Source organism: Myotis yumanensis, unplaced genomic scaffold, assembly GCF_028538775.1.
Source record: "Myotis yumanensis isolate MYYU_CA2020_CCGP unplaced genomic scaffold, mMyoYum1.0.hap1 SCAF_10, whole genome shotgun sequence".
Taxonomy (NCBI): domain Eukaryota; kingdom Metazoa; phylum Chordata; class Mammalia; order Chiroptera; family Vespertilionidae; genus Myotis; species Myotis yumanensis.
This window is the reverse complement of record NW_027223761.1, coordinates 7,003,163-7,125,058: the sequence shown is the minus strand read 5'-3', so window position 1 is coordinate 7,125,058 and position 121,896 is coordinate 7,003,163. Positions and strand designations below refer to the sequence as shown.

The window sequence follows — 121,896 nt, the reverse complement described above, 5'->3', positions numbered from 1 at the left end:
GTCTCTCTCACATCGAAGTTTCTGTCTCTCCCTTCTCCCTCCCACTCTCTCTAAAAATCAATGGAAAAAATATCCTGGAGTGAGGATCAAAATAAATAATAAAATGAAAAAAATATATTTCTTTTTAAAAAGGAATGATTGGACAAATTATTGATCAAGCCTTGGTTTCCTTAACTACCAATTGAGGATACCATCTGCCTAGCAGGTCTATTGTGAAGTTTAAATGAAAAAAGCTGGGTTAATTTCATCCTCTCATTTAAGACACAGCTGAAACATCACCTCCTCCAGGGAGCCTTCCCATCTGAATGTGATACCCTCTCTGGGCCCCAGATACCCCCATGGCTTTGGAAACTGCCTGCCTCTATCACTGGATTCAGAGCACCTTCAAGGGAGGACATCCGACTAATGTCTGGGTCCCCCAGCACGTGACTTTAGTGTAGGGCCCTGCACACAGTGGGTGCTTACTGAAGGCCGACAGACTTACTTGGCACATGGAAGACCAGAGCAGGTTGTCCTCCACTCCCTCTAGCTGACCACACGGCAGGAAAGCATCCAGGGGAGTGGCCTCTGGCCACCAGATGGCACCCCTAGCCATGCAATGGCTCCATCGGTGCTGGGTTGGGTGCTAGGGGAGTGAGGGGGAGGGCTGCAATGGGTGACTCTCCCTACCCCCCCACCCCCAGCCCACACAGGCCACCAGAGGTCAGCAGCCCAGGCCACTCCTTCCCTTCCCCTTGCCTGATCCCTGGCAGACCCTAGCAGACTGAATGTCTGGCTGGATAGAACGGAGCAGGTGTGCTCCAGGGGACCCCCAATGCATGAGTGAAGGGTAAGAAAGTGAAGGGAGGGTCTCCTAGGGGATCCCCACATGCAGCCACTGCTTCTGAGTCAGCGAAAGTGACCTCCACTTCCTGCTTGGTTGCCCAGGTTGAGATTGGTGCTTTAATTAGCACCTCAGGGTGTGTGCTCCAACCTGGAAGAACAGGAACCCTGGGTGCTTGGCAGCTCTGTGGGGCAGAGAACCCCACCTTGGGCTGAGACCCTGGGTGCACCATCTAGCTCTGCCGGTCCTTAGCGGTGTCACCTTGAGCAGGTGTGTCACCTCTGAGCTTTAACGTGCCCCAGCGCCCATTCACCAAGGACCTGCTGCTTCAGCCGGGCAGAATGGGCGAGGCGTCTTCATAGGCATTTATCTCTTGGAAGCCTTCCAGCCGTCCAAGGGGTGGTGACGGCACCTTTCTTAACAGATGGGGCCAGCTGGCCTTCCCAGATGCAGGTCTGACCCCTCCTGCTTGCAAAGGGCCTGAGCACAGGTCCCGCCAGGTGGCCCCGGCAGCTCTGGGTTGGGGCTCAGCACTGGCTTCTGGTGCTCACTGTTACTTTGTACTGTCCCCGGCATCTGCCCTCCGTCAGTGGCAGGGGCATCCACAGTCAGGGGCCAGGGGAGGTGATTCCTGAAGGTCCACCCTTGAGGTCCCCAGCTCTGTCCCCTGGCCAAGCAGTCTTGGAGTGCTAAGGGCCTCTGCCTTCCCACCGCCTCAGCGCCAGAGCTACAGGATCCAGTGCATTCTGGGGCCCCCCTTGTGGGAGGTCGTCTGGCAGCTGATCCATTCACCTCGCTCAGCTGTCACCTCTGTATCCAGGCCCTGGAGGGGGGACGGCTCAGGGTCCTATTGGGAGGCCCTCCTTCCAGATCTCTGCTTTGACTCCAATGGAGACTGCTCCCAGCTCTATGCGTGGGGAGTCTTCCATGACCCACCTTAGACATTCCAATTAGGGTCAGGCCCTTCCCGGCTTCCCCTGGCCCCGGGAGAACAGCCCAGCTTCGCTACGACACACCGTTGCTTGCTGACTTCTCTGTCTCCTTCCACAGATGGGGGCCCCAGGGGCAGGAACCAGGCCTCATCTAGTAGTCTCCTCCCATACCACCCAGACGGGCACATCGCAAACCTCGGACGGACAGCGTTCACCGACTGACTGTGTGAGGGCCGGGAAGGAGGGGCCAGGGCAGGCCGGGGGCTTCCTTCCCTGGGGAGAGTGTGGCCTGGCAGCCCCATCCACTGTGCCCACAGGATGGCAGGACCAGGAGGCGCCCCTCGTCTCCAGCACTGTCTTGATGGGCACAGCAGCCTGGGTTGGCATACACAGGTCAGGAACAGCCCAAAGCCCAGCTATTTAATCTGCAAAACTTAGAGCAAATTTAAAACACAGGGCCTCTTTCTCAAAAACTATTTATAATTTTAGGATGGCAACAGCTGAGACAAAATCAAGCCCGAGGCCCTTCACGACTGCAGCCATGACGCTGGCCCTGCCCGCTGGCCTTTGCCCTCCCATGCGGGAGCCTGATGAAGCGAGACGCCTGCGCCCAGGAGGACAAAGGCTGTCCAGGGGAGGGCCAGAGGTCGGAGTTCGCTCTGTGGGGACACTCCCCTCCAACGCACACATGGCACAGAAGAATGGCAGTGATGTTAAAAAAAAAAAAAAGGTTTATAAATATTTTCTCCACTGTACAAAGTTCCCCCAGCCCTGCCCACCCATCACTGTTCACATTTCTCATGTTTTTAAAAATCCCAACTATATTTATTTTTTAAATCATAAAATATATTTTTTCTTTGTTCATATTTAAAACTATTTACAGGGGCGCAGAGAGGCCAGGGTGGCCCGGCCGAGGTCAGGACGAGTCCGTGCAGGGGGACGGCGGGGGCGGGAAGAGGTGGAAATAGCTCCTCTCCGTGGCGGGCGAAGGGGGGCAGCTGTCCTCCGCCGACAGGTACTGGCTGTGGGGTGTGGGCGGGGGCGGGTAGGGGTCTGAGTCTGAGTTCAAATCCAGGTAGTACTTGCTGGCCTTCCAGCGGCTGGCGCTGTAGTCGCTGTCACACACGTCAGTGCTGCAAGGCGTTGTCGGGGGCGCTATGCCACGGATGATGTAGGGCCTGCACGGACAAAGAAAGGGGGGTGGGGCCTGATTTGAGGACCGGATGGGCACAGGGGTCCCCCAGTCACGTGGCCTCTGCACCTCCATATCCCCACCTCTAAGTAGAGGTGCCTCCACCGCCCCGGCAGGGCTCCCAAGCCCAGGCCCTGGCGAGCATGGCAGCCCCAGGCCAAAGTCACCTTTATGGAGAACAAGGCCTGCAGAGCCTACCAGGATGACCCTGGGCAGAGTACTTAACCCCTCTTCGCTTCAGCTTCTTACTGATGAAATGGGGAGAATGGAGCAGCACCCATTTCAAAAGGGACTTGTGAGGGTTAAATGAGATTCTGCATAGAAAATGCTCAAAACTCCCTGATAGGAGAAAAGTGCTCGACGACGATTCCCCCTTATATACTGTCCCTCTGTCTGGGAAGGGTCCCATCTTGGGTTCAAGAAACCTGACCCCAGAGGTACCACCCAGCTGTCCTCCATGAGGGCATCGCTGCCCAGACACCTCCTGCGCGCTGAACCCTGTGTCGGGCTGCCAGGCGGCCTGCGTGTGGGGCCAGGATCCCGGTGTGTTTATGAGCCCCAGCTCCAGGCCACAGGGGGCTCACAGGGGGCTCACAGGGGGCAGGAAGGAGGAGCCAGCGAGGGGTGCCTGGTGCTGAGGAAAGTGTGTAGGGGGAGGATTCCCCTCACAGGACCCCAAGAGCAGAAAGGGACCCCGACAGGCAGTGGGAAGGGAATAGGTATCAGAGGTGACACCCAAATCAGGGCAGAACAAGGCATGGGGTATTCCAGAGACTGAGCGGCCTGGCCTGGCTGGTGTGGGTGTGACAGCCCTGGGGCAGTGGCCTACGAGACTGCTGGGGACAGACCCGGCCTGAGGCACTGGGGAGCCACTGCAGGTCCTTGAACAAGGCAGTGACCAGCAAAGAGGTATGTCTCTCCAGAGACTGCGTATCTCCCCTGCTCGGCCCGGAGTTCCCGAAACGGCCACTAGATGGCAGGTGACGCCTCGCTCAGTCTCCACCACGCCAGGTGACTCAGTAGAGAGAGGGGCCTCGGACACTCCAGAGCAGGGGTCCTCAAACTACCGCCCGCGGGCCACATGCAAATACAAATATTGTATTTGTTCCCGTTTTGTTTTTTTACTTCAAAATAAGATATGTGCAGTGTGCATAGGAATTTGTTCATAGTTTTTTTTAAAACTATAGTCCGGCCCTCCAACGGTCTGAGGGACAGTGAACTGGCCCCGTTTAAAAAGTTTGAGGACCCCTGCTCCAGAGCTTCTGCCTGCACCTCGGCGGCCTGGGCATGTGCCAGAGCCCACCCCCACCCACCCCATCAGGTAGTTCACTTGGGGTGAGGGGCCCAGTGCACCTGGAGCCCAGCTGGCTGAGACCGCCAGGTTGAAGTCAGGAGGGTCACCCCCCACCCCACCGCAGGCCGTGACTGGCCCCTGGACACAGACCAGCACACCGGATCCCACTTCTTCTTAACCTGCTCAAGTGCCCCCTTCCCGCCAGGGGAGGTGGGATCTGTGACCCCAATGTAGACCACGTGGAGGATGATAGCGGGGGGCAAGGCAGAGCCACCCCAGCACTCATGTGGATTAGATGTGATCCCGGCGTCCCTGCCAGGGTCCCACAGCCATGCAAGATCGGAATGAGTGGGAGCATTCTTCCAGGCCCCATCTGCCTGTCCCGGCTTCAGAGCCACTCAGATTTGGGATCCGGTGGGCTTCTGGCCTCAACACACAGACCCGGTCCTCTGGTGTGGGGGGCAGCCTGGTGAGGAGGAGAAGAGCCAGGGGAGGCAGGACTAGGGTGCATCATGTGCTCATAACCACCCTGAACCTCTCCCAGGTTCCTCCTCCTAGGAAACGTGGACCGCACCCTCCCGGCCACAGGCTCCTCTGGAGGCCCGGCCAGCCACTCCCACCAGGGCGGTGCAGGGACTGCGTACCTGTAGGGCCTGGCGGGGGCGGGAATGTTTGAAGAGTAGAATACGTCCACGTTGTACAAGGAGGGGTCCGTGGCAGGGGACGGCGGTGGGTTCAGGATCTGCGGAGAGCCAAGCGGGTGGGGGGGGGGGGTGTCACAGAGGCCCAATGCAGCTGTGTGGTCCTGCCACCCGCCGCCAGGTGTCCCCCCAGAGCAGGAGGTGAGGGCCCACACTGGACCGACCGGCTCAGCAGGCCCACACCTCCCAGGGCCCCTTGTCTGGTGAGGAACTTCACCTGTTTGGGCCATGGTTTCCTCATCTCTAAAATGGGGCTGAGAAGACCTGCTTCCCCAGTCAGGGTCTGTCCTGACACTTGGTGAGTCACCACAAGAAGTCCCCTTCCCCTGCCCTCAAAATAACAAGCCTGGCTGGTGGCTCAGTGGTTGTGCGTTGACCCAGGAAGCAAGAGGTTGCCAGTTCAATTCCGGGTCAGGGCATGGGCTTGATCCCCTTTAGGGGGCATGCAGGAGACAGCTGATCAACAACGTTTCTCTCTCATTGATGTGTCTATTTCTCTGTCCCTCTCTCTCTAAAAATCAATACAAACCTTTTTTTGAAAGGTAAAAAAAATTACTCTCTTTTTTTGGAAAATAAAGTCCATACTCTTGTATACTTGCTGATGTAACATTACTCAGGAAGAACACACAAGAATCTTGCCATGGAATGTTGCTCTAAGGGGGTCCCTGCTCGTGTTGGGAGGGGCCCTCTTCCCTGCGCCTTTTGAATTCTGTGCCATGAACATGCGTTACTGATGCAAAATCGTGTCGTTAATTTAAAAATAGCTGGCTCCATGTGGTTTCTTTTTGGGGTGATGAAAATGTTCTAAAATTAACCATGGTGATGGTTGCACATATCTATGAATATACTAAAAACCACTGAATTGTACAGTTTAAGTGGATGAATTGTATGGTATGTGAGTTATATAAAAAACAACAACGGTTGGGCCCTGGCCAATATGTGTCAGTGGTTAGAGTGTTGGCCCATGCACCAAAGGGTCACGGGTTCGACTGTCCATCAAGGGAACGTACCTGGGTTGCGGGTTCCCTCCCCACCCGATTGGGGCGTGTGTGAGAGGCAACTGGTCATCTCTCCCACATTGATGTTTCTTCCTCTCCCCCCACCCCTCGCTCCCTCCCTTCCATTCTCTGAAAGTGAGGACTAACAGCAAGAACAAAAAAACCCAGCTGGCTGTTCATGTCACCTCTTGCTGCCTAATAAGATCCCCAGCTCCCAGCAGAGCCTGGGACAGAAAAGGCAGTCTCCTGAGCCTCCGGTGTCTGCACGGGAGGCCAAGGGGCTGCTTCCTGGGGCAAGCTCGGCCTTACAGGGGTTCCCAGTGCATCTGGCTGGTTCCGTGGGGCATGTGAGAGTCCGCAGGGAGGATGAGAGGAGTGGAGGTTGGTATTTTAAACTCCAGGCTTCTGGGTCCTACCTGCCTCTGCCCCAAAATGCAGTCGGGTCCCGGAGCCTCCAGGAGACTCAGTTCCCGTCCTGCGAACCCGAGATAACAGCTTCTGCTGCCCCCTCCTCCCCTTCCAGGCCTGCCAAGCTCAGGGCCGATAAGGAGGAGGCAACACCCTGGACGTGCGGGACACCCAGAGGGGCAGGAAGGCCTGGCCCTGGCAGGTGGGCTTGCTGGAGACCCCAGAGAAAGCTCCAGGGGCTGCCCTCACCGTAGAACATCCAGTCACAGGAAGTCAGATTTCAAAGGATTGAAAAACAGAACCTTCAGACTCCGATGTTTATATACACACAGGCTCACCTGCGTGCCTCAAGCTCGCCAGGCACCCTGGAGCTGTGCTCTTGGGAAAGAGGGTACCCCAGCCAACCTCAGGGAGAGGGTTCCCACAAGGGACCCCCCAGCGGGGCTCGGACACTGTACGGTTGTTCTGCTACCAGGTGTGGCTTGGTGAGAGCCAGCGCCTCCCCACACTGGGGCTGCCCGCAGCTCCAAGGAGCATTTCAGCCACAAAAGTCACCCCATGAGAGCCTGCCCTTTAGAAAACAACCCAGCTCTTTCCTGGGAACCAGCAAGAACTTGGTTGGAAAAGAGAGTCTTCCTGGTGGGGATGCTGAGGGGGGGCTTGCACAGGGACCCCTGAACACCCCATGTAGACAGAGTGCAGAACAGAGACTGCGCTCGGACAGTGAAATGCTTGCTAGCAACCGAGGAGGTGGGATGATGGGTGGAACTTCCGTTCTAGGTTTTTGTGTGGTTCCCAGATTATCCCCGATGAACAAGGCATGCCCTTTTCTCAACTGAAAGCAGTGTCTCTAGAGAGGAAAATGGCAGGCTTATAGGGGAGGAAGGGGAATTCTCTGGAGGAACAGCGAATTAGTCTAGGAATCCTGAGGTCCCAGAGGCGTCTCCCGGCCAGCCAGGCCTCCCGCCCCCACTCACCGGCGGGTACAGCGTGGCCTTGGTGCTGGAGGAGCTGCTGGACGAGGCCCCGGTGACGTGGTTCCGGTCGTAGAGGGGCACCCCGCCCCGGCCCCCCATCAGGCTCACGGAGCTCATCATGGACTTGCCGCATGAGATGCCTGCGGGGGACGGGGACAGGGCAGGTCGGGCTGGGGTACCCCACAGACACAGTGGGCCCTCCACAGCTCCTGCCGCCCACAAGACCCAGGTCCAGGTGAGTAAGGCCCTCTGCACACCACCCGTGTGAGCCTCATCTGTAAAATGCGTAGACCCACAGACCTCCCCCGGGGCCACTGTGGGCCTGCGGGAGTGAACTCAGAGGGTCTCAGCTCAGGGTCGCCTGGCACAGAGAGGGCCCCGTTCTCTGGGGACTGCTGCACCGGTGACCGAGCCGCTCCCTCGGGCCTCCTGGAGCTCTGGAGAAACCCCTGACCACCCCCACATCCAAGCAGAATCAGGCCTCATCTGCACACAGACGTCAGAGTCCCAGCAAGGCCGGCTCTGGGCAGGGGAACAGGACAGGAGAGAGGGACCCAGGGCTGGGCAGGCACCGAGGAATCCCCAAGGTGGCCCTGAGATGACCTCAGTGACCCTCTCGGGGCTGAGCACTGACTGACCCCACCTCCGTGGCCACACCGTGACGTGAACCGTGGGCTCAGCCTGGCAGTGCCACCTTGGAACCCACACCTGTGGCCTCTCAGGTCCCTGCTCCTGGTGGACTACACCTCACCGTGGTTTTAACTGTGCAGCCGCAGTCCTAACTGCGCTCAGGACAAAACTGCTTGTTATATACCCAGTGACTCCTTTGATTCTAGAGCGAAGCGAAGTACCTGTCCCCCTCCTTCACCCCGAATACTCAAGACATGCTCCACAAGAACGCCAAACGCCCTGGCTGGGTATCTCAGTGGTCAGAGCGTTGTCCTGATACGCCCAGATTGCCAGTTCAATCCCAGGTCAGGGCACATGTAAGAATCAACCAATGGATGCATACACAAGTGGAACAACAAACTGATGTTTCTCTCCCCCTTCCTCTCAAAAATGAAAAAAGATCAGTAAAAATTATTTTAAAAAAAAAAGGAATATTGAAGGTTAAATCCAAAGAGCTTGCCCACGCCTCCAAGGCGAAAGGACGGGCCGTAGCTGTGCAGCCTCTGCCCTGAGGACTCTGATGCCAAGCAGAAGCTCAGGAGAGCCCGCGTGCTGTGACCGACTAGTGATGTCTGCCACACGCATGATACAGGCATGGCAGCAGCATCCCTGACCCACTCACCCATGTCCTGCCCAGACTGCTCTCCCCACCTCCGCCCAGGGCCCTGCACGTCGCAGCTCCTTACCTGTGAAGGGACCGTGTTGTGAGGCACCCGGTGCTATGAAATTGAGGGGCACGTGAGGGGTCCCACTGACGTACTCATGCGGGAAGGGCCCGTTGGCCCCTGTGTAGCGCTGACACACCACACGCTGGCAAACAAAGTAGACCCCGCCCATGACGAAGAGCGAGAGGATGATGCCGATGACGGGCCCGATGGCACTGCTGTGGGCCGGGCCTTCGTCCAAGGGCGGCTTGGTGATTTCTGCCAGAGGACAGACAGGAAGAGGGGGTCGAGGTTAACTGCACAGGAACAGGCTCCCCTGTGGGGCGATCCCCTGTGGGGAGATCCCCTGTGGGGTACCGTGGGCCCTGGAGGAACTGGTTCTGCCTGGGGCCAGCACTCACTGACAGGGGGCCGGAAGGAGGGGATGCTGGGGTGCTGGGCTGGGGACCCATGCTAACCTCAGTACCACCCACCCGCTGCCCCCTTGGCCTGCCTGGAGCACCCTCCTCCCCCCTCCTCCCTCTACTCTCCTCCCCCTCCTCCTCCATTTGGCTAAGCTCTATGTATATCCCAAGGGGCCCTTAACAGTGACTCCCCCACAGCAGCCTCATGTTCATCCCCCTTTGCCCAGCATTCTCTGTAGCGGCTGGAAGTACACAGTTGCTCCCATGAGTCATGAGCTGGGCCAGGAGGCCCTCGGGGCTGGTTCCAGGACTGACCACCAGGCAGTGGGCATGGGGCAGGCAGAAGGAGCCCAGTGTCTCCTAGCCCAGTGGTCGGCAAACTGCGGCTCGCGAGCCACATGCGGCTCTTTGGCCCCTAGAGTGTGGCTCTTCCACAAAATACCGACTTCTGCGCATGGGCCACGAAGTTTCAATCGCACTGTACGTGCGCGCCCGCACGTGGTGTTTTGTGGAAGAGCCACACTCAAGGGGCCAAAGAGCCGCATGTGGCTCGAGAGCCGCAGTTTGCCGGCCACGGTCCTAGCCCATCTAGCAGTGGACTTCACCTGTGCAGAGGGGCTGGGCTAACAAGTGTGCCAGGGGCCCAGGGCCTTCACTAGCAGGGCTCACTGAGCCCCGCAGAAATCCTGTCACAGGGCCTGGCTGAGGGGGCTCAGCCCAACCCGCAATGCCAGGAGCTGGCCCAGGGCTGCAAAGGTGCATGCCGGGGTCCTCTGGGCGTCCTGGGCTGGGGAGGTGCTCCTTGGGCTCTGAGCCCCGGGGCCTGGGAACGCTGTCTTTCATTCAGACAGAACAGGAGCTGGAGTCTGGGCTCTAGACTCAACATGGGCACAGCTCTGGCGAGGGTAAGCCTGCCGCCTGACCGATGCCACTGGCTGAGGTGCCTGGGCAGGAGCAGGACAGTTTACACTCAGGCCAAACCTGGCACCTGTGCATGCCTTCTCCCAAGGGGGCCTGCCGTGCCTCTCTCCCAGCTGGAACACCCCGAGCTCACGGTCTCCCTCTCCCCTCAGCTCAGCTGCTCTGCCTCCTCCACTCGGGGAAAGCTTCCCTGCCTGCTAGCAAGGCCAAGGACTCCCGACCTCCTAGCCTCTGTGAACCCTGCCCCAGTCCGCTTCTCCCTCCTGGACCCCAACTCTGAGGCAGAACCTCAGCACCGGGGGGACCCCGCCCTCCCTGGGAAGCCGGCTCACCACACATGAGCTCGTCGGAGCCGTCGATGCAGTCGGGGAAGGAGTCACACTGCTGCTTAATGAGGATGCACTGGCCACTGGCACAGCGGAACTGGTTGGGCAGGCAGAGGGCTGCGAGGAGGGAAGCTGGCACTCAGAGGCGTCAGAGGGCGCGGTGTGGCTCCCTGCCCCGCCACCCAGGACCCAAGGAAGATCTGGGTTCCAGATGTAGAGGGACACACGGACCCTTTCTAGGCCTGGGCAGGGAGATGGCAAATCCAGCCTCCACCCTCCCCTCGATGGCCCTTGTCCCAAAGCTGCTGCAATGCTGGGGTCAGGGCCGGCAGGGGAGAGACGGTACTGATCAGGCTCCTTCCTTGGCACGAACAGCGCAGGGACTCACCCAGCCCCTGCCCAAGGCTCTCCCAGGTACAGGAGGTGAGCCAACTAGAGGATCGCCCACGAGAAGCCTTGGCTCCCTAGAGCGGGGGGTTGGGGGGGGGGCAGGACACAGGTGATGTCTCAGCAGAGCTCAACTGTGAAGGCAAAGGCATCCACACAAGTGACCAACGCAGCTCGCAGCCTTTCTGGCGGCGGGAGGAAGAGAGAGGCTGGGTACTGATTACTGCTGCCGCCTCCCTTCCTGCGCCCGCATGCTGTCGGGGAAGGAGCTGGAGCCCCACCAGGAAGGCAGCTGCCCAGGGGCTCAGCCACCGGGCATACTTGCCATCTGAACTCCTCCCTGCCCTGCCCAGATGCCCCAGAACCACTTGGGAGGCTTCGGAAACAGAGGGTGGCGCCCAGAGCTTGCACTGGGGCTGGTTGTGAGTGCAGCATGTGCACCGGAAGCAGCATTTACAACGGGAAGGGGAGGGGACAGTTCCTGATGGGGCTCCTGCCCTCCTCATGATCGAGGCCAAACACAGTGCCGGGCATGAGGGTACAGCTGGGCTCAGTAAGTATTTAGTCACCAAGGGCCATTGGTCTCTATTGCAACTGCTCGATTTCGCTGTCCCAGCACAAGACAGAAACCAATGCGCCTGCTGTGTCCCAATCAAAGTTTATTGACCAAAACAGGTGTGGTCTGGATTTAGCCCTCAGGCCAGTGTGCCAGTCCAAATTCCCAAAGGGTCTCTTAGCTGGAAAGACTTCACAACGGTGACTTTACAGACACATCTAGGGAAATGACGCTAATCGTGAACAGGGGCGGCAGGCCGTGACCAGACAGCACCCGAGTTATCTAGACAGGACCCTCGGCTACGAGGGGAGGCAGGAAGAGCGACCCATTAAGAGCTCAGTGGCCGTCCTGGGCCGTGGTGTTAACATGTGACAGGAACCTCCAAGCAGGTCACTTATAAAAGGAAAATTCACAGGGGAAACAGAGAGATGTTTCCCTGCCAAGGTCTAAAGCAGTGGTTCTCAACCTGTGGGCCGCGACCCCTTTGGGGGTCGAACGACCCTTTCACAGGGGTCATCACCTAAGACCATCGGAAAACACATATATAATTACATATTGTTTTTGTGATTTATCACTATGCTTTAATTATGTTCAATTTGTAACAATGAAAATACATCCTGCATATCAGATACTTACATGACGATTCATAACAGTAGCAAAATCACAGTGATGAAGTAGCAACGAAAATAATTTTATGGTTGGGGGTCACCACAACATGAGGAACTGTATTAAAGGGTCGGAGCATTAGGAAGGTTGAGAACCACTGGTCTAAAGGAAGATCCTGCTGGTCACAGTGGACCTGGGATGACAAAGCCCATCTCTTTGTAACTCCTGGTTCCATGAGTGGCTAGAACCTACTCAGGGTAAGTGTTACCCCACACACAGGTCACAGGAGGCCAGCCTGCCTTATGGGGTGGGATTTACCCAGGTGCAAACCATGAACATCCAGCTACTGGACCTGTCTTGGTTTCTGTAAAACTGTGGACTGAATGAAGGAAGGTAGGACTGACTCTTACACTCCGCCTTCAAGTTAAATTGCTTGGCAGGGCAGGATGGGAGCAAATGGCAAGGTTTTCCACATTTGGCCTAAAAAGTAACTTATTTCCCTCCCAAGCTGAGGAGGACCTGGCGATTTCTCTCCTGGCAAAGGTTTTACAGAGATACTACCCTTGTGGCCAGTAAGAGACCTAGGAGGGTAGAACAAGTGGCTTCAGGGGAATTGCACGGCTCCAGAAAGGATATGTACAGGGCAGAGTCTGGGTAGGGCCAAACCGGGGAGAGGCGAGATTGGGGGGCGGGGCGGCAGGGTAGGAGCAGGGCCTTGGTGGATGGGGATTGGGTAGGGCTGGACGGGGGTGGGGCCTCACCATCACAGTCTGCCTCATCTGAGCGGTCCTGACAGTCAGCCTCACCGTCACAGCGCAGTCTCAGGTCCACGCACTGGCCCCGCGCGCAGGGAAACTGGGCATCAGAGCACACCGGGCAGCCCTCCTCATCGCTCTGGTCGTCACACTCCGGGAAGCCGTCGCAGCGCCAGGCCGCGGGGATGCAGTCGATGTCCCCCGTTGCACAGGTGAACTGGTCCGGGGAGCACGTGGGAGGCTCTGGGGGTGGGGTGGGGGGGGGACAGAAGCACCGTCACAGGCAGCCCCACCCAGTGCAGCTGGTCTCCACTGTGGGTGTGTCCTGTGCGCTGCCCCAGCCCCAGTGTAGAAGACGGGGTAATGCATGTGAGCTAAAAGACATGAATTCTCTTTGTGTGTGTTTTTTCATTGTGGAGGGAAAGAGGGCTGGGATGCAGACAGGCAGAGATGAGGGGGCACCAGCAGAGAGAAGGGAGAGCTGCCACTCAGCCTAGGGCTGCCCCATTTTCCAGGGATCCCATCACATCCCTCCTCTCCTTTGTGTGGAAAATCACAGAAAACCAACTTAGGCCAGAAAATGGGCCAGAATTTCATTTTAATGTTTTTTGTTTGTTTAATTTTTTAAAATATATTTTATTGATTTTTTACAGAGAGGAAGGGAGAGGGATAGAGAGCCAGAAACATCAATGAGAGAGAAACTTCGATCAGCTGCCTCCTGCACATCCCCAGTAGGGGATGTGCCCACCACCAAGGTACATACTCTTGCCTGGAATCGAACCTGGGACCCTTCAGTCCACAGGCCAACGCTCTACCCACTGAGCCAAACTGGTTAGGGCTCATTTTAATGTTTAACAACTGTCCTCAATGCCCTTGAAACCTAAGGAAAAAACTATTCATTTCATCCTGAAACAATGCATGTAAGCCTTTCATCGTTTGGTACCTGTGTGCCTCCTGCATAACTGCCAGGTTCTCACCAAGCTGAGCAGGGCGTGAGGCAGTGGAGGGGGCGTGAGCAAACTCACAAAGAAGCCTGGCTGTCCCCACTGGGCCCACCCACAAAGAACATGCTGGGGCAGCAGGAGCCAGTGGGTGCAAATGGCGTCTGAAAGGAGCCAGTGGTGGATGTCTGCAGGCTGAGCCACCAACAAAGACTGTGCACAGGAGGTGGGATACACGGGACCCGACAACAGCAGATGACACATTCTTCTCAAGCTCACGTGAAACATTTGCCAAGACAGACACATGCGGAACCAGGAAACACATCTGAACAAAACTAAAAGGATAGAAATCATACGTCTGCTCTCAGACCGCAGTGGGATTAAACTAGAAATCAGTAGCGGAAAGATACCTGGAAAATCCCCAATTATTAGGAGACCAGAGGCCGGTGCACAAAATCGTGCACGGGAGGGGGGGTCCCCTCAGTCCAGCCTGTACCCTCTCCAATCCGGGACCCCTCAGGGGATGTCTGACCCCTGAGGATCGGGCTAAACTGGCAGTCGGACATCCCTCTCACAATCCAGGACCACTGGCTCCTAACTGCTCACCTGCCTGCCTGCCTGCCTGGTCGCCCCCAACTGCCCCCCTCTGCCAGCCTGGTTGCCCCTAACTGGCCCCCTGCTGGCCTGGTCGCTCCCAACTGCCCCCCCGTGCTGGCCTGGTCGCCCCACGCAGCCTGCTGTTTGGTTGTTATTGTTACTGTGACGGTGTCCCAGACAATTTGCATATCCCTCTATTATTAGTACAGATTACACACACTTCTAAATAACATATGGATCAGAGAAGAAGCCATATGAGAAATTTAAAAATATTTGAACTAACTGAAAATGAAAATGCAAATTATGAAAATTTGTGGCTGCAGCCAAAGCCAGGCTTAGAGGGAAATGCATTGCCCTGAATGCCTATGTTAGAAAAGAGAGGATGAGAAAGAGCCAGTCTGCTTTGGAGACTGAATGCAACAGGGACTATAACTTTAATAAAAGAATGCAGGGCAGCAACCAGTGGGCAGAGAATTAGGTCCCAACAGAAAGTACTGAGGTCATATCTACCACCACAGGTCAGCAGGTTCTGCAGGAGCACGAGGTGGACTGGGCATGAGCACCGTGGTGTCCCGTCACCCTTGGCAATGCAGATGTGGGAGCAGCCGCCGTTGTCCCGGGCACATGGGTGGGCCGCTGCAGAGACAAAAAGGGAGGGGGTCAAGCCCTGCCTCCCACCTCAGGACCGCAGTCCAGAGGGTGGAGGGGATGAGGGCCAGGTGAGAACTCACAAGAGCCGGCACTCGCGTTGGCCAGGCTCCTACAGATCCTCCCACTTAATTCCCAGGGCAACCTCCGGAGTCTGTGTCTAGTGACATTGCATTTTGCAGATGAGGAAACGCAGGCCAAAAGCAGTTACCAAACTTACCCAACGTCACAGCCCAGTGCATCTTCCCCAGCTCTCACTGTGCCTACACCTGTCACTCTACTCTGCCCACCTGTCTGCCTCTCATGGTGTAGAGAGCTGAGTGGTGGCCCCCAAAAAAGGTATGTCCACATCCAAATACCCAGAACCTGTGAATAGGACCTTATCTGGAAAAACGATCTTTGCAAATACAATCAAGTTAAGAATCTGGAGTTGAGGTTATTCTGAACTATCTGGGTATAAGAGACGACAGGGGAATGAAGGGACAGACACCGGGGAGAAGGCCGTGTGATGGCAGAAGCAGGGACTGGAGCGATGTGGCCACAAGGAACGCCTGTAGCCGCCAGAAACTAGAAGGGGCAGAGAACCGTCCCAGGGCCTGGAGAGGGAGCTGACCCCACAGACACCATGATCCCAAACTTCTGGCCTCCATAACTACGGGAGGCCACCTTTCTGATGCATTTAGTCACCCAGTTTGTGGTGATTTATTACAGGGACTGCAGGATACAAATAAGCAGGGGAGCTCAAGCAGCAGGTGCTGACTCTATGGGGAGTGCGCATACTTCAGTTCCACTAACAATGCATCCACACCTGACCCAGAGGAAGGAGCCTGGGGAGGGGGGTGTGGCTGACCTCCCCGAGGTGAGAAGAAATGGCAGAAAGCACTGGCTCCGCCCCTAGCAATCAACATACAAGTGACAGATTCACTGTGTCAGAGGTCACACCCAAGACCTCACTCAGACCCAGGCTTTGTACTTCACAGGTAACTCTAATGAACGTGGTAGCCAACTTGGAGGTAAGCAACAGACAAGCCCAGGAGCTAAATCATGAGCTCTGGCCTCAAATCCAAGCCCCATCGTGTTCATTGGCCAATTGACAAGGGGAAGCTAACACCCTCTCTGAGACCTGCTTTCCTTAGATGCAAAGTAGCACAACTGTGAAATACAGGTAAGGTAATGACACAGTGAGCACAGGGCCTGGGAGGCAGGACAGTCACCACGTGGCAGGGAGGGGGGTCCAAGGGTAGAAGCTCATCCACAAGAGAGGGACACCTGAGCTGAGTGAGTGAAGAATTAGTAGGAGTTATTCAGACGGAGAAGGAAAGGTGACCAGACAGAGGGACTCTGGGGAGCAGGCACTTGGCCTGTGGGAGGATGAGGGCCTGGGGTAAGGCTGGTGAGCCGGGCATCCCCCAGGGCCTTGAAGGCGAGCACCTTGAACTTGGCTAGACCCTGGGCATCACAGGACAGAGAAAGCAATAGCCCTGCTTAGCCTGCTGTCAGCCCAGGTGTATTGATTGAATGAAGAGTGAGAAGACAGACTCAGGTAGACACCTACACACACGCACCCTACATGGTCATATATGGAGGGGATAGAGGAACAAGTGGTCCTGGCTTAGACAGCAGGCTGTGGCAGGCAGAATCCTCAATGCTCCCCAATTTCCCACCCAAACCCCCAACACAGGGGATGCGATGAGCTAGGGCGCCCATGGGTTTGCAGATGTAACTAAGGCTACTAGTCAGCTGACTTGAGTTAATTGCAAGGGAGACTTAAATCTGGGCCAAATCGAACCATCTAACCACGGGCCCTTGAAAAGCAGAGCGGGCTCTCCCGCTGGAGGAAGTAGGAGATTCGGATCTGTTGCTGGGAGGCAGGGAGCGGGCCTGAGGGCGGCCTCCAGGAGCCCAGCGCGAGAACAGGGCCTCAGCACCGCCCCTCCGCACAGTGGCCCGACCTCCTCTCTCCCCAAGGAGGCCAGTTTGGGGTCACTGTGCTGTGAGCCCAGGCCCACCCTTCCCTGGGTACCCCCCACACCGCTGCCCACCCCCCACATACAGAACTCCTCCAGGCTGATGTCCTCCACGGCGTGGATGCCGGTCAGGTGAGCGACACGGCCCTGGACTCGTGTCCTCTTGTCGCCAGTGGTCTTCTCCACGCGCTCGATCATCTGCTGCTGGCGGTCAATCCAGTAGAGATGCCTGCCCAGCACGGTCAGGCCCACGGGCTGCACGATGTTGGCATCCTCCAGGGTCAGGCGGTTGGCCCCTGCAGATGGGACAAGTGCCCCTGAGCGGCAGCCGACCGCGACAGCATGACCCACACCTGGCTCGGGAGGATGAGGGGGGGCTGGCAGGGAGCCTGCAGGACTCCACGCTGGGGCTGGAGCTGGGGCAGATCTGAGACCAGCCCCGGACTCCCCCTGCTCCCACCCACGACAGCCTTGGGATCAGGGACACAGGACCCCTCCCTCCACCCCACCCCATCTTATGGAAGAAAAGGCCCTCAACGCACCCACTCCCACTCCTCTCCAGCCACAGGCCTCCTGGTCGAAGGCGGCCCACCTGGGACTTGGGCACTGGAGGCAGAGGCTGAGGTCGGACTCCTGCCCCACCCCGTGCTGTGGGACCCAGGGCAACTTGCTCGCCCTCTCTGAGCTTTGTCTTCGGCCTCTGCCACGAGGTGAACGTGAAGCCCCAGCTGTGCCTGCTCACAGCAGGTCCCCGACAACCACGGCCACTACTACGGTTACTGATGACAAGGGAGGCCGGGCGTCCCCGGGAAGGTCAGACCTGTGGCTGCCTAGGGACCGGATGCCGAGGACACCCAGGGCACGTACCTGACAGGTCACAGCTTTCGATGCGCTTCAGGTCCGCGTCCACCCAGAAGAGCTTGCCCAGCGTGTTGTCCACCACGAGGGCCACCGGGCGGATGAGGCCCGTGGTGAAGAGGACCTCACGCTCGGTGCCGTCCAGGGCCGCACGCTCGATCTTGGCTGTCCGGTCCTGCATGTTGGTGAAGTACAGGTACCTGTGGGAGGGGAGCAGGTGGGGGACAGGTGCCATCTCCTGTCAGGATGCAGCTCGCACAGCACCAGCCAGTCGGCTTCCTGTCATGTGGCTTAGGTCCCCTCCCACCCAGGTTTATCCCGTCGGGACCCTCCAAGTCTATCAACATGTCCCAGGTGCCTCCCACCCGTCAGAGAACCCGCGGGCCTGCAGGGGGCGCACCAGGGGCCTTCCTGGAGGGAAAGAGCTCTCAGGAGGGGAAGCTGTGCCAGGGACAGCCAGCTTGGGAGGTAGTGAGCTCCCTGTGGCGGAACACATGCGAGTGAGTAGCCAGCCACCACCTGCGATGCTATGGAAGGGATTTTCGTACAGGGTTCGAGCTTGATGGGGATGGTACAAAACCCATGAATTAGAACTTACATCCTTCCCGGTCTCTCAGCAAAACCCGCACCTCCCCACACGTGCCTCCTGGGAAGGCCACCCCGGGTGTCTGCTTTCCCGCTGAGGCCGGGAACGAGCTAGCGTTCCCACGTCCTGCTCTGGCTGCCGTGGCGGGACTCCTGACCCATCGGAAAGTCGGGGATGGAAGACCCCTCCCAGCCCCAGCGGGGTGCAGCCCCCCACATCACGGTGTCCGCCTGCCCCTCTGGCCTCGCACCCTCGCTCGGCGTTGACGACGATGGCCCGAGGCTTGTCGCGGTCCCCACGGAGCACCACGCCCATGGCGTCCCCGTCCAGCCTGTGCACGTTGATGGTGTTGGTGGCCTCGCACGTCCAGAACAGCGTCCGGCTGTAGACGTCGATGCTGAGGTCGTGGGGCTGCCTGTCTGGGCTTTGGTTTGGGCTCGGAGTGGTCAGGATGAAGGGCTGTAAAGCAGTGAGAAAGGAACGCCGGCTAAGGCAGGGCCGGGAGGGCCGAGGCCTCGGTGTCCGAGTTCAGGCTCCAACCATATCCCATCGGCTCTCACCCACACACGCACTGGAGAGCGAAACTGACACCTACAGCAGCCTCCCTCGGGGAGAGCTCTCGCCATTCACCCAGGTCTCAGGCCCACCCACTCGGATTCAGGCCTCCTGCCCCCCACCTGCACTGTCACTCTCCCGGTCCCGTTCCTGCGCGCACCGCACCCAAGGGCCGCCTGACAGCTGAACCCAGGATCACAGACCCCTTCCGAGACATCGCTCTGCTTTCTTGTTTTCTTAGGCTCCTGCTGTTTTTTAAACTGAAGGTGCCAGAACCAAGTGTAGAGAACGGAGGTGAACCTCGCACAACCCTCTCCTCCGAGGGAGAGGCCAGGGGTTCAAGGCCCAGTGAGGGTGCAGGGCCAGGTGGGGGCCTAAAACCAGACTTGGGACACCAGTCATTAGAAAAGCCAGCTAAGAACCACCCATACTACAGCGCAGATAAACCCTGAACACGTTACGCTCAGTGAAATAAGCCAGACACAAACAGACACACGCTAAGTGTGTGATGCCGCTTATATGAAGTACTTAGAACAGTCAAATTCACAGAGAAAGTAGGACGGTAGGTCCCAGGGGCTGGCGGGTGGGGTGGGGAATCCAGTGTGTCATGGGGGCAGCGTGTCAGTTGGAGAACAAGAACTGTTCTGTTCGCACAGCCATGCGAACGTACTTAGCGTCACTGAACCATACACTTCAAAACTATTAAAATGGTTCTGCTATGAATATTTGCCACAGTAAAACATTTTAGATGCATAGGTAAGACAACTTAGCCAAGAGTGTAATAACTTAAAACATCATCTGTGGGGGGTTTGCGGGGGACCCTAAGAAAGAATCACAGCCAGCCGTGGTTAAGAGCATCCGCCTGCACACCAAAGGGTCGCAGGTTCGATTCACAGTGAAGGGCATGCACCTGGGTTGCAGGTTCGATCCCTGGCCCCAGTTGGGGTGCATGTGGAAGGCAACCAATTAGTGTGTCTCTCTCACATGGATGTTTTTCTCTCTCTCTCCCCCACCCACCTCCCCTTCCACTCCCTCTAAAAATCAAAGGAAAGAATATCCTCAGGTGAGGATTAACAAGCAAACAAACAAGACTCAAAACCAGAGCCACCAGAGGCGGGAGGCTCAGCAAGAGACAAGGAGCGAACCATGTTTCCAAATTCAGTGAAAACCCGGAAGCTGCTCCTAAAAGGGCTTTTTCTTCACAATCTTTCCATGCTTTTGCTCAGCTTTCTAAAGGAATGCCTGGACAGGACCCTAAGGCAATTTACACCTCCTAACAGCAGGGAAGCCACAGCCCATCAATTAACACCTCCCCATCCTCCAAAAGGATGCGCAGTGGTGCGGCACCTGCTCTGAGCAGGATGAAAGAAACCCATTTCCACCAGGCACAAACCTCAAAGGTGCCCTGCTAACTTCCCATCGTTGCTGGAAGAAGCATCTTGTTGGAAGTTATGCCCAACCCACCTAGACAGCCACAGCATCCAGTGCAGGGGACGGAACAGCAAAATCCACTTTACACACACGACAATCATCTGAAAATCTCCACCGACGAGCATGCCTCGTCACCGTTACACGGTCTCAAGAGCTCCCCACGGTGACACAGGCCCCTGCACGGACCCCTGGCCTGAGAAAGGGGCCGCTCAGTTCTGCAGCTTTTGTAAAAGGGTCTTTGGAAACCGGCAGAACGAGCCAAACACGTTCATGGTGGTCACAGTTTCCTGCTGCACGGAGACACCGGGTGAGGCCCGAGGCTGCAGTGAGCGTGTCCTTTCTGGACCGGGTCACATACCTAAACCGTCAGTCCTGTCAGGACGCAAATTTCGAAAACACGAATGTGTGATGCACTGGGGCCACTTGAGCAGAACGTGGATTTCACATTTGCTCTCAGGCACTCTCACCCATGAGAAGCACCAGGTGGGTGCACCCAGCACGGTCTCCCTGGGAGCCCCACGTCCACACTCACTCCACCGTCTCACAAAAACCCACAGGCCGTGACCTTCGGACGCCCAAATCCTCAGCCAACGTCAGGCCTCCATTGTGGCACTTACGTCCTGAGCCATTTAAGCCTGCATGACACTGCTATATGGAGCTCCTGTCGGTACGTAATGCGCCCCAGCCCCCTGCCCCCATGGCCCTGAGGTGTGTGCTGTGTGATTCTGCAAACCATGGTGATTTTCAGAACGCACAGACTGCATTATGGCAGAACTGACTACACGATTCCTATGAAATAAGAACAAATCCAGAGTAAGCAATACCAGCCACCCTGTGCAAAACCAATGTGGAAAGAAGAAATATCCCATGGGGTTGGACACTCCCTGCCCTCTCTGAGTTCAAAAACTATAAAATCCAGTTTCTACACATAACCAGTCTCAGAGTTTCACACCCAATAATGGCAGAATCGGAGCTCAAACCATTGCTGACCCAAAGCCGTGCGTGGTGGGCACCCCCACTGCTGAGGAAAGTGAAGCCCAGAGAGTCCCAGGGCGAGCTCTTCACGGAAGTGCCCTCACGCCGCTGACAGATACACTTGCCTGGGTCCCATCATCCCGGGCTCGCTTGATGTTCTGGCGTCCATCCACCCAGTAGATGAACTTGTCCAGTGGGTCGTAGTCGATGGCCTTGACGTTCCTCAGCCCGTGCAGTGGCAGGATGAGGTCCGGGCTGTGCTGGTCGTCCGGGATCATCCGGCTGATGGCATTTTTCTGGCTGAACAGCAAGAAGGTGCTGGGCGCTAGGGTGAGGCGAACAGAGAGGGGGCTGCAGGTCAGCATCCGGGAGCCGCAGGGAGAGCAGATCTACATGTGGAGCCCCCAGGGGACATGGGACAAGGCCAGAAGGACAGAAACCTGCTTCCGGGGTGGACCACGGGGAATTTTACCCTCCGTGTTACATGTCTCGGTTTCAGTTTTTACGAGTGCCTGTCTTTTTAAAAATAGGTATCAATTCATCTGTAAGTGATCAAGACTCAAGACGGCAGGAAGGAAGGCAGTGAGGACCCAGGGCCCACTGCAAGTTTCCGTCAAGCTCGGGTGACATGTCTCCACGTGCTCAGGGAACTGCGAGGAGCCTATGGGGTGAACAGTGACCCCAGGAGGGCACGCTGCCTGGGGGTCAGTGAGCAAAGCTGCCAGCTGCAGGAACGGCATCTCTCAGAATGTGCAGGAGGCCACGGGCTGCAGCCACTGTCCGACAGCGCCGTCCTCTGCCCAGGTCACCAGCCACAGGCGTCCCCTCTGGGTGCAGGGTTACCTGCACCTCTGCTTCAAGGTTATGGCCCCCAGGTGGGCAGGGACAACAGGACCAAAGGGAGCCCAGGGGTGGGGGTCCCAGGCTGCGGCCCAGGCCCAGCTCGCACCAGCTCAGGGGCCTCAGCGACATGAGGGGATGAGGAAAGCCAGCCCTCCTGGTGCCGAGGGATGTGTGACCTCAGGCCAGGCCCAGGCAACAGAGCTCTGCACGCTGCCCGGTGCTGCACACAGGCTGAGGCATGACGGCTCCGATGCTACAGGGGAAGAGCCCGCCAGCAGGGCCACCGCTCTCCCTGGGCCCGTGGGCAAGTCGCCCTCAGGCTCCCTGGAACTCACTTTTTTATCACTGACATGAGAGCTTTTTAAAAAGGCCTGCATAATTCAGAGCGTCAGTGTGAGGATTACACGTGTGAATGCGAGGCCACCTGGCAAGGGGTCAAGAGCAGGGACTCTGGAGCCAACCTGCCTGCATTCAAACCGGGCTCAGGCTTCCCGGCTGCATGGCCCAGCTCTGTGTCAGGTTCCTCGCCTGTGAGCGAGATGGGACAGTGACACTTCCCTCCCTGCAGGCGTGAGGACTGAACGAGAGCCACAGGAAGGACTAGAACAGGGCCTGCCTCCCCGAGTGAGTGCTCTCTCCCAGGGACCACGATTCCCCGTGGGATGTGCCAGCTCCTGTGTCTTAATGAAGCAACAGGTCCTCCGCCCAGCCAGGCCTCCAGGTAACATTGTGCAGTTCGTGCACCGAGGCACCCTTTCCCTCCCAGCCCCGGAGCCAGCCTGGCCCCACACGGGCGCGGGGGGGACGCGAGCACTCACGGCTGCAGTTGCGGCTGCTGGGGTCCAGGGTGTAGTGGGAGGCGCAGCTGCAGCGGTGGCCGCCGGGGACGGCCAGGCACAGCTGCCCGCACTGCCCGTTGCCGGGCACGCAGTCGTTGAGGCCGTCCTGGCGGGAGGAGTGGAACACCAGGATGTCCATGACGAAGTCCAGGCGGCCCTGGATGAGGGTGCGGTTCCGGCCGCTGGTCTTGTCGGCCCGCTCGATGCTGTGCAGGTTCCAGTCCGTCCAGTAGATGTAATCGCTGTACTGGGTCAGGCCGAAGGGGTGTGGGAGGTCGTCGGCGATCACGATCCGCTCCTGACCTGCGTGGGACACACGGGCAGGGCGTCAGCAGCAGCACAGCACGCCCGCAGCGCAGGGCGCCCCGCAGCCTGGCAGCCTGCGCCGGGGCCAGGAAGTTCGACCACTTTGGAAAACGAACAGGACTGACTGACACTGGATGCACACCACCCTGGGACCGGGCGACTCCTCTCCCGTTCGCACAGGGTGTGCGCCTGCACCATACGGACAAGAGTGTGGGTGGCAGCCACTGGCTGTGAGAATCAAAAAGCAGAATGAAGGAAAGGTAACGGGATCTTCAAAGACACTCAAAGCTGGCCATTAGCCCGTAAACCAGGACAGTCAGCCTGCAGGGTGGGTGTGGCTCTGCTCTGTGACACTGGGTCCTAGCTCTGCTCACACCTGGAACTAGCCATTCAGCCTGCCTCTGCCTCAGTTCCCTCATCTGTTACATGGGCACAACCACGCCCACCCCAGGTGAGAGTAGCAGAGATGAGGCAGGAAGCCAGATTCCTTCCGCTGCACAGGGCAGCCCCGTGGCCCCACAAAGCTGACAGCACCAGGCCCCTCCAGTAGGACAGAGCCCAGAGTTACGTGTTCTGGGTTCAAATCCTGCCCCTACTGCTGGGTGACTTGGAGCGATGTGTTTTTTACCTAATCCCAGGGTGTTGGGTATAGCTTGTGAGTGGTCCCAGAACAAGACTACCACGTAGTAGGTGCTCAGGGTGAAGATGGGTATGTGGCCCTGGCGTCTGAGCGGCACTCTGTGACCTGAGGCAAGTCCTGTGACCTCCCTGGGCCTGCTTCCCCATCAGTGAAAGCCTAGGCCATGTGGTGCTGTGTCAAATCAGAGTGCTACCCCAGGGCTTAGCTGGAGCCCAGCTTTCGGTGCCCAAAACTGTGGTCACAGGGCCTCTGTCGACACGCCCACGGCACAGTGCGGGAAGGGACAGCCCTCGAGAGAGGGGAAGTTGGACGATCACTCAGGGCGTGCCCACACCTCCTGGAGGGCCCGGGGACTCGAAGGCCAGAGGGCACAGTGCAGGGGGCGCTCCAGCCAAGGACACCCATCCCCCAGGACCATCGGCCCTCACCCAGCATGTTGGATGACTCGATCATGTTGGTGTCCAGGTCAGTCCAGTAGAGACGCTGGTCCGCGTAGTCGATGGTGAGGTCATTGGCCCGGCCCACCTTGTCCACCAGCGTCATGCAGTTGGTCCCGTCCATGAAGGCCCGCACGATCCGTGGCTTGCCGCCCCACTCCGTCCAGTAGATGTAGCTGGAAGACACGGGAGAAAGGCGGGTCGGGCTCAGATGCGTCCACATTCTCGGGAAGGCAGGGAACACGGCCGCCACCGTCTCCTAAGCTGGGTCCTCCCCGTCCCAGAGAAAGCCACTTCCACAACATCCCTCCGGGAAGCAGGGAAGAGGCCAGAGTCCCCACCACCCACCATCCCTCCAGGGGCTGTGTCACTGTGCCACCTCCTGCCGCCTGAATGCCCGCAGCAGCTCACCTGCAGGGGAAGTGTGGTCACCCCATTTACAGGCACACACAGGTGCACAGACAAGGTGGCCGTGTAACAGAACCACCAGGCTGGAGTGCCTTTGTCAAGGACAAATGCTAACTAACCCGCACGGGATGCTGGGTGACAGGGGAGCCAGGACGAACGTGGGCGAAGCAGGATGTGGGAGAGCAGGACACAGGTCCGAGGCGGCAGGCGCGGCAGGACCAGGACGCACACAGCTCTGCCGCCTCCCGACAGCTCCACGAAGAGAAACCCCGTCCTCCTCCCAGAATCAGGCACGTGGGACTTGCCCTTTCGCTAAAACCTGGACCTCCCTGTTCTGCCACCCCTAATAAGGCAAGCGGCAGGCCGGGTTTGGGGTGCTCCCTCCACATGGCTGATGCCTTATGGGACCAGCACTGTCCCAGCTGCTCAGAAGAGGAATCTTGGAGCAGAGGGAGACGCCCCCTCCGCCACACCCCAGCCCCAAAGCCCCGGGGCAGAGCCCAGGCCTCGGACACAAAGCATGGTGCTAACCCTCGGCTAAGTGCAATCCAAAGGCTCAAAGCCAGCTCCGAGAAGGCAGAGCCTGGTGACACGGGAGGGACAGAACAGCCCTTCCTGGCCCAGCCCTGCTCTGGCTGGTTGTGTGGCCTTGGGTGAGGCGCTCAGCTTCTCTGAGCCTCAGTCTCCATCTCTGTAAAATCAGGAACAAAACACCTCCTCCCGCCACAGGCCTCCTGGGCACTGCAGTGAGACAACCCACATGAAAGCGCCCAGCGCAGCCCGATACAGTGGCTGCCACTCCGTCCTCGGCTCTGGACCTCAGTCTCCCCCGTGAAACAAACTACATGATCTCCAAAGGTTCGGCCAGCTCCGGCCACCTCAACGCTAGAAGCGTCAGTGCCGCTCTCATCACAGAGAGCCAGCCGGGCAGCCACCGCCTCGGTCTCCGGTCATCCCCGTGCTGGCGGGCACAGAGGTGGGAGGGGGACGGGGACACACGTGCCCGACAAAACGGTCCTTACCCCTTGGTGGGGTCCAGGGCCAGCGACCTCGGGTTGTCCAAGTCCCTCCACACGAGGACCTGCCGGAACTGCCCGTCCAGCCGGGCCACTTCGATCCTGTTGGTCCCGGTGTCCGCCCAGTAGAGGTTCTTGCCCATCCAGTCGACGGCCATGCCTTCCGGGTAGTCGAGGCCAAACTCGATCACGTGCTCCACCGAGCTCCCGTTCAGGAAGGCGCGGCTGATGGTCTGGGGGGCGGGGACAGAGGCCACGGTTAGGAACCAGCATTCAGGCAGACATTTAACTATGGGCTGCTCCGCCACCTGGAGCAGCTGCTCACCACATTGGTGACTGGATCACCAACATGCGAGAGTTTCAAAATACACTTGTCAACTATAAACATTTTAGAAAAAATTTTAGCTATCCTTATATGTAATATATGTTTTATAACTACATATTTTACATACTTATAAAACAAAATAAGTTATAATTACATATTATACATCTATCTCTCTATCTCTCTAGATAGATAGATAGATAGATAGATAGATAGATAGATCATGAATCTTAAAAACAGCTGTGTCCTTCCACTCAGTAATCCTCCTCCTGGAACTGTACCCAAAAGAATGAACAAAAATACAAAAGATGGGGAGCTACTGGAAATACTGAAGGGGCTTTGCACGCGAAACCTTTGCCGCTGTGGTTGCTGAGAGCTGGGAGAAGCAGAAGTGACCGGAAAACACATAAAATGAAGGAATGGTCACGTAGGGAATAGCTGTGCAGTGGAATCTTTTATGCTGTTAAAGAGTTCATAAAAGGCTAACAAAATAAATGCCCGTGAAAATGCTAAATGGAAAAGACCAGGAAACAGAATTCTGTGTAGCATATGATTGTGATTAAGAGAAATACTATCGTAGGAAAAAAACCCTCAAAGGAAATACACAGAAGTGTGAGGAGGGATGGTTAAGTTGGGTGATGGGTGACTTTTATTTTCTTCTTTATACTTTTCTGTGTATTTCCCTCTTTCTACAATGAACCCTGGTGACTTTTAGAATCAGAACAATCTTTCAGAAACATCATATAAATGGTAGAATAAAAGACAGATGGTTAAACGGCTCTGGCTGTAAACACTGTACTTCAGAATAGGGGTCGGCAAACTGGTTCTGTAAAGGGCACTGAATGTTCTAGGCTTCACGGGGCACACGAATCTGTCCAAGTTCAACCTAGTGGCACAAAGGCAGGCGTGGGCAATCCGTAAACAAATGGGCATCGCCGTGTTCACATAAAACTTTATTTGCAAAAGGAGGAGGCCAGCCCTCGGACAGCCTGCCAAACCCTGCTTTCCTTGTATTTATCCAGGATATTCATACCTGCACGTGAGTGAAGAGTTGGCTAAGCAAGTGCACATGGGGAAGGAGAGGGCGGGTGATGCTGAGGACAGTGTCACAGACGTCGCTCGGCTACCCAATCGCTCTAGAAAAGCCCATTTGTGGGTCTCCTGGATCTGCCCACTGCAGTCATTCACGTTAGTTTATTAAAACAGGCTCACTAATATTTTACTGGCTTGAGTCGACTTACAAATATTTTAAAAAACTGCCCAACCGGCGTGGGTCAGTGGTTGAGGATCAACCTATGAACCAGGAGGTTGCTGTTCAATTCCTGGTCAGGGCACATGCCTGGGTTATGGGCTCCATCCCCAGTGTGGAGCGTGCAGGAGGCAGCCGATCAATGATTCTCTCTCATCCTTGATGTTTCTCTCTCTCTCTCTCTCTCTCTCTCTCTCTCTCTCTCTCTTTTTCTCTCTCCCTTCCTCTCTCTGAAATCAATTTTTTAAAAAAGTTAAAAGCCTCTGAGGCAGCCCCCTGCAGGCAAGGCGTTCGCCGGAGCGCTGTGTGCAGGCACCTGGCGGACCGTACCTTCAGGCTGACGTCCGTCCAGTAGATGTGGTTGTTGGACACGTCAAAGTCCAGCGCGGAGGCCTCCTTGACGCCCGTGAGCGGGATGGCCACGTCGTTGTTGTTGGTCTCCAGGGAGATCCTGTGGATGGTAGCCCTGCTGGTGAACACGAGGAAGGCCTCGGGGACGATGCAGGTCTTCATGTCGCTCAGCAGCTCCAGGCCGATGGGGCAGCCGCACTTGGTGGCGCGGGGGGTGAAGAAGCACAGGTGGCTGCAGCCCCCGTTCTGGTCCGCACACGGGTTGGTCCCTGGAAGGCAACACACAGGCCCTACACGTCAGCAGCCCGGCAGGGAGCGTGCCATCGGTCCACAGTCACGTGGCTTTATTTCCACCAGACGCACATGGGGACCCTGGGAGGTGAGGGCGGAAGCCCAGGCCTTCCCTGGTACCAGAGAGGCGGTGACGAGGGTCCCAGCGGGTCCCCGTGTGCTGACTGGCTCTGAGCACACAGCGATCTGGGAGGCGGAAGCTAGTCCCATCCCTGGTTTTCCGTCGAGGAAACGGAAGTGTGGAGAGGTTAGTGAAGGTGACACAGTTAGGAAGTTAGGAAGCAGCTCCGCGAGAACAAGAACCAGGAGGTCTAGCCCCCTGGCCCGAGCTCCGACCCCGGGTGGACGCAATAATGGCACAAGGCGATGACAAGACAGTCGTCCCTCCCCGGGCCGGACTCTTGGCCTGCGGACCGGACCGGAGCCTGAGACCCCACCCAGAGGCTTCCTCCGATTCACCGACTCTCTTGGCGACCTCAAGAACTCCGACGTGCCCAGGACGGCCAAACACCACTCTTTTTCACTCAAGTAGATGGTGCTCAGCATGTTCATTCATTTCTGGCCAGCCTGTTAGTCGCACTGATCTACTGGGGTGCTGTTAAAATGGGCTCTAACTTAATGTCAAGTGTTTCAGCTAAAAAAAGAATGCTTTTCCCCATCTCTCTCAGTAAATCCTGAGATGAGACAGAGAGAAGGGCGGGGGTGGGGTGGGGGGGGATGAGCCTAATTTCTCAACTCTAAATCACACCCTGTGGATACATCTTTTTAAAATCATCTCTGGGGTTTTGTTTTTTTAAACCATCACTCACAGTGGTCCCACCGCCCACATTGGTGACGAGTGTGTCTTACGAGGTGGCGGTAAAAGGGAGCGTGCGATTCCATCGTTTGTCTCAGGAGGGCAGGTGGGGACTAGGCCCTGAGACGCAGAAGCAGTGGCCGCTCCCAGGTCAGCCCCCACGGCCTCACCTCCGGGCCTTTGCTCAACCATTCCTTCTTCCAGCAAACCCCACTCCCCACCTGCTCCTGAAATTCCAAGCTCCGATGACCTCCCTTGCATTTTAAAGCCAGGCATTCCTCTAACATCCCAGCTAGAGCCACCGCCTGGGAGCTAAGGGGAGTCTCGCCCACCCGACTGTAAGTATTTGAGGGCGAAGGTCTGCTGAGCACCATGTGCAGGTGCTGTACCAGCCACGGGGCCTCCGCTGGGAGCAGAGCCCCTGCCCCATGGAGCCTGCAGCCCCCACCCTGGCCCAGCCCACCTGGACGCTACTCTCTCCGATGCAGCTTGTGGACCTGCACTTGGAACCCTTTTGATAAAAAGACAAAATTGCATGAAGGGAGCTCTTTTGCAAATCTTGGCGATGAGGTGGAGGCAGACCCAGGCGTGAGTCCCAGCTCGGCCACCGCCCACCATTAGCTGCGTGGCTTTATCTCCGCCTCCCCAGCGTGAATGGGCAATATTGTAATGAGCATCTAGGGTGGCTTTGGGCACTGAGGCACACAGCGGGCACTCAGTAAGTGTTAGCCATTATTGTAACAGTTACTGCCAGCAGCGCCCGTCCATATCCACTGCCTCGACACTACCCCCGGTCAGTACACCACCCCATGCCCACCCATCCCTAACCACATACGCTCACCATCTCCTTCCCTGCCCAGACCACAGTGAGGCTCCCCAGCTGGACACGTATGCCCCCAAACGGGGCCGCCCGTGGACCAAAGGGCAGCCACAGCCCTGCCGCTTCCTCCGCACACCAGGTGGCACGGCTGACCCATGGCTGGAGGCTGACCAGACTCACCGACGACCTTGGCCACGTTCACGGCCTTGAGCCCCATCAGGTCGGGCAGCTGGTCGATGATGACGTCCCGGCTGGCCTTGACCTTGTGCACACGCTCGATGCTCCGCCGCTGCCAGTCGGTCCAGTAGATGAAGTCCCCCAGCAGCGTGAACCCGAAAATGTGGGGGAGCTTGTCCTCCAGGAGCATCCGCCTCTTTGTCCCGTCGACGTTGATCACCTGGCAGACGGAGACAGGAGTCTGAACCAGCCGAGGCCTGAGCTGCCTGAAACAGGCCGGGCTCGACTCCAGGAGCCTCAGCTCCATCCGCACCTCACCAGGCCACCACAGCGAGGACCGGGTCAGGGCCTTTCCTCGAAGCCTCCCTCTCCGGGCGGCTGCTATGCTGAGAGGGGCAGCGTGGTTGGGAGCAGGTGAGGCAAACAGGTGGCTGCTCCCACCACTGCTGCTCAGCTGGGGGTGGCTGCCCGGTACCAAGGCCGGGTCTCAGCCCAGGGGTGGGCTCCACGGGAAGCAAGCCTGCCCCAGGCAGCACAGGGAGCCTGGACCACACTCGGACACAGAGCTGAGTTTCAGAGGTCCGTACAACCGCGGCACTGCGGGCCCTGGGCACCGTCACTCACTTATCTACTGGGGTGCTGTGGATGAGCTTCCCGCCCGGTCAGGACCAGCTGAGGCTGAGGGCGCTCTGGTTCTGACTGAGCTGTGGCTCCAGGATGCCCCCCATCCCCGCACACCAGCGCCGGTTACTCTGAGAGGCACAAGCTGAGCCCTGCTCTTGCGTCTGTGCTGATGCAAAGCACCAACCACAAAGGCCACAGAGGAGAAAACTGCCGTCCAACACAAAACGCCGTTCCCCACCGGAACGCACACACCGGCCAGGACGGGATTCTGACGAGGGGCACCGTGTCGAAGCTTCTGATAAAAGGAAGACGATAAAAACGCAACATCCAAGCATGGGCTTTCCGGCCCCGATGAAAGTGACAAGCACATCAAAAGCAGGTCTCAGCAGGCCTCCCGCAGACAGACGATGCTTCCCGCCCATCAGAAAAGCGAAAGCCCTCCGCTCTGCAGGCGGCAAACACCGGGACAGAGCGAATGCGTGCGGGGCAGAAAGGCTTCGGTCCTCTGTTGTTGGATGTTCCGGACAAAGCCGCTGGCCAAGCAGCAGGGCCAGCCGCCAGGGCCCCCACCTCAGCTCTGCCCATGGGCAAGGCCCTGCACCCCATGGATCTCAGTTTCTCCACCGGAAACTTAACCCGGGGCACTTAACCAAGCGAAGAACAACAGCTGGACCCCAACCTGGGGCCACTCCATCGGAACTGGAAGGCCCTGGGCCCAGGTGTGGGTCCTGCCAGCAGCCCGGGGGCGAACCCTAGATTAGACCATCCCCTTGTGCCACGAGCTGGGGAGTGGCCGCCTCACCTGGAAGGCAGGCCTCAGGTTGTACGGATTTCCTACGGGACTCTGGGCGCCGCTTCCTGGCCCCTCGGGGCACCGGTACAGTTGACCCTTGAGCAACACGGAGATGAGGGGCGCCGACCACCCCCGTGCTGTCGAGAATCCGAGTATAACTTCTGACTCCTCCCAAACTTAACTGCTAATAGCCGACTGTTGACTGGAAGCCTTATCGACAACGCAGTTGACTGACACTTATTTTGTATACGCAATATATGACTGTATTCTTACAATAAAGTAAGCCAAGGGAAAGAAATGTTATTAAGAAAATCGTAAGAGAAAATAAATTACTGAAAACAATCCGCGTACAAGCAGACCCAGGCAAATCAAACCGAGTTGTTTAAGGGTCAACGCAGATGGCGGGTGATGGATTAACTCCCCGAATCGGTCAAGGGTGCCGGTTCCCGTTCTGGCCCCACAACAGGAAGATACAAAAAGGTGATGAAATGCTACGTGGGCCCTGGCCGGCGTGGCTCTGTGATTGAGTGTCGGCCTATAAACCAGGAGGTCACGTTTCAGTTCCAGGTCCGGGCTCGAGCCTCAGTAGGGGGTGTGCAGGAGGCAGCTGATTGATGATTCTCTCTCATCATTGATGTTTCTCTCTCTCTCCCTTCCTCTCTGAAATCAATAAAAAATATTTTTTTAAAAAAAGAAATGTGTGGTAATTATTATTTTGAGGATTCTATTTGCCCAACGAACAGAGCCCAGGTCCTGACACACACATGGGTCGGGGGCAGGGCATGGGGGCAGGGACAGGTTTGGCCGCTGCCAAAAGCTCAGAGCCCAAGGTCGGCTGGGCCGACATCTATACTGAACCGCTTCCTGACCCGACGCTCACCGTGGGGACGGCTCACCTCAATTTTGTCCGTCTTGGCGTCTCCCCAGTAGAGCTTCCCCTCTTGCAGGTCCAGGGCCAAGCCGTTGGGCCAGCCGAGGGACGTGTTCACCAGGACGCGCCGCTCCTGCCCGTCGAGGTTGGCGCACTCAATTTTGGGGTTTTCCCCCCAGTCCGTCCAGTACATGAGGCTGGAGAAGAAGAAGCACATTGTCTGTCCTGTCCCTGCTGCATCCCCAGGGCTGAGAACAGAGCCCGAGCGTCACATGGGAGGAGCTTGGGAAATGCTGGCCAACGGGACGGATGGGCGCCGAGCCCGTCTGCAGGACCGGGGACTCTGCGGGAACAGGGGTGCCCCAGGTCTGGCTTCATGCTCGGGGCCCCTGGACTGGAAGGACCAACAGAGAGCAGACGCCCTGACAAGGGCCCCGGGTGTTGGGGGGCTGAGCGCCGAGAGGGAGGAAGAGGCCAAGTATAACCTTCTCCAAAGAGCTGAGGGGCTCCCGTGTGCAAAGCAGGTGACACGTTCTCTGTGGCCCCGAGAAGCAAAACTAGACACTGAGGTGGCAGCTCCAGGAAGAGGGTGAGCACTCGGACAACCTGCCTGAGCTGTGCCCGACCCTCGGATCTCACACACCCGACTCCCAGCCCCATTTCCCCGGGGACCTGAGACCCACAGCTGGGAGGGGCCTTGGAATCTGCTTCCCCACCCCCAGCGGAGAACAACCCGGAGCCACAGTCCCTACCCTGGGGCCGGCAGGAGCGCCTCTGCCTCCCTGCCCCTCACACCCTTGCCCACTTCCTTGGGGGACAGTCCTGCCCTTGGCAGCTGACACAGAGCCGCATCCGTCTACCGGCCTGACCTTGAGCAAATCCCTTAACCTCTCTGGCCTTCAGCTTCCTCCACTGTTCAACCTTCCCCACAGGGCGAGGGGGGAGGAGAAGACTTATCTACAGAAGCACATGAGGTGCTCAGAAGAGGCCAGCCCCTGCGTGGTGAGGGCCGCAGCGCCCATCACTACTGCTGCCATTACCAGCCCAGAACTCACCCTGGGGACCGGTCCATTTTGCAGACACAGAGATTGAAGCCCAGGGGAGGAAATGACGCACCCGAGGTCTCCAGGGCTTTCTATACACACACACAACAGCCTGTCAGAGCTCCTCTAAGTCTGGTCCCCGGACCGGCAGCAGAAGCATCCCACCCAGACCTCCTGAATCAGAGCTCGGGGACCAGGCCCAGCCATGTGCGTCTTAAGGAGCCCTCCGTGGGGGATTCTGAGGCAGGAGGAAGTTCCAGAACTTGCGTTTGGCCTGGCTGCCAGCTCCAGCCAGGGAGGGAGGCCCCGCCGCCCCCAGCCTTACCCCATCATTGGGTGCAGCGCGATGGCGCGGGGCTCGTCCAGGTCCTCGGACACCAGGATCTTGCGGGAGGTGCCGTTGAGGCGCGTCACCTCAATGCGGTCCGTGCCCGTGTCCGTCCAGTAGAGGTTTCGGGCCACCCAGTCGACCGCGATGCCATCGGGGTCGTTGATCTCGGTGTTGACCAGCGTCTGCGCCCCCGACCCGTCCAGGTACGCCCTGCGGATGGCCCGCACCTCATCGTCCGTCCAGTAGACGTAGCCCTCCAGCGGGTCGTAGTCGATGGCGATGGCGTGCCGGATATCGTCGACCTGCAGGACGATGTCGGTGAAGTCTGGCGTGTCCAGCGAGATCCTCCGCAGGTCCGTCCGCCGTGCCAGCAGCAGCACCTCCTCGGCCCCTGTGGGTACACGAGCAGTGGGGTGAGGCCTGAGGCAGGACAAGAGACTGAGCCCAGGGTGGCTCGGCAGGGGAGGGGCTCGGCAGGTCCCCAGGGTAATGCTAGGTGACGGTCACTCGATCTTCCTACACAGTCACCAGTTCATCCTCTAAGGAGCTCTACGAGGCTGGCACTATTTGTATCACCACATGATAGATGAGAAAACAGAGGCACAGAGGGGCTAAGCAACCAGCTGAAAGCCACACAGCCATCTGGTGTCAACCACGGCACAGCATAAGAGCTGCCTCACCAGCCCCAACTATAAGTCCTGCCTGGGCACTGGGCTCCAGACCCCACTGGTGGTCCCATTGGGCCCCACCTTCTCTACACGCTCACCCTCTGTGGCTCAGCTCAAATGCCACTTCTTCCCTGAAGCACCCCTCTCCCCCACTCTGCCTACCCCACAAGGCAGCCCCATGGCCCACAACCACACCTATCAGCGCACAGTACAAGGCAGTCTCATGTCCCACAACCACACCTGTCATCGCAGTCTGATTCCTTCCCAGGTGGCCGCTCGTGGACCAGGGTGAGCGCCTGGGACAGGCGCCCCAGGCTTCCTCTTTGTCACCCAGCAGAATTAACAGCTGGTGCTGTCCTGGGTCCTCCCTGCGGGGGTTTACCAGAACTCCCAGTAGGAGGGGCACATGGAGCCTCATGTGGACTCCGGGGCCCTGGGGTGCTCCCAACCCCGACCTGAACACCTCCGGAGACCGCTGGGTCAGCACGCGGCCCTCGCCCAGAGCTGGGCCATCACTCACTCATTCATTCTGGCCCCTTCTCGTCTCAAGGATCCACAGAACCAAGATGAGGCCCAGAGACCACTTCTGGCACTTTGGGGCCACTTACCTGGTTTGACGCAAGGCCCAGAATGGGGAGGGACCCCACTGAAGTCACACAGCATGACAGGATGCAGACAGGGACAGGACCGCCGGCACCTCCCTCACACCCAGGCTCCCAGGCCCCCTGGCACAGCCAACTGCCCGGCCTCCTCAGCTCCTGGTCAAGCCATTGGTGGTCAGACCTCCTGTACCTCAACGCCAGCTTCAGGCCGCAAGGGCCAAGCCCTCCAACAGGTGTCCTGCATTTGTCCTGCTTCAAGGCCCAGAGGTCACCATCTGATGCCTCCACTAGAGGGCGCACACGTGCCAGCCACGGCTTCATGAAGCCAGGACCAGGCAAACTGAGCAGGCCTTGGGCAAGGCTCAGAAGGTGCCCCAAGTGCGCGACGACACCGGACACTTCCGAAATCCAAGTCCAGATTTAGTTAGAGGGGGTCATGCAAGCTCAGATTTGATGTGTGTTGGAGGAAGAGGAGGGGAATTCTGAATTTCAACAGACTGTCTTCCTCTGGGCTCCATTCCCAAAATGTTCTGTTGACATCTGACCTGTCCTTAAAGGCCCCGGTCACAGGCCTCCTCCTCCCCTAAAAGCCATTCCTGCCTCCCCTCCCCAGTGCATGGGCTGACCACACTCACGCACTGTCACGCACTGTCGGCCCCTCTGCTTGGGCACCACCCATGGGGATTCTGCCCCCTCGCTCTCCGCAGCCCCAGCACAAGGCCAGGCTCAGAGCAAGTGCCAACATCCTAGGACAAGCAGGGAGAATTCAGGGCGGAAACCTCCCGCACTGCCTCTGCTGTGTGACTGTGGGCAGGTGCCTAACCCTCTCTGGGCCTTGGTTTCCTCATTTAGAGTGAAGAATCAGGCCGACCCTGTCTAGCCCTGACATCAAGGAGACCTTACTCCACAGAATGTTCTGGCTTCATCTGCCACGGCGGGGGGTGGGGGGGAGTGGAGAAGCCCCCCAGGCACGACCAGGAAGAGCCCTGCCCCAGAGGGCATCTGCAAAACTTTCCAAAGAGGTTGTCGGGCTCCCAAGGGAAGGTCGGGCAGCCTCACTGCGCAAGACGTAAGAGTGTATGTCAAACCCCACTTGACCTCAAGTAGCACTTCAACCACAACCCCACAGAAAACACTGGGCCCGATGGAAACCGACACTTGGCCCCAAAACACATTTTGAGCCTGTTTTGCCCATCCCTGTTCCCATGATCCTCCAGACACAATCACCTAAAATAGCACCAACCTCACACCAACCCGATTATGCCCCCTTTTACTGATGAAGAACTGATGCACAGAGAAGTTAGGGTCCCCGCCCAAGCACCCAGCAGCCAGTGGGAAAGTCAGGGCCCACGAGCACTCTGTCCCTGAAGCTGGCACACGCCAGCTACCCAGCTGGCTCGGTCACCCCACCAAGACTTTTGAGGGCAGCTACTTTCAGCCAGGTCCTGGACCAGGTGCTGGCATGGGGGTGGAAAAAACGGATCAGCCCCCCTGGTGTCCCTGGGGTCACAGGGCAGAGACCACCAGTGAATCAGTGCCAGGAAGGAAAGCTGGGGTACGGGGACGGTTGAGACCGGGGGGTTGGCCTCCAGTTGCAAGAGCTTCTGGGATCCGTGTGGCTACGACCTTCGGCAGATTCAGCAGAGCCAGCAGGGGCTACGTGTGCCCAGCCCTAGCCCTCCAGTTCCAGGTCAACACAAAGCCTGGAGCACCCCCCCATCAGGGAACCCCACTATCAGTGTCCCTTAGAAAGAAGCCTCAGTGGCTGAGGTGGTGATTAAATGCTGGGAAACATTAGTGGGTGTTAATTGACTCCGAAGGGGGGTCTCCCACATCCCTTCGGCTGCAGAGCCTTTGAGGTTCTTATTTGAGCTTTGCCCAGAAAATGAGAAAATTGCAGAGACTCCGATACCAGGAGGAATCAGGGAGGGAGCCGCAGCCCAGACCGTTTGCCTGATGGTCTGAGGAGGCCCAGACCGTGCCCAGCAGGGAGGTAGCAGGGCACTCTGTCCAGGGCCAGGCCAGTGTGGGTGCAGACAGAGCCACTGGCCTGGGCCCTGAGGCCACTCACCAAGGCTGCTGCCCACAGGTAATCCCCGAAGGGTGTCCGCAGCGAGGTCAGAGCAGCAGCCTGGCCTCGGGCTACCTGGGGGTAGGTGCGGGGCACGGTGCCGGCCATAAGGCGGACAGGCCGACCCCCTCCCTGGGACCAGACATGAAGCCTAGCTAGGAGTTTGTTTAAACACCAGGGAAGTGAACTGTTTAGAAACTAACAGTTTGGCCAAATGGCTTTCCTTGGGGTTGTCTAAACAAATAGCCGGCCTCACAGCGCTGCCAAGAAAAGTGAAACCTCCCCTTCCCTGGCTGGGCAGCAGTCCCTGGAGCCTCCTCCTTGGGGGGGCTCCTGACCGCGCCCCTTCCTCCCTGCACACACACCCCCAGGCAGGAAGGCAGCATCTCGGCCTCAGGGCCAAGCCCGGGCCGCAGGGCACAGGCCGGGTCGGACACGGCCTTCCTGACAGAGGGTGTTCAGACCTGAGGGGCGGCCTGATGTCATCCCCCCCACACACACACTCCCTGCCAAGCGCCCTCCACCCCAGGCGCCATCCCTGTGCCAAGCCCGGGGTCACAGACAAGGTGAGACACAGAGAGGGGCGGCTGTAACACACGGCCACAAACTGGGGGGCTTATACCAGCGGAAACGGACTCCCTCACAGTCTGGAAACCGGAAGTCAAACATCAAGGTCTGACAGGCTGTGCTCTCCGCGGGCTCCAGGGGAGGGTCCCTCCCGCCTCTTCCAGCGTCGGGGGGTCGCCGGCCACCCTGCCGCTCCACTCCGGGGCTCGAGGCTGCCTCACTCCTCTCTGCCTTCATCTGCACGCGGCCTCCTCCCCACGCGTCTGTGTCTACGTTTCCCCCTTACAAGGTCACCAGCCACTGGACTGAGGGCCCACCCTCATCCCGTGTGACTATCTTAACTGGGTTGCATCTGAAAAGACCCTCTTTCCAAGCCAGGTCACCTTCACAGGTTCCTGGGGGGACACAATCCAACCCACACCAGGCGGGGAGCAGAGTGTGAAAGGAAAGGTTTCTCCGAAGCTCCAAGGGAGGGAACTGCGGACAAAAGCAACAGCCTGGGCAACAGCACGGAGGCCGAGCAGCAGTCCACCTGCAGCTGGGGGGGAGGCGGGGGGGGGGGGGGGGGGCGCGGACAGGACAGGCACTGACCTATCAACGCCCCGCATCAGGCCGATCTCAGCCAGGAGGCCGGGGGCCCACCGAGGGTTTGAGTTGTCACACAGGCCACAGCTCTCCCAGAACAGCTCTGGGCGCAGCCCTGTCTTCGAGGACGCCTGGCGCACACAGCACGCTGCGCACACCGCAGGAGCCCAGCCGCAGGGCAACACGCAACCCTGAGACAAGCGCCCGGCAGGAAGCCCGCGCATGTGTCCGCTGTGTCATCTCTGGACGGCCCAGGCCCTCCCGCTCGCCTCCAGCGAAGCCCGAGCGTGTTCTCTGCAAAGGGCAGGAGATGATCCTGGGCCTCGACTGTCTCCACCACAGGCACCCAACGCTTTCACTGCGGCCCCGACGCCGCCACAGGCGATGCGTAAGCAGAAGTGTGAACCGTCCTCTGTGGACACGGAACGTGAATGTCCCATCGTGTCCCACGTCACAGAACGTTCTCCCTGGGATTCTAACGTCAAAACCATCTTAACTCCCAGGCTGCACAGAAACAGGCAGCGAGCCTTCTGCCCACAGGCGGTTTGCTCACCCTCGTATGAAAAGTACATGACTTGTCACAACAGCAGAGTGTAAATTCTAGTGACCGGAACTGTGTAAGAGACTAGATTCAGAGAAATCGCACATACGCTTCCCTCTATTTTCCTGTAAACCTCAAGCTGCTTCAAAATTAGAGTCTATTAGTGTTTTTAGTTAAAGGCAGGTAAGTCAATAAGAAAACCACCCAACCTCAGCAATGCTCAGGCGAAGACCACAAACACAAACTAACAGGAGAAACAGCACAGGAGGTAAACGTGAGCAACGAGGCACCTCTCGGAGAAATGCAAACAGGAGAGGCCCACGGCTGCCACCTCGGTGGAGAGGCTCGCGCCGCTCTCACTGTGGGTGCCACATGCCCCGCCTCCCAGGGGACCCACAGCGCACAGGCGCCCTGGACGGCGCCGCGGCTCAGGGACCCCTCACCCAGCGAGGTCCCCCCTGAGAACCCAGCCCGAGGCCCATGTGGACCCTGGTCACCGCTTCCTGGTCAGCAGAGTCACTGTCATCTCTGCACGAAAACAGCAAAACCCAAACCGAAGCACAGAGCCTGCGAACAGTCTCACTGTCCCACCACACACGGCGTCAGGTGACAGCAGGCCCCGGGCTGAGGGCGCCGCGCAGGCCCGAAGCGCTCGTGAAACGGTCCACGGGGAAGTCAGACACGACGCCACACTCGCGACGTGAACAAATCCCGCAGAACCAGATCTGGACAAATCCCGCAGGGAAGATGAACGAGAAACGCAGCAGAACACTCGGAGCAGCGATTTCTGGGTGGCAAAGTGATGGGTGGATTTTATTCTCTCCATTATTTTTTATGATGTTTTCCTTTCTACAGTGAAAACAAACGTTGCTTTATAACAAGAAAACACCAAGACTTTTAAAACACGGGTGGGTGCACGCGTTTATCCCTCGAGGATCTGGAGGTCTAGCGGGGAGGCCGGTCGGACCTGGCGGGTCCCCCCGGGCGACGCGGGAACGAATGACCCAGGCCTGCATTAAACTGCCACTCGGGGACGTGGCCTCGGGTTCTGAGCCGAGTGGGAGAAAAGAGCCACAGGAGGAGGGAGGAACGGGGAGGGGAACCCGAAGGTCCCCACAGCCTAGGAGGAGAGCCTGCTAGCAGGTCGGCCAGAGCGGGGGAACCTGAGAGGTCCTCTCGGTTAATCGCCACACCCCAACGTGGGAAAAGGGGGTTTTGTGATGAGCAGAAAAAGGAGTGACCACAGCAGCCCGGACGGAAGTGGAAGGGCCCCCCCACCCATCACCCAGCAGGCAGAGTGGACGTCACCACAGGTCCCCGATGAACCACTGCAGCTCCAAGGTCATGGCCCAAGGACGGGCCCCCCCAGAGGTCAGCACCACCCCATGCTGGGGATGGATGCAGAGAACAGCCTCCCTCGCCTCCCGGACACCCCTGCCAGGCCTGCGCCCAGCCCAGGCTCCCTTCAGCTGCCCCACAGCAGGCAGAGCCGACTTGGGCCACCTCCCGGGTCTGAAGCCGTGTGGAAACAGCCGGGCCCCAGCCCAGGCTGCCGTCCACTCTGCAGAGTCGAAGGCCATAAACAGCTTCACAGCAGGCAGGCGGCCGGCTTATTTTTGTTTTTTAGCAATTGATTGAGTTTCTCCACTGCCCCCCTGGGGTAAGTGGTTGGACAAAAGCTAAAACCGCAGCCCAGCATCCTGGCCCAGGAAACCGTGCCGAGTGACCACGGGGTCACAAGGCACAGAGGAAGTGGCCGGGCCGGGCGCTGGCTCCACTGGAAACCTGAGGCCCGAGCAGCTGTCCACCCGCCTGGCCCACCCCAGGCTCCCGGAGATGAGGCTGCAGCTGCCAGGAGCGGCAGGGGCACCGCCGGCCCAGCTCTAAAACGGGGGTCGCTCCTCTGCCCAGAGGCCTGGGGCAACCAGAGAGCAGCAAGGTCAGTGCCAGCCTGGGGACCCCCCTGCAGCTGGCCCTTCCTCCCGTCGCCAGGTGTCGTCCCCTCACCTGGTCCTCCGTCACCTGCTCTTCCCCCGCCGCCTGGGGCTGCTCACCACCCGGTGGCACCTGACTTCAGCCCCACCCCCACTTCCTCTCTGAGTGACCTGGAGCAAGCACCCTGACTTCTGCTCCCTCACAGATAAAACCCAGGTATGGATAAGGCCCCCTAGCAAGGCGGGGAGAGTCCCCTGACAATGCCCATGTGCCCGGCAGCCCAAGGCCACAGCCCCAGCACACGGTCCTCATGCTGGGGGACCAGGCCCGCCACGTTCTCTGCGCACAAGGGGACAGCTGCACACTGAAGGCTCATGCCCCGGGCAGAGATGGGCTCAAAAAAGAGACAGAGACACAAAGGTGGTTTGTTGGGCAAATTAAAGATGAGTGGCCCTGCCCGGTCTCTGGAGTTGCCTTATAAACTGTGAAGTGCGGTGCCCTTGCATTGAGCCGTGTGAACCGCTGAGGCTCAGCCACCTTTGGGCCTGGGAGGTGGCATTGTCATAAGGTTCAGCCGATCCGAGATTTGGACGGCCACCACGGGGTGGGTTGGGTGGTAGCAGTCCTCTTCTTGAGCCTGCTGGGCCGGCACACTGCTGAGCCCTGGACTCGTCTGTACCCCACCCCGTGCCTTATGCTGCCTGGGCCCCAAGGGCAGAGGGGCGTGTCCATGCGCCCAGCCAGGCTGTCTCACGGAGGACAGGGGATTATCAGGAGGGGCGTCCCTGCTGTTTGTGGAACGGCACTGGGACGGCTTCTTAAAGACCCACGCCACGTGCTGGAGCGGTGGGACGCAGCCTCCTCCCCACCTAGGTCACTGCCTGTTCTCAAGCCCCACACACCCACGGTTCTGAGTTTCAGGGCCGCCCATCTTTGTGTGTGTGTGTTTTTAAAAAATATATTTGTGCCCTAACCAGTTTGGCTCAGAGGATAGAGCATCAGCCTGCGGACTGAAGGGTCCCAGGTTTGATTCCGGTCAGGGGCATGTACCTTGGTTGCAGGCACATCCCCAGTAGGGGGTGTGCAGGAGGCAGCTGATTGATGTTTCTCTCTCATTTGATATTTCTAACTCTCTATCCCTCTCCCTTCCTCTCTGTAAAAAATCAATAAAATATATTTTAAAAAATAATAATAAATAAATGGAGGTCTGGGGCCAAGGGGAAGGGTGCTCTGGGCAGCAGGCACAGCAAAGGCAGAGAGCCGGGCGCTCAGAGGGTGGGATGGAAGGAGCAAACAACCCACCTCTATGGGAACAGGAGGTCACGGGTGGAAAAGACCCTCCTAGTCTCTCTCTGATGACAAGCCGGCAACCCAAGGCATCAGCCCAGCTCAACAGGGGCGCTCTGCGCACCACCCCAGGGCACGCCAACTTGCACAGGCAGAGGAACAGGGCCACGCTCAGAGGAACCCAGGCAGGGAACGGGCAGCCGTCACCCAATCCAGGGCGAGTATCAGGGGCACGCGACCCGGCGGGGCTGGGCAGGTGGGACTTCCTCTGGGCAGCCTGGGGCTCTGCCAGGACCTGGACTCTAGAAGCCCAGAACCTGACTCCGAAGCGAGGGGAGACATCTGAGCCCCGGGGCCACCTGGGGCCGGGCTGGGGCTGGGCTGGGGCTGCCCGGAGCACGGGGGACCCCGGGCAGGCTGGGGAGACAGGGCCAGTGTTGGGGTGGCTGCAGCGAGCGAGCCAGACCAGAAAGGAAAGGGCTATTGGGTCTCATCCCACAGCCCAGGACGACCGTCTTCTCTTTCCAAGAACAGGGCATGCTCTCCTCTCCGCTTTTATTCGACGTAAACGTTGGTCTTCAGGCTCTGACATAAAGAGCCTGTGTGGTTCCATTTCTAAAACGTTCCGGACCGGGCTCATCTGGAGCTAGAAGCCAGGACAGCGGCTGTGCTGCGGGGCGGGGAGGGGTTCTGGGTAGCGGGGAGGTTCTGTATCGGGTTGGGCGGTGGTTTATACAACTGTCAAAGCAAACCAGACGCACACTTAGAATCTGCACGCGTTACTGTCTGCAAGTTATGCCTCGATTTCCAACAAAATAAAAGTCAGTGCTCGGCCTTGTCATCCCATTTCCTGGGACTGTGCAATCTCACTTTTCAGCCATTAAAAATTCACTGAAAAATTCACGGTCCACGGCCGAGACCAGCAGCTGCCTTCCGTCTGCAGAGTCAACGCCAATCACGGCACGGGTGGCGGCGGCGGGGGCCACAAGGGCCTCCTTTCTCTTCCCTCTGACCCACTTCCCTAAGTGACGACAGCCAGACTGGGAACAAATGCGCCCCTTATTCCTCAGCCCCGAGCCTCGGCTTAATCCGCCCGGACAGACGGATGGATGTGAGGGGCTTTGAGACGTCGGCCAGTTGTCAGTCTGCCCCTCAGACCCAACAGTGACGCCTCTGTTCCCCCCGCCCCGCCTCGGCCGGCCATCGTCTTTTTGTTTCCTGTGCCTGCGAACATCTGTTAAAACTACTTCTTGGCGAGGTGGGGCAGGCGGACCCGTAAATCACGGCGTCGCAGCCGCCCGCCTGCCCGACAGCCCACGGTCTGGGTGGGGGACCGAGAACCCGCCCCGGCACAGCCCGGCCACCCTGGGCGGTGAAGCCCCAGGGCCCGGACACTCCCGTGAGCCACCTACCCAGGTCGCTCAGGCCCAGAGCAGGGGTGGGGGGAAGTGGGGTGCACTGCCCAGAAGCACCCAGTGTGGGGACAAAAGTCAAAACAACAGGGGCACGTCCCACAAAGCCGACCGCTGAGAGGCTGGAGCGAGGGAATCAGCAGGCCTCCTCGGACGGGGTGGTAACTCCCAAATAAGGCCCCGCTACTGCTGTTTTTAGCCCATTCCACATAATTGGAAAAACATGGGGGAAACCGAAGCCAGCTGGGCGCCTCAGCGGAGCGGCTTCGGAGGGGAGGAGGGGGCGGGGAGGCTGGGCGGGAGGCGGCGGGCGCTGAGATCGGGGCCAGCCCCCAAGGGCTCCTTGCATGCTGGTTTCCAGGGACAAGAGTCACTGGGTCCCCCCGAGTCCCCCCAAGCCCCTGGCAAACCTGGGGCCGCTTGGTGTGACTTCCTTCCTAGTCTCAAACCTCAGGACCCGCACCAGGGCCACTCACCAGGAGGGGCTGGGGGTCCTGAGACAATGCACCCCTGAGCCCAAAGGAAGGGATCCGAGTCTCACGCTCGGTCCATGTGGACCCCACATCCTGTGCACACAGGCATCCTGGACAGCAGCCTCTCCTCTGACCGCCGCCTCCCCCCCCCCGTGCGGAGGGGAATCCTCTGCGCTCCCATCTCACACGGGCGAGGAATGGCTGACGCAACCAGCCCCACTCCACCTCCACCTGCGCTCGGCAGCCAGAGGGCCCGCCCCCACTCCATCCTCCCCTACGAGGGGGATGCCTGCACACTGCTGGAGGCCATACCCATTTCCCGGGTCCGAGCATCCCCACCACCTCAGCCCTTTTCTTGGGGAAGGCACCGACCCCCTATATAAGGCTGGCTTTCATTCGCTCAGAGTCAGGAAAAAATAGAATTCTCACAAATTTTCATTTCAACTCCATGAAGCAGACACCCGAAGCGAGAGTCCCAGGCACCTAAGTCACGCCCAAGGTCCCAGCTGCAAATCCTGAGACATTCCTGGAATTCTGGTGCACGCGGGAGCCTCACCAGCCCCTTAACAAAAACTACCTGCACGCGTCCCCACCGGGCCGGGCGCCTGCACAATCCACCTTCTGGGAGGGAGTCCTGTCCACCCCCCACTCCTTCCCCAAATGCCCACATGCAGCCTGGCCCCAAACACCCCGAGTGGGCGGAGATGGCGACCGATCCTGCCGCCAGCCACCCCTCCCTCTCCCAGAGCAGACATCACAAGCCGATCCAACACAGGGCTCAGCCAGGCATCACCAATCAACACCAGATGCAGATCCCTCTTAGTCCAGGGCCAGGCCCAAGCCGGCCCTCTCCCGGCAGCACGAGTCAGAAACAGCAAAAACAGACAGAAGGGAAACACCCAACAGGGAAGCAGGTTCCAAGGGACGCCCACTTCCAGAGGAGCCCGCAGGGGCCGCCACCTGCAGTCCCGAGGCTCAGACACCACCACAGAGCAGGGGGCCCTTCCTGAAACAGTCGGCGTCTGAGCCCTCGGAGCACCGAGTGCCTGGAAATTAAGGGGGAGAATAAAAAGGTGGTGAAATACCTAAAAGCCAAGGAAAGACACGGCGTGTGGGAGAGGCCAAGGGAACCGGGGCGTGAAGGTCCCATCAGGAACCTGCTCTCCACCGAGCTTCCCCGGGGTCATCACAGGACGACCCCACGGGGACCGACGGGGGAGAGCCCGCCTGCCAGGGCGGCGCAGCCAGCGCCACGCGTCTCACCTGCCTTGCACGTCTTGCCGTTGTCCTGCAGCTGCACGCCGGTGGGGCAGGCGCACGTGTAGAAAGGCTCCCGCGGGGACAGCAGGCAGAGGTGGGAGCAGCCCCCGTTGTCCTCCTCACACTGCGTGTGGACTGGGGGAAACGGGGCCGGGTGAGAGAAAGTTCCAGAACAGGGCCCCCGACCTCCCATGCCCTGGGAGCCCCAGTGTGTCCCTCTGCCCCATAGCCATCCTCCTGGGGCATTGGGGGTCACCACGGCACCCCATCCCGCCTCCCCGCTGATCCCACCACGCCCGGCCATCAGCCCCGCCAACTCCTCCCATTTCTCCCAGCCTCCCTCCCGGCCCAGGTGTGGGCATCTTCCCGCCCCCAATCTTCCACAAGAGGCCCTCATCTCCTGCAGGGCCCCACAACGGACACCTCCTCCAGCAAGGCCATCTTCAGCCTTCCCTGGCAGGATCTCAGAACCTGCCTATATGGTCATGACGGGGGACCTCTGGAATAGGCTCTACACTAGCCCTGCAGGGGGGCCCCACCCAGGCCGCTTCCCAGCCCACCCCTGCACTCTGCACATCTCCCTCTGCTCTAGCAAGCATCCCCTTCTTCCCCCACTAGCCTGAGGATAGGCCTCCCCCAGACCACGGGCCCCTGGGGGGGCGGGGCACTAGCCCCTGCCCCACCCGCCCACCCGACTCACTGTAGGGCTGCCGCTCGGGGCTGAGCACTTGGATGTCCATGGGCGAGTAGAGGGCACGGAGGATCTCCTTGCGCTTCTCCCCAGTCCTCTTGTTGCAGGCGTGGATGGAGCGCGTCTGCCAGTCTGTCCAGTACAGCGTGTCCCCCGAGAGCGTCAGGGCAAAGGGGTGCGTCAGGCTGCCCTCCACCACCTTCTGCCTGCGGGTGTGGAGGAAGACGGGGGTGCAGGGACCTGTTCAAAACCCGGTCGGACCCTGGGGCTTTAGGTCCACAATCCCTTGTCTGCAAATCCACAAGTCTGAAAATTGAAAGCGTTTTCTCCTCATTTAACGGCCAAACCTGTGCATGGATGCGGGGCTAAATCACTTCGATTTCACTGAGAATGAGCACTTTACATCTTGCTATAAAGATATTCACGTGGCCGATGGCAGACGCCACCCCAGACCCTGCTCGGGCGTGATGTTAGATGAGGTGTGTGCGCTCTATTACGGTTCTAAGTAGGAGTTGTGAAGTCCTCAAGCCCCCAGGATTCAGACATAAGACGATGGGCCTGAGTTAAGGACGCCTGCCCACCTCCAGCGTGGCCTGGCCAAGGCCCTGCTGGCAACTGGGGTGCAGTGGGGGCCCACAACTGGGCAGCCACTTACCGGAACGAGCCGTCCAGGTTGGCACGGTGGATGAAGCTGAGCTTGGCGTCGGCCCAGTACAGCTTCTGCTCCTCCAGGTCGATGGTCAGCCCGTTGGGCCAGTAGATGTCTGAGTCCACAATGACTTTCCGGGTGCTGCCGTCCATCCCCGCCCGCTCGATTCGGGGTGTCTCACCCCAGTCTGTCCAGTACATGTACCTAACGAGGGGGCAGGGGAGGAGGTAACAGATCTGCTTTTTGTTTTTATTTTCTGCCTCCACAAATGCAAACAGGAAACAGAGAGAGTGAAGGTGCCCCAAAGACTCAGCCAGCAGAGACAACCAAAGCTTAGGGCCTGGGCTATTACTACTTCCGATTGGTTTTCTAAGCAGTTAGTAATACGTAAAATAATTTTTAACAAAGTTGGATAATCAAAATATACCATTTCCAATCGTTCTCATTAGCAATATATTCCGGGCACCCAATCTTTTTAACAGAAATTCTCCTTATTCTATTAATGGCAATTAGTACTATAAATTATTTAAATAACTTCGCAATGGGTGTTGGAATTGTAATCTGATATTTTGCAACTATGACAATGCTGTAAATGAACCTCTTAAAGACCGTTACAGACGTGTGAGATGGAATGCAACTTAGCACTAAAATGAAACACCAAGGAAGAACCTTACAAGTACATTAAGTGGAAGAAGACAATCTGAAATGGCTACACGCTGTGGGATCCGACCACATGACATTCTGGAAGAGGTAGAACGGTGGAGACAGTACAAAGATTGGGGTGCCAGGGGATGGGGGGCGGGGGGGAGGGTGACCAGGCGGAGCACGGAGGACTTGCAGGGCAGTGACACTGCTCTGTCTGATGCTACGATTAAACCTCTGTCAAACGCACAGTATCTGCAAGGGAGTGCAGGAACTCTCCACCTTCCCCTCAATTTTGCTGTGAACTGAAAACTGCTTTAAAAAGTGAAGCCTGCCCTCACCGGTTTGGCTCAGTGGATAGAGCGTCGGCCTGCGGACCAAGAGGTCCCAGGTTCGATTCTGGTCAAGGGCATGTACCTTGGTTGGGGGCACATCCCCAGTAGGAGGTGTGCGGGAGGCAGCTGATTGATGTTTCTCTCCCATCGATGTTTCTAACTCTCTATCCCTCTCCCTACCTCTCTGTAAAAAAAATCAATAAAAAAAGAATATATTAAAAAAAAAAAAGTGAAGCCTATTAAAAAAAAAAAACAGCACCATGTACGTGGAGTGGACACTGAACTATCACAGCAGGTGCCCCTGGGTGGGACTGGGCTGGGGGGCGGAGGGGGCGGACTTGTTTTTGTTCATCCACATTCTCACGTTTCCAGCGAGGGGCACCCACCCACACAAAACCTCCACCTCCTCAAAGGCTTCCCATCTGATGGCCCAGCAAGTGAACAAAGACATTAGGTGTGACCCCAGGCAGCCAGGTGACAGGTTCACACCCACCAGCGCCCAGAGACTGTCCCAGTTTTCCACCTGAGTCTCTATGCAGAGAAGGGGGACGGTGTCGGCTTCGCGGAGCCCCTCGCCCACTCGTGGTGCATGAAGCTCCCCAGGTGGCATGGTCTCCCAGTCCCCTCCCCCGGCGTGGACACGGATCCTGGCGTCAGCAAACCCGTCACCCTGGGCCTCAGCGACTGTTGCAGAGACAGCGGCTCATTCACGCTGGGCTGAGGGGGGTGAGTTGGAACCCCAGCTGGGAAGGCAGGGGCTCCCAGGAGCCAACTGTGCCAACGCCCGCAAGGGCCTGCCCAGACGGAGGAGGCGGCGCCCGCGACATCATGTGAGTCTGAGAACAGAGTCACTCCGTGCGCCCACGGGCTCTCTTCTGTGTGAGCTGCTTCTCTCTGTGCCGACCGCTCTCGGCCTCCATTTCTTCAGAGGTCAAACCACATCCCATTTCAGCAAAGCCCGAGCTGCCAACCCTCACGACCAGCGTGGTCATCAGGGAGAGGGAAATGATACACATACAGCTGCCATGTGCCCCCCAGGGGAGCCTGTAACCACAGGAGCTGCGGGTACCTGAGCCCCCACCACCCCGTTCCGTGGGGTCATGCCGGCTTCTTGAGATGGGTCATCTCTGAGCCGGTACCATCACCACCTTCCTGTGAGGACTTGAAAATGAGCAGGCGCTTCGTACAAAATGCACCCCCTCCTCCCTGCATGGTGGCCAACGGCACCCAGCGGCGGTCACCGAGCTCCCCGGCCCCGGGCTGGGGGGACAGACAGGAGAGAGCACCTCTCCAAAAGGCTGCTGTCTCCTTTGCATCCAGTGAGAACTCGACGACACGGGGGAGCGGGAATTCCGTTCCCAGGGGGCAGATGAGAAAACCGGGCTCTGCACGGCTGGCCCGCCCCAGGTCACGTGCCAGCGGCAGCTCTGGGAGCGCCGGGCGGTGCTCGGGTGAAGGCCAGGTCCTGGCCATCATATGACTCAGCCCCTGCCAGCGGCCTGGGGGTGGGTGCACTTTTCCTGGCAGCCCAAGGCTCGCAGGTGCTGGCGGCCAGCTCGGCAGAGGCTCCCGCCGGCCCGGCGCAGAGGCCGGTCTCTCCCCTGCAGCCTGGAAGGACCCGGCCCTCCTGCTGCCCGCCGCCCTCGGAGGAGGTGGCAGGAGGATAAATCTCCGAGCAATCCCCTCTCGGCCTCCCCGGGTGCTCTGCTGCGGGCAACGGGACAGGCCAGAAAACGGGAAGGCTGGGACCTCCGGGAGGAGCATAATTCACATTCCTTCCCCCGAGTTTCATAACAGAGGCCGCTGGTTTCCTTAAATGGGGAATTTGCGAGCCACTCGGTTACCAGAGACGGGCTGGCGTGGACGTGCTCTTGCAACGTCCTGAGCGCGGCCACAGGCCCGGCCAAATTCCACGGAGGAAAATCAACTTCCGAAGGAAAGCAGTGCGGCCTGGGCTCTGTGCAGAGGCTGCGGTTGTGGTTGTGTTATTTTAGGGAAGGGCCGCTCTGCATTTTAAAGAGGGGGTTAGGTTTTAGCCCGGCTTTAACCGGGGACCTGAAGCCACTGCAGCCCCTCATGTGGCACCGGCTGGGCCGCCCCCAGCACTGGGCTGCTGTCCTCCAGGGACTCGTGGGGGGGACCGTCTGGCCCACTCTGCCTCCCTGACACTGCACCACGTCCTGCTTCTGGGGTCCGTGGTCCCCCTAGCAGTGGGCTCTTGGTCACACACACACCGAGGTGGACATTGGGACGGAGGACCTTCCTGATGGGAGCCAGGGGTTTCCCCCCTTATCTGAGGGAGGACCCCCGTGGGGGATGGTGTCACGGGAGGGCACAAGGAGATGGCAGGAGCTCCAACAGGACTGGGAGGAGGCAAAGCTGCTCCTTGCCACCTTGTGCTTGAGGCCAGGACGGAGGACAAAACCCGCTGTCCCCACTCGCAGGCAGCGTCCTGCCCCAGGACTCGGAGACCAGGATCTGGCGAGGGCAGCAGTGCTGCCCACACTCCCAGGGCCTGACCTGGACTCCTCCCTCCTGGGCGACATGGTGCCTCGGGGGACAGAGCAGGCATCTCTACCTCCATCACAAGCACAGAGGGGTCCGGGGACCACGGTCCATCACTCCCCGCTGCGTCACCTGGCGAGTGGGGGAGACCACAGCTGTCTGCGCTGCCTTGCTCTTCAGACCCATTCCTGGAGCAGGGCAGGCGTTGGGGGGAGGTAGACGGGGGAAGCTGGGGCCTCAGCAAGTCCTGCCCAGGACGCCCATGCAGTCAACTTTGCCCCTCGGGGCAGAGGGGGGACCTGGGGTAGATCTGGGGGAGAATTCTGAGGCAGGATTTCAGAAAGGATTTCAAATATTTAATGAGAAAAGCCAGAGCCAGAGGCTGGCCGGCTCCCAGAGGTGGAACAGGCACAGCCTGCCTGGCCGGGAGCGGGAAGACCGCTCCCAGCCAAGCACCACGTGCCTCACCACCAAGGCCAAGCCCCTCCCAGCAACATGGCAAAAGGCCGCAGGAGGGAGAAAGAAACCTTCACGTGGACACGGAGACCGGATTCCGGGTGGGGAGCGTGTTCGGTGTGACAGCAGCTCACCCTGATGGAACCCACTCAACGTTCCCGGTGTTCTCTGTGACGTGTGACCTGGTCACACCGCTGCACAGATGGGGACAGGGAGGCACGGAGCAGCGCCCCTCACCCTGCTTCCTGTCTTTCCCTCTGACCCACAGGCACAGTGCCAGCCAATCCCGCTGGCTCTGCCTTCACAGTTCCATCCCCACTCAGGGCACAAGCCGGGGTTGCGGGCTCGATCCCCATAGGGGGCGTGCAGGAGGCAGCCGATTGAGGATTCTCTCATCACTGATGTTTCTATCTCTCTCTCCCTCTCCCTTGGTCTCTGAAATCAATAAAAATATATTTAAAAAGGAAAAGCAACTTAGGCTCAAGTAACTTCTAAAGGAAATCATGACCTCACCCCACCCCACCCCACCCCACCATGGGGGCGGCCGCTGGGTTTACCCGTGAGCGGGGTCCAAGGCGATGGCCCGAGGCTGGTCAAGGTCCTGCCAGAAGAGGACCTTCCGGGACGTCCCGTTGAGGTTGGCCACCTCGATGCGGTTGGTCTCCGAGTCCGTCCAGTACAGCTTCTTGCCGACCCAGTCGCAGGCCAGGCCGTCCGGCGACACCAGGCCGGAGATGACCACGTTCTGCACGGCGGCCCCCGTCTGGTTCAGGTAGGTCTGCTTGATGGCCTCTTCGCTCACGTCCGTCCAGTACACCGTCCCCTTGGAGAACTGGAAGTCCACCGCGGCCGCGTCCTCCAGGCCGCTGACCACGACGGTGGACTCCAGCTTGACTCCGCCGGCGTCCACCAGCCGCACATCCCGGCGGTTGGCAAACAGCAGCAGCGGCGAGGCTGTGGGAACAGAAGCAACCCGTGAGGACCACTGGCTGGGCCGGGGCGCACAGCCTGGGGCAGGGGCTATGGCACCGCCACCCTGGCGCCCACCCAGCCCGAGCCCAAGGCCCTCCGTCCTTCTTGCCGCTCCCTAAGGTGCTGCTAGGAAGGGGTCGGACAGGCCCACGCCTCGCCACTCGGGCCCTTTCGATGCAGGTGCGCACATGGTGCTGTCACAGGCCCCGGGACGTCCCCCTACCAGGCTGACCCGGCTCCTGCCCGGGCACCCCCTGCTGAAGCAGGCGGGGAGAGGGTCGTCGGCTCCTGCTCCCACTCTAAACCAGCATCTCTGGTCTCAGGAGGGGGCAGGCCCCCGACGCCAGAGGTACCCAGGTGTGAGCATCACCAGGTGGATGGCCCACAGACCGGAGTCGCCAGCCGGCTGCTTTCCAGCCAGGAAAGGAAGTGGCGGAGGGCGGTGCGCAGGGGGCGAGTCGCCAGCCCCAGCTGGGGACAGGAGAAGTCCCCGAGGTGACAGGAGAGGTGACAGGAGCGGGTCCGTGCCAGAGGCGGACAGGGCTGGGAGGAGGGGAAGGAACTCTCAGAAGCTGCCCGAAGCCCGGCGCCCGCCAAGATCCTGGCTCTGCTCTGTTCTTTCTCCCCGAACTGGAAAGACCACATTTCCCCGCGGTTTACACTCTGGGCCGTTCAGGTGCACCCTTCAAAGGCCCACGAGGACGGGGGTGTTTTTCCATTTTCTGTGCTTTCCCAACGGAGACTCGGGGAGGGGCGGCTCTTCCCTGCGTCGAAGACAGTTAGCAACTCACTTCCTAAGTGCGCGGCGGCACTCCGTCACCTGGGAGCTCACGGCGAGGGGGGCCTCTGCGTGGGTGGCTGCCCGCCCTCCCCAGCTGGCACCGCTGCACCTTCCCTCCAGTCCCCTCCTCGGGGCCTGGGCCACCCCAGCTAACGTGGCCCCGTGCCAACGAGGGGCCGGGTGCCCCAGCTCATCCGGGAGACGGGTCCTCCTCTCCCACAGGTGGAGAAAGGTGAGGACAGGACGGACAGAGGGAGGCCGGGGTGGGGCGGGTGGGAACAGGGCCAGGTGGAAGGAGGAGGGGCCGGCGAGACCAGAAGGGCACGGTGAGTGGCGCGCAGGGGGCTCAGACTCCACCTGCGCACACAGGACGGAACCGCGAACCCACCCTCGTGTTCTATCCCAGCGGGAGACAGACCAGCAGTGACTGCACGCGGTCAGGAGACGTGGCTCCGGGGACGTACACTCTGTGTGTGGAAAAGCAGAGCAGGGCGAGGGGCTGGGTGTGCCTGTCACATGAGACGGCCTCGATGGTCTCACCGAGAAAGTACCGCCCGGGCAAAGACGTGAAGGGGGCGAGGGAGGCCTGGAGGGAGGCGTCCCTGGCGGAGGAAACAGCCGGTGTGAACGTCCCGGGGGAGCACACGGAGGCAGGCAGACCCTGGTGCCCCATGCTTACCCCACGGACAAGCCCGTGTGCCCAAGACCCCCTCCTCTCACAGCCCCCCCAGGTCAGGGGTCGCAGCTGCATATCTGCCAGATAAGAAGGCTCTTAGAGAGGTGCCTGGCCCTGGCTGGGTGGCTCAGTTAGTTGGAGCATCATCCTGTGCACTGAAAGGTTTCGGGTTCGATTCCCTGTCAGGGCACACACTAAGGTTGGGAGTTTGATCCCTGGTTGTAGTGTGTACAGAAAACAACCAATTGATCTCTCTCTCTCTCTCTCTCTCTCTCTCTCCCACACACACACTTCCTCTCTCTCTCTCAAATCAATAAAAAAAAAAAAAAAAAAAACCACACAAAACAAAATGTATCTTCAGATAAGGATTTAAAAAAACACACACACACAAAAAGGTGCCTTGACCGGTCCAAGGTCACTCCACCCAGGATGACCTCGTGACTGGTGGCCTGAACGTTGGGCAGCGAGAAGAAAGAGGAGGGGCCAGGGGACAGCGTGAGAGCTCGAGCCGCTGGCCCAGCCACCGCCGCGCTCCAGGACCAATGCGAAGGAAGGGAAAGGTCCCAGCCACAGGATTTGCTGCAGCAGCCTTATTTGTAAGAAGAAAAAAAACAAACAAGCAAGCAACACATCCCCAATATCAGGATAACTAGGCTGTTCTCAGTGGAAAGCTGTGTCCATTAAAGCATAGAAAATGACGGCAGTAACATCAGAAAATGCTAAGTCAAAACACACACACCGACTGTGGCTCTCAACTGGATGTACGCTGGGACCGTGGTTACGAGAACATGCGAGGTGGGGACAAAATCTGACAAGGAGACGGGGCAAGGGAAAGAGGACCTTGTTGAGTCTCCGGGCAAATAGATTCTTAATGTCTGAACCCCGTATTCCGCTTATGTCTCTATGAAGTTACCTGTACACTTTTTTTTCAAGGCCACGTATCACGAGGGCCAACAGAGGGGGCCAGCCCTCCAGGTGTGAGCTGGGAGCCAGCTCAGGGTGCCGGCTCAGAGCAGGACCGGCTCAGACCTGGGCCTCTCGGACCTCGACGTCCGGTCTGTGAAATGGGGCAATCACCGCACCCCCACATCAGAAACTATAGGGCTGCGTCAGGACAATCCATACAAAGGCTCCGCCTGGTTACAGCACAGTCTGGTTACGGCACATTTTAAGCGCTGGATAAACACCAGCCAGGCTGCCCGAGGCAGTTGTAATTCATACAACGTTTCATCCTTTCAGTCCCCGGCGAGCTCTGCTACAAAGGAAAGAGCATCGATTCAGACTCAGGTTCGAATCCCAGCCTGGCCCCCAGCTGTGAGGTTTGGAGCAAGACTTTTCATCTCCACTGCCAGCCTCACTTTCCTCACGTACAAAGCAGGAGGAGGTCGCTACTCTTAACAGGCGGTGCTGGCTGCTGGGGCAAGCAGTCCCACAGCTCCTCCAAGGTGACCCAGCAAGTCCGCGCCTCGGTCTAGCCCCGAAAGGTCCCTGAAGATAGGGACTCGGAGAAATAGACACCCACGTCCACGGCAGCATTAGTCACCATCGCCAGGAGGTGGGAACAGCCGAATGTCCATGACGGAGGAACGGAGACGCAAACTGTGCTTTATGGGATATTCCTCAGGAATGCGGTACGGACACACTCAGCATAGATGAAGCTTGAAAACATGACGCTCCGTGAAGAAGCGAGACTCGAATTATAATGATTCCGTGTCAAACCGGCCAATCCACAAAGACTCATGGTTGTCGGGGGCAAGGGGAGGGGAATGAGGCGTGACGGGCATTTTGGGGGGTGATGGGAATGTCCTGGGATTAGGTAGAGGTGGTCGCTACACAATACGGTGCCTGTGCTAAGTGCCGTTCGAGCGTTCACTTTAAAATGCTGGTTTTATGTTACGCGAATCTCACCTCAATAAATAATTTTTTTAAAGGCATCACTGCGCCCTGAGACCACTAATTTCCCCATGACCGTCTTTCTTCGTCCTGGCCTCCCAGTCTGTCTCACGAGGCACAGATTCATTTCCGTGACCCCGGATGTATACAACCCCTGCTCGGCACGACCCTCGGGACACCCCCTCAAGTCCTGTGGGTTCTCTGTGCCTCCCAGGTGGGGCAGTGGGAGCAGAGGTGGGGTGTGTCTGACTTCCCAAGACCCTCGGCCAGTCGGTGCCAGAGAAAAGGCCTGTCCCCCCTCCAGGCCCAGCCCGGTGGAATCGGGAGTCTGAAAGTGAGTCCCGGTGCCAACAGCCCCATTTTAACCCGTGTAAGCATATCCAGCTTTTATATATAGAATTCGTAACAGATGTGTGGGCTTCCATTCCGATAGCCTGTGTTTTACACTGTTCACATGGTTACACTAAACACAGCCCGACTCAAGGTAATCCAATCCCCTGCTACTGCACCAAAATCAGCCACATTTTAAGAACATGCCTTATTGATATTCACCAAGCGTTACATTGCTCACTGGAGCAGGCTGGGGCCTGGACGCAAACTATGGGTTCATCCGTCAGGAACGGTCCTTTGTCCCGTGCCAGCCCCATGGGGAAGGCCAAGAGATGGAAATCAGCGCGGGGCCACATTCAAGGAGCCTACAAGGGCTTTGTAATCTGCCCAACGCCAGGACATTTTACACGCGTGTGTGTGAGCGCGCTCCACACACACACACATGCAGTTAACCACCTAAGCAAGAAGAACAGGCAGCTGAGTGACAAGGACAGGCGGTGCCTGGAGCCGGGGGAGAAAACGCTGTCAGAGGGCCCTGGCAGTCTTCTGGGAGGAGGAAGAGCTAGCTATGGGTGGCCCTGGCAGGCTTCCTGGAGGAGGGGAGACTGGAGCCTTCAAAGATGAACAAGACTTAGCAAATGCTGAGCATGCCCTGGCCTGACACCAAGATGCATCTACGCACTCAAGTTAATTAATTCCACTCACAACGGCTCATAAAGAATTTCCTTGACGCCTAACAGCTCTGAGTGCCTTCTAGCTTGAATTTCTCAAACTGGTTATTCCCAACCGCTACCCACCCTCCGCACCACCTTGTACCCCCATCCCCAGGGGCAGGAGTTCCTGCTTGCCACCTCTGCCCGGGGCCACACCTCCAGGTATGCCTGGGTTGCTCCCACCTTCCCTCCGCTGTCCTTCTGTCTGCCGGCCTACCCCTGCGCCAAAACCACGTGCCCAAGTACAAGGGCTCTGCCATCTGCCCACCATCTGCCCAGCCGGTCCCTCCTGATCACTCCTTGAGGCTGACATGAGCCCACCACACTCCCTTACATTTTACAGCCAGCTTCCCAAATCCTACAAAATCTGTTGCAATTTTTATGGCATTTTACATTATGTTTACAGTATAAAAAAGCAACAATGTCACAGCCTAGCTGGGGGCAGGAGGCAGAGAGATACACAATGTTGCTTTATTGTATGAAAATGGCTTCAATCCATAATTAAATTATGGTGCAAGACCAACAATGCGAATGTACTTAAAGCTACTGAACTGGACACTTGGGTTACGATGGTATAAACTTCACGTTATGTGTAACTTACCACAACTCAAAACAATGTAAATAATAAAAACAGGGTGTAGTAAGATTATAGGATACTAGAGGCCCGATGCACAAAGATTCGTGCAAGAATGGGCCTTCCTTCCCCTGGCAGCCGGCACCGCCTTCACTCCGGACCGGAGCCGCCTTTCCGCCTTCCCATGCTGCCCAGAGGCCCCAAGTGGCTGGGGCGGTGCGGAACGCCTGCATCCCACCCCACCCCTGGACGCTCGGCGCCTGCATATACAAATTAACCTGCCATCTTTGTTGGGTTAATTTGCATACTCACTCCTGATTGGCTGGTGGGTGTCGCAAAGGTACAGTCAATTTGCATCTTTCTCTTTTAGATTATAAGCCACTAAATAATATGACTTAGAACTACAGTTCCAGCCCTCCACTCAGGATTTTTAAATGGTGGTTGGTCATTAAAGCATATCTACAACATACTATTTATTTGCATTTTTAAACCAGTGTAGACGCATCTATTCCTAGTTCATTTACGGGTTCAGAGCCAATACTCCTGTTTGTGGGATGTGGAGAGTGATGTTTAGAAGCCGCGACCTGGGCACTGGGTGTGCTCACTGCTGCTGGGGGTCACTCCTCCGGGCCTTCTCGGGAGACAGAGCCAGGAACCCACCCACGGCCCATCCTCTTCCCTCCCAGGCTCCACCTGGAGAGCATCCCTAGTCGCTGAAATGTATTCACATCCCCAAACCAATGCCAACGGGGCCGCTGTGGCCACTCCTGGGCCTCGTCCATCATGAGGGGGAACCCGCGGTGCTCTGCTCATGCCGTAAACAGTGTCCTCTTCGCAGTGTGGTTATCGTCCCCCGGTCACACGTCTGTGCCTTTTGCTGGTGATGTCACTGCTTGAGGCGGTGCCGGCACAGTGCTGGGGTGCTGCACGTCTTGTTTGTAAACTCGAGAAGGGGTGACGTGCTTCGCGGGGAAAATGTGTGCTAGGTGAGTGCTGTTCGGGCCTGAGTGAGAGCTGCAGGGCGTGGGTTCAGTGTTAATCAATCAACAATATATACTACACAAGGCGTCTTTAAACAGAAACGCACACAAGGTTGTGTATTGATGGGTGGATGAAAATGCTGTGGCCAGAGGCTCGCAGGAACCTAACCCCGTGCTTCCACTGGGAGCTACGGATCAGTATCGGCAAACTCGATGTTTACGGTAACTTTCTAGAACGTAAGTGCCACGTGTAAGAATCAACTGTGTATACATATGTGCACTTTTATACACACACCTATACTATTCCTACATCTAGCTGTGTGTGTGTGTGTGTGTGTGTGTGTGTGTCTGTCTGTCCTGCTGATTTTAAACATGTCCTCAGGGTATTTTCTAACCTTCCTACTTACTACGCTTGTCAGTACCTTCAAAGTAGATACAGACAGTCCTCGGGTTACGTCGTTTCATGGTTACGTCGCCATCTCCCATTTATTTATATAAAAAAAAAAAGTTCCGTCATTTCAACATATGTACATATGTGCTTTATGTTTTTTATTATTTATTTACCACAAGTAAAGGTCCAGAATTGTTATCTTCCTTTTAAATTCTTTTACTGTTTCACTTCATTACTGATACGTATGTGCTCCATGTGAGTGACGTAGGTGCTTATGTAGGTGGGTTCTGACTTACGGTGAAAATCGCGTTACGTCGCACCGTAGGAACGGATCTCCGACGTAACCCGAGGACCTACGGTACCTGGCTTCTGTGACTGTCTATATATTTACTCCTGCTCAATATAACCAACTCCCAACCACTCTTGCAGCCTGCGGGCCTGCCACTTCTCACCCGCCCCACCTCACTTCTCAGACGCCGACACCCCCGGCCACATCACCACTGGCCCCTCTGCATGGCACCCCTTGCCACCCCGCTTCATTGAACGCCAGGCACCAACATTTCTAACGGGGGAGGGAAGGGAAGAGGAGAGGAGGGAAGGGGAGGGGAGGGGAGGGAAGGGGAGGGGAGGGGAGGGAAGGGGAGGGGAGGGGAGGGGAGGGGAGAGGAGGGGAGGGCACTGTGGGGAATCATATGGCATCTATAGATCCATTTGGGAAGTGGCAGCTCTGAGACACTGTCCTCCTATCCATGAACAATGATATAGGTCTTCCTCCGTGTCTTTCTGTAAAATTGTATTATTTATTGCATACACTCTTGGCCATTATTACTTAGATATAATTCTAGGTGCTTTAACTCAAGTTCATCATCATTTTATAAAAACTAGCAGGACTACCAAGGAGACGGGACAATTCCCACGAATCTTATGGTAAAACATGGATCCTCAACAGAGACTGGGCTGGGCGGGGCCTGTCCAAGGCTCCCTCCCGGTCCCCAGGCAGGAAAGCCCGACTTCCCGTCCAAGAGGAAACGCGTGAAAAACACTGATCTGGCTGAAACAGAGACATCTGTGCAGTCCCACGAGTGCGTGCAAGGGGCCACCCGGCTCGCCGCGAGGGTCAGTCCCTCGGCTCAGCCCCTCGGCTCCACGTGCGATGCGAGAACCGCGCTCTTGACTGCCTGGAACAACGCTCAGGGGCCTTAAAATGGCTGGAAACTTCACGCCGGCATTCTCAGAAAATCATACCTAAGCTGCTCATGGAACATTCCTAAGGAAGGTGGGAGAAGTATACACACCACACTCACTTTTTATGTGACCAATCCCTGAAGCCGGGACTCCCCCCGCCCCCGCCCCCAATGTTCCGTCCCCGGCACCCAGCTCAGCGGCGGCCACGTGAGGCCTCAGCAGCCGGGACGACCACCATTCATTCCAGCGACGAACCCCACGTTTATCTCGGGGTTTTCCGCAGCTCAGCCAGCGCGCCCGGGACACCGCTCTGCAGTTGTCCACATGTGCTGAAGCAGGCCTGACATTTACGACGACAATAAAACCTTAGGTTTCCTTGAACTGAACAGATGTCCTGCCTTTTATGGAAAGCTCAGCACACTCCAACCTGCAGGCCTGAGGGGCTGAGCCAGGCGGGACCCTCGATAACATCTAACACCCCAGGTGGCTCCACTCGCCCCTTCAGCTGAGCTGCCATAGCCCCCCATCTAGCCACACACCTAAGGACCCACGAATCCAGGGAACACCCCCAAATTCTCCTGGTTCCCCAACGTGGCCTCGGCCCCCCAGGCTCCCCTACATGGATCCCACCAAGACTCCAGCAGACACCAACCTTTCCACCTCCGTGCTGTTTGCTGTTCCCACCCCCACAAACCCTCCATGGTTGCTACACCTGGCCCAGGTGACAGCCGGGGCCTCCGTGAGCCTGCCCAGCTTGCCCCACCTCCCTGAATGCGTTGTCTGAACTTCCCCAGACAGGACCCACAGCCCGAGGCTCAGGGCAGGGATGGCTGATGCCACTCCAGGGCCCATGCAGAGCAGGGCCCGGTTGCCAAGGGGCTTCTGGGGGAGGGCCCTGCTTCCGCACCACCCCCCAGAGGTCACCGAGATAACGATCGATCGACCGATGGATCGATCTGTGAGCTGCTGGCATTGTGTAAACGTACTGACTACAGACCATATTCTGCTTCAAATCAGGGCGGATATAGCCAAGGTGGGCACAGGACTGCATCCTGGCCCCAGGGACGGCCCACTGCTTCCTAAACCAGGGCTGCTCAGTTAGAAAGAGCTTGTATCACAACCACAGGGCGGGGAGCTCAGAACAGAGGACTAGACCCTCCTGGGCGGGGCGGGCAGGTGAGGGCTGGGAAGCAGTTGGGGGAACCTTCTGGAACACTGGAAGTTCTACTCTCAATCTAGGCTAAGGCAGTGCGCTGGGGGCGGGGCGCTGCTCTCCTGCAGTCTGTAAACGTCAAGGGCTGCAGAACAAAGGCCACCAACTCTCTCCCCAACTTCCCAGGCCCAGCCCAGCACAAGGGCAGCACCCTGCTCCCTCCTCACTCGCACCTGCCTCACCTCACACCTGCCTCTTACCTGCTGGGGTCCTGGTGCCTCCTTCCTGCTCCCCACCCCCAACTCTCTCCCCCTCCTGGCTCAGTCACTCACTCCTGCTGCCCCCAGTCCCTATCTCAGTCTAATACACACACACACACACACACACACACACACACACACACGCCCGCGGCTCTATAGGAAGGCAGCAATTAACCCCGAGGCCCGGGCAGGTTTCCCGAGCAGGGACCACATTGCAAAGGTCAGGGAAGCAGGCGCGCAGGAAGTAGCCAAGGTCAGTCTGGGGGGTGGAGCAGGAAAGAAGAAATCAGTTGCAAAAGATAAAAAGAAAACCTTGGAGCACAGAGAACAGGACATGGACCTCCCGGCCTCCATTACAGGGATGGGCTGCACGCAGTGGGGGCTGGGCCTGGGGCAGGTGGGAGGACCTCTGGCCACGCGGACGACAGGCCTGGGCCTCTGCTCTAGGAGGAGCCAGGTCAGCTGCTCTGGAAAGTCCTGGGAGACAAGCAAAGGCCCAGGACCTGAGCAGGCCCACTCTGTCCCTGCCAGAGGGACGCCTGGGTGTCCGGCGAGGCAGCCCAGTGCTCCCAAAGGTCACTCCAAGATCCTGACCCTGGCCCAAGTGACCTGGGCCCCTTCCAGGAGTGACTGTGTGGCCCTCATTCCCACTTAGCAGAAGGTCACCCCTAGTGCAGGAGATGACCATCAGATGGCCATTGAGTCCCCCCACCTTGCCAGTCTCAAGCCACCAGCTCCTGGCCCCCAGCCCAGCACCCACACGGGACAGCACTTCCTGGGGTGGGCAGAGGGAGAAACCAGCATCTGCTGGTGGCCTGCTGCCTGCTAACCACCCTCGGGCTGCCCCAACGGATCCCGGCAACTCCCCAGGGAGCAGCGGTCTCATCTGATTTTCCAGCAGGTGGAGATTCAGAAGCTCTGACAGGTGACGCAGCTCACGGAGGCCACGCAGGTGATGATGGGCAGGGCGGGCAGCGGGCCCCCGTCCCGAGCTGGGCTTTTCCTCCTCGACCTCTCACAATGCCACACGCTGCCCTTCAGATTCTAGACTCTGCACCTGGACACCGGGGAACACAGCCTGGCGTGTTGTGACCATTGTAAAGGCTCTGAAAAGTCCTGCAGTGAGGGAGCCCAGTTCATTTCCTAAATCCCAGGACTTCCCAAATGTCTCTGGTCACAAAACACTGTGTAGTGTTGACCCAGGTGACACATTTCAAAAAACACAGGCCTGGAGGCAAAGTGAAATGGAAAACACAAAAGTAACATTGAACAGGACGGGTCAGCAGAGACCCGGCAAGGGCGCCAGGAATCCCGGCACGCTGGCGACGGCCACCGCCGCTCTTCTTCACGAACAAGACAGATGTCCTCGGAGGCTGGGGGCCGCCTGGGGCCATGCCTCGGGCGTCCCACACCACTGGCCGCCTTCTGGCTGCGGCCAGGAGGTGTTGGCCTTGAGGAGGGGACTTCTTCATTTGGTTACCGGGAAACCGTGTGCAACAAACCAGCCCAGATACAAATGACCCAAAGCCCCCAGGACATGGGTCCACACTGATGAGGAAACATCCCGTCCACCAACACGGCGCACGACCAGGGTGACCCCCACTGACCAGGACCCAGGCCACCGAGCCCAAGAGCTGGTTCAGTCTGGTCAGACTCCAGCAAGGGAGAACAGCCCACACAGGGCCCGTTACCAGAGCCAAACCACCTTTCCAAAACCCAGGCCATTAACGGGGCGGAAGTCGGGGTCTGGTCACGGAACACTGCTCAGCAGAGACTTTCCTGTGAGGGAAAGTGCTTCTCCCCGAAAGCCATTTCCCCTGCTAAGTATGTTTTAATTGGGCAAATGTATATATTTCACCGCAGCGGCCGGGCAGGTGCTGACAGAAGGGAGGGGAGCAGGGAAACAGGGGCCCAGGGGCCTGAGAGGGAAGGAAACGGGCGGCCAGGGCTCACCTAAGGGCACCTCTGTCTGTCTGTCTGTCTGTCTCTCTCTCTCTCTCTCTCTCTCTTCACCCCCCCCCTCTCTCTCTCTCTCTCACACACACACACACACACACACACATTCTGCAAGCCCTCATTTAGCAATGATGGAATGTTATAACTCAGTGATACCTAGGACAAGTTTGTAGGGAATATGACGTTTGATTTATATCCACAAATGTGCGCCTTCTCTAATTAGAAGGTTTAGGGCAGAGCAGGGAAAAATATGTATTTCAGAGTCCCAGTTTGACTTGCCAGAAACCAGCCTGTTACTAACATTCTTATTTTCGACAAAATATAGCATTCTGATTACATACCATTTCGGTTCAATGGCTCCCAGCCTGCCAGGCTCCCGGAAGTGGCCCAAGGCCATGGCAAAGACTTTGAGAAAAGCAGTCCTGGGATCCAGTGGCTGGGGGCCCGCGGAGGGGCAGAGGGGAGCTGACGCTGGCGGTCCATCCTGGTGGAAGGCAAGTCCATCGCTTTCACCCAAAACCCTGAGACCCCATTGAAACAGGCATTAGGTTCATACAGGAGGCGGGGCCACCCAGGAGAGCGGTTCTGATGGCACCACCCGCTCCAGGCCTCAGCTTCCACATCTGTTCAATGAGGTGACTGTGGTCTGGGCCCAGCAGCACAGTTATTTAAATGCACTGGGGACTCTCCAGCCAATTTCCTTTAGAGATGAAAGAAAACACTTTATAATTCAAATAGCAACTCAGAGACAGGCATTGGGGCTTCAGTCTGCTGACATTAGCACCCCATGACCCTGAGCAAGTTCCATGGGCTCTCCCAGCCTCAGTTCCCTCATCTACAAAATGGGGTAGTGATGGCACCCTGCCTGCAGAGCGGCTGGAAGGAGTAAACGAGAGAATCGATGAACATCTCTTAGAACCTGCTGAGTCCACTGCAAATGCCAATATGTGTTAGCTGTTTTCATCTATTAAGGCTAGATGCGTGTATCTCAGGTGTTCTGAGGCAGGAGGCACTTATTAAAAAATAAGGATTTCACTAAATGTGCGCCCCAAAGAAAGCTACTCCTTAGAGATCATTCTCAATGGTGAGAAGTATCAAAACCTCCGAGTGGAAGCTGGTAGAGGTCTGTTAGCTGTCCTTGGAAGTCAACCAAGGAGGCACTTCTGAGGGTCCTGTGTGTGTGTGCATACATGCATATGTGTGTGTGTGTGTGTGCGCACATGTATTCGTGTGTGCGCGCCCATGCGTTCGTGTGTGATCACGTGAGCCCGCCTGTGTGTGCATGTGTGTGGCTCACAGCTCTCCCAAGGAGCACACACACACTTGGTCTCAAGAAAGCAGTGACAGACCAAGCAGCCAAGGAGGGCCCGAGGGACGCTGGACTTTGGGGATGCCCACTCAGTTCTACCTGGCTCTCCGGCCGACTCTGCACCCACCCTGTGTCCTGGAGACCTCCCCTTTGGGCAGGGACCAGTGTTTGATGCCAGAAAGACAAGAAGAAGAAGAAGAAAGAGGCCAGATCAAACGCAGGTAGTAGATACAGTACCAAGTCCCAGAGTCCACACACGCCACGCAGATGCAAGCATTTCCCTCGAGGCCACCCAGCAAACCCGAGGATCTGAACACAGGTGCAGACTGCGGTGCCTGCAAGCCACCACACTGCCAGTCACCACCACGGGCCAGCAGACCGCCAAGCCCCCACCAGTCAGCGGGCTCCCTACCCGACTGGCAGAGGCTGGTGGTTTCCACCGAGGCAAGAGAAGCCCCCCCCACACACACTGGCGTCCCCCCACGCGCTCACAGAGATCTCATTGTTCTGCCCGCAGAGGAAACTGGAGAGCTGAGCTCACCGTGATTTGGAACTGGCAGAAAAGGACATCTGGGAGAGGAAACACATTTCAGAAACAAACATACCTTTGTACCAGCTTTTATTTTCTTTAAGTGTTGCACAAAAACCATAATAATGAAGACGTGCCAAATTCACCATCATGCTGCAAAATCTCCTTTTTACGGGAAAATGGGGAGGCTCTGCTTTCAAATGATCCCTGTTCCTGGAAAAAGGCAGCTACCTGGGTGCCGAGGTCCGCAGGCTGCCGCCAGAGCCCAGCACAAGGCCTCGGCCGCAGGGCGTGTCTGTCCAGCATGTGGACAGATGAAAACCATCAGATAAAATTCAAAAGTCCTCTCTGTGGTTTGCTCGTAACCTCTTGCTTTCTGTCCCTGCTGAAGCCTCGAGGGAGCTGACACTCCTCGAGCCGCTGGCATCTCTTGGTTCCGAGACCCCACGCAGGGTTACGGCTGCCGGAATGTTCAGCCCCCGGGACCAGCTCCGACTACCCTGGGAGCCAAGCTCAGTGTCGGGTCTGGAGGATCGTAAGAACAAGGAGACACCCGTCACCGGGCTTCTGCGGGGCCCGAGGGGAGCTCCTCCAGCGCTGGGCACCTCCCCTTGGGCAGGGACCAGTGTTTGATGCAGGCAGGTCTGGAAAGACGGGACAGAATTCTCCACAGAGAAACCCGGACAAGCCCCTGGTGATGCGTCCTGGGCTCCAGACCCCACGCTGAGCACGGTTCCCAGGAAAACCGGAGCTGGTCCTGGGTGCTGACCTTTACGGCCGCCCCCAAACCCGCACGGGGGCTGGGAACCCAGTAGTGCCGGCTCCTCGGTGACCGCAGAGACGCAGCCGCCTCCTTCCTCCGGGTGGGAGCGTAACCGGCCGGCAGCAGGAGGAGGCAAACGCTTCGGGGAGAGGCCACCTGGCGATCCTCTCCGGAGAGGGCGACCCATCCAAGCGACACAACAGCCAGGGTCCAGGTGGCAGAGGAGCAGGGACCAGCAGCAGGCGGGGCTCCCCATCACAGCCCTCACCGTGGCGCGCACCGCTGGCCGAGGGTCAGTGCGTGCTGCCCCGGACCGGGCCTGTGCCTGCCTGTTCCCAGGGGCCTAGCTCTGAGCTGGTTACACTAGAGCGAGTCAGCACATATCTGCCAGAGGCTTAAATTACTCCTAGGCTAGAGGCCACAACAGGAAATGAGGAAAGCAGGCGCCTGTCCAGCCGAGAAGAGGCAGGTCCCACCTGGACTCATGGCCAGGGGGCAGGTGTGGCAGGAAGGTCAGGAGCTCAGGGCTGCATCCTCTGAGTGACAGCGCGACCCGGCACCCGGCCTGGAGAGCAGCAGCCCTCGCTCCGAGTACCTACTGGGTGCAGAGCCCAGTCAGCAGTCCTGGGGAAAGGCACGGACCATCCGAGGGATGCCCAGCTCCCTCCTCTGCCTGCAGGGGGGAAGCTGACGGGGGGGGGGGGGGGGGGGGGGGCAAGGGGAAAGGCAGGTGGGCAGGCTGCCGGATGCAAGGGGACTGGAGGGGGGCTGCCGGTCAGCTCTCCAGAGAGGAGGCCCTGGCCCTGTGAGTCAGCCAGGCTGTTAGAAGAAAGGCACCAGGGAGAGGAGGAAGTAGGGTCCCTAACAAAGCCATCTGAGAAGGGAGGGCAGGGGTGCACTGGCAAAGCCCACACATGCATGGATGGCCTCCGGATGAAGGAGCAAAACAGAAACTCCTGCTGCCCACACCTCTGCCGGTGGAGGCCCGACGAAAAGTGCCCTCTGACACCTGCACCTGCCCCCGCCCCCCCGCCCACCGGCCGCAGGGCCCTGGCCGCTCCCCTGGCCTCAAGGGTCAAGATTCGCTCCGGGAGCCATCAGGCTCTGCATAGAAATTAGGCAATTAACTCAACTCACTGCTTCTCCTTCTAACTGGAGATGGGCCCACGGTCGGAGGTGCAATGGTTCCCACCAGACCACTGTCAGCTGAGTTACACCCGATTCCAGAGCCCCCACGGGCTCTCCCCAGAGAATAACGGTTGCGACTGCCATAATCATCCTAACAGTTCATCATTACCGAGCGCTCACCGGGCGGCCGACCTGTGCTAAAAGCACTTTACAGCCTCGCCCCGTCGCATCCCCACGCGTGTCTACGTGGAGGTGGGGGCACTGTGATCACAGCCCAACAGGTGAGGAGGCTGAGGTCCAGAGGGTTAACCGGCTTGTCCCGGCTGCAAAGCTGAGTGGAGCCAGGAATGCGAGCCAGGCCACAACAGGTGGAGGGGCCCTGGGATTCCAGGCCTGGGGCTGGGAGGGGGCCCCAGGCTGGCTGCTGGGATTCCTCTGCAGCCCCCTCAGCTGTTCACAGCAAACCTGCGGGGGGTGGGGGAGGAGCGGGGTGCAGAAGGGAAGGAGACTCGGGCCGAGTGTGGCCCCAGCAGGAGGGGGCACTTTACCCACCGTTGCTGTCACCCGAGGATCTCAGGGATCACGGATCAGGACCAGTTCCCACCCACATCACCATCCAGCTCTGCTGACACAGCCAGCGAGGCTGGGAGACACCCTGAGCCTCCCCGGATTAGAGATTACCGGCCCAGGATCCCGGAAAACTGGACCCTCACAGACCCACAGGCAGGCAGTTCCCTAATCCGACCCTGTAGGCACAGGGGTCCCACCTTCAGCCACATTCCATCCTGGCTGGGGGCGGGGCACCGGGAAGGCCTCGGTACACAGAGCGGAAGCGGCAGGAAGATCGGCCCATGGGCCAGGACTGGCCATGCAGGGATGCTGGAGCCGGTGGGGATGCTGGTCCGAGCAGAGCTCTGAGCGGGCCTTCCCAGCCCCTCACAGATGAAGCAGAACAGGGCCTCCCCAAAACCCTGCACACCCGCCTCGAGGCCAGCCCTGCCTGACCCCTCCACATCAGTTCCTCCTGCTCGGGTCCACAGCCCAAGGAGGTGGACTGGCTCCTCCAGGCGCCTGAAAAGCCCATGGAAACTCCGGGAGGGGCTGACGGAAACCCTGCAGCAGCCTCCCACCAGCTCCGCGTGGCGACTGCGCAGGTCTGGGATCCATAAGCAGGAAAGGTTATTACTTAACAAACATACTTTCCTTGAAAGGATAAAATCTTTCAAACAGAAGGCACGTTTTTTAAAAACTAGAAACGGGAGCCCAAAAGAGGAAGGTGGGTAGGGACTCAGTGGACACAGGACCTCAGAGTCAAGTGCGTTTGGGATGCACCGGTTCCTCGAAGTAAAACAAAGACCAGCTTTATTTGGAGCAGGCCCTCTGAGTCCGAGCCTCGGAAATACGGGCTCTTACTGGGGGCGGGGGTCCCTCACTCGGCCCCACACAGCAGGACAGATGTTCTTCAATCTGGGAAACAGCTGGGCTGGATTTCGGGATGGGAGGAGGGGGAGGGAGCTCACGACACAGCAGATTTAGGGGCCAGAGGAAGTAAGGATGGGGCAGATTTGTTCCGTGGACAGACGAGGCCTCCGGAACCCTGAGACAGCTACCGAGCGTCCACCCCGCAGCAGACACCATGCCAGGGGCGGAAGGACAAGGATGGAGCCTCTGTCCCCAAGGCCCTCTCAGGCTGGGTGGGCCACGGAAGGTTCCGGACTCCGAGTTGGATCTGGCTGGAGCAACACTCACTCTGGGGAGCAGAAAGGGGGCTTGAGCCAGCTCAGGGGCAGCGGGGGACGGTGGGCGGAAAATCTCCAACTCTGGATCCTGAGAAACGAGTGTCGTTTTCCGGGAAAGGGAAGAATACGATGAAACTCGTTGTAGAAAAATTAATCTGGCCAGAAAGTTACATAAATGGGCAAGGGGAAGAAGGTTCTAGAAAGAAGGAGACCACACAGAAACCTATGTCCTCCACTCCGATCTTGTCTTCCACAGCAAGTTCAGAGGGGGGGGGGGGGGGGGGGGGACAGGGGAGGCCTCTGAGCAGCGTGGCAGGCTTCCCAATGAGGACAGACCAGACACGGGGCCTGTTGGGGGGCGGGGGGGAGCCCAGGCATCAGAGTCAGCTCAGTAAGGACCGTGGGAGGCCAACACAGCGCCCCCACACCCAGACTCCCCCACTCACTCTCCTTTGGAGAACCAGGGGGGGGGCGGGGATTTGGAGTTGGCCTGTCCCCCAGGCAAGCAGGTCTTGCTCCCAAGCCACCTTGCAGTGAGGACGTCCCCTCGCTCCCATCACCAGCTCGACTGGTACCAGGAGAGCCAGTGGAGAGTCTGGAAGGCTACCAGGCACCAGGGCTGACGTGCTCTGGCTCTGGCCACGAGCTCAGGCGGCTTTTGAACGCCCCATTGAGCAATTTCCTGCGAGTTTTGTGAGGCAGGTACCGCCTCCCGTCTGGGCTAATGGAGGGGTGCAGCCTGGGGAAGAAACGAAAGTTGCTCACATTTTGTTCTGGAATGAACGGAGGGGAGGGGAGCAGTAATTTACACAGTAATTATATTTGCCTTCGGGTAACGCTGGAATGAGTTGCATTAGCGCTCGTTTCCTGAGTAGATGTGGCTCAAGCAGCCCAGCACAAACGTCACCTGGGATTCCTTCCAGGTCCTGCCAGCCACCAAAAAAACGAGAAGACCCGCCCCGTCGAGGCTGCAGATGCATTTCTGTCCACAGCCAGAGACCAGCTCGCCTGTCGGAGAGCACTTCTAAAGTCCGGCCCTCCGACACCTGTTCAATGTCACCATTTACTGTCCCCGGATCCAAAGATCAAAGGATGGAACTCGATAGGCTGACTCTGAAGTTTATCGCAAAAGAGTAAACGTACAATAGGAGTCAACACAAACCTTCTTTGGAAAGAACAATGAAGGGGGAATTGCACCATCCATCTCAAAATATACTGTGATGCTACATAGATTAAAACAGCAGCCTGCTGCTACCCAACAGGTCACGGAGAAGGTTCCAGAATCAACAGCCGAGCATCTATGGACACGGCATATGAAAGGGTGACTTTATTCTTTTTTTTCTTTTCTTTTTTAAAATATTTATTGTTGAAAGTATTACGTATGTCCCATTTTTCCCCCTATTGATCCTCTCCGGCTCACCCCTCACCCGCCACCCCAGGCCTTCACCACCCTATTATCTGTGTCCAGGGTTATGCATATATACATACGAAGTCTTCGGTTGACTACCTCCCACCCATCCACCCTCCCCTGCCTTCCCCCCGAGATTCTGTACTCTGTTCCATGCTTCCATGTCTCTGAATCCACTCCGTTCATCAGTTTATTTTGTTATTTAAATTCCATGTATGCATGAGATCATGTGATACTTGTCATTTTTTTCTAATATGTTTTATTGATTTTTTACAGAGAGGAAGGGAGAGGGACAGAGAGTTAGAAACATCGATGAGAGATAAACATTGATCAGCTGCCTCCTGCACACTCCCCACTGGGAAAGTACCCGCAACCAAGGTACATGCCCTTGACCGGAATCGAACCCGGGACCCTTGAGTCCGCAGGCTGACGCTCTATCCATTGAGCCAAACCGGCTAGGGCTGATACTTGTCTTTGACTGATTTATTTCATGATACTCTCCAGGTGAAAGGGTGACATTTTAAACGAGTGGGGATAGGATGGGCCATTCTGTCAAGGTGTCGGGACCATTCCATACCCACTAACTGGTAGCAGGGACAGTTCAGATCCCTACCTCAAACCACACATCCTCTCAAAAACCAGAGAGAATGTCTAACTATAAAGTACAAAACAGTAATAGTTCGTGGAGAAGATAAAGGAAGATGTATTTATAACCTGGGGGTAGAGAAGCCAGGCACAGATCCCAGAAGCCATAAGGGAAAAGAATGGGAGTTTGTGTTGTTGTTTTTTTAATATATTTTTATTGATTTCAGAGAGGAAAGGAGAGGGAGAGAGAGAAACATCAATGACTGATCGGCTGCCTCCTGCAAGCCCCCAACTAGATCAAGCCCGCAACCCGGGTATGTGCCCTGACCGGGAATCGAACCATGACCTCCTAGTTCATAGGTCAACGGTCAACCACTGAGCCACACCGGCAGGGCAAGAATGAGAGTTTTTATAACATAACACTTTTTCATGTCTTTATAATAATAAACCACCCAAAACAAGGATGGACTAGCTACAGACCGGAAGAAAAAACTGGGAAAAATATATATAACCCAGCCAGTGTGGCTCAGCATGGCCTTTTGGAGGCACTTGTCAGCATCTTCACAAACTTATGAATGGATCTACCCTTTGACAAGGAATGTATCCCACAGAAATACTGGACCGACATGCACAGACATAAGTGCGTGGCATGCCTTGCAATAGCCACAGAGCCTGCAAGAACTGAAACGCTCTTCTGGGTAAAAGCGGTGACATGGGGTATGCCCTCACTATGAAATAGCTCCTGGCTTTTAAAAGGAATGAAGATCTAGCCCTGGCTGGATCTGCTCAGTGGTTAGAGAGTCACCCCACAGAAGGTAGGATCGTAGGTTCAATTCCAGGTTAAAGGCTCCTCAGTGGTAGGTTCAATTCCCAGGCCCCAGTCAGGGGCGCATGCGGGAGGCAACCAATCAATGTGTCTCTCTCACGTCAATGTTTCTCTGTTTCTCTCTCTCTCTCTCTTTCTCTCTCTCTTCTTCTCACTCCCTTTCACTCTCTAGAAAAAGAAAAAGCAAGAATGAAGATCTAGAAGATACAGAAAATTTTTACAATATGTAAGTAAAAAAGGAAAGCTATGAAATGACAGGTAGAGAGTGAATGGATGTAGGTAAAAAATATGAGTCCAAAACAACGTAACATGTTAACATATGTGTTAAAGGTCTGGTCATCCCTGAGAAGAGAATTAGAACAGGCAATAAAAAAGGACACTTTGGCCTTGACCGGTTTGGCTCAGTGGATGGAGCGTTGGCCTGAAGACTGAAGGGTCCCGGGTTCGATTCTGGTCAAGGGCATGTACCTTGGTTGCAGGCACATCCCCAGTAGGGGGTGTGCAGGAGGCAGCTGATCGATGTTTCTGACTCTCTATCCCTCTCCCTTCCTCTCTGTAAAAAATCAATAAAACATATTTTTTAAAAAAAAGGACACTTTGCAGAAAGAAGTGCCATGGTAAATGTTTAAGCTGTTTATATGTACTCGTGTATGCCTTGTATTTATTTTATTTCAATATGTTTTTATTGATTTGAGAAAGAGAAAGGGAGAGGGAGATAGAAACATCAATGTGAAAGGAACATCGATCGCCTGTCTCCTGTACGCCTCCTACTGGGGATTGAGCCTGCAACCTGAGCATGTGCCCTGCCCGGGACGGAACCAGTGACCACTCGGTACATGGGTCAATGTTCAACCACTGAGCCACACCAGCTGGTCTTGCATTTAAACATATGTATATTTTCATAAAAGACAATGGCCAACAAGCACATGGAAAGATGTTCAGCGTCATTACTCACCAGGAAAATGCAACTTGAAACCACCATGAGGTACCATTTCACACCTGCGAGGATGGCTTGAAGCAAAAAAAGGGGCAATTAAGTGTTGGCCGGGACACGGAGGAGCTGGCACTCTGGGGCCCTGCTGGTGGAAATGTAAAACGGTGCGGCTGCTGTGGAGGACAGTTTGATGGTTCCTCAAAATATTAGACACAGGATTACCACATGGTCCAGCAAGTCCGACAGTGCAAGCAGGGACTCAAACAGACCCTTGCACACCCACGTTCACAGCAGCTTTATTCACAGTCGCCAAAGGTGGAAACCGACGCAAGTGTCCATCGACAAATGAATGGACACACAACGTATGCTCTACCCGTACGATGGAATATTCTTCAGACAGAAAGAGGAATGGCGTTCCCACACATGCTACAGCTTGGATGAACCTCGACAACATCACCCAAAGAAATAAGCCGGACACAAAAGGACAAACAGCGCATGACCCCACTAATGTGTGGTACCTAGAACAGGCTAATTCAAAGACACGGGAAAGTGATGTCACCAGAGCAACCTCCCAGGGGGTCCAGGCAAGAGGACAGAGGGACAGAGGACTCAGGATCTGGGCACAGACTGATCACAACCTGAGGTTCCAGGGCCTCGTAGCTGCTGGCACTTTGTGAGCTTGAGGCCCACGCTCACTGGGCAGGGCGAGCCCGTGGGTGCCAGCAGAGAGCTAAGTCCCCTACCAAGCGACAGTCCATCTGGGACAAATCGGAAAGCAAAGGCCGGCCTGGGGGGCTGCACAGATAATGGGGCTGCTTCAGGCTCAAGTCCAGGCGGAACCGATGTGGGCAAGGATGTGCCCTGGTTGGCACACACCCCACATAGCTCAGGGCAGTGGTCGGCAAACTCATTAGTCAACAGAGACAGGTATCAACAGTACTTCTTCAAAATAGACTCGCCCAGGCCGAAAACCGACGTCTGCGCATGGGCCACGAAGTTTCAATCGCAATGTACGCGCACCCGCACGTGGTATTTTGTGGAAGAGCCACACTCAAGGGGCCAAAGAGCCGCATGTGGCTCGTGAGCCACAGTTTGCTGACCACAGGCTTAGGGGCACGGAGTCCCCCACTTACCAGGGGAAGGACCAACAGCCAGGTCTACTTCCAGCTGCGCTTAGGCCTGGACTGGAGCTGCCAGCCACCCCTCAGGGGCAAACCGGCACCAGAAACAGACCCCCATCATCTTTCACTACCTCCGGGCCCCCAGCTGGGCAAGGGTGTTAGGGCCTGGGCTCCTGGGGCACTTCTGAAAGGAAATCCGGAGGCCTGGGGCAGGGCTCTCAAATCCTTCCCAGAGTGGCCTGTCTTGAGGGAACAGCTTCCCGCTACCTCCTGACACTGGCTCCCCGAACCCCGCCAGGGCCCTGCAAGGCAGAACCAGGGTCCCTACTCTGCAAATGAGGAAACCATAGCTGAGAGCTAGCAAAGGACTTTCTAAAACCGAAGAGAAAGCAGCGAGCAGCCAGGCCCGGAGGCGGGACCCTGGGCCGCTCCCTGTGCGAAGCAGCTGCCTCCACGTGTCAGCAACTGGGACCGCGCTGTCCCCAGGACGCCCACGGGACCCGTCTCCAGCAGACACAACACCACCGTCTGAGCCCACGTGTCAACAAGCCCTGAGGTGAGGGCTGGACACAGCCCCTCGCTGCCATCAGAGCCTCCCGTTTTGAGAGCATTAGTGGCCGTGGGAGAGGCCTCAGAGGCCCAGTTTCTCTCAGGGCTCCTGTCACACTGACCAGAGACCCTCCCTGGAGGCCAGCACCGGCCCTCAGCTTGTCCCCTCGGCTCCCTTCACCATCAGCTGTCACGTCTCTGAATCAAGGCAGGAGGATCTAAGGGCTAATCTGCCCAGGTCCTGGCCCAGCTTAAAACAGCTTTCACCGTCCCAGCCCCAGGGGGACACCAGGGCCTCCAGCCCACACCATGGCCCCCAGCCTACACCCAGCAAGATGTCCCTTGGAGCGGTTCTGCCCACACAATGGGAGATCGCTCGGCCGTGAAAAGGAATGAGGCGCTGACATATGCTACCATGTGGCCGAACCTCGAAACCCTGACGCTAAAGAGGAAAAGCCGGCAAGAAAGACCACACCATATGATCCCATGGACATGAAAAGTCCAGGGCAGGCACCTCCACGGAGACAGAAAGCGGACTGGCGGCAGCCGAGGGAACGGGGAGGTGCTGTCTGATGGTACCGAGGCTTATTTCGAGGTGCTGAAATGTTTTGTGACTTGATAGAAATGGTGGTTAATCATACAACATTGTGATTATAGGAAACTAGAGGCCCAGTGCACGAAATTCGTGCGGGGGGGGGGGGGGGGGTGTCCCTCAGCCCAGCCTGCACCCTCTCCAATCCGGGACCCCTCATGGGATGTCCAACTGCCGGTTTAGGCCCGATCCCCAGGATGTCAGCCTAAACTGGCAGTCGGCCATCCCTCTCACAATCCAGGATGGCTGGCTCCTAACTGCTCATCTGCCTGCCTGCCTGATCACCCCTAACTGCCCCCCCCCCCCCCGCCAACCTGGTCACCCCAAACTGCCCCCCGCTGCTGGCCTGGTCGCCCACAACTGCCAAATACCCCCCGCAGGCCTGGTTGCCCCCAACTGCCCCCCCCCCCCGCTGGCCTGGTCACCCCACGCAGCCTGCTATTCAGTTGTTTGGTCGTCCCTCACCAACCCCCTTGCCGGCCTTGTGGCTGCACGCAGCCTGCTGTTTGGTCGTCGGTCCGGTTGTTTCAGGTGTGATGGCCCCTGGCTTTTTATATATTAGGATGCCTCCAAATTGTGCACTTTAAAAAAATTACTTTTATGTGTACTTCATCTCAACTTAAAAAAAAAAAGGTCAACTCAACACCTTTCACCTAGAACAGATCTGACTCCAGCCTGTGTTTCCTATCCCCGCCTGACCAAAGCCTTCCGGAAGCTTCCATCGCCTTCTGGCACGCATCCAGACTCTGCAGTGTGATCCAGCCTCTCTCAGTGGAGAACCTCTGGTCCGTGAGGGTGAGGCCCCAGGCCCAGGTCTCTCCTAGCTCCACAGTCAGGAACAGCTGGCAGCAAAGACTGGCCTCACCGCCTTTCTATCCTATTCTATCCCAACACTTCACACAAATGCCCAAGAGTAACACCAACCACAGCAGAAGCTGATCCAGTGCCAGGCTGCTGTGCCACTGAATCCGTGGTAGGAAGTATTATTATGCCCATTTCACAGAAGAGAAAACTGAGTCACACAAAGCTCTCCCTCAACCCCCCAAAAGCAAGTAGCAAGACTCTGGACCACTCAGGGTCCATGTCCTTGCTATTAACCACTCCAAGGCACCCCACTTGATGTCAGCGATCAACAAGTCAGACAGCAGACAAGATATCCAAGGTCACACGCAGAAGAAACATCCAGAGTGTATAACAACAACTTCTAAACCTTCCAGGCAAGATCCAGGCCCCTGTTACACAACAGGCACTGCATGCGGCTCTGCCACCACCAGTCCCTCATGTGGGACAGGGATGGCGCTAAGAGTTTCACATATGGCATGTAATGCTCCCAAACGCCCAGCGTCGGGGGGGACCAGATGAAGACATTGAACACACAGAAGCTAAATAAGTCGTCCAAAGTCAACCAGCTGCTGAGCACATACACCAGGTGGGTCTGACCCCAGGCCCCTGCTCAGCCCTGGCGAGCGGCCGCTGCCAGCAGGAGTCCTGCATGCTGAGTCCTCACCTGACTGTACCCCCCGCCCCAACCAGTGTGCAAACTCTGCTACATGCCTGAGCAGTGAGACAGTGCGGCTGAAATTAGACGGGTTCCAAATAGGACAGGATCTCCACAGCAAGTGTTGGACCATATGGATGGACTGGGTACATTCTTGGATCCACACGGGAGGGTTACAGGCACGCGGGCCCTGCTCTGGAAAGCTCGTCTGCTGGGAAGATTGTCTCAGTGGACTCCACACACCATTTAGTTAACACCCACTAGCCGGGCCCTCCCAGTGGCCAGGCCCTGGGCATCTGCAGTAACCTCCCTGGGGGATCCTGGACAGGCCCGGCCTGGAGTGAGTGCTGTGGGGCCAGAGGGGAGCAGCCTTGGGCCGTTCCCAGCAAGGGAACCTCGAGAACAAAGGCACTTCAGTGGGCTCAGAGCTTCAAATTGCAACAGGAAGCAATCAGGAAAAATAATTAGCTACCAACTTACTGGCTTCAGTCTGGACGGAGGCATAAATCGAGCCCAGGAATCAGGGACATAGCCCATCGAGAGCAGTCCCAGCGCTTCTGCAAATGCCGCCTGGTCCTTCCATTTTAGGCCTGGGTCACCCCGCCGGCCGTGCTCTGAAAACCTCAGGCTCATATACTTCCTAATGTTAAAATAATCAACTCTATTTCTGCCTCACATACAACTGAGCTCCACAGATGGGATTCTTCTCCTTGGGGGCTTGAACTGCACAGCGGCAGGCATTTGCCTCTGGCAACGTCACCCCCAAAGCTACAGGAAATCCAAAACTGCAACGAAGTGCAAAGCAACAGAGCCAGCTGAGAAACCCCACCTTTAAAACAAACATCTTCCCCAAAAAAATCCCTTTGCCTCCGTGATCCAGGCATTTCCGGAAAGAAAAGGAGCACGTTGGCCTCAACTCCCCAGATACTGTCATTGTTTGGTCGTCACCTTGTTTTGCTAGGATCGGACACGGCCGAGAAATGTAAAAACACTCCTGAGAGAGACCAAGTTGGGGTGAAACCGCCAACAGTCTCTAGGCTTGGACTGGGGGGCAGGAGGACTTGAGGAAACCATCCCTTCTCGGTCCCCCCAAACCTCAATGTAGGGGCCGCAGCACTGGGAACGTGACCACAGAGCCAGGCCAGGACACCTCCCTGCAATGTCCACCCTGGAAATATTCAGGGAGACAGCTGTTTGCCTTAAAGAGGCCCAGACAAAGGAACCCAAGGTCCCCCCCCCCCCAAAAAAAAACCACCACCAGCAAAACAGCACCCCCATAGCACGGGCCTCGCTGGCCATGTCCACCGGCCCTGCCACACTCCAGACTAACAACACTCACGTCTGAGGATAATGATTTAGGTAGCGAGAGACTTGCTTCAAAAACCACATGGCAATCTCCAAATTAAAAGAACATGTGTAGCGTTTCACAGGCGCTTAGGTTTCCTAAGCCCTCCTGACCTCAACTCCACCCCTTGGGACACACCGAAAGTTGCAGAAGATTCCCAGCCCTCGGTCTCCCCACGGGTGTGCACAACCGAGGCTCGAGCTCGCGGCCCCGCCACGCCGCGCCCCAGAACCCCGTCCTCCGCGGCGGCCCCACGCAGCCGGCCCCTCGGAGGCCACTGTTTGGGGTCCCCGTGGCCAGACGGGTCCTTGCGGCACCTGGCAGGTGTCAGTCGGTGAGAAAACCGACAGCCACACCGACGAAAAGCCAGCGCGACAGGCCAGGCCGCCCGCGCGGGTCTCAGAACTTTCTCTGCAACTTCAATCAGTTCTCGGAGCTCGCAGGCCGGCCGCGCGGCCATCGGAAACAGGCTCGCCAGAGTTCCCGGCGCAGGGCGGCCAGGCCTGTCTCCGGCCGAAAGTCCTCGCTCGGCGCCTGCCCGCGGGGCCGGGGTCCCCGGGTCCCGGCGCGGCCTCGCCCGCCGGCTCCACGCGGGCGCACTGCCGAGCGCGCCGGGGCCCGGGCAGGTGAGGGCCCGCCCGCGCCGCACCTGGCAGGGACGGCGCCGCCCGCGCGCCCCGCTCGCCGCCCCAGGACGCTCCGGACCGGGCCCTGCGTCCCCGGAGGGGCCCGGACGGTGGAGACAAAGGGCCGCGCGCGGCACCCGGGCGGCGGGGGCCGACGGGGGGCGGCGGGGACCCGCGGCGCGCGCCCCAACTCGTCCCCAACTTGCAAAGTCGCTACCGCGCACCGCGCACTTGGCCGTGGGCCGCCCGAGACGCCTCGGCTCCCGGGCCATTGTCCCCGCGGCCCGCGCCCACCTACCCGCGGCGGGGGCCAGGCTGCAGCACAGCGCGAGCAGCAGCAGCGGCGGCGGCGGCGGCGGCGGCCGGGGCGGCGCCGCCTCCATGTTGTCCGGGGCCGGCGGGCCCGCGCCGCGCTCACTCAGGCTCCATGGCGCGGCGCGGCAGCTCCTCGCGCGGCTCCCGGCGCCTGCCGCCTCCCCCTCGGGCGCCGCGGACCAGGACGACGGGGGAGGAGGGAGGAGGAGCGGGAGCGGAAGCCGCGCCGCGTCTCCGCCCCCCGCCGCTGCCGCCGCCGCCCGTCCGCGCCCCCCGCGCTGGCCGCGCCCTCCCGCGGGCGCCCCCCGGAGCTGGCCTGCGGCGAGGCTGCCGCTGCGCGCCGGCCCCGCGGGCCTCCCCGCGACCCCCGCCTCCTCTGGAGTCGCCGGGGCTCCACGGGGCGCGGGTTGGACTCCGGGCTTCCACCCCGTGGGGGCCGGGGGCCCATGAAGTCCCGGAAGCAGGTGTGTCACCTGTAGGGTTGCACAGACCTGGCCTTTACCGATGGGTAAACTGAGGCCCGGGGGCGGGGTGGGGGGAGGGGTGTTGCCCGAGGCCCACGGTGAGGCAGTTTGAGGGCTGTGAGCCAGGGGCTCCCGGAACAAGGTCTGTGCGCTTTCCCGCGACGGCAACCCCCACCTGTTCGCACTGGTGAGGGCGCCCAGGAGGGCAGAGCACAGAGTAACAGAAGTAGCTGATGGAGAGAGGCAGGAGCTGCGCGGGCTGCGATTGGAGTGGGCTTGAGGTTTTATTTGTAAACTAAATGCCCTCTACATGCGTTATGATACAGAGACTGAGCGCAGACACGCTGGTCTTCCCAACAGCTTCCAGGCGGGCTGAGCAAGAAAGGCCCTGGGGTGGCAGACGCCGCCTTTGACTCATTCAACCAGCAGGCACTGACCTTCCCCATCTCCCCGGCTCTGTCCCCACCTGACCATGGAGCTCTGCCTGGACCCTCAGGGGACAGGAGGGGCTGGGAGGGCCATGGCACTAGCTCTGGAACCCGCAGGCCCCAGTTCAAACTCTGGCTCCAGAACCAGCTGTGCCCTTGGGCAGGTCTAAATATAACCTTCCCCCTGCACTTTCCTTCCTTACAGAATAGGGCCAGCAGTGCCCTGCAGGTGAGCGTGAACTATCACAACCTGTGCTCACGATGCCAGCATTCTTCCTGTATTTGTGACAACTTCACAAAGCTAGGCAGAATGTCTCTGTCCTATGGAGTTTATATTCTGGGGAGGGAGGCAAGCCAAATCAAGAAGACAGATCAATTTAAAACAAACAAAAAGTTCCAAAACACTATGAGCAGACTGTGAGGAATTCCATGAAAAATGAAGATTATTGAGCTGCAATGTCTGGGGAATTCTGACTTGGGAGGTGGGAACATTGACAAAGGAGTGGGCACCGGCAAATGGTGCAGCAAGAACAGCCAGCTGGGCCAGTGTGGATCAGACCTGGATTAGGAATCGAGACATATCCAAAGAGGAATGGGGAGCCATTGTAGGCATCTATAATAAAAAAATCGTAATATCCGGACGAAGCCATGGCTGCCAGGGTCTAGGCTGCTGGGGCTGTGAAGGCCTACTCTTGCACGAATTTCGTGCACCGGGCCTCTAGTTTAAACAATAAAATCCTTGCCGATTTCTCTCACACTCTATGCCCAATCTCAGTAGCACATACTGTTGGCTCTACTTTCAAAACAGATGCAGACTCCTTGCTCTTCTCCCACCTCCACTATCACCACCCCTATGGGTCTCCTGCTTCCCACCTTGACCCCTTCAGTCTAATCTCACAGCAGCCAGAGTGAGCAGGTTAAAACAAGTCAGATCACATCCCTCCTCTGCTCAAGAACTTTCTAAAGCTCCTGTATCAGTCAGAATAGAAGTCAAAAAGCCTTACGGCACCTACTGGGCCTGATCTGGCCATACCTCTCCCTTTATCTCTCCGGCCTTCTTATGCACCCTCCTTGCTCTCCCTCACCCTGTTCCAGACTCTGTGGCCTCCTGGCTGGTCCTCCAACACACCAGGCGCATTCCTGCCTCAGGGCCTTTGCACTTACTGGCCTCTCTTCTGGTCTCTCTTATCCCTAGTTATCCGCATGGTTCACTTCTTTACATCTTCATTTCCTCAGCCAGGTCTCCCCTAAGCCCCTTTGAAAATTGCAAACCAGGCCCCTCCTACACCCACCCTTCCCAGCACTGCGTGCTCATTTCTCTGCTTGACTTTTTCCCTTTGGACTGACTGACATCTGACAAACTCTTTACTTAACTTTCTTCCCTCCATGGGAATGGAAGCTCCAGGAGAACAGAGACTTTCATTTGTTTTGTTCCCTGTGTATCCCCTGAGCCTAGACCAGGGGTGGGCAAACTTTTTGAGTCGAGGGCCACAATGGGTTCTTAAACTGGACCGGAGGGCCGGAACAAAAGCATGGTTGGAGTGTTTGTGTGAACTAATATAAATTCAAAGTAAACATCATTACATAAAAGGGTATGGTCTTTTTTTTTTTAGTTTTATTCATTTCAAACGGGCCGGATCCGGCCCGGGGGCCGTAGTTTGCCCACCCCTGGCCTAGACCAAGGCCCAGCACACAGCAGGTGCTCAATAAATGTTTGTTGAATGAATTAAGTGAAATGATCTGACTTACATTTATCAAAGGAGCACTCTGGCTGCTGAGGGGGGTGGGGGGGGGGGGGCGGGACAAGGCTCCCAGGAGGAAAGAGGGGATGTAGGTGGCTGGTCAGTAGATGGTTACCATGGTAACAGCCAGGAGAGATGGCGTTCTGGACTGGTGGCGGGAGTTGAGGGAGCTCAGGAATGGCCAGAAGGAGTTGGGGTCAGGAGTTGTGCTTTAGGAAGAGCACATGGGACTGGGGAAGGGCACTGGTTGTGGGGATGAGGGGAAGGGGGCCCAGGGGGCACATGGGGCACTCTGTTAGTGGACCCATTACACAGCTGGCCAAAGTTCAAGCAAGTCAAGGCTCTAAATCTGAGAAGCTGAAGACCCTGCACTCAGTTATGCAGATGATTAAAAGCAAAGTGAACCAAGAATATAAAAAACAGATACTGAGACTCTATTCTCAGAGAGACAGCAAGCTCGAAAGCTCAGAATGGGAGAATTCAGTAAATAGAGAAGAGGCCATTTAAGTCAGGAGATGACAGAGGCCGGCAGCAGCTCCCGGAGTTTCCTGTGCCAACCCTTGTGTTGCCCACTCTGGAGGGACCACCAGAGACCCCCGAGAGGGAAGGACTGTGCCCCAGGCATCAGACCATGATCCCAGCTGGCCTGACTCCGCTCAGAACCTTGAGAAAGTCACTTGCGGAGCACAAATGAGAACCAGTCACTATTTATTCTGACACCACAAGGACAGTGATTTTTAGACTCTTCGCTGATGTCAGAAGCAACCGGAGACTGTGCTAAGCTCCCACTTCCCCGGAAGGCTGCTGTCACCTCCTCAGGCCACCGAGCTTTTCTCTGGCCCCGTTTGGAAATGCTCACTCTCGACGCATTCCTCAGAGGCAGGCTGCGTCTCAGCGAGGTGACGGGGCTCAGCAGCTGTCGGATGGAATCATTTGCGGGGACAGGGGCTCCATGGGGGTCCTTTTAGGGGCCAACCGAGGGTGCCACGTCCGCCCCGTGACACTTGGGTTTGCCTCTTTGGTTTGCCTCCCGGCTGGAACATGCTGACTCCGGACAGTTATTCTGGGCACGAGAGCCCTCCGGCCCGGCCCGGCCTGGCCTGTGGGCAGAGGTGTGCCTTGGGCTTCCACCATCTCTGAACTACGAGCACCCTCCACAGGGCAGCTCGGTGGAGGAGGGCAGAGGAAATGTCCACACACCAGCCCGCCCCTGGGCCCCCACAGGCCTGGTCCCTACAGCAGCACCACCTCCTAGCAACCTGCGCCGGGAGCAGGCGAGGGAAGGCGGCCACCAGTGCGTGGACTGGATTTGGGATCTCTCTGGGAGCTTCGTTGGTAGCGGGCCATGGTTTCTATGGAGATGGCCGGGGTGTGAGGGACACGGGCTAGACTTCCCCTCTGAGCCTCAGTTTCCTCGTGTATAAAATGGGAATGATGGTATCTGCCCGGCTTCTTTCTGGGTGCTGATGGGAAACTCAGACAAGAGATTTGAAAAAATGACTGACCTGAGGTTGGGTGTGCCAGGCACGCACTCGGGGTAGGCACCCCCCCCCCCCCCCACACACACACACACACACGCGTGCTCTTCTCCTTCCCAGAGTTGCCATCAGCCCGGAGTTTGTAGCCCTGAGCTTCCCCCTCGTGATCAGGTGGCCTATCACGTAACTCACATCCGGGGGAGAAGGCCTGGAAGTCTGGCCCACCTGGCAGTGTTGTTTTCAATGCAGATTAAGGCGTCGACATTCAGGTTTGATTCCCCTTTTAAACGCTTTAAAGACACCTGCAGTGGCTTGAACAGTGGCCCCTAAACAGTTATGTCCACATCCTAATCCCAGGAACCTGTGCATGTTAACCTATTTGGACAAAGGGTCTTTGCAAGTGTAATTAAGTGAAGGATCTTAAAATGAAGAGATCATCCTGGATTATCCCAGTGGACCCTAAATCCAGTGACAATGGTCCTTAAGACGGAAAGGCAGAGAGAGATCTGAGATGGACAGAGGAGGAGAAAGAAGACAGAGGCAGAGGTTGGACTGATGCGGTCACAAGCCCTGGACAGCCTGGCAGCCCCGGAGGCTGGAAGAGGCAGGAGGGACCCTTCCTGAGAGCCATGAGAGGGAGCCCGGCCCCTCCGACAGCATGATCTCAACCCTGGGCCCCAGAACCCTGAGAGAGCGATGTTCTGCTGTTGTAAGCCTGCCTGCTGGTGGCGATTTGTTCTAGAGCCCCAGGCCACTGATACAGCCCCCAATCTCCACAGACCCCCCTCTCCCCACCCCCTACCCCCCACCCTCACCTCCGCACAAGGAAGGGAGAAGTGAGGTCAGAGAGGTAAGGCCTTGTCAGGACGTCATCTCCATCTGGCAAAAGTGAGTGGTTGCAACAGCGACGGTGTGGCCTGTGAAGCCCAAAATGATTATTATCTGGCCCTTTACTGAAACGTTTGCCCACCCCTGTACTAGGTGGGCAATGTCAGATGGTGATACCTGTTCTAGAGAAAATAAGGCAGAGTAAGAAGGTCGGGGGGTGAGAAAGGACTCACTAGGAAAGCGACATTAGTGCAGGGACCTGGAGGAAGGCAGGAGGGAGCTGTGCAGCCAGCAGGAGAGGCCAGTGCAAAGGCCCTGAGGCGCGGTGAGGGCTGGAGGGGTCAGAGCAGAGAGAGACAAGGTCAGAGAGGAACAGGCCAGCTCCACGGGGCCATGGAGGACACCTCCTCTGAGTGAGAGGGGAGGACCATCTGGGGCCCGGAGCAGAGGAGGCATGAGTTTGGGTTTCCATTGCACAGGATGTCTCTGCTCCTGTGTAGGAATAGACTGAAGGGGCCGTTGCAGGGGTCCAAGTTCAAGAGGGTGGTGACCAAGACTGCAAAGGCAGAGATGGCGAGAAGTGGTTGGATTCTGGGTCTCCCTGAGGGCAGAGAGGATGTGGAGAGGAATGTCAAGGCTGAGAAGAGGTGTCCAGGATGATGCCAAAGCGTTTGACAGGAGTAAGGCTGGGCTGCCACGCATTGAGACCGAGACCTGAGAGCCAGTGTGCAAAAGGGAAGAGAGGCTAGGGTGGGGGCGAAGTCGGCCTTGAACTTGTCTAGCCCAGATCCTGTCCGATTTCCCGGTGGAGGGTCTGGAGTTTAGGGAAGAGACCTGGGCTGGGCCTAGAAACGTGGCATCTTCAGTTCTGGAGGCCATCATCCTGGAGGAGGAGCTATGAAGAAAGAGGTTCGAGGGCTGCACGATGGGGCTCTCCGAGCGCCCCGCACGGGTGAGAAGGGCCAGGAAAGAGTGGGTTCCAGAAGCCAGGAAAGAAAGTGAGGGAGGGGGAGGGCCAAGTGTGGGCTGCTCCAGGCAAGCGGGACGGGCTGGAGCATCATCCACTGGGCCTAGCAGGCGGCCGCTGGCCTGTGAGCAGTGTCCCACGCACCTGGCGTTTCCTGGGGACCCGGCATGATGCTCACACTGAGTGAATATGCAGGGCTCTGCAGGGACGAGGCAGAAAGCGCCTGCCCACACCTGGGTGGGACCCTGGGCAGCTGCCAGACCGCTCCGCTCAGTCTCAAGTGCAGTGAAGTTCGTGGGTCCACTTCTGGTCCCCAGAGCAGCCTCAGTTCAGGAGCTGCAGTTCCAGTTTCTATTTAAAATGATCAAAAATAACGATTATTCAGTCCCAGCTTCAAAAATAATGATTATTCAGTCCCAGCTTCTCCCCCCTCCCAGGTCTGCTGGCTGCAGGTGGGGAGCCGCAGCAGGGGCAGGGGGCGGGGTGGGGGGTGTTGGCAGCCAGCCTCTGCTCTTTCCCTGATGGCTGGGGCAGGAGGGTGGGAGACCTAAGGACAGGAAAGTGTGGGGGTGGGACTGCAGCCCCTGGGGCCCAGCCGGGGGCCCTGTAGTTTGGGGGATTGCAAATGTTGATTCTTTCTCCCATGGCCTCTGTGTGGACACCTTTCTCAGATGGCCGCTGATCCCAGGACACACACCAGTTGCCCAGGAAGCACAGCCACCTGCCCAGGTCCAAGGCTGGCCACGCAGCGATAGCAACAGCCTTGACCTTTCACTTCTGAGGCATGGAGCAAGCACCAGACACACGCGCTGTCCCTCCCACCCTCCAGACCCCAGCTCCAGGGGACGTATGTTCCCCTGGTTTCCTGAAGCCCCTCTTGTCAGTTTTGAGATGAAGGGGACGCACCTCAGGGCCTCTCTCTCTCACTCCACCCGCTCCCTTTTGTACTCTCACAGTGGGTGGAGGGCTCACGGGTGACCACCATCCGGGCTGGCCTAGAACTGAGGGTTCCCAGGACATAGGACCGCCAGGGCTAAGACTGGGAAAGTCCCTGGCAAACAGTCTCCCCTCTGGGCCATGCCCACCCGAGGATGTGGGCACAAAAGAGCAAAGCAGGCCCTGCTCTGTGCTTGCCACTTACAAGTGAAAAAATCACTCTTCAAAACATCAATGCCATTAAAAAGAAGAAGAAGATGATGATGATGAGGGATTTTTCTAGATAAAAACAGACATGTGAGATATCCTGACTGATCTTTTTTAAAAAAATGTTTAAAAAATAACTGCTGATATGAAGAATTGTGAATGTTTCTTTAAAGATGTGACAAAGCTGTTCTGTTTACGTAAGAGCGTGCTCTTTGGAGGTCTCTTCTAAACTATTTAATGCAGATCCGTCATAACAGTCTGCGATGTACTTTCAATATTTACATGTTTGGCAAATGTGGCAAAACCTTAACAAAAGATAAAGCTAACTAATAAAATGATGGGTGGTCAGTGTAAAAATAAAATAAAATAAAAGGTTATAAACCAGCCCGCAGACTGTGGAACACTGTGGGGTGTTCTATCTCCTAACCCGGGAAGCGGTGCCTCATGGAGCTTTTGGGGCTCCCTGGGTTCCTGTACGAGCCCGGTGCGAGTCGAGACCCAGCCCAGGATGGCCGGCACCTCCTCCGCCCCGGGTTGGGGTCTGCAGTGGGAGGGCGAACCCTCTTAAAGTCCGAGTGAGACCCTCGGGTTCACCGGCACCTCCCCTGCCCTTGGCCCTCAGCCCCATTCGGTGCGCAGCGAGGCGGAGAGGTGCGCCTGCTGCCCGCGCCCCTCCCGGCCGGGTCACGGTGCTTCCCTGCGTGTCCATAAATCTCTGCCCAAAGATCAAGGCGGGCAGCGGGCAGAGCACGCGGCGCCTTTGAAGGGCGGCCCCGCCTCACAGTCCACCAGCTCCCTGCAGACTTTGTACCCAGACTTTGTTTTCTCCTTGCCAGGAAGGGGCGAACCCCTGGCCTCCCGCTGCGCAATCTGGGCCAGAGGCCGCAGGGCGTGTTCCTCCGAGTCTGTGTTCTAGGTTCCCAGGAACGCCTCGGAGCCCTCCTGACGCCCATTCCACAGAGGGGGAGACCGAGGCCCGGGGCAGGTTGGATCTCAATCTTGACGAAGATCCCTCCGCGAGCAAAGCGTGGAGCTGCGGACCCCGTTATTTTATTTCCTACAGCGAACGCCCTGTGTCTTTTTGGAGAGGGAAGATAGAAGTGGCTCCCGGCTGGGTCCTGCAGTGAGCCATGCGGCCACGAGGGGGCAGCAGTATCTAGTCCTGCCAGGCTCTTCCCGGAGCGCTGCTTTCAGAGAAGAAACAGCTGTGAAAATGGGGGGGGAAGGGGGGGGGAGGGTTAGGGGGAGAGGGGGTGAGGGGGGCGGCTCCCAAGATGGACCTCGCCAGGACCTGCACATACTGATGCTGTCAAGATAAGATAAAAGGAAAGGACGTGGGCTCCGGGGGATGCCGAATGCCGAAAGCCCACTGCATGCCTTTGGCCAAGTTGCTGAACCTCTGGAGACCTGTTTTCTTTATTTTTTTGAAATATGTTTTTTATTGATTTCAGAGAGAGGGAGAGAGAGATAGAAACATCAATGATGAAAGAGAATCATTGATCGGCTGCCTCCTGCACGTCCCCCACCGGGGATGAAGCCTGCAACCTGGGCATGTGCTCTGACTGAGAATCGAACTGTGACCTCCTGGTTCATGGGTCGATGCTTAACCACTGAGTCACACCGGTCAGGCTGGAGACCTATTTTCTAATCTGTGCCAATGGGGATAATAGCTGCCCAGCTTGGTTGTGCTGGGAATTGAAATGACCAGGTAATAAGTATAAAATATTACCCCAGGGTGCAGAGGGCCCCAGGCTGAGTCACCAGCTGAGAGAAGGGCTGGGCTTCCTGGCACCTGCCTGGAGGAAGGGTAGGTCTGCCCTTGACTTTCACATGCGGGGCTTGCACATCTGCAGATCCCTGCTGGCCCCTGAGCATCCATGCTGTCCCCACAGGGAGACTATTGTCATCTCCATTTTGTGATACAGAAGCTGAGGCTCAGAGAAGCTGAGCAGGTGCTCTGGGGCCACGGGCCACACCTATGTCCACCTCAGAACCGGGACCAAAGGCTCCGCCCTATACATCCTGTACAAACCCCCACATACCACTGCCCGGGTCACCTGTGCAGGGTCAGGGATATCAACCCCTCCCAAATCCCTCAACCAAGGTGGGGGCTGCTGATGGACGCTTTGATGGTTGTCCTCCCCACCTCCACCCCAAGTTTGCTGGATCACTGGGAAGAAGAGCTCTAGGTAGGTTTCCATTGCCAGCCTGTCCCACCCAGACCCCAGTGGCTCGGGACCCTCTGCCGTGGGCAAGTAAGTTAATAACTGGCACAACAGCGAAACAGCAGAACACCAGAAAGAAAGCTCTTCAAGCCAGCCAGAGAAAAATGACAGAATGCCGACAGTGAAACAAGATGGTCAAAGTGCAGAAAATACCCTCAACCTGGCATTCTAACCCAGAAAGACGAGCTTCAAGAGCATTTTTCAGACAAAAAAAAACCAAGAGAGCAGGAAGGGGAGGTGTGGTCAAGAGGTCTGGAGGGAGAACCTGCAGACAGAAGAATAGCCAATGCAAAGCTCATGGGCCCAGAATGTGCCTGCTTGCTTCGTTAATAATAATAATTATTATTATTATTTCAAGAGCATTTCCCCATCTCATTAAATGTTACAAAACTGTTTTCTGAACTCCATAAAGAACAGGTAAGCCTCATGTTCCTCTTCCCACCCTCACCCCTCCCAAAGTAATGCAGTAATAACTCTCCCTCCCACATGGTGCTCTCTGTGCCACGGGGCTCATGGCGAGTCCTGGGAACCATGACCTCACTGAGGGCGGTAGTGAGGGAAGTGTCCAAGCTAATCCCAGCACAGGTGGCCAGATACACACACACACACACACACACACACACACAGGAGTTAATTCTTGGCTTTTGAGCATAAAATTGACTTGAGGATCCCAAAGAATTCTCTAAGGGTTTGATCTATTGATATATACCATTTCAGAAATTAAAACCAAGAAATCCTTTAAAAAATGTTTTTATTGATTTTTAAAAAATATTTTTATTGATTTCAGAGAGAACAGGAGAGGGAGAGAGAGATAGAAACATCAATGATGAGAGAGAATCATTGATTGGCTGCTTCCTGCACGCCCTCCTACTGAGGATCAAGCCCACAGCCTGGGCATGTGCTCTTGACCGGAATCAAACCTGGGACCCTTCAGTCTGCTGGCTGACACTCTATCCACTGAGTCTAACCAGCTAGGGCTTTATTGATTTTTTAGAGAGAGAGGAAGGGAGAGGGATAGAGAGATAGAAACATCAATGAGAAAGAAACATCATCAATCGGCTGCCTCCTGAACACCCTGACTGGGAAATCAAACCATGACCTCCTGGTTCATAGGTCGACATTCAACCACTGAGACACACGGTATGGCTTACAAAGCCTAAAATATTTACTGCCTGGTCCTTTATAGAAAATGTTTGTCAATCCCCATTCCAACTAAATGCCCTTAGTTTTGTGTTCAGAGCATAAAATGAACCTTCAATTAATAATATCAATAAAGGGTAGAGCATGAAGGGAAGTGTTGGCTTTGTTTATCCCGCACAGGAGTCTTGGTTCAGCATTCACTAGGTCAGTGCTCATAGAGACTTTATTAAACAAAACTACTGTAATGAGAATTGACTATATGGTGAAACTGAGGCACAGAGGGTCTAGTCCAAGCCTTGTGCCTGCTATCACTCAGTTAAAAAGTGAAGGAACCAACCTGGCCAGCATGGCTCAATGGTTGAGCATGGACCTATGAACCAGGAGGTCATGGTTCAGTTCCCAGTCAGGGCACATGCCCAGATTATAGGCTCGATCCCCAGTGTGGGGCGTGTGGCAGGCACATTCTGGGCACATTCTCATCATTGATGTTCCTACCTATCTCTTCCTTTCCCTTCCTCTCTGAAATCAATAAAAAATATATATATTTTAAAAATGAAGGAGAGCCAGGATATGACACCAGATAGTGTTACTCCAGAGCCCTACGTTCATATGTGGACTCTGGCATGGCCTTAAATTCAAATAACATTGTAATTCAACAACTAAGAGGACAAAGCTTTGCGTTTGTTATTGGCTATTTCTGCATAGAAAGCCTGACATGACCTGTGCCATGAGACAGAAGCTTGAGGACTTAGTGTATCCTTCTATTTCTTTAATTTATCATTGCCATCAGAAGAAACTGGCCCACCCGGCTGGACTCTTCAGAAGAGACACTATGCAGTGTCCAGGGCTGTGCTCAATAGGCACTAGGCTCCAGGTGACCCAATCTACCAAAAAGGTACCAGATTCCCCTATGAAAGAATGTGTTTCCTTGTATTCTGGACCATCTAGGCAAGATATTTCCATTGTTGCCTGAAACCCATTTTCTAGTAACATCCTAGACTGGGGTTGGCAAACATTTTCTGTAAAGAACCAGGCAGTAAATATCTCAGACTTTGTGAGCCATAATCTAACTACTCAACTACTCAACTCGGCCCTTGTGGTGCAAAAGCAGCCAGATGATACACAACCAGGTGGCATAACTGTATTCCCAATAAAACTTTATTTACAAAAGCAAATGGCTAGCAGACCCCCGCTCTAGACCGTGAGCCCCTTGAGAGGAAAGGCTCAGACTAGGAGTAAAACGGTCCCGATTTTGCCAAGAAGGAAATGGGAACACAGAGTCACAGAGACATCGATTTTTGAAGAAGGCAAGAGTAGAACTAAAACTGGATGTTTTGGTGTATTTTCACATGTGAAGTGAATACAGACACAGCACTTCTCACATTAGATCTGAGCTAGTTGGGAAAATTAAAGCAAACACAAAGCAAGAAATCTTGTCTTCACAAACCCTACCAACTGGCCTAGGTCTTAGCAAATTCCTATGCAGGGTAAGTTCCACACAATTTAAAACTATGAGGTTGAACTGGGTGGTGATAGCTCCGAATTGCTTTTCAGTTGTTCCCAGAGCTCAGAGCTGGTGAGTTCATCCTGTCTCTGTACACCTTAATTTTCTGTCTGGTTTAGTTTCCTAGCCCATGACTGCAAGACAGGTTATAAAACTGTCTGAAAATAAAGCCTTTGGTGTACTGCCATGCGTGCAGGAAGAAGAGCTTCTATGCAAGGTAACCTCACTGGATGGTCTGATCATAAATTTCCAACTGGGCAGGTCATGGTCCATAGTCACACCCCAGGCATATAACTTCCTTAGTAAACGTCCTATCTTTGGCTTAAGCAGGCCCTGTGGACTGTTCCTGTGCATCTAGGTTAGCATACCTTTGAAATAAGCATAACCCTATACGCCACTTCCCCGTTGTTATCCCAGTTTCTGTATCTGTAAAATGGAGGCGAAGCAGCTCACAGTGCTACTGCAGTGATTAAGTCACCAGACCTGCCGGAAAGTCACTGAACCAAGCACAAGGCTTGGCAAGTTGTAAGCTGCCATCGCTGCTATTAAAAGTAAGACCCTTCCCTCCCCAACGCGGGCACCCAGGGGTTGGATCAAGTCTGAGGGAGGAGGGCAGGAATATGGCAGGGTCACCCCCTCGGTTCTCTGTGAACCATTGGGGTACATTTCATCTGACCCTGCCCCAGGCCCGGCACCCCGATCGCTGCAGCGAGGTGCCCACATCCAAGCCCACAGAGACCCGCAAGGACCACTTCCGCCAAAGACCAGTCTGGAACAGCGACTTCCGGCCCGTGGGAGACATAGCTGGACCGCCTTAGTGGGCGGGGCCTGTATAAACCACGCCCCTTTCTCGACTCGCATTCGGCGGCGCCAGTCACCGCCTAGCGGATCCCTGCGCCTGCAGAGGCCGCCACGCCCCACCTCGGGCACGCCTTCCCAGTGACGTCACTTCCTGGGGCCGGGCGGGGCGGGGCGGGCCCGGGCGGCTGCCCTAGCGCTCTGGCTCCGGGTGGTTCTGCTCTACTGCCGGCCACGTCCCCACGCCGGACCGCGGGCGCCTCACGCCGTCCGAGGGCCGCCCGGCCGCTGCAGGCCTGCCGCGCCCGGGTAAGAGGCCTGCGCTGCCATCGGGATGCTGTGGCCACGGCTGCCGGGACGGGCTTGGGGCTGAGAGAGGGAGGTGGGGGGCCGGAGAATGAATGGGGCACGAGAGGCAGAGTCGGGGGAGAAGAGAAAACGTGAACCGGGGCACAGAGTGCAAGGTGCTGAGGATTGGAGGTGTCCACTAAGAAATGTCCAAACCTATTAAGAATTTTTATGAGTTTATTTGAGCCAAACTGATGACCATTGCTGGGAAGCAAAATCTCCCGGAGTTGAGAAAATGCTCTGGAGAAGGGCAGTTTGCAGCTTAGAGGAGACTTGAGGAGGGTTGCCTGGAATTCATTGGTGATAGATTAAGGGGGCAGGAGAAAGCAAAGTGGGGGGAACCTCTGGGATCGAATGCAAAGTAACCCGGACAGACACACACATACTTTTACACTGGTGGGCACAGGAAGCGAGTTACCATTTGCATAGACAGTATTTGGGGAACAAGATGACAATGAGGGGGTTCTGTGTTCTGGTTGGTGGGTGTGCCCTGAGTTGTCTGGAAAAGGAAATTACTCTGACATTCTGTAGGTATGTTATCTTGGATGTCAAAAGAGGAGACAGGCTCACGTAAAGTAATGGGTCAAGGAAGCTACGGGCCTAGGATATACCACCGCCATCACCCGCTTCTCGCTAGGGATTCTTATGTTCAGACCATCCTGTGTGGTTACTTTCCGTTTCTGAGTTTGCAGCGCCCGCCATGCTGGCCTCCCCCGAGCTTGTCAGTTTTAGTACGTGGTCCCTTTTTCCGCCACACTGGCACGGAATGGGGGAGAGGAAGAAACAGAAGGAGTCAGTTGGGGGCTAAGACTCCAAAGGAGGAGCCTGGCTGGGGGCCCGAGAGGCAGGAGCCAGGGTGTTCCAGTTTGGGAGCAGCAGATGGGAAGTTGGGACACTCCCGTGTAGGCGGGGCACTGAAAGGTCCTCCAAGGGCAAGGATGGGCCCAGGGAGTGTTGGCCCTTTAGGTGACGCAGACCTCGGCGGGCCCTTTCTATCAGGGAGGGGTTGTACTTTTCCATCTACTTCTCTACCTCCTCCGTGTGTCTGGGTGGCTGCTTAACAGTGTGTGCATTTAACTGTTAGGCTAATACGAGGAGTCAGCATCCACAGAGTTTGCCATAAAACATATATGTGGCACTTAACAATTCTGCCTATAATGTTTTGTTTTCTCCCCAAAGGAAGCATCTCTAAAATTTCAATAAATCGGCGAGGGAAGTACCTAGAATACCGGTTTTTCTGCTTATATGCCAAACTTGCCACACAGGCACATTGCGAACAAAAACTAGGCTGTCGATCAGCATTTAACTGTGATACCAAAACTTTCAGAAACCCGGAAGCAATCAGTGTAATTAAGACAATGTCCACTGCTCCAGGCCCCGTTTGCCACAGGGACACACCCTTTGGACCACAGGACAACGTCTATATACACAAAACCACACGCCTGTGTCCCTTGGGTTCTGCTATCAAAGTTCAGCCAGGTGGTGTGTCAGGATAGGTGCCGTCGGTCTATCCTGTATTTGCTCTCACAGTCCCTACTCCTTGGTACGTACAGTTTCTCCAGCTTGGAGTAGGGGCTGGGGTCATGACGCTGCTGATACATAAGTATTACCAGTACCATGGAACGTGGGGTAACGGGTGTGTAGTCCCTTGCCAAGCCTGAGGGTTCCCGTGTTGAGTCTTAGGAACCTGTGAAAGCCAGAAAAAGGAATCAAGCATTGGAAGCAGTCTGGTTTCACGTACCTTGCACGCAGCACCCTGCATGTAACAAACAGGTTCATAAAAGAGTTTAAAACCAAGCCAAGGCTGGGAACACAAGTAATCAGAGACAGGAGGTGTTGGGAGGCCAGAACAGGATCAGGAAGGTGACACCAAGAGCTGTCTTGGGCTCCCTTTTTTTAAAAAAAAATACCTCTTTTTATTGATTTTCGAGAGGAAGGGAGAAAGAGAAACATCAATGATGAGAGAAAATCCTTGATCGGCTGCCTCCTGCACACCCCCTACTAGGGATCAAGTCCGCAACCCAGGCATATGCCCTGACTGGGAATCCAACTGTGACCTCCTGGTTCATAGGTCGATGCTCAACCACTGAGCCAGGCCAGCCAAGCATGGGGCTGCCTTTTTGATGGAGTGGCGCCTGGCTCATGGGGGTGCTGCCTCTTCTCTGCAGAACTTGTTCCCCCTGAAAAGGGGGAACTCCCAGCACCAGCCTAACCTCCTATCTTTCCATCTGCCCTGGTCTCCCTCCCACTTAATACTAACTTCATTCTTTCTTGCTATTTCCCTCTTGCCCAGGGGTCTCTTTACTTTCCATCTAGCGTAGTCTGAGATCGTGATCTGCCTAGTCTCCAGATAATGATGAGAATAACTGGCCTGACCCTCTTTTAAGGTTCACTGAAGCCTTTGCAGGGGAAACTGTTATTTTAAATCTTGTGAATGGTTTGTCTGTTGTGAGTCAACTTCCCAGATTAGCACAGGTCCCCACAAATTAATCCTGACATTCCGAGTAGGCTGTTGGAAAGTGGAGGCAGGACCATACCAGAGGGATGAAGTCATGGCACAGCAAGGGCCTGTTCTCGAGTCTGCACAGCAGCCAATTCCCGGTTCCGTGGGAGTGAACAGGCAGTGATGGCATCCGGCAGAAGTTAACCGAGAATCTTGTGGAGTTTCCTGATACAGCCTGATAGAAATGCTCCGTGTGTGCACTCGCCTTGTGTAATTGTGTGTGTGATTGTTTGTACACATGCATGGGTGTGACTGCATATGTATACATGTGGCAGTGCGCATATATGTGTAACTGTGTGTCAATGGATATGCAAGCAGCTGTGTACACACGAGTGTGACTGCATGCTCACATGTGTGTGCCTGTGCAGATATGTATATGTGTGCCTAGGTGAGCATTTGTGTTAGGGAGTGGGCCTTTATGCTGATTAATATCTTTGCATTGCTGTCGTATCCCTGGATTCCTCTAACGTTTTGATTGGCTCTTAAAAAAATGCATCTCCTGTCATGTAAATAATAAAGTTTCTCTAAATTATAAAATCCGCGGGTGAAACTGTGTCAGGTGGGCCTCTTCTGCCTGGGAGCTCAAATTACTTGAAGAAAATCAGACCTTGCTCTCTTTCATTGGAGCCTTTCGGAGTGTTTCCCAGAAGTGATACAAGCTTGTTTAAAAAATAAAAAGATCTAAAGTAGAAAATGAAAATCACCTGTGAATCTGTTCCCCAGGGATAACCATTATGGACATTCTGGTATAAATCTTTCCAGACGGTTGTTTAACCAAAAACAGGATCGTGGTGTGTGTGCTGTGTGTGACCTGCTCATTTCACTTCACATTCCACGCTGGGCATCTTCCCATGCCAGTAAATAGACATTTGTGTATTTTTTAACAGCTGCCGTAGTATTATATATATGGATGGGGCCCTATTTTACGTAACCATTCCGATTTTTTACTATTATAAATAGCACCGTGATGCACATCTCTGTCGCTCTCCACTCTGCACACCTGTCCTATTGCTTCCTTAGGAGGAATGCAGGCAGTGGAAGTGCTCCCCGGAAGCTGTGCCAGGGAAAGTTTTGATCATAGTCTCGTTTTCCCAGCCATGATCTACTGAATGCTGCCCCCCTCCTCACGGACCGTTTTCCTCCTGCTTTTCCTAAGAAGTGTTCACTCTTTTTCAAACCCCAGATGCGACAGTTACCAGAGCGGAGCATCTGCCCGTGTCCCGCATGTTCCACAAAGCATGCCGCGGCCCGGGAGCGCTCCTCACAGCTGTGCTCACCTCCTGCAGAGCCAGACCTCGCCTGGCAAGCACACCGCACCGAGCCCGCAGCTCTCCGAGCAGGTGGATGGCCCAGCCCGGGGGCGTGCCCTGAGCACCTGCCTCTGGTGAGTGTCTGAGGGCCGGGGTCACCTGCTTGGTGACGGCACAGTGAGCTCGGAGGGGACCCTGCAAGCTCAGGGAGCCTCAAGGGGAAGGAAAGACAGCCAAGCCCTGAGGGCCGAGCCTCCCAATATCCAGGAGGGGCCCGGACTGTGGCTCTTCACGGCAGAGGTTCTGCCTTCTGAGGTCCTCGGGGAGGGTGGTCCAAAGGTGGGGACAGGTGGGGACCGTGTGGTGGGCTGTGGCCTTCATCTGTTTCTGTGACACAAATGCCAGTCACCGCAAAAGCTTCTCTGCTTGTCGCCATACCATAATACTGCGGGAGCTCCCGTGCACAGCACCTCGCTGACGCCGGGGTAAAGGAGGTGCCTCTGTCAGAAGGGGCTCTGGGAGAAGACCTGTCGCAGGACAGGAGGGAAATGGTCCACGTCTGTCCCAGGGTGAGGCGGGGAGGAGGAAATCCGCTCGGCACATCGGATCAGGCGCTCCCTGCGTCTAAGAACCCCGAAGTTCACTGCTCGAGCAGGGGTTGTAAACCAGGCCTGCCTGCCACCTGTCTTTGCAAACAAAGTTTTAGCGGGACACAGCCACGCCCATCGTGTACATATCCTCCAGGACTGCGTGGCCCACAAAGCCTAAAATATTTGCTGTCTAGCTCTTTACAGGAAATGTTTGCCAACTCTGCTCTAGAGGCTTGTAGCGAGGGGACATCGGAGGGCCTGGGGCCTGGGGTGCATTCAGGAAGCCCTGACACGTCATCCCACCCCAGGGGACCCAGCTCCAGGCTCAGGCGCAGGGCCACGCATGCCCAGATGTGACTGGCTGGAGAGAGCCATTTAAATGCATTCATTTACCAGGAGCCCAGCTGCATGGCCTCGGCAGATGGGGGGTGGAGGGGCGAGTTCTTCGTGCCTGGGACCTTCACTCCGATTCTTCTCTCTCATGACAGTGACTGTTTCTTCTCTCCCCTCCCCACCCCCACTTGTCTGTCAAAACAAAGAATGCCCTTGCTCTCTAGAGGATGGATGCAAATCTGTGGTTTGTAGGGCTGAGCAACCTTCCAAACCTGTGAGCTCAGGAGCCCTTGCAGATGATTCTGGAGGGCAAGTGCAGGATGAAGTGAGATAAAGTCCGTGACTCGTGGGGAGGGGTCAGAAGCACCAGGGGATGTGCCGGCTTCCGGAAGAGTTTGTGCTCAGATGGGGTTTGCAGTCATGGGGCCACCCTACAACCGTCCGCACTTACCACAGGAGGCAGAAAGCCACCATGTGGCTGCCCCAGAAACATCCCTTTCTGCTGCACGGGCTGTCTGTGGGCTGCTGGCTAAGCCAGGCTCTGCACTGGGAACGACAGGTATTCCACGTGCCCGGGACGGGGCCGAGGGTAGCGGAGAGGCCAGTGGGGCCAGACTTTGGAGGCCGCCTGGGCCGTGTTAAGGAGCTTTGGGGTTATCTAGGGAGGTGGGGGTTTGAGCCGTGGAGGCAGGGTCAACTTTGTGGGTTGCCAGGGCCTTTTGGGCAGCTGTGGGGTGGGGGTGGGGGTGGGGGCAAGTGGGTCAGGGCAGCGGTGATTCACTTGTGACGCTTCTGGCTGATGGGGGCGGGAGGAGACAGAGAGCCTATGCCGGTCACCAGGAGCCACCTGGCTGCAGGGCCGTGCTGGGCGAGGAGCCGGTCAGGATGTTCATTCCGTGCCCTCGGTCCCTCCCGTGATGCTCCGTGGAACTCGGGACCCACACGGTGAGGGCCCCGTGGGGAAACCGAAGGCGTAAGGTGGCTTCAGGCAGGATTGACTTTTGAGGGACGCTGGGGAGCCCCACTCTTGCTGCCTGCCTGCCCTTAGAGTTCCACCGGCCTGCCCTCTGCCCCAATCGAGCGGTGAGTCAGGGACCAGCCTGACCGAGTGTGGCCAGGCTGCTGTCCGGGGAAGGCCAGGTGGGACTCGGGCCGTTGGGCAGGGCTGAGGTGACGGGACACTTGAGGTCAGCTGGCCCCTCAGCTCCCCGTGGCACCCCTGCAGCAAGGAGTCCCAGCTTGCGACACTTGAGAGGGACCTGGGGTGAGTGCGGCAACACCCCCGTGCACCCCAGTCCTCATCCTGGTGAGGCTTGGCCATGGTGGCATTTCCGGAAGTTTCTGCCGTCAGGCTGTCTCCCGCAGGTGGACTATTTAATTAATGGGATGTACGCTGGGCTCCTGCAACCAGTCCTCTCAGCCTGCCCCCTCCCCTGGTCTCAACAGTGGCGCCCCCTCACCAATTCCACAGCCTCCTGGGGCCTCGTCCCTGCCTGCCGGCCTGTGCCCTCCCCACCCCTCACCTGGAGGACAACCTACCTGTCCAGTCTAATCGTAGTTCTCGCCACACTGTCCCTGGGCCCCGCCCTGCTACTGTCTCCCACTTGCCTCCCATTAGGCGGATCCCATCCATCTTCTAGAGCAGTGATGGCAAACCTATGACACGTGTCAGAGGTGACACTCGAACTCATTTTTTTGGTTGATTTTTCTTTGTTAAATGGCATTTAAATATATAAAATAAATATCAAAAATATAAGTCTTTGTTTTACTATGGTTGCAACTATCAAAAAATTTCTATATGTGACACGGCACCAGAGTTAAGTTAGGGTTTTTCAAAATGCTGACACGCCGAGCTTAAAAGGTTCGTCATCACTGTTCTAGAACATGGCTCAGGTGCCACTTTCTCAGCAAACCTTCTCTGACACCCACTCCCACCCACCCACCCACCTGAGTTCAGTGCCTCCTCTGGGCCCCTGCAGCACCCTGTCTCCCACCCTCACCCGGTCTCCCAGAGGACCCGCCTTCAACTTACCCTTCAAGACCCGCCAGGAGCCTTCTCCTCCAAGCTTCCTGCTCGAGTCACACCTCCGCTCCATGTCTGCGCCAGCCCGCAGGGACCTCTTTTCTGTGTCTCCCGAGGACGGCAGGCTTCCTGGAGGGAGCTGTGTGGCTTCCACCTTCTTGTCCTGTGCGCTGCCTGGCACAGGAGCGGGCACTGGGGTGGCTGGGCGGGTGGGTGGCTGGCTGAGTGGCGTCTCCATGTGAAGGGCCTGGTCCGCCGTCCCGGGCGCACAGAGGTGCCGTGGGCCCGGTCTGTGTCCCGTGGCCACAGGAGACGTTGAGGAGGAAGACTTGGCCCATCTTGGTGATCAGGAGGCCTCGGCCCTTGCCCTGCTGCTCCTTCAAACTCTGAGCTCGGGGGTGGGCAGTGGGCACTTGTGGGGTTGAGACTCAGTGGAACTGGGTCAGGAGGTGCTTTAAACCATCAAACACAGACGCTGGTCAGATCACTAACCGCTGTGGCTGAGACGCGGCTCGCTCTTCCGGTGCCAGCCTGGTCGAGGCACTTGGCTCGTTGGCAGCCAGACCAGGCCAGAGCCCTGCACATGGTGCAGTGCTGTGCCCAGGCCAGGCCAGGCTGTGCGTGACTGACCGGACGCCTTGTCTCTTGATCACAGATCCCTCGGCCACATAGCTGGCATCGTTAGCAGCCTGAGCGGCAGCTGGGAGCCTCGGGGACTGCCCAGCCTTGCTCCCGGCTCACCCACAAGATGTGGACAGCCCTGGTGCTCGCTTGCATTTCCTCCTTATCCTTCTCTGAGAGCCGAGTGGCGCCCCGGGATCCAGGTGAGTGAGAAAGCGGGGGGATTGCTGGACAGGCCCCAGGGGCCCCAGCGCACCCTCAGCCCGAGGGGTGTCTGCGAGCCCTGGCTGAGAGTGGGGAGCCCCCGAGCTCCACGGGAGCCAGGCTGGGAAGGGCTGTCAGGCGGAGCTTCTGCAGGCCCAGTGAGGGTAGGGAGCCCCCACTGGGCCGGGCCTCGGAGCCCTGAGAGTGTCTCTGGCTGGACCCTGCAAAGCCTCCTTACTTCCAGAAGCCTGGTCTTTGCTGGGGAGTTTGTCCATTCGGACCTCAGACACTTGGTGGCTGCCGCTCTGACAGGGCCTCCCCTCCTCCCCCCAGGCATCCCGCTGCAGAGCCTTCATGAAGCCGAGAGGCCTCTGGTGGGAATACCTGGGCGGCGGGTTATCTGCTCTGTAAGCCACACGGTGTTTGAGGGTTTAATGAGGGGTCACACCTGTGATGTGAGGCTCACCCTGTCTGCTGTTTTGGGGATTGGATCAAAGAGGGAAGCTCTTAAGCCTTCCATGGGCTTGGGGTTCAGAGAGGGCAGAGCAGTTTTAAAACCAAAGTGCCAGCTGCCCCTGGGGTGGGCTGCAGGCCAGGTGTGGCAGCGAGGAGACGGGAAGCTGCGCACACCCCGCCCTCGTCTCTCCGGGCCCAGGAGACAGGCCAGCGAAGCCGCCAGCTAGTCCCCTGACTGTGCCTTTTTCTCCCCTTCCTGACATTAAGGGACCTTCGTCTTAAACCAGACGCAGGCTGATTTAGTCACAAAAAGCACATCCAGGGAAACGACTGACAGCATCTTTAACAGAACCTCGGAAGGCGCGACGACACCCTCTCCTGTCACGTTGGCCAGAGAGACTTCGGGAGCCGCCCACAGCTCCCCTGCAGTCACGTCAGGGAAGACACCCGGGACCAATGGGAGCACCTCAGCAGCTACCGTGGGTCCCGCCAACCTCACGGACTCCAGGGTGCCCACGCCGATGTCCACACAGCCAACCCCGGCGTCCACGGCCGCTCTCAGCACACCCCACACCCAGGCACCCAGCAACGGTACGTTGGCAACAGCAGCACCTAGGACAACGCTGGCCACCACCACGCAGACTGCTGCCGCCACCATGGCAAATGCCAGCAGCGCCCAGGGCTCGCAGGGCCCCGCCGAGCACACCCCCCGCCACTCCACAGCCAGCCCCACGCTCCCCACGAGTCCCCACGCACTTAACACATTCACACAAGGTCCCACCACCCAGCCGTCGACCGCCCGACCCGTGGCAGACACAGCAAGTAGGCCCACCCCGGCCCTCGAGAACACAACCCCAGAGCCCACCCCCTCCGTGGCTGCCGTGTCCACCACGGCGGTGACAGCTGAGGGGCCAGCGGCCAGCACAGTGCCAGCTCCTGTGCCACAGGCCAGCCCCACACCTGGGGCGGAGGCCACGTCCCTCACAACACCGCTAAGCCCTGTCTCATCTCCACGGGGGGCCACGGGGCCTGCCACGCCCTCCACTCCGGAGCAGGTGTGGCCTGAGGCCACAGGTGGCCCTGCTTCCACCAGCTCAACCCCCGGGAGCTCAGGGGACCCTAAGGTGCCAACCACAGACTCATGCCAGCTCAGCACCCAGGGCCAGTACCTGGCCGTCACCACCAGGGCCCTGCCCCTGTCCCCGGTGAACAGAGGGGCGCTGCTGGCCATGCTCCTGCTTGGGACGGCCTTTCTCTTCGCGGTCTTGGTCCTGTTTGCACTGCAGGCCTACGAGAACTACAAGAAGAAGGACTACACGCAGGTGGACTACTTGATTAACGGGATGTACGCGGACTCAGAAATCTGAGGTGGCGGAGGCGGCCTTGGGCTCCAGCTGGACCCTCCGGGGGCTGGGCCCTGCCCTCCTTCCATGTTCCCCCTGAGACCAAACCAAGTGCTTCCAAATCCTTTGGTGCAATTCAGGAGCTCCGCCAGATGTTTAACGACATTTAATTACGGTCGGATTAATCCACGGTCACTAAAATGTTGCTTTTTTTCATATTTATTTTTGTAAACGATCATGGTGATGGAGCGGGCAGTGATTGGGGCGGGTGGGCCCTGTTGTGTCAGACCCTGGCAGGAATTAAAGCGATGACCGCTTTCCATTCAGAGCTTTCCATTCTGTGGCCCCGCCCGCCCACCTCGCCAAGGGGAGCCTTTGCAGATACGAGAGGCCCTGGAGTTTGCTATGCCTGGGCCGTTTCCTTGGGCTTCGCTCTGGTGCCCAGACCTGCCCACACTCAGCAGGAGGGGTCTCTGGTGCCCTGTGGAGACCGCCCTTTCCTCTAATCCCCCTCTCCCTGGACCATTAGGTGGTGAACCATGTGGAGTTTGATTTGGGCATGAGATCTGCACCCACCATGTGAACCGCACCTGAGCCACATGCTCAGCCTGGACCTGCTGAGCCCCCACTCGCAGTGGCCCCAGGTGTGCACTCGCCTCAGGTGGTCATTATTAGCCCCTTGACCCAGGTCACCCTGGAACCTGGGGAGCCCCAGGCCCCAGCGAGTGCAGGGCCCGCTCCCCTCGGCGGGACAATTGCCCTGGGTTCCTGGCTCCTGCTTCCCAACACCAGTGGCCCTCAGAGCCACACCTGTGTCCTTGCCGTGTACCAGCTACTGTCCTGCTTGATGCAGAGAACGCACTGCGCTCCCCCTGAACCTGGGGAGGATCAGCTTCCCTCCCCATTTTATTTTCTTTTTTAAAATATATTTTTATCGATTTCAGAGAGGAAGGGGGAGAGAGAGAGAGAGAAACATCAATGATGAGAATCATTGATTGGTTGCCTCCTACATGCCCCCTACTGGGGATTGAGCCTGTAACCCAGGCATGTGCCCTTGACTGGAATCAAACCTGGGACCCTTCAGTCCACAGGCCGATGCTCTATCCACTGAGCCAAACCAGCTAGGGCTTCCCTCCCCGTTTTAAAACGTGCCCACTGTGGCACAGAGGAGACAACCCTCCACTGGGGCCGCTGTCAGGGTAAGCCCGGCTCTCTAACTAGAGTTGACCCTTGAGCAGCGCCAAGGGCTGAAGGCACCAGGCAATCCCCACGTAACCGCACTTGGCTCTCCGCAAGCAGATTCCCAGGGCGAGTGCGCTCTCTCTCTCTCTCTCTCTCTCTCTCTCTCTCTCTCTCTCTCTCGGACCGCACGGCTCCATCGAAGCCATTGCGTGTGAGTGAGTGGGCCTTCCCCTGTCCACGGCAGCGGGAGCTGACGGGCAGCACGCAAGGCTGGGTACCCAGGCCGGGTCTGCAGCCGCTGCCACCCGCTCCGAGCAAGCGTGGAATGTGCTGGAGCTTGGCGGCTTCGCCTGTGAAGTGGGGAAACGGCATAGCATCCGTCATGGACCTGGGGCGGGGGAGGGGCGGCCACTCCTGCTTCTCTACCCAGAAGCCTGAGGAGGAGACGGATTTCGTCTGACCCCAGGTCCCCATCACAGAGGTCTCCTGAGCCAGGCCTGGGTAATAGCTCCTCTCATTTGAGCTCTTCCTCCTCCAAAAAGGGATTTCAAATGGCCCGTGATAAAGACCAGGATAGTAACTCCCAGATCGGTTGAGATGTTATAAGAGCCAGGGATGGAGAGGACACAGGGAGGGGAGACGGGGTCAGAACTTCCACGCCGCCCTTGCCAGTCCTCAGCCCGTCTTTCCTCACTGGTTGGTCCACGGGCCCAGGGGCCCCTTCCCCCTCTCAGGCCTCCGCTGACTGAGCCGACTGTGAACAGCCACTGAGCCCAACCAGCCTGGGCCCTCCTGCTCTCCCTTCCCTGTGACACACCTGAGCCCCCCTGCCTCTCCCTCCCCATCACACACCTGAGCCCTCCTGCTTCTCCCTTCCCTGTGACACACCTGAGCCCCCCTGCCTCTCCCTCCCCGTCACACACCTGGGCCCTCCTGCCTCTCCCTCCCCGTCACACACCTGAGCCCTCCTGCCTCTCCCTCCCTGTCACACCTGAGCCCTCCTGCACAGGTGATCGCAGGGGCTGTGATTGCATGGGCCGTGGCTGGGAGGCGGGCGTTCCAGTGCTACCTTGTCATCCCTGCGGTCCTGAGCTCTGGGCCAGCTGGCAGCATTGCTCTGAGACAGGCTGCTCTGTGAAGGGCAGGCTTCACCCGTCGCTGGTTGAGTTTCACCTGGAGCTGGAGCCCTGAATCCACGTGAGCCCCGAACCCACATGAGCTCTGAACCCACGTGAGCCCCGAACCCACATGAACCCTGAACCCACGTGAGCCCCGAACCCACGTGAGCCCCAAACCCACGTGAGCCCCGAACCCACGTGAGCCCCGAACCCACGTGAGCTCTGAATCCACGTGAGCCCCGAACCCACGTGAGCCCCAAACCCACGTGAGCCCTGAACCCGTGTGAGCCCTGAACCCACCTGAGCCCCGAACCCACGTGAGCCCTGAACCCACGTGAGCCCCGAACCCACGGGAGCTCCGAACCCATGGGAGCCCCAAACCCACGTGAGCCCCGAACCCACGTGAGCCCCGAACCCACATGAGCCAGGGTGCAGAGGGCGTTCTCACGACCAGGTGCCCTGTTCCTTTCCGGGCAGGTAGGACAAGGGGCCCCACTGGGCTGGCTCAGCTTGTGATCAGGGGCCTCTGCCTGGTACCCCTACATTCAAGGAGTCAGGCATGGGATGTCACAGGGCCTGCCTGTCCCTCAGCCCCAGCCAGGGACTCCACGTGCATTGTTGCTCACCTGAGCTGGAAACCTGTGCTTCGTCCCTGAGTCCAACGGACCATCCTAAATATTCCTACAAGCAGGGCGTTCTCCTGCCCGAGCCCTGCTGCTGCCTGCTGGGGCCCCACCACCGGCGGCCAGCCCAACCCAGCGCTCTCCACCTGTAGCCAGGGACCCCTCCAGGCGAAAACCTGCAATTTTCCTACCAATAGCCCTTCCTGGGATACAAGTCAAGCTGTGCCCAGCATCCCAGGCCAGGGCAGACCCTTCTAGGGGGGCCCTGCCGAGTGGAGCACGAGGGCCAGCACTGGACTCCAGACAGCCCCTCCACGCAGGCTGTCCCAATCTGGGGGCCGCAGGTCCAAGCCCTGGGCTGTCCCCTGCCTTGGAGGCCACCAGACTGTAGTGACCAGGCAGCCATTCCTGGCCTGCGGGAAAGGCCTGTTTAGCATTAGCTTACCGGGCACTTATTGAGCGCCCACTGTTTGCTAACCAAGTGGGGATTCAGAGATGAAGCTGCCCACCCTGCCCCCAGGAGCACACGTGTAGTGGGTGAGGCACAAGGAAGATGGGAAGAGGAAGAGGTGGGCACACACTGGAGGCACCAGGCCCTCCTGGGAGCTCAGGGAGGGCTGCCCAGCAGAGGCCACTCAGAGCCTCTCTTCCGGGCCTGTTGCCATGCCGCTTCAGTGCCCAGAACAAGACTGGCACACGGAGGCGGGGAGGGGGTGGGGGGTCTACTCGATGCAGCCAAGTCCACACAAAGGCCACGGGAGAAGCGAGAGACCGGCGTGGCCCCAAGGGGGCGCGCTTCCCGTCACAGTGAGGAAACTGAGGCAGGGGAAGGCCAAGTCACTGCCCAAGGCCATCCTCCAATTGGCAGGATAGGATGCGCTCCAGGTCTGTCTGTCAGTCTGTCTACAAAGGTGGCACAGACAGCCTGGGGGCGTGGCCACACCCACATTGGCACCCCGCAGGCGGGGCCGGTTTCCTCTGGGACAGCCAGCATCGCCCCTCCCGACCCCACTCCCTCAAGGGAAGTGCACGGGCGCCACCTGGTGGCCGCGGCTCCTTCCAGCATCTTCTCCCGGTGGGTGCTGCCCGGCCAGAGACAGTGCCCGGGGGATCCCTCCAGCCCAGCTCCCCGCACCGGAAGCTCCTGGTTCCCACGCTGGAAGAGCTCACCTCTCAGTGCTCCTAGGCCAGGGGTCTCCGGGGAACTAGGGCATTTGTGCCAGTGACTGTCTCCGCTTCAGGGTCCAAGAGCCTCGAGGTGGGCGGGGCTGCCTCCTCACAGGAGGTTCTCCTGGGGACAGATCTGCTCCCAAGCTCCGTGGTTCTGGGCAGAATCGGTTCCTTGCAGGTTGTTCGTCAGCCTCTGGGCCTTGCTGGCTGGAGGCTGGGGGCTCCCTCGCCTCCCGGCCACATGGCTCACTCCCTGCATGGCAGCTGCTTCTTCAAAGCCAGCACGGGAGAGGGTCTCCAAGCAAGGTCAACATCAAGATCTTTTATTTTATTGTAAAATGTAGACACATGACATACAATTTGCCATTTTAAAACAATGAAAGGTGAACAAGCTCAGGGGCATCAAGAACATCCACACTATTGGGCAACTATCACCACCACTTCCAGAACTCTCTCCTCGTCCCAAACTGAAACTTCTCATTAGGCAACAACTCTCCATCTCCCCCGCCCCCACCCCACTCCCCGCCCCCCACCAGCCCCAGCAAGCTCTGTGCTCCTTTCTGTCTTTATGAACTGGCCCATTCAAGATAGAGTGGAACATACACTATTTGTCCTTTCATTTCTGATTTTCATGATTTGAGTCTTCTTTCTTTTTTTCTCAGTTAATCTAGCTAAAGGTTTGGCAGTTTTGAAAAGATCAACAATCCGATTTAATAAGCAAAACAAATTTGGAAAGACACACACACACTCCCTGGATTTTTAATGAAGATGAAAATGCAAGTAAATGAAAAGAGAATAGTCTTTCAACAAATGCTGCTGGAACAATTGGAGATGAGGGGGAGAGAGAGAGAGAGAGAGAGGAGAGAGAGAGAGAGAGAGAGAGAGAGAGAGAGAGAAGATCCTCAACCTATACCTCACACCTTACATAAAAATTAACCAAGCCTGGCTGGTGTGGCTCAGTGGTTGAGTGGAGACACATGAACCAGATCAGGGCACATGCCTGGGTTTTGGGCTCTATCCCCGGTAGAGGGTGTGCAGGAGGCCGCTGATTGATGTTTCTCTCTCATCTATGTTTTTATCTCTCTCTCCTTTTCCCTTCCTCTTTCTAAAAATCAATAAAAACATTTTTTTTAAAAAAAAGGAAGACATAGAAACAGCAAATAAGCCCATGAGAAAATGCTTAACATCATTAGTCGCTAGGGAAATGCCAATTAAAGCCACAGATGCCCCTTCCAGACCTATGGCTAAAATGAGACTGGCCATACCAAGTGTGGACAAGGCTGTGAAGGAGCTGGGTCTCACCCACGGCTGGGATGTAGAATGGTATGGGATCTGAAAAATGATTGGGCACTTTTTAAATATATATATATATTTTTTATTGACTTTTTACAGTGAGGAAGGGAGAGGGATAGAGAGTTAGAAACATCGATGAGAGAGGAACATCGATCAGCTGCCTCCTGCACACCCCCCACTGGGGATATGCCCGCAACCAAGGTACATGCCCTTGACTGGAATTGAACCTGGGACCCTTCGATCCACAGGCCGACGCTCTATCCACTGAGCCAAACTGGTCAGGGCGGGCACTTTTATAAAAAAAATATATTTTTATTGAAGTCAGAGAGGAAGGGAGAGGGAGAGAGATATAGAAACATCAGTGATGAGAGAGAATCATTGACCGGCTGCCTCCTGCACGCCCCCTTACTGGGGATCGAGCCCGCAACCCGGGCATGTGCCCTTGACTGGGAATTGAACCCCGGGACCCTGCAGTCTGCAGGCCAACGCTCTATCCACTGAGCCTAACCAGCTAGGGTGGCACTTTCTGATAAAATTAAAAATATACCGTTTGGCCCAACAATCCCTCTTCTGGTTATTTACCCGAGAGAAATGAAAACTTGCATTCACACCAGAACCCATACATGAGCGTTTACAGCAGCAGCGTGCATGGTAGTGAAGTCCTGGAAATAACCCGAATGTCCTGCCCCAGGAGAGGGAGGGGCACGGGGAAGTCCGCCCATGCAATGAACCGCTACCCTGAAATGCGAGGAACCAATTCCTGATACAACCACAGCGTGAAAGGCTCTCAGAGCATGTGCTGAGGGTCACTGCAGGAAAGGACAGACCAGGGATTCCCAGGGGCCCGGGGTGGTTCGACTCTAAAGAGGTAGCATGAGGAAACTTGAGACTTTTATATTCTCGCTGAGTTGAGGGGTACCCAAATCTATGCATAGGCAGAGAAGTGGGTAACCTCATCCAATACATCTCATTTAAAAAACTTAGCTCTACATCAGAAGTAATTTTTGTTCTTTTTTCTCCAGCATTTCCAGGTGTTTGTAGCAGAGGGGTTTTCAGGGTATCTTACCCCGCCTTGTTGCCAGGGCAACATCCTGATACTTTGAACTCTTTATCTCCCGGTTCTCTTCCTCCCTCCAGTCCAGCCGCCTACTCCCATGTCTACACCCTCGTCTTACTGCCACCAGGACTACTCTCCCTCCGAAATCTGCCCTACCTCAGACACACCGCTCTCTAAGCCAGCGGTTCTCAACCTGTGGGTCGCGACCTTTTTGGCGGTCGCACGACCCTTTCACAGGGGTCGCCTAAGACCATCCTGCATATCCGATATTTACATTACGATTCATAACAGTAGCAACATTACAGTTATGAAGTAGCAACGAGAATAATTTTATGGTTGGGTCACAACATGAGGAACTGTATTTAAAGGGCCAGAAGGTTGAGAACCACTTGAGAGTCTAAGGCTTAGACTCTAAGCCAGTGATGGCGAACCTATGACACGCGTGTCAGAGGTGACACGGGAACTCATTTTTTGGGTTGATTTTTCTTTGTTAAATGGCATTTAAATATATAAAATAAATATCAAAAATATAAGTCTTTGTTTTACTATGGTTGCAAATATCAAAAAAATTCCTATATGTGACATGGCACCAGAGTTAAGTTAGGGTTTTTCAAAATGCTGACACGCCGAGCTCAAAAGTTTCGCCATCACTGCCTTAGAGTCTAAGCCATCGGCAGGGGTTGTGTGCCCCCAGTGGGCATTTGGCACTGCCTGGAGACATCTGGGTTGTCATGACTGGGATGGGGTGGGAAGAGACCAGGGATGCTGCTAAACATCCTATAATACTCAGGACAGCACCCACGACAAAGAATGATTGAGCTGCAGATGTCCAGGGAGCCAAGATGGAGAGAGCCTGCCTGAGCCGCGATCCGTGAACCGGCACCTTCGCGCCGCCGACTCCCCTGCAGCCATTTCAGCCTGACGCAGGCCACCTGGCCTTGTCCTCTCCCTCCAGCCGGCAGCCCAGGGTCCACACCTCACCCTCTCCCCGGGGAATATTCTCATCTTAGTCAGGACTCTTCTAATGATAAGAACTGCAAGACAAATCAACATAGGTAGGGCCACGGAGGCTTTAACGGAACAACTCCCGGCTAACGATGGCTGAATAAAAGCTGACGTTTACTGAACGCTGACATGGACACCCCTAGTCTTCACCGCCCCCCCTTGAGGTAGGAATGAAACTGTCCCATTTTACAGGTGTCATATGGACCCCACAGGTGGGAACGGCTGCCCCAGAATCTACAACAGGAAACCAGAAAGACAGCAACATTAAGTAGTTGTTCTTCGAGCCCTGACTTTGGTCTTTCTCGACCCTAATTCGGGAGACCCACGGTACAAATGGCATTCATAATTCAAATCCTCTGTTCAGTTGCTTTTTCAAATAAAAACCTTTTTTTGGAACAGCTTTAGATCTACCAGAAAAGTGAGCAGCCGGTACAGAGTGTTCTCACACACGATGCCTCCCCGCCCCCCCACTGGTTTTCCTGTTAGTAAATTCTTGTATTATTAGTGTGATATGTAAGGAACCAGTACTGATACATTTTATTACCTGAACCCATAGTTATGCCAAGTTTCACTCTCTGTGTTGTACCCTTCTATATATCCGTCATTATGCTATTACTAGAGGCCTGGTGGGCGGATCCGTGCACATTGGAAGGAAATTAATTGGAAGGTGGCCTGCGGGGCGGGACTGGGTGAGACGGGCCGAATACGCCCGGGAGCCAACCTCCCTCGGTCCTGCCCAGGCTGGCCGCACCTGGGGTGGTGCTGGGGCTCGAAGGGTGTCTGCGGAGTGGAGTGGGGGAGGGCACTCTGCAAAGTTGCTGTTGCCCGGCAGCTCCTGCATTGAGCGTCTGCCCCCTGGTGGTCAGTGTGCATCATACCTACTGGCCGGTCAGCCAGTTGCTTAGCCTTTTATAGATAAAGATATGGGTTATGGTATTATATGGGCTACAGTATTACATGGAGCAGTTTCAGGCCCGAGAAGTCTTCTGTGTTTGTTCTTTTAGTTTGCCATTCCCTAAATGACACATGATGTTGTAAGTATTCCTTTCTCTTTCATTTTTTGGAAAAAGTTTGTATAAGACATGTTATTACTTCCTTAAATATGTACTAGAATTGACCATTGAAGCCATCTGGGCAAGAAGGTTTTAGTTTGTTTTATTTGGTGTTTGCTGTTGTTGTTGTTGTCCGTGTGTGTGTGTGTGTGTGTGTGTGTGTAAATATTTTTCATAATGAATTCATTTACTCTGATAGATTTGGGGCTATTCATTTTTTTTCTTTAGTCAGTTGTAGTATTTTTGTCTTTCAAGAGATATGCCCATTTTATATAACTTGTCAATTTTATTAAAATTAACTTACTTATAATATATATGTATTTGCCTTGTATCCAAATAAATAAAGAATGCTTATAATTCAATCATAAGATGGGAAACTTAGTTAAAAATTGGCAAAAGAGCCCTGGCCGGTGTGGCTCAGTTTGTTGAGTGTCGTCCCATGTCCTGAAAGATTGCTGGTTTCATTCCCAGTCAGGGCACATACTCGGGCTGCAGGTTTGATCCCCGGTAGGGTTGTGTGTGGGAGGTAGCTGATTGATGTTTCTCTTTCACATCGGTGCTTCTCTCTCTCCCTCTCTCTCTCCCTCCCCCTCTCCCTCTCCCTTCTTTTCTCTCTGAAAAATAAAAATAAATTGGAAAAAGATTTGAAAAGACACTTTGCCAAAGGAAGACATACAAGTGAACAATGAGCACATAAAAAAATGCATCATTCGTCATCAGAGAAATGAAAATTAGAACCACAAGGTCATAATATTACACACCCCCTGGAAAGGCTAACCTTAAAAAGATTGACAGTGCAAAATGCTGGGGAGGATGTGGAGCAAACAGGACCCTCACACACTGCCTGTGGGAATGTCAGATGGTGCGGCCACTATGGAAAAGATCGGGCAGTTTCTTATAGTTAAACACACACACACATTCTCTAATCCAGCTCTCCTACCCCTAGTTGCCCAAGAGCATTGAAAATATTTGCCCCCCCCAAAAAAACTTGTATATAAACGTTCATAGTAACTTTAGTGACAATAGCCCCAAACTGAAAACAATCCAGAAGTCTGTCACAAGAGCATACAGGGGTCCTCAAACTACGGCCCGCGGGCCACATGCAAATACAAATATTGTATTTGGTCCCGTTTTGTTTTTTTACTTCAAAATAAGATATGTGCCGTGTGCATAGGAATTTGTTCATAGTTTTTTTTTTAAACTATAGTCCGGCCCTCCAACGGTCTGAGGGACAGTGAACTGGCCCCCTGTTTAAAAAGTTTGAGGACCCCTGGAAACAATCAGGTATTTATCTGCTGTCTCTGTTACTGGTGGGGAGGGGTCCCCGTCCCCATCTGTTGCCAGTGGGAGTGGAACCCTTGCGACAGCCAGAGGAAAAGAATTTTCTGAGACTCGCATGGAAGGATGAGAGACAGTAGAAAGCTTTATTTCTGTGGAATAAGTGAGTTTCCAGGGTCCCCTTTCCCTTCGTCCCGCCAAGGGAGAAGTGTAGCTCTGGCTTCAGTAGGGCTAAGATAAAAGCAAGTGTTCAGCCCTCACCGGTTTGGCTCAGTGGATGGAGCATCAGCCTGTGGACTCAAGGGTCCCAAGTTCGATTCTGGTCAAGGGCATGTATCTTGGTTGTGGGCACATCCCCAGTAGGGGGTGTGCAGGAGGCAGCTGATTGATGTTTCTCTCTCATCGATGTTTCTAACTCTCTATCCCTCTCCCTTCCTCTCTGTAAAAAAATCAATAAAATATATTTTTTTAAAAAAAGAAAGAAACTGAAGCTAGACCATGTGACCCAGCCATCACAATGGCAAATATTTACCCAAAACTTGTGAAATCGGGGATCAAAGAGATATTAACACCCCTATGTTCACTGCAGCACCGTTCACACAGCCTGGACATGGAAACCGCCTCAGTATCTATGGAGTGTGAATGGATAAACAGTGGTGTGTCCATGCCGCAGAATAACACGCAGCCTTTAACAAGAAGGCAACCGTGTGGTTGTGCAACAACATGGATGAACCTCGAGGACATCATGCTCCGTGAAGCAAGCCGGTCACGGCAGGACAAACACTGCATGATCCCATGTGTATGAGACGCCTAGCACAGTCCTAGTCACCAGAACGCCGGCCACCACCGGGGCAGGAGGGGGTGGGGAGTGGGGAGCTGCCAGCCAGCGGGCGTGAAGTGTGGGTTCTGCGAGGTGAGTGAGCTGAGACCCGCCGTAAGCATTGTCCCTACAGTTACCAACACCGTGCCGTATGCTCACACGTCTCTTAGGGGAATAGATCTCATGTGAAGGAAATAACATGCAGATTAAGTAAAAATGAAGTTAAAAAATATTTATGGGAGAGATGTTATTACCTCAGTTTTAGAGATTCAGAAAGTTCAAGGACGTTCACCAAAATCACACAGCTCGTCAAGGCGAGAGCTGGAAACCAAACCAGAGCGCATTGGACTCCAAGCTGGACTTGCTCCCGTGCGTGAGCGTCCACAGAGGGACCGAGACCGCGGTCTGGAAAAGGAGACGGTGGCCCGACGGTGGGCGGGATCCGTGTGAGCGGGAGAGTGAGGGGTGGTTTGGGTGGGACCTGTGTGTCACACTGGTTCGCGGCTTTTGTTATAGAAGAGGTTGCAGGACGAGCTCCGCACCATCGTGACCAGGGCTTTTAGTACAGGAATGAGGCTCACTGACGTTGGACGGCACCCACAAGGCGAGCCCCAGTTCCGTCCGGGACCACCCACGGGAGAGGCCCTCTGTCTTCCAGGGGGAGGGTCAGGCCCGCATGGCCTGGGACGTGGAAACATGACCGCTCGGTGTGCTCCGTTGGCACCCTGTCTCCAGGACAGAGGCCGCGGGAGGGAATGGAGCTGTGTGTGTGCCAGGGACCAGACAGCAAAGCTTGTCCAACAGGAGCTGAAAAGATGGGAGACATTTTATCAAAGAGAAAATCACAAGTACTTTATGGAATTTTGGCATCAGGTTGTGCTGAGATCTGAGAAAGTCCAAGAGTTGACTTCTGTTATAACCGCAAAACAGAACTCCGAAGGCATTGCAAAAAGACGTAAAAAAATCAAAATGAGCCATTAGGATCGGCAATGGAACGGCTCGGCCGCCGAGCCGGTTTCAGAGGGACTCGTGTGATTCTGTCCATCTCTGGGAAACGCTGAAGCTTCTAACCTCGTCAAGTGGCACAACCAGATTTGCCGAAACACAGGAAAAATGAGGCTAGTCCACGCCTCGTGGGGTGGGCAGTTGGCTCCAGTAGAGAACAAAGGAACAAGGGATTCATAAAATAAGTATTTACAGAAGACAGCTTTGTGAGAAAGAATACTCTCTAATTAAAGAAATCATCTTGGCTGCCACACGTCGATGACGAACTTCGGAACGAGTCGGCGAATAATTTGTAAGACGGCTGATGCTCGCCTTGAATCACTGCCCCCGACACGGAGCGACACATCTGCACGGGAAGCAGTGATCTCCCGGACCCGGCTGGCCTGGCATCTCCGCATGTTGCCCCGAAGGGAATCTGATGATGCCTCCTGCTCCAGGCCCTGCTGACTCAGGAACAGACCCTGCTCGAAGGGCAGTCGCTGCCGCTGCCGCAGCCCAAATGCTAAACATGTAAACAATTAGTAACTGACGTGTGCATATATGCATGGCCCAGTGACACAGACAAGAGGGTACTGAAGGGTGGGGAGGGGGGTGGGGGGGAAGGAGGGGGTTAATGGGAGGAAAACGTGGAATATGTAATACTTTCAACAATAAAGACATTAAAAAATAAATAAAATATAAAATGTACATCCAAAAAATACACACTATGACCCCTGCCACAGGACACGCCATCTAGTGAAATGACGTACAGATGAGCAGTTACTGATTGAAGTCCTGACACATGTACAGCGAGGATGAACCTCGAAGCAAATAGACGAACCTGGTGAAAGGGAGAAAGAGAGTGAGGAGGGAGTGTGGGAAAGAGAGGCTTTGTAATGACTTCCACGTGAGGACAGCCTGGGACCCCCCTTTCTCCAACCTCATCCCCTTCCATCCTTTCTTTCACTTTATGGTTGGAACACATCATAATTCCCCAAGTTGTACACTATGTCAAGCCTCTGGGGTCTTACTTGGACTGCTCTGTGTCCAAGTAGAGTTCTTTTTCCCTCCTTTTGGTACGGATTCAAAACCCTCTGCCTTTCTCCTTTCCTTCTTCTAGGGAAAAAGAAGAGAGGAGAAGAGCCCTGAGTGGTTTGGCTCAGTGGATAAAGCGACGGCCTGTGGACTCAAGGGTCCCAGGTTCGATTCTGGTCAAGGGTATGTACTCCAGGAGAGTCTTTCTAACTACCTTTTCCTGTCTGTGCCAGGTCCTCTCCCCTGGGGCCCGGTGCTAGCCTGTGCTTGTCTCTGTCATGGTTCTAGTCATATTGGATGGAAATAACCACTCTGATCCTCTTTTCTAGTTACAGTGCTTCTCAACCTCCCTAATGCCGTCACCCTTTAATGCGGCTGGTCAGGCAATAACAGTTAATGGTGCTCGCTATCGCGACATGATAATCCATTTACCCGATATGCTATTCCATACATAACCCTATACTGTATACTTTATGAATCAATAAAAAATTTACAATTTCTAATTATAAACCTGTGTTTTCTATCAAAATTACCTCTTGCGTGAATTTTGGGACACCCTTATTTCGTAGGTTCAGGCTGAGTCATATGTCAATCCCAGATCCAATCACTGTGGAGACCAAGAGAGGTCCCGCATGAGTCAAGTGCTCTTCTTATTCCATTATAAAAGTCAAGAAGACAGGGTCAAGTAAGAGAATGGCTGCTTCCAGACAAATCACATGACTGCATTTTTGCTTTATGTGTAGGTGTGAGGGGAAGGTGGGGGAAAGAAAAAGGATTCCCCAGAGAAAGGGGTGAGCTATGAAGGGTATTTTCAATGAGAAGTTTACTGGGAACCAACAATCCACCTACTTATGTCCAGCAAAAAGATTAATAAAATCAACATATATATAATCCAACTCAGAACCTTTCTTTCCAAGCTGTTCATCCATCCTATTTCTGTTAAGAGGACCCCATATTCTCAGAATCTAAGGGCTGACTTTTTCACAAGAAGGACATAATGTCACCTTCCTCTCCCTTTCAACATGATCTCCCTCCCCTACTGGCAGTCTAAGCAGTCTTCTCCCTCCCACCCCACCGTCAGTGTTTCATAAAGTCTTAGTCGATGAGCATTTCAGAAGGGAAGCTCATTCTTACAGGTGAGAGAAGATCCCAGTCCCTTCTCATTCAACCAGTCACACTGGAATTGCAACAGGTAGGTCATTCCAAAAAGAAAAAGGAGAGAAAGAACCATTCTTTTAAGGTTTTGTTTCTCCAATTGCTACCCATTCCCACTGAACCCTCTACCATCCATCTACCCTGTTGTTTGTCTTTGACCATCCGTGAGAGACTCCATGTAGAAGGAATACCTTAGGGGAGAGGGCATTGCACTGTTTATTTCTATTAGTTACACTGTGCTTTGAAAACATGACAGTCCCTGTAGAGTGGGTGCAGTCCATGGTGAAGTACAGGGGCAGGGAAAACTTCAGAGAAAAGCACAGCAAAATACTAGTGTTTTGGAAGAACTGCCATAATAAATTAGAGATTAGGATGAGATAATAAGTAGTCATATGCCCATAGCTCTCTTTTGATGTTCTCACCATCTTTTAATGTAAATAAACATGTACACGTGGTTATACTAGGGTGAGGTGAGAGTAGTATACAGGTGTGACAACTCATCCGAGAGGTTTTTGAGCCTGAGCCTGAGATACAACTGTTCAATTGGCTTTTTGGAGAAGAAATCCAAGAAGATGAGGTCAGAGGAATGGGATGGAAAACATACCCATGGTGCAACTTCTTCCCTAAGTTAGGCAACCTGCTCTCAGGAAAAGGACTACTAAGCCAAGACTTTCTTCAAGACCGAGGCTGACCAGAGATGCCTTTTAGTCCACAGGGAGTTCTCCTGTTATTCTTTCAGAGTTTGAGAAGGCTTCTCAGGAGCTAGGCACACATAACCTTATTCCCTGTCTCTTCTCTCCAATTTTCTTGGGGGAATATTTCTGAATATTAGAGACATGGAAGGAAATGACATATTCTCCTTTTCTCTCTCCTCATGTAGGGATTTCACAATTTAACTATAGGGGCCCTGTAGAATTCGTTCTCTCTCAGTGATCAACTAGAGGCAAATGTGAGTGGTTTGACTTCAACAACTGGTGTTAGTTGAGTCTACCAGAAAAAAGAAGGTGATTGAAACCCTCTACTTTAGGCCCTAAAAAAAAAAAAAAATAGAGGAGAAGAGTGCAGATTGGTTTGGCTCCGTGGATAGAGCATCGGCCTGGGGATTGAAGGGCCTGAGGCAGCCCAGGACAAGAGAGAGAGAGAGAGAGAGAGAGAGAGAGAGAGAGAGAGAGAGAGAGAGAGAAAGAGAGAGAGAGAGAGAGAGAGAGAGAGAGATTTTTGCCTTTTCCTCCCTCCCTCCTCCCCAGAGGCGAGGGGGCCAAAGGGGGAGCGCCACTGGGGAAGGAGGGAGGGAAGGAGGCGCTCAACATGTCAAGCATGCAACATGTCAGAAAAAGAATTCAGATTAAGGGTCCTAGAGTGCATAAACCTGATGGAGGAAAAAATCAACAACTTATGCATGAATCAAGAAGAAACAGATGAAAAAAGCAACTATTTATGTAAGAATCAAAAAGAAATGGATGAAAAAATCAATAACTTATGTAAGAACCAAGAAGAAATGTAGAGTGATATAGCTGCAATAAAAAACACCATTGGAAGTTTCAACAGTAGACTAGGAGAAGCGGAGGACTGAATTAGCGAATTAGGAGACAGGGAAACAAAACACACCCAAACTGAACTGAAATTGGAGAAAAAAATAAAAGACAGGAGGAAAGCCTAAGGGAGCTACGGGACAACATGAAACGAAACAACATATGAATAATAGGGGTGCCAGAATAACAGAAAGAGGAACAAGGGTTAGAAAACCTATTGGAAGAAATAATATCAGAAAACTTCCCTGAGGTGGGGAAGAAAAAAGTCACACAAGCACAGAGAGTGCCAAACAAGATGAACCCGAAAAGACCCACACCAAGACACATCATAATTACCATGGCAAATGTTCAGGACAAAGAGAGAATCTTACAGGCTGCAAGAGAGAGACGGAAAGTTACATACAAGGGATCTCCCATTAGATTATCAAATGATTTCTCAACAGAAACACATCAGGCCAGAAAAGAATGGAAGGAAATTTACAAAGTGGTGCAAAGCAAAGGACTGAATCCAAGAATACTCTATCCAGCAAGGCTATCATTCAAAATTGAAGGGGAAATAAGAAGCTTCACAGACAAAAAAAGGTTAAGGGAGTTTATCACCACCAAGCCAGCAATGCAAGAAATGCTAAAGGGACTGGTGTAAAAAGAAGAAATAAAAAGCTCAGAAAGAAAACAGGCACAAAAAATAGAAATGGCTACAAACAAGTTCCTTTCAATAATAACTTTAAACGTAAATGGACTAAATGCTCCAAACAAAAGACATCGAGTGGCTGAATGGATAAAACAACATGACCCATACATCTGCTGTCTACAAGAGACCCACCTCAGAATAAGGGGCTCACACAGACTGAAAGTGAAAGGATGGAAAAATATCTTTCACGCAAATGGAAATGAAAATAAGCTGGGGTAGCAAGACTTATATCGGACAAAATAGACCTCAAAGTGAAGGCCATAACAAGAGATAAGGAAGGCCACTTCATAATACTAAAGGGATCAATACAACAAGAAGATATAACCCTGATAAACATATATGCACCCAATGCAGGAGCACCCAAATACATCAAAAGACTCCTGGAAAATATCAAGGGAGAGATTGACAACAATACAATCATAGTAGGGGACTTTAATACACCACTGACATCACTGGATAAATCCTCTAGACAAAAAATCAGCAAAGAAACAGCAATCCTAAATGACTCACTAGATCAGATAGACTTAATTGACATCTTCAGAACATTTCACCCCAAAGCCACGGAATATACGTTCTTCTCAAGTGCACATGGGACATTTTCAAAAATAGACCACATATTGGGTCACAAGCAAAGTCTCCCCAAATTCAAAAAGATTGAAATCAAACCAAGCATCTTCTCAGATCACAATGGCATAATATTAGAAATAAACTACAATAAAAACAAACCAAAATATTAAAACACTTGGAAGCTGAATAGCATGTTATTAAATATTGATTGGGTTAACAATGAGATCAAAGAAGAAATTTGAAACATCCTGGAAACTAATGACAATGAAAACACAACAATCCAAACCTATGGGACACAATGAAAGCAGTCCTGAGAGGGAAGTTTATAACCCTACAGGCCTACCTCAAAAAACGAGAAAAAATGATAGTAAATCATTTAACTCTACATCTCAAAGAATTAGAGAGCAACAAGAAAAGCCCAGAGTGAGCAGAAGGAAGGAGATAATAAAGATCAGAGCAGAAATAAATGACATAGAGACCAAAAAAAAATACATAAAATCAACGAAACCAAGAGCTGGTTCTTTGAAAGGATAAACAAGATTGATGACCCTCTAGCCAGGCTCACCAAGAAGCAAAGAGAGAGGACCCAAATAAACAAAATCAGAAATGATAGAGGCGAAATAACAACAGACTCCACAGAAATACAAATGATTGTTAAAAAATACTATGGACAACTCTACTCCAACAAACTAGACAACCTGGAGGAAATGGACAAATTCCTAGAAAAATACAACATTCCAAAACTCAATCAGGAAGAATCTAAAAATCTCAAAAGGCCAATAACTATGGAAGAAATTGAAGCAGTCATCAAAAAGCTTCCAGCAAACAAAAGCCCAGGGCTAGACGGCTTCACAGGGGAGTTTTACCAAACATTCAAGGAAGAACTAAAACCTATCCTCCTCAGACTACTACAAAAAATTCAAGAGGAAGGAACACTTCCAAGCTCATTCTATGAAGCCAGCATCACCCTAATACCAAAACCAGGTAAAGACAACACAATGAAAGAGAATTACAGGCCAATATCCCTCATGAACATAGATGCCAAAATCCTCAACAAAATCTTAGCAAATCGGATCCAGCAGTACATCAGAAAGATCATACACCATGACCAAGTAGGATTTATCCCAGGGATGCAAGGATGGTACAATATCCGCAAATCAATAAACGTGATACATCACATAAACAAATTGAAAGAAAAAAACCACATAGTCATATCAATTGATGCAGAAAAAGCATTTGACAAAATCCAATGCCCATTTCTGATAAAAACTCTCAGCAAGGTGGGAATAGAAGGATCATACCTCAACATAATAAAAGCCATATATGACAAACCCACAGCCAACATCATACTCAATGGACAAAAACTAAAACCATTTCCCCTAAGAACAGGAACAAGACAGGGATGCCCACTCTCACCACTCCTGTTCAACATAGTACTGGAAGTATTAGCCATTGCAATTAGACAAGAAGAAGAAATAAAAGGCATCCAAATTGGAAAAGAAGAAGTAAAACTGTCCTTATTCGCAGATGACATGATATTATACATAAAAAACCCTAAAGACTCCATCAAAAAACTGTTAGACTTAATAAATGAATTTGGCAATGTAGCAGGATACAAAATTAATGCCAAGATATCTATGGCATTTCTATACACCAATAGTGAACTTACAGAAAGAGAGACTAAAAAAGCAATCCCATTTACCATCGCACCAAAAAAATTAAGCTACCTAGGAATAAACTTAACTAAAGAGGTAAAAGACCTCTACTCAGAAAACTACAGGACATTGAAAAAAGAGATAGAGGAAGACATAAACAGATGGAAGAACATACCACGTTCTTGGATTGGTAGAATCAACATCATTAAAATATCCATACTACCCAAAGCAATCTATAAATTCAATGCACTTCCCATTAAAATACCAACGGCATATTTCACAGATCTAGAACGAACTCTCCAAAAATTCATCTGGAATATAAAAAGACCCCGAATAGCTGCAGCGATCCTGAGAAAGAAGAACAAAGTAGGTGGGATCTCAATACCAGATATCAAGGTGTATTACAAAGCCACTGTTCTCAAAACTGCCTGGTACTGGCACAAGAACAGACATAGATCAATGGAATAGAATAGAGAGCCCAGAAATCGACCTGAACCAATATGCTCAACTAATATTTGACAAAGGAGGCAAGAACATACAATGGAGTCAAGACAGACTCTTCAATAAATAGTGTTGGGAAAATTGGACAGATACATGCAAAAAAATTAAACTAGACCACCAACTTACACCATACACAAAAATAAACTCAAAATGGATAAAGGACTTTAATGTAAGACGGGAAACCATAAAAATACTAGAGGAATCCAAAGGCAACAAAATCTCAGACATATGCCAAAGCAATTTCTTCACTGATACAGCTCCTAGGTCATTGGAAACTAAAGAGAAAATAAACAAATGGGACTATATCAAAATAAAAAGCTTCTGCACAGCAAAAGAAACCATCAACAAAACAACAAGAAAGCCCACTGCATGGGAGAACGTATTTGCCAATGTTATCACCGATAAGGGTTTAATCTCCAACATTTATAGGGAACTCATACAACTTAACAAAAGGAAGATAAACAATCCAATCAAAAAATGGGCAAAGGACCTAAATAGACACTTTTCAAAAGAGGACATTCAGAAAGCCAAGAGACATATGAAAACATGCTCAAAGTCACTAATCATCCGAGAATTGCAAATCAAAACAACAATGCGGTACCATCTCACACCTGTCAGAATGGCTATCATCAACAAATCAACAAACGACAAGTGCTGGAGAGGATGTGGAGAAAAAGGAACACTCGTGCACTGCTGGTGGGAATGCAGACTGGTGCAGCCACTATGGAAGACAGTATGGAGTTTCCTCAAAAAGTAAAAAATGGAACTCCCATTTGACCCAGTGATCCCACTTCTAGGAATATATCCCAAGAAATCAGGAACACCAATCAGAAAGGATATATGCACCCCTATGTTCATAGCAGCACAATTCACCATAACTAAGATCTGGAAACAGCCTAAGTGCCCATCAGCAGATGAATGGATTAGAAAACTGTGGTACATCTACATGATGGAATACTATGCTGCTGTAAAGAAGAAGGAATTCTTACCATTTGCGACAGAATGGATGGAACTGGAGAGCATTATGCTTAGTGAAATAAGCCAGTCAATGAAAGAAAAATACCACATGATCTCACTCATTTATGGATAATTCAGACCATTATAAACTGATGAGCAAAAATAGATACAGAGGCAGAGCAACATCAAACAGACTGTCAAACTACAGCGCGAAGGCTGGGGAGGGTTGGGAGGTCGGGGAGGGGGGTGGGTAAGAGATCAACCGAAGGACTTGTATGCATGCATATGAGCATAACCAATGGACACAAGACACTGGGGGGCATGGGAGGCTGGGGGAGGGTCAAGGGGAGAAAAAAGAAGACATATATAATACTCTTTGTAATACTTTAAGCAATAAAACAATTAAAATATATATATATTTAAAAAGAAAAACAAAGCAAGTATTCAGAGTTGCCGTTCCATGTTGGAGCAACCCAATCCAGCATCAGGCTAGCCTAGTTTGTGTTCCAAGTTGTAATCGATTAGGCCATTGCATGTGGTGTCTGCAGGGCCACATGGCTATGGAGGAAATAAGGGTGAATGCAAGGAAGCAGGAATGAGAGAGCCCCAGGAGCCAAGAGCCAAGAGCAACAGGAGAGAGAATGCTTTTGTTTAGGCCAGTGGTCGGCAAACTCATTAGTCAACAGAGCCAAATATCAGCAGTACAACGATTGAAATGTCTTTTGAGAGCCAAATTTTTTAAACTTAAACTATATAGGTAGGTACATTGTTATTAACTTAATTAGGGTCCTCCTAAGGCTTAGGAAGAGCCACACTCCAGGGGCCAAAGAGCCGCATGTGGCTCGGAGGTCGCAGTTTGCCGACCACAGGTTTAGGGGATTGTGCATTCCCAATTTTTCATGGGTTTGCAGTGGCCAATGATCTCTGTTCCCAGGTGTGCCTGACAGGCACCTCCCCTAGTCACCCCAGCTTCACCGTGCAGGCATCTATCTCCTCTTTGTTGGACCCCTTCCCGCAGTGATCTGTGGGGAATGGGCGGTGGTGCCCTGGGAGTGTGAATTGCAGCTTCCTGGAGAAGCTGCCCAAACAACGTGACTATAATGCCTGGCCTTCCCTCTGCTCCTTTCCTATTATTAATAACTAGCTAATTACAACGGTATCATCCTATATAATAAAACCCTAATATGCAAATTGACCAAATGGCCGAACGACCGGTCACTATGACATGCACTGACCACCAGGGGCAGACACTCAACACAGGAGCTGCCCCCTGGAGGTCAGTGCACTCCCACAGGGGGAGCACCACTCAGCCAGAAGCCGGGCTCACAGCTGGTGAGTGCAGCGTTGGTGGCGGGAGCCTCTCCCACCCCCATGGCAGTGCTAAGGACTCCTTGGGGGACCTGGACTGCAAGAGGGCATAGGCCAGGCTGAGGGACCACCCCCCTGCGCCAGTACACAAATGTCGAGCACCAGGCCTCTAGTATCCATATAAGGTAATACTTCTCAGCAAGAAAAATGAGTTAACTCCCTATATATCCAACAACTTGCATGAATCACAAATACATTGTGCTTCAATTCTATGAAGTTCAAGAACTGGCCTGTGGTGGCCTCTGCAAGAAGACGGGGGAAGAGACAGGGGAGAGCTTTCTGGGGGTGATGGAGATATTCTGTATCTTTTTGTTGTTGTTATTAATCCTCACCCGAAGATATGTTTCCATTGATTTCTAGAGAGAGTGGAAGGGAGATGGAGAATCACAGAGAGAGAAACGTCAATGTGAGAGAGACACATTGATTGGTTGCCTCCTGCACGCACCCCACCAGGGCTGGGGAACCTGCAACCAAGGTACATGCCCTTGACCGGAATTGAACCCAGGACTCTTCAGTCCGCAGGCCGATGCTCTATCCACTAAGCCAAACCAGCTAGAGCAGGATCTTGCTTTCTAGATCCATTCTCCACTGAAAGCAAGCAAGCCCTCTAGAACTATGATTGGTTCCAGGGGTGGGATGGGAGAAGCACAAGTTGATCCTAGGATTTCTTACGGCATCAGGCTTCGGGAAGTAAGGCAATGTTCTAAGCACCACAGGATCATGTCCAGAGAGACGAGAGGCAGTGAAAGTGGATTCTACTGGCCAAAGTAAGTAACGGTGGTGCCATCGACTGAATGTTTGTGTTCCCCAAATTCATATGTTGACACCTGATCCCCAGTGAGATAGTTTTGGGGAGGTGGGGGCTTTGGGAGGTCATGAGGTCATGAAGGAGGTGCCCTCATGAATAGGATTAGTGCCCTTTTAAAGAGGGACCCCAGAGAGTCCCATCGCCCCACCCACCATTGAGGACACAATGAGAGGTAGCTCTCTGGGAACTGGGAAGCAGGTCCCCACCAGACATGGAATCTGCCAGCCCCTCGATCCTGGACTCCCCAGCATCAGAACTGAGAGAAATAAATGTTTCTTCAGACTCATGTTCCCAATCCATGAGTTATAACAGTAGTAACAGGCTATGACTATTGGGGAGGGAGTTGCAAAGATGAAAAGGGAGAAACTAAAATGAACCTGTGATGTTGGATTGGAATTGGATTGAAATCTGTTTTTATACATAGTTAGATATATAGAAAGATAGATGTAAATGTATTTATAAATATATACACTCATACAAACATGAGTATATTCTATATTTACACACACACACACACA

The 121,896-nt window shown here is 55.5% G+C and overlaps 2 protein-coding genes across 4 annotated transcripts; one reads left to right on the top strand and one right to left on the bottom strand.

The window, feature by feature from the left end:
* Positions 1-2,217: 2,217 nt before the first annotated feature.
* LRP5 (LDL receptor related protein 5) lies at positions 2,218-77,294 on the bottom strand. Of its 3 annotated transcripts, none has more exons than XM_070427686.1 (23): positions 77,123-77,294; positions 50,566-50,962; positions 46,077-46,274; positions 45,431-45,627; positions 44,734-44,865; positions 33,324-33,720; positions 31,981-32,152; positions 29,671-29,887; positions 27,563-27,852; positions 25,668-25,894; positions 24,229-24,413; positions 22,834-23,157; positions 21,298-21,497; positions 18,462-18,670; positions 17,635-17,825; positions 16,854-17,063; positions 14,663-14,788; positions 12,621-12,857; positions 10,317-10,442; positions 8,681-8,917; positions 7,326-7,465; positions 4,886-4,983; positions 2,218-2,933 (listed from the first exon to the last, which is right to left on the bottom strand). In XM_070427686.1, the coding sequence occupies exons 1-23, from the start codon at positions 77,205-77,207 to the stop codon at positions 2,672-2,674; spliced, it is 4,857 nt and encodes a 1,618-aa protein (XP_070283787.1). In that variant the 5' UTR covers positions 77,208-77,294; the 3' UTR covers positions 2,218-2,671. The 3 variants fall into 3 exon arrangements, with proteins under 3 accessions (XP_070283787.1, XP_070283790.1, XP_070283788.1); XM_070427689.1 differs by having other exon boundaries at positions 10,317-10,427; positions 12,666-12,857; XM_070427687.1 differs by having other exon boundaries at positions 10,317-10,427; positions 77,123-77,293.
* A 12,771-nt stretch (positions 77,295-90,065) lies between these two features.
* On the top strand, positions 90,066-99,853 carry CUNH11orf24 (chromosome unknown C11orf24 homolog). The gene is made up of 4 exons (XM_070426465.1): positions 90,066-90,165; positions 93,891-94,091; positions 97,559-97,727; positions 98,452-99,853. The coding sequence occupies exons 3-4, from the start codon at positions 97,652-97,654 to the stop codon at positions 99,549-99,551; spliced, it is 1,176 nt and encodes a 391-aa protein (XP_070282566.1). The 5' UTR covers positions 90,066-90,165; positions 93,891-94,091; positions 97,559-97,651; the 3' UTR covers positions 99,552-99,853.
* The last annotated feature ends 22,043 nt before the right edge of the window (positions 99,854-121,896 follow it).

What these genes read in the sequence shown, in the direction of transcription:
- LRP5 (XM_070427686.1), bottom strand. Translation starts at nt 77,207, where the DNA reads ATGGAGGCGGCGCCGCCCCGGCCGCCGCCGCCGCCGCCGCCGCTGCTG. An exon ending in CAGCCTGGCCCCCGCCGCGG is followed by an intron (nt 50,963 to 77,122) that starts GTAGGTGGGCGC and finishes CTGTTCCCACAG; the next exon opens with CCTCGCCGCTGCTGCTGTTT. An exon ending in AGATGAGGCAGACTGTGATG is followed by an intron (nt 10,443 to 12,620) that starts GTGAGGCCCCAC and finishes TCTGAGTGCCAG; the next exon opens with CTTCCCTCCTCGCAGCCCTC.
- CUNH11orf24 (XM_070426465.1), top strand. Translation starts at nt 97,652, where the DNA reads ATGTGGACAGCCCTGGTGCTCGCTTGCATTTCCTCCTTATCCTTCTCT. An exon ending in AGTGGCGCCCCGGGATCCAG is followed by an intron (nt 97,728 to 98,451) that starts GTGAGTGAGAAA and finishes CCTGACATTAAG; the next exon opens with GGACCTTCGTCTTAAACCAG.